Source organism: Citrus clementina, unplaced genomic scaffold, assembly GCF_000493195.1.
Source record: "Citrus clementina cultivar Clemenules unplaced genomic scaffold, Citrus_clementina_v1.0 scaffold_3, whole genome shotgun sequence".
NCBI lineage: Eukaryota > Viridiplantae > Streptophyta > Magnoliopsida > Sapindales > Rutaceae > Citrus > Citrus x clementina.
Window position 1 is genome coordinate 44,902,653 of NW_006262339.1, and position 137,787 is coordinate 45,040,439.

The 137,787-nt window shown below is 36.7% G+C and overlaps 19 protein-coding genes, 2 long non-coding RNA genes and 1 other non-coding gene across 28 annotated transcripts; 11 read left to right on the plus strand and 11 right to left on the minus strand.

Annotated features, from left to right (window-relative positions):
• Positions 1–9,664: 9,664 nt before the first annotated feature.
• Positions 9,665–15,559, plus strand: LOC18046990. The gene is made up of 7 exons (XM_006444085.2): positions 9,665–10,496; positions 12,297–12,427; positions 12,568–12,685; positions 13,238–13,354; positions 13,488–13,603; positions 13,773–13,927; positions 14,344–15,559. The coding sequence occupies exons 1-7, from the start codon at positions 9,980–9,982 to the stop codon at positions 14,831–14,833; spliced, it is 1,644 nt and encodes a 547-aa protein (XP_006444148.1). The 5' UTR covers positions 9,665–9,979; the 3' UTR covers positions 14,834–15,559.
• Positions 15,471–18,020, minus strand: LOC18046991 (BSD domain-containing protein 1). Of its 2 annotated transcripts, XR_002906351.1 has the most exons (2): positions 16,450–18,020; positions 15,471–15,559 (listed from the first exon to the last, which is right to left on the minus strand). XR_002906351.1 is itself a non-coding variant. In XM_006444086.2 (1 exon), exon 1 carries the CDS (start codon positions 17,918–17,920, stop codon positions 16,514–16,516), a length of 1,407 nt encoding a protein of 468 aa, XP_006444149.1. In that variant the 5' UTR covers positions 17,921–18,020; the 3' UTR covers positions 16,341–16,513. The 2 variants fall into 2 exon arrangements, 1 of the variants encoding a protein (XP_006444149.1); XM_006444086.2 differs by lacking the exon at positions 15,471–15,559 and having other exon boundaries at positions 16,341–18,020.
• Positions 18,021–22,737: 4,717 nt separating this feature from the next.
• On the minus strand, positions 22,738–23,860 carry LOC18046993 (probable galacturonosyltransferase-like 4). The gene has a single exon (XM_006444088.2). It carries the CDS (start codon positions 23,831–23,833, stop codon positions 22,769–22,771), a length of 1,065 nt encoding a protein of 354 aa, XP_006444151.1. The 5' UTR covers positions 23,834–23,860; the 3' UTR covers positions 22,738–22,768.
• Positions 23,861–26,742: 2,882 nt separating this feature from the next.
• Positions 26,743–28,598, minus strand: LOC18046994. 2 transcript variants are annotated; one of them, XM_024188821.1, is made up of 4 exons: positions 28,406–28,598; positions 28,141–28,281; positions 27,501–27,579; positions 26,743–27,368 (listed from the first exon to the last, which is right to left on the minus strand). In XM_024188821.1, exons 1-4 carry the CDS (start codon positions 28,577–28,579, stop codon positions 27,346–27,348), a joined length of 417 nt encoding a protein of 138 aa, XP_024044589.1. In that variant the 5' UTR covers positions 28,580–28,598; the 3' UTR covers positions 26,743–27,345. The 2 variants fall into 2 exon arrangements, with proteins under 2 accessions (XP_024044589.1, XP_006444152.2); XM_006444089.2 differs by having other exon boundaries at positions 26,743–27,579.
• A 9,122-nt stretch (positions 28,599–37,720) lies between these two features.
• Positions 37,721–39,851, minus strand: LOC18046995 (cytochrome c-type biogenesis CcmH-like mitochondrial protein). 2 transcript variants are annotated; one of them, XM_024189055.1, is made up of 5 exons: positions 39,699–39,851; positions 39,174–39,226; positions 38,875–39,049; positions 38,297–38,428; positions 37,721–38,177 (listed from the first exon to the last, which is right to left on the minus strand). In XM_024189055.1, the coding sequence occupies exons 3-5, from the start codon at positions 39,016–39,018 to the stop codon at positions 37,974–37,976; spliced, it is 480 nt and encodes a 159-aa protein (XP_024044823.1). In that variant the 5' UTR covers positions 39,019–39,049; positions 39,174–39,226; positions 39,699–39,851; the 3' UTR covers positions 37,721–37,973. The 2 variants fall into 2 exon arrangements, with proteins under 2 accessions (XP_024044823.1, XP_006444153.1); XM_006444090.2 differs by lacking the exon at positions 39,174–39,226.
• A 297-nt stretch (positions 39,852–40,148) lies between these two features.
• LOC18046996 (exosome complex component RRP4 homolog) lies at positions 40,149–42,892 on the plus strand. The gene is made up of 7 exons (XM_006444091.2): positions 40,149–40,577; positions 40,660–40,761; positions 40,871–40,916; positions 41,036–41,125; positions 41,320–41,385; positions 41,495–41,563; positions 42,099–42,892. Exons 1-7 carry the CDS (start codon positions 40,426–40,428, stop codon positions 42,555–42,557), a joined length of 984 nt encoding a protein of 327 aa, XP_006444154.1. The 5' UTR covers positions 40,149–40,425; the 3' UTR covers positions 42,558–42,892.
• Positions 42,893–43,033: 141 nt separating this feature from the next.
• Positions 43,034–46,325, minus strand: LOC18046997 (auxin-binding protein T85). The gene is made up of 5 exons (XM_006444092.2): positions 46,063–46,325; positions 45,433–45,539; positions 44,794–44,997; positions 44,202–44,269; positions 43,034–43,404 (listed from the first exon to the last, which is right to left on the minus strand). The coding sequence occupies exons 1-5, from the start codon at positions 46,151–46,153 to the stop codon at positions 43,299–43,301; spliced, it is 576 nt and encodes a 191-aa protein (XP_006444155.1). The 5' UTR covers positions 46,154–46,325; the 3' UTR covers positions 43,034–43,298.
• An 8,030-nt stretch (positions 46,326–54,355) lies between these two features.
• Positions 54,356–56,880, plus strand: LOC18046998 (transcription termination factor MTERF4, chloroplastic). The gene is made up of 2 exons (XM_006444093.2): positions 54,356–54,567; positions 54,937–56,880. The coding sequence occupies exon 2, from the start codon at positions 54,955–54,957 to the stop codon at positions 56,512–56,514; it is 1,560 nt and encodes a 519-aa protein (XP_006444156.1). The 5' UTR covers positions 54,356–54,567; positions 54,937–54,954; the 3' UTR covers positions 56,515–56,880.
• A 156-nt stretch (positions 56,881–57,036) lies between these two features.
• On the minus strand, positions 57,037–59,360 carry LOC18046999. 2 transcript variants are annotated; one of them, XM_006444095.2, is made up of 4 exons: positions 58,965–59,360; positions 58,134–58,344; positions 57,538–57,707; positions 57,037–57,451 (listed from the first exon to the last, which is right to left on the minus strand). In XM_006444095.2, the coding sequence occupies exons 1-4, from the start codon at positions 59,211–59,213 to the stop codon at positions 57,425–57,427; spliced, it is 657 nt and encodes a 218-aa protein (XP_006444158.1). In that variant the 5' UTR covers positions 59,214–59,360; the 3' UTR covers positions 57,037–57,424. The 2 variants fall into 2 exon arrangements, with proteins under 2 accessions (XP_006444158.1, XP_024045301.1); XM_024189533.1 differs by lacking the exon at positions 57,037–57,451 and having other exon boundaries at positions 57,452–57,707.
• A 2,764-nt stretch (positions 59,361–62,124) lies between these two features.
• On the plus strand, positions 62,125–81,631 carry LOC18047000 (piezo-type mechanosensitive ion channel homolog). Its single transcript, XM_024188329.1, is given in 22 exon segments — positions 62,125–62,720; positions 63,055–63,135; positions 64,179–64,338; positions 64,436–64,593; positions 64,795–64,951; positions 65,061–65,289; positions 65,984–66,099; positions 70,014–70,098; positions 70,302–70,517; positions 70,594–70,771; positions 71,328–71,456; positions 71,625–71,798; positions 71,931–72,164; positions 72,854–74,401; positions 74,751–75,263; positions 75,266–77,241; positions 77,349–77,744; positions 79,147–79,305; positions 79,476–79,982; positions 80,447–80,591; positions 80,687–80,831; positions 81,208–81,631. Coding segments are annotated over 22 exon segments (7,491 nt in total). The 5' UTR covers positions 62,125–62,671; the 3' UTR covers positions 81,344–81,631.
• A 918-nt stretch (positions 81,632–82,549) lies between these two features.
• LOC18047001 (methyl-CpG-binding domain-containing protein 4) lies at positions 82,550–86,422 on the minus strand. Its single transcript, XM_006444097.2, has 2 exons — positions 86,291–86,422; positions 82,550–83,525 (listed from the first exon to the last, which is right to left on the minus strand). The coding sequence occupies exons 1-2, from the start codon at positions 86,327–86,329 to the stop codon at positions 82,971–82,973; spliced, it is 594 nt and encodes a 197-aa protein (XP_006444160.1). The 5' UTR covers positions 86,330–86,422; the 3' UTR covers positions 82,550–82,970.
• A 2,091-nt stretch (positions 86,423–88,513) lies between these two features.
• On the plus strand, positions 88,514–92,157 carry LOC18046350 (putative E3 ubiquitin-protein ligase RF298). The gene is made up of 4 exons (XM_024189321.1): positions 88,514–88,545; positions 88,803–88,845; positions 89,118–91,227; positions 91,508–92,157. Exons 3-4 carry the CDS (start codon positions 89,188–89,190, stop codon positions 92,045–92,047), a joined length of 2,580 nt encoding a protein of 859 aa, XP_024045089.1. The 5' UTR covers positions 88,514–88,545; positions 88,803–88,845; positions 89,118–89,187; the 3' UTR covers positions 92,048–92,157.
• Positions 92,158–92,779: 622 nt separating this feature from the next.
• Positions 92,780–92,861, plus strand: TRNAS-UGA. Its single transcript has one exon. It is a non-coding gene; the product is annotated as a tRNA-Ser (tRNA).
• A 1,656-nt stretch (positions 92,862–94,517) lies between these two features.
• On the plus strand, positions 94,518–97,852 carry LOC18046351. Its single transcript, XM_006444099.2, has 4 exons — positions 94,518–95,545; positions 96,775–96,988; positions 97,087–97,216; positions 97,333–97,852. The coding sequence occupies exons 1-4, from the start codon at positions 94,635–94,637 to the stop codon at positions 97,605–97,607; spliced, it is 1,530 nt and encodes a 509-aa protein (XP_006444162.1). The 5' UTR covers positions 94,518–94,634; the 3' UTR covers positions 97,608–97,852.
• A 2,711-nt stretch (positions 97,853–100,563) lies between these two features.
• Positions 100,564–103,371, plus strand: LOC112100100. The gene is made up of 3 exons (XR_002906403.1): positions 100,564–100,851; positions 102,247–102,312; positions 103,071–103,371. It is a non-coding gene; the product is annotated as an uncharacterized LOC112100100 (long non-coding RNA).
• A 3,579-nt stretch (positions 103,372–106,950) lies between these two features.
• Positions 106,951–109,297, plus strand: LOC18046352 (probable indole-3-acetic acid-amido synthetase GH3.6). Its single transcript, XM_006444102.2, has 3 exons — positions 106,951–107,348; positions 107,432–107,539; positions 107,632–109,297. The coding sequence occupies exons 1-3, from the start codon at positions 107,056–107,058 to the stop codon at positions 108,965–108,967; spliced, it is 1,737 nt and encodes a 578-aa protein (XP_006444165.1). The 5' UTR covers positions 106,951–107,055; the 3' UTR covers positions 108,968–109,297.
• A 4,524-nt stretch (positions 109,298–113,821) lies between these two features.
• Positions 113,822–116,025, plus strand: LOC18046353 (U-box domain-containing protein 4). Of its 2 annotated transcripts, none has more exons than XM_024188285.1 (2): positions 113,822–114,976; positions 115,343–116,025. In XM_024188285.1, the coding sequence occupies exons 1-2, from the start codon at positions 114,077–114,079 to the stop codon at positions 115,349–115,351; spliced, it is 909 nt and encodes a 302-aa protein (XP_024044053.1). In that variant the 5' UTR covers positions 113,822–114,076; the 3' UTR covers positions 115,352–116,025. The 2 variants fall into 2 exon arrangements, with proteins under 2 accessions (XP_024044053.1, XP_006444167.1); XM_006444104.2 differs by having other exon boundaries at positions 115,352–116,025.
• Positions 116,026–116,103: 78 nt separating this feature from the next.
• On the minus strand, positions 116,104–119,917 carry LOC18046354 (sugar transporter ERD6-like 7). The gene is made up of 17 exons (XM_006444105.2): positions 119,628–119,917; positions 119,449–119,511; positions 119,174–119,263; positions 119,021–119,080; positions 118,764–118,895; positions 118,488–118,563; positions 118,306–118,370; positions 118,134–118,226; positions 117,942–118,022; positions 117,723–117,807; positions 117,516–117,559; positions 117,371–117,433; positions 117,204–117,263; positions 117,062–117,115; positions 116,914–116,973; positions 116,719–116,833; positions 116,104–116,424 (listed from the first exon to the last, which is right to left on the minus strand). The coding sequence occupies exons 1-17, from the start codon at positions 119,820–119,822 to the stop codon at positions 116,309–116,311; spliced, it is 1,452 nt and encodes a 483-aa protein (XP_006444168.1). The 5' UTR covers positions 119,823–119,917; the 3' UTR covers positions 116,104–116,308.
• On the plus strand, positions 118,148–120,000 carry LOC112100115. Its single transcript, XR_002906428.1, has 4 exons — positions 118,148–118,237; positions 118,309–118,389; positions 119,560–119,675; positions 119,916–120,000. It is a non-coding gene; the product is annotated as an uncharacterized LOC112100115 (long non-coding RNA).
• A 929-nt stretch (positions 120,001–120,929) lies between these two features.
• On the minus strand, positions 120,930–124,719 carry LOC18046355 (sugar transporter ERD6-like 7). Its single transcript, XM_006444108.2, has 17 exons — positions 124,167–124,719; positions 123,999–124,061; positions 123,646–123,735; positions 123,479–123,538; positions 123,221–123,352; positions 123,012–123,087; positions 122,838–122,902; positions 122,675–122,767; positions 122,495–122,575; positions 122,324–122,408; positions 122,187–122,230; positions 122,037–122,099; positions 121,876–121,935; positions 121,741–121,794; positions 121,600–121,659; positions 121,396–121,510; positions 120,930–121,269 (listed from the first exon to the last, which is right to left on the minus strand). Exons 1-17 carry the CDS (start codon positions 124,344–124,346, stop codon positions 121,154–121,156), a joined length of 1,437 nt encoding a protein of 478 aa, XP_006444171.1. The 5' UTR covers positions 124,347–124,719; the 3' UTR covers positions 120,930–121,153.
• A 5,933-nt stretch (positions 124,720–130,652) lies between these two features.
• LOC18046356 (probable LRR receptor-like serine/threonine-protein kinase RKF3) lies at positions 130,653–132,842 on the minus strand. Its single transcript, XM_024188283.1, has one exon. It carries the CDS (start codon positions 132,814–132,816, stop codon positions 130,858–130,860), a length of 1,959 nt encoding a protein of 652 aa, XP_024044051.1. The 5' UTR covers positions 132,817–132,842; the 3' UTR covers positions 130,653–130,857.
• A 145-nt stretch (positions 132,843–132,987) lies between these two features.
• LOC18046357 (sugar transporter ERD6-like 7) lies at positions 132,988–137,744 on the minus strand. 2 transcript variants are annotated; one of them, XM_024188284.1, is made up of 13 exons: positions 136,905–137,743; positions 136,736–136,798; positions 136,383–136,472; positions 136,216–136,275; positions 135,958–136,089; positions 135,749–135,824; positions 135,577–135,641; positions 135,414–135,506; positions 135,234–135,314; positions 135,061–135,145; positions 134,924–134,967; positions 134,790–134,836; positions 132,988–133,073 (listed from the first exon to the last, which is right to left on the minus strand). In XM_024188284.1, the coding sequence occupies exons 1-13, from the start codon at positions 137,082–137,084 to the stop codon at positions 133,052–133,054; spliced, it is 1,038 nt and encodes a 345-aa protein (XP_024044052.1). In that variant the 5' UTR covers positions 137,085–137,743; the 3' UTR covers positions 132,988–133,051. The 2 variants fall into 2 exon arrangements, with proteins under 2 accessions (XP_024044052.1, XP_006444173.2); XM_006444110.2 differs by lacking the exon at positions 132,988–133,073 and having other exon boundaries at positions 134,440–134,836; positions 136,905–137,744.
• Between the last annotated feature and the right edge of the window lie 43 nt (positions 137,745–137,787).

The window sequence follows — 137,787 nt, forward strand, 5'->3', positions numbered from 1 at the left end:
TGTGTTCTATGTTAGAATTAGTCTAGGCAAGGGTTCTCGTAGATATCTAATCAAGTGTGCTTACCAATAAGGAAAATAAATAAATTTCATAACATTATATATTTGTTTTTGTAACATTGTGTCTGATAAAATGTACCTGTTGAACGATGCGATCACATCATCATGATCGCGATGTGGAAAGAACTCAAAAGTTCCACTAATATTGGTCTTCCTAATTAGCTTTATGATACGGGAAGGAGTCCGAAAAACAGTTATATTTCACTTTCGAAGACAAAATAATTAACTCATCCTACTTGCAAATCATTGATAGAGAATCCCCTTCCTTGTTTGTCTTTCCAACTTTGCGCGGCCGTGATCTACCCACGTGGCATGTTTCTTCTTTTTTTTTTTTTTTGGTAAAAAGGGGCTCTAGGCAGAGCTAAAGAACAATCGAGCGAGAATGGGCAACCCCATAAGCATCCTTAAACAAAAAGGGTCTAGCACCCAACGGGGGAGTATGGTAGATAGTAAGACCAAGAGGAATAGAGAAGGCTAGGCTCGCCATATAATCCGCTGCGAAGTTAGCTTCTCTGTAAATATGGGAAACAGAAACTTGCCAATCCATCTTTAGATAATCCTTGATAGCTCGAATCAGAGGAGTATAGTGATTGATTTCCAATGTTGGCTTGGTCACCAACTGCAGCACACAACAACTATCTATTTCCACTTTAAGCTTTCTTATACCAGAATTCCAGGCTAGCTGCAACCCTTGATACAAACCCCAAAGCTCCGCTACTGTAACAGAGCAGGAACCTATCATCATCCCAAAACCACTTATCCAGCGACCCATGTGATCGCGAATCAATCCCCCAGCAGAAGAAATTCCCTCCCTGTTATGGGCACCATCCGTGTTCAGAGAGCACCAAGGCCAATCTGGAGGTTTCCAAGAAATCCATCTCATCACTCTTGTATGTCCTGAGGTAAGCGGATGAGAATGAATCTTATGCATTTCCGCAGTGCGCATAAAAACATCCATTAAAACAGTATTCGGATCCATAGAAACTTGATTAAAGATGAATTGGTTCCTCCAAAACCAAAGTCTCCAGAGAGCAATACCAAAGAAGATGGCCCAATTAGAAACACTCCCTAGCCCTCCGACCATTCCCAGGTTCGTACGAAGCCAATCATGGAGCCGCCAATTGAAGAATTGTTGTCGTTTATTTTCTGGGAGAATCAGGAGCCAGAAACGCTTAACCAAAGCACAGTCCCGCAAGACATGCATAGCATCCTCAGTCGCAGCCCCACACCGGTCGCAGGAGGTTGATACCGGGATGTGACGACGAACTAATTCGGCCTTAGTTTTCAGACGATCGTGAAATGCTTGCCATAAGAAGATCCTCACACTTTGGGGACCCTTCCAACTCCAAACCGTACGCCAGAGCCTGTCATCATGCATGGGAGTATCATTCGAAAAGGCCAAGTAGGCCGAGTGAGTAGTGAAACGCCCAGATTTGGAGTGAGTCCAAAACAAAGAATCCGTACCCTTATCAGGGGATGGGGGATGAAAAGCCGCAATCTGAATAATGATATTAGCAGGAAGAAATTGTTCAAAACGCTCCCAGAGCCAGGAACCATCTTCTTTAACAAAATCAGCCACTTTACCGTTTAAGATATTGCTAGGAAGATTATTGGTTGTATAAGCCGCAAGAGGGACATCCTTAGTCACCCAAAGATCCCACCAAAACCAAACGGATTTACCATCTCCCAAGCACCAGCGTCGGCTTGCCAAAACATCACTCCACACATTTCCGATAGACTTCCACAAGTGAGAACCATAGCGCGTTGGAAGCAAAAGAGGCGGATTGCGAATGTCAACCCCATATTTAGAGACAAGGACCTGAACCCAGAAGCTGTTTGGGGAAGAGAGGAGACCCCAAGCAAGTTTCATATGAAGGGCTCGGTTCATGATAGCCAAGGATTTGAACCCCAACCCCCCGGCTGACTTTGGCTTACAAATATCCTTCCAGCTGATCATGCTAAGGCTTTGATTAGGTGAAGAGCCACTCCAAATAAAGCGCCTGCATGCCCTATCAATCTTCTCTCTGATACCAGCCGGAATAGAAACAGTTTGCATGACGTAAATGGGAATAGCCTGAAGGACCGACTGAGCCAGAGTAATGCGGCCAGCCAGAGACAAATGGGAAGCGTTCCAGCCAGAGAGCCGCTTTTCAACTTTATCAATAATATCCTGGAACATTTTATTGGTGACCCGTGAGTGGTGGAGAGGGACCCCAAGATACTTCCCAAGATCCTGCGTGACAGAATAACCAAGAATACCCGAGATCCTGGCCACATCTATACCCCTTACATTCTTGGAAAAGTATAACATAGTCTTGTTAACATTAACCTTAGCTTCTGAACTGTAACAATAAGCATCCAAGACTGCCGATAGAATACGAGCTTGCTCAATAGAAGCTTCAGCCAACAACAGGAGATCATCCGCAAAGAAAAGATGAGAGAGAGGGATACCATTGCGAGCCAAATGAATCGGTTTCCACTTATCAGCAGTCACGGCATTATGAATCCCATGGCTCAAGCGTTCGATGCAGAGAACAAAAAGATAAGGAGACAACGGATCACCCTGGCGAATTCCACGGGAAGGAACGAATTCATCCGTCACTTCCCCATTCCACAAAACCCGCATTTTGACTGAGGTAATACAAGCCATAATAGTCTGAATGAGATCGGGGGGAATTTGAGCTTCGCACAAAGTATCATTGATAAATTCCCAACTAAGGCGATCATACGCCTTCTCAAGATCAACCTTGATCGCCATAAAACCTTTAGCACCAGTCTTTTTCCTCATGGAATGGATGACTTCTTGAGCGATCACAATATTTTCCGTTATGTGACGACCGGGAACAAAGCTAGTTTGGTGGGGGCCAATCAGATGAGGTAAAATCGATTGGAGCCGATTGGCAATAATCTTGGTAATGGTCTTGTACGCTACATTGCAGAGAGAGATGGGACGGTACAACTTCAAAGAAGAGGGATTCTCAATCTTTGGAATAAGCGCAAGCAATGTAGTATTTAGATCCCCCGGCAAACGTTTATGCTTAAAAACATCTTTCACTAAGCAGCAAAGAGATGGGCCAACCGTATCCCACTGTGTTTGATAGAAAATGGCATGGAGGCCATCCGGACCCGGGGCCTTGAGAGGGTGCATGCCAAGGATGGTTCTTTTAATTTCATCATCATCCACATTCCCCTGAAGATATTGAAGCTCCTCATCATTAATAATAGGAAAAGAGTTCGGATGCGGATATGCCCGGAAATTTGGCGAGTCGCAAGAATACAGGGATGAATAGAACTGAATCACATGCTGCGTAATTTCCTCTTTATCATAAATCCAAGTGCCCGCATTATTTTTAATGGCTGTAATATGATTCCGACGCCTTCTAGATAAAGTTTTCTGATGGTAGTAGGAAGTGTTACGATCACCTAAAAGGAGCCAATCTTTGCGCGACTTTTGAAGCCAGAAAATTTCTTCCTGAGTAAGCACTTCTTCAAGCTCGGTTCTCAACTTTAATTCAAGCTCAAGGAGCCCTTGAGAACTATACTTCTCCAAGGCCCGCTGAATTCCCCCCAGCCGAGCCATTAATCGTCGTTTCCGCCAAAAAATATTCCCAAATTGCTGCCTATTCCAATCCATGACTTTAAGCCGAAAAAGATTTGCCGCCTCCATATAGGTGACGTTCCGATCCCATGAAGTGGCCACAAAATCCTTGAAACCATCATTCGTGAGCCAAGCCGCCTGAAAACGAAACGGCCTAGAATTTAAATTTCTCGGAGGATTAATATTCTCTTTCACTAGAAGAGGCCGATGATCAGAAATAAACTTTGGAAGGTGAAGGACAGTAGAGGCAGCATAAGTCTGAGCCCAATCTCCATTGCAAATCACTCTATCAAGACGTTTGAAAAGATTGCCGCGAGACCAAGTAAAACGTGGCCCATGAAAAGGAAGGTCATGCATGCCGTGACTATGAAACCAAGACTGAAAAAGTCTGCACACTCCTGCGCCCATCGGAGATCCTCCTTTCTTCTCAGAATTATACAGAATAGTATTAAAATCTCCACCTAACAGCCAAGGGCCCTGGACAGTCAAAGCAATCTTTGCCAACTCATTCCAAAGATGTCGCCTAATGCTAGGATTAGGACTAGCGTAGATTGCCGTCATCCAAGTTAGAAGATTATTGTTCCTTGAAATCTTGAGGTGAATGAATTGAGTATGATTCTCCACTATCTCAACATCAAATAAATTTTTCCAAAGGATCCAAATGCCGCCCGAAAAACCCTCAGCTTCCACTCGGTGAGACTTGTCAAAACCACTATTCTTGATGAAGTTATCCGCCTTGGACCCACTGATGCGAGGCTCCATTAACACCACCATTATGGGCTTGTAATTGGTAACCACAGCAGAGAAAGAACGACGAAAGGACGGTGAGGCAGCACCTTGAGCATTCCAAAACATAGTTGTAATACACATAACAAAAATATTTTAAAAGGGGAACGGGGGCGAAACTAAGACAGCCCTATGGCTTCAGCTTCATCATCCATGAAGGTGTCAGGAACCCCTGAATTATCGTCATCAGTTGAAGGCAAAATCCTACCCGCAACATCTGAATCAAGCTCCCTAAAATCTCCCCCCCGGAAATTAGGGCTCTCCATTCCATCCTCATCGGGAGGCTCTTTATCCAAATTTAGGGCCAAAACTCCCTCAGGCAAGTGTTCATGATGAGACCGAGGATGAGGAAATTGTAGCTGAAGGTTGGGGAAAGAAACTGCACTGTGGTTTAACGGGTTAAGGGTTACATGAACAGGCATCGGAGAAGCAGCCAGTGTGTTGGGATGGGCATGCATGCCATGCATGGAGCTACAGGGAACATCGGAGGTGGCACTTGGTTCAGATGTTGTAAGAACCTTGAGATGTGCGTGCATGCCTTGCATGGCTAGGGTAGGCTTATGTGGTTGGAAAGTCTGGTCACGGCTGTGATTGTTTGGGTTGATATTTTCAGCTATGGAGTTGTTTGCCGAAACTGAAATTTTCTTGGTAGGATATTTCCGCATAAAGTGACTCACTTGTTTCTTTTTCATGCTCCTGGATTTTGGGGCTAATGTGTTGGGGTTTTCTACTGTTGGCTCCAGGATTTCCTGATGGACTACCGAAGTGTTGTCCTGATTTTGTGGTACACTTTCGTCATCCATCACTTTGCCTAAAACATCAAACCGCGACACACGAACATTCAGCCCCTGTTGATCCTGAACCCAGACCTTAGAAGAAACCCTTTCTGTAGATCTACGAGGGCGAGGTTTACGGGTTACCACCATCCACGATCCAAACTTAGACTCATTTTGGTTAGAACCCTCCTCCACCACAATATTCTGGTTTGCAGCAACAGGACAAGAAGTTGGCTGTGCCGCTTCCACATGCGTGGTACCACCGTCAGGGCAAGCATCTTGATAATGGCCAAACTTGCCACAACAAAAACAAATCATGGGCAGATTTTCATACTCCACCTTTTGGATTCTTCCCTCAAAATTAAATTGAGAAACCAGCGGCTTGTCAAGGTCTAGTTGAACCGCAATGCGAGCGAATTTTCCCCTTTGGGCTGCGGCAGTGAGATAGTCTATCTTGATGACCGGGCCAACAATTTGCCCTAACCGCCGAATAATAGTTTTATGATAAAAGTGAATATTCATGCCAGACAAACGAATCCAAGCCACAATCCGATCAACTCTATTCGTGGTAGCATCAAACTCCGGCGTCCATTGCTGAACAAAAAGATAATGCCCCATGATGGTCCAAGGCCCCTCAGTAAGAGCATATTCCACATCTCCCTCGTTCTGAAAACGGACCAAGTAGTAATCATTAGCTAAGTCAATGATGGAGAAACCCATTGTAGAACTCCAGAGTCTCTTCAAACGCTCACTGATAACTCTATATCCCAAGTTTCGTCCAAGAGTTTTAACGACAACTGAGTTCGCCCAAGGTTTTGCTAGTCGATCGTGAACCCTTTGTGAGAAAGCAATATAGGGCATAGATTCGTCCTCCTTGCAACAGACATCCTCCTCTTCCAGTTCCCACTCGTCCCTCATGCCAAACCCCATATTTGCAGAACCCCCATTCGCCTCCATGGCAATATCACGGTAGGATAAGGGCTTAGGGTTATCTCCATCAGCCCCTTCAGCCCTAAACTTTGTCTTTTTGGTGAAACGGTCGCTCGCCAGCGGCGGTGGAGAAGCTTTCCCGTAGCTCATTAGGGTTTTAACTTTCTTCTTTTTAACTGAGTTTTACATGTTTCTTCTTTTATATTGCTTGCCAAGATTTTCTTTTCTTTTCTTTTCTTTTTTAATAAAGAAAAAATCCGGGTATGATGAATGGTCCATGGACATATTCTTTTATCATCTGTACGATTGCCAACCGTCCGTTCAAAAATACTTAAAAACAAAAACAAAAACTAAAGTAAAGCAAAAATAAATTAAAGTATGAGAGAGAGAAATAAAGAATGGTGTCACCACATTGGCTGATGAGGATTGCTGCCTTGCTGGTTCGATTCTCACAAAAAAAAAAAAAAAAGTATATATTCCCACTGGTGAGACATATATTATCGTTCTAAAATTAAAAAAAAATAATAATTGATTAATTTCGTAAGATTCAATCACGACAGAATCTCTTTACAATTGTTTTTCTTCAACACAGTTAAAGGTCGGTCCATTGAAATGAATTATGATTTTTTTTTTCAATTACGGTGCAATTCAGATTTATATCGTAATCTTACGACACTTCTATCTTACCAATACATATTATATACATATAAAAGAATTATTGAAAGTTTTTCTGTAGGAAGGGACTCGAATGTTGCGAAATAAAATATTCAAAAGAATATGCTCGTGTATGATGAGAGATGGATGCTTATATAATTTTGCAGTTGCAGAGTTAGTAAATGATATATATATATATATATATATATATATATATATATAGCGAGAGAGAGAGAGAGAGAGAGAGAGTAGCACTTAATATGAATAACGGCAATAGCTATTTGACTTTGTAACAGATGGAAGGGCAGTGGCAGTGGTTGATGAGATTGTCTCCGTCCAATTTGGCACACACTTTTGAAGGACCTTACGCACGCACATACACTGATACACACACACACACACACACACACACGTCTGTTTGAGTTTAACATAGACGTCATGTGCAGCCTTGACTTTTTGCTTCGACAGGCAAATGGAACAGCCCCATTTTCATGGCGGATCCCACTTTTTCTGCGGGGCTTTGCTTATGGCTTTGGCAGAACAGAACCACTTAATTAGTGTTTGGTTTGATTCGGTTTTTGTGTCACACAAGAAGAATCCGGTAAAGCCAAACTCTAAAGTGCTAAAGTTAAGCTAATGAAACAAAGGAAAAATTTTCTCTCTGCTTAAAAAAGGGGTGCCTCTGTCCTCTTTTTACCCCCTTTTTCTTTTTTTTCTTTTTTTTTTTTTTTTTCTCTCATGCATTGCAAAAGATTCATGAAAGTGACTCGTGCATAAAGCTCTGACTCAAAAAAAAAAAAAAAAAAAAAAGAGATTCTTTATGCCCATTTTTTTCCCCCCTAAACGCATTACATGTTGAGTATGCATCACAATTGGTCGTCAATATGCTTTTTTGCTATAAAGGAAATAGTTCGTATAAGATAATGATTCTTCAAATGCATCAAACTCGCTTTAATAATATTCTAATTTGATGATCTGATCCAAATAATTAGAATTTTAATTGCTCTACTCTTTGCATAAGAGGACCATTCAACAACACGATAGTGAATCACTTCTCCGAGTAAAAATAATTTAAGTGGGAGTTAATTCATTTGGAGATATTTCGAGTAAATTTGTACGAGATCGCTCAAAATTCTAATTGCAACCTCATATATAGCAGGTAGATTTCCAAAAAAAAAAAAAAAAGGGATGCTATGTGTTTAATACACCAAAATATATGTTAAACCTAATTAATCTATCTTTGAAGTTTAGAATAACTAAGGAAACTTTTTCAAAACTTTAATCAGTGCAGAATAAGGGAATAAGACATCACGTCTCTTTTTAATCCTTTCAATAAAAGAATTTATAAAGATGGAAAGCAACGAGTACTGCAAAAGTCTGAGTTAATTATTGCCGTTTTTTACTAAAACGCAGGAGCCGAAGAGGGGTGCCATAAATGGTTAAACGGTATCGTATCGTCTGCGTGTGCGCATCGGCCAGAGCGCCAGAGCGGCGCACCCACAGAGGCTGAGGCCTGGTGCAAAAGCTATTTGGGTCCCACTCGCACGAACCTTTCCTTCCTTGTCTATAAGCCAACAATTGAGGCAACCAAACCTCTTACCCTGATCCCTTCATCATCTGGACCCCACAGACGTGGCATCTTCAAAGTTGTCCGTGTCATCGGTTAAAACCGTGCCGCCTGCTGAAGCTCCGAGGCTCCTGCGTCTTGTGCATTGACAAAATTGACCCTGTATTCCTCGGAGGTTGAATTCTTAATTAAAATACTATTATTCATCGGATTCTTTCTTTCTGTTATATATATATATATATATATTCTTTTTAAAGCCATGAAAATTGATCCACGTTTTTGGTATTAGTTTAATCTAGATTTATAATTAGAATCTATTTATAACCCAACGAACCAATAATTCTATTAATAAATAAAATTTTCTGGTAAACATGGATTAGCCCAAATAATTTTCCACAACAAAATTGTATAAACTGTACATGTATTAATTAACTGCTGGATGCTGGATCCCAATTCTACATTTAGTTGCAGTTAGTTGGGGCATTCTAGATCTTCCAACTTTTGAATGCCTTCGGAATTGACAAATGCTCACAATCAACCTAATTAGCATTGTTTTCCTTTGGAATGTTCCAACTCAAATTGATCTTTGATGTTATTTTGGACAAGACAAGTCAAGGTCTATTTTGGTGGCTCACATTATTATTAGTTCGTCAATTTTTATTATCTTAATGGCACCTTTAATTCCATATATCAAAAAAAAAAAAAAAAAAACAAGCTATCAGCATTCAGCAACCTTATTCTTCGGATGCGACCTCACATGCTCTCCATCATCAATGAGTTGTCTTTCTACTACAAAGCGTCCATACCAAGTTTGCTCCACTTGTCCATGTATGCGACCTGACATCGAATCATACATAATACAGCGCCGTATATGCATAAAGGATTAATAATAAACTCTTATATGTTTAGGCTCTACAAAGTTTTATTGATTTTAGATTTAATTAACTAATCGCACTTAGCATGAATCACATGCACAGCTCCACCACATAAATCAAACGGTCGCACAAAGGTATTAGCAAATCAATAAACATCACCATGATTAAGCATCAATAAAATCACCACGTTCAAAAAGTCCCATTTCTTTTTGAGTTTTGTCTATACTCTGCATGGGAATACTCACCAACCCCAATTCCCCACGTGTCAAATACATAATCGTTCATATAAAAAAAGAAAAAAAGAAAAAATACCTAAGTGCTCATCAAGCCCATTTTCGTAATTCCATTTCAAAGCTCGCACTCACGGAGCCTTTGGAGTGTTCCAATTTATAACCATCCCTATTGCAGTATTGACACTTCCCAAGTCTCGGTAAATGCCACGTCACCACATAGCCCCTGCATGTACGGACATGCCACCCTTAACCCTTAATATATAAATAAATCAGCACGCGAAAAACCCCTCCACCTGTGACCCCAAGCCCTCATTTTCCCCTTCCACTCTCTAAATCTCCACACAAGCCGATACTTTCCTTTTATTTATTTATTTTCATTTTAACTGAGTTTTTGGTCCATAACCCAGCACGATACATCCCGATATTTCGGAAACAAAATATTACCAGACCGAAAATAAAATATATAAAGTGAGCTCTTTTTTCTCCAATCCTACTGACCAGTGATGCCGATGGCGGCAGGGCTAGCATCGGAGGCGGATCGAGCGGCAGCAGCGGTGGGGCCGGTGCAATCTCCACCGGTAGTGATGATGTCGGACGCGTTCGCCAAGGACGCGATCATCGCGTGGTTCCGGGGAGAATTTGCGGCGGCGAACGCAATAATCGACGCTCTGTGCGGACACCTCGCGGAGGTGAGAGGCGGCGGAGGGATAGGATCGGGATACGAGAAGGTTTTCGCGGCAATTCATCGGAGGAGGATGAACTGGATCTCGGTGCTGCAGATGCAGAAGTACCACTCGATCGCTGAGGTGACGCTCGAATTACGGAACGTGACCGAAAAGATGGTGGAAGAGAAGAAAGACGACGGTGAGAAAAAGGTTGACGAACTTAAGGAGTGTTTGGATAGTGAGAAATCCACGGAAAATGGCGAGAAAATGACAGAAAGTGAAAAAAAGTGTGAAGTTGAAGAAGAGACTGCGGTGGAAGAAGATGATTCTCCTAACAGTGATATTACTGATTCAGGTAAGTAGATTCTTTAACTTTTGATACTTGATGTTTTAACACTTTGTGATTCGATTTATTATTGGAATTCTGTGACGGAAAATCGGCTCTGTCAACATGATCATATTTCTCATCTCACTTCAGAGATAGGTGACTCCGAGGAAGATACTGATTTAGCTTCAAAGTTTTTTTTTTTTAATTATAAAAAAAAAGTAAATAATGATTAAAAAAAGAATATAACAAAAAATCATAAATTTTTTTTCTTTTGTGCGTAGAAAGATATGAGTTTTTTAATATAAAATGTGGAAGTTATGGTGTTTGGAGGCCGAGTCTCAAAGAGGGGAAAAAAAAGGTTTCTTTTTTTTGAGCTTTAATTTTGTTAATGCCGTACTTCTCCATTCTCTCAGGAGCCAAACGGGACTTTACGTGCCTCCAAGAGATCCGATATTCAAATTTTCGTTTGCGAATTTATCGTTAGATAGCGATACATGTCATTTTGCACTTTTGATCCTTCAAGTGTTTGTTATAAATTTTTTTTTTTTTTAATTGAAAGAATATGCCGGAAAATCCTATATTTAAGGTACCTATTTATCACTCTGATTTACAAAGTCTAAAAAAGAAAGAAATAATTATATTATTTTGTAAAATACAAATTACAAAATGGATGGTATTATTTTCCCGAGGTTTTGGTGGGGGTTTGAGATTTCGAGGTGTGCGAAAAAGAGTTTGGATGCATCCGGTGTTACAGCTAGTTTTGGAAGTCGCAAATACCATAACGTTTGATACGATGCGATGGCGTCTCCTTTTGCGTGCAATGATTTTAATGTTTGTGTCTCAGACTGAACCTTAACCGTCTGATCTTGAGTTGACATCATTGCCGCATGATGATTGTTTTTTTCTCATTGAGTTGTCTGTTGGACATTTCTGACCTGAAGGTGCCGATCTCTAGGAATAATAGAGTCGTGGGTCCCGCTTGTTGATTGGGCCGAGTTGGTGGGCCAACAACGGTGGGAGATCCAACGAAAGTCGAAAAATTAGGACTTTGAGGGACAAAAGTGGTGTTTGGATAGCCCGATTAGTTAATCCAAATTTTGGGAGACCGTAGCATTTTGTTGCCCTGTACTTTTTTGGAAAAATTGATTAATTGACAGCAAAATTGTTTTGTCATCTCCCATCTGTCACCACTCATTAGGTGTTGTTAATAGCAGAATTGAGTGGTCCAATAAGAAAATCATTGTGAAACTTAATGACAATACGTCAATGGATTTACTAAATAGGAACATGATAAGTAAGGTGATAGAATTTATTTACCATCTTAAATTTAAAATAGGGAGTTTGGCTTGACCTTCCAAAAATAAACATAAATTATTAATACTATCGATTAAAAAAGATTTTTTTCCCTTTCAATAGCAATTGCATTACTTACTGTACAATAAAAATTCAAACAACATATCGATTAAAGAATTCTTTTTTTTTTTTTTTGGAAAAGGAAAAATTTTCTTTTTTCAAAATTACTATGGAGATCTTAGAGTGAGTTATTGTTCATGTTGAATGTGACGGTGGTAGAATATTCACTGTTAAAAGTTGCTTGAAAGCTCTTGAATGAAGCTTCTCGCCGATGATAGTTACAGGATTTTTTCTTTGTCAAAATATAAACTTTCTTGGAGGCTGGAGCTTGCATGAACTCGTTACGAGTCCCCTGCAAAAGGCAAAGAAGATTATGATGTTCAAATATCTCCTAATTAATAGTCATATTTATATTATGTTTCTTCTCTTATCATGACATTAGTAATTCATTTCATTCCTTCTGTTGGGATGCAGGATCTCAAGAAATGCAGCCCATTACTGAAAATGTTGAGATATGTTCAAACCACGAAGAATGTGATGCACGGCGATCCCAAATCAAGTTGACAAAAGGTTTTGCAGCCAAGGAGCAAGTGAAAGGCCATATGGCGAGTTCTTTCTTTCACAGTTTGTAAATACATTATTTCCGTAGAGAAGATGGATTTTGGAGGGTTGATATCCTATATTTTTAGCCATGATAAAGAAAGCAGCTGGCTGTTATTGATTGATAAATAATTGCGACTGGCAGGTGAATGTTGTGAAAGGGTTGAAGTTATATGAGGATGTGTTTACTGATTCAGAGCTCTCTATGTTAACTGATTATGTCAATGAACTTCGGCTGGCTGGCCAGAGCGGAGAACTGTCAGGTGACCCACTGTAAAGCCTTCTTCTTGTAATCCTACGTTTGATGCTTATTTTTTAATATTAAGCCAAAAAGCCCACTAGTTTTTTTTTTTTTTTGTTTGAGACTGATTAATCATCAGATTACTGCATTACACAGATATTTACAACAACTGCTTATTGTAGCAGAGGTATTACACTGATATTTACAATCAGATATACATGATTGGGACTTACATTATTACAATGAATTTTATGAAGTACATGCCCAATACAAATAACCCCTCACAGGAGAGGATGTCCATACTCTACTTGCATTTCGCAAGGGAGAAGGATATAAAGAACTTTTAGTATGCTTGAACAGGGTAGTTTTTGATTTTTTTCTCTTGATAACATCAGCCACAGGCTCATGCTGTATGGAGGTCTCGTTTGTTGTACTAATACAGATCTTATATTATATAGTGCTAACTTTGTTATTCGTTGTCCCTAAAAAAACCTGTAACAAATGTATGGTACAGCAAATTTTTGACAAAATCTTTGTTCACAAGATCTAAGCGAATTTTTATTATTGAACATAGGTGAGACCTTTATTTTATTCAACAAGCAGATGAAGGGAAACAGGAGAGAGCTCATTCGGTTTGGCATTCCTATTTTCAGACACATAAAAGAGGAGGCCACAAGTAACAATGAAATTGGTAGACCCATACTTCTAAATTTTGTTACATTCCATTTTACTTCATATTGTGATTGCTACTGGAAGTCACTTATGCATAATCCAGTACAAACTTCGACTATCCCCTTAACTGAATTTCGTTTTTATTTTCATAGGTAATCTAGAACCAATTCCAGCTCTTCTTCAATCAGTCATTGATCACCTGGTTCAGTGGCAACTAATACCAGAGTACAAAAAACCCAATGGTTGCATCATTAACTTCTTTGATGAGGTAACTTCTGCTGCATTATCATGTTTTCTCTACTACTATATATTCACTACATACAAATACAGGTTTTAGATCTGCTCAACGAGCCTTGATTTTTCTCATTTTAGCCTTCAGTTTATTTTGGAGAAAGTATGATATGGAGTCACACTCCTCTACTATTTTTTTCTTGCAGGCAGAATATTCACAACCTTTTCTGAAACCACCTCATCTGGACCAACCTATATCTACGCTTCTCCTGTCTGATTCAGCAATGGCTTTTGGACGTAGTCTTGTTTGTGATAATGATGGGAACTATAAGGGGCAACTCATGCTTTCACTGAAAGAAGGGTATGCACTAGAAACCTTTATTTTTCAGTTACTGAAAAATAAAAGAAGAAGTGAAATTACACTGTAAACAATAGATATTGGAATTCCTTGTCCTTCAGGATCATGTAGTGTGATCATAGGCCTAGCGGGTAAATACCATTTTTAAGATAGTTCTCTCTTTTATGTTATTAAAAAGTAGTAGTTTTTTTATCCGAGATTTTAAAGTGCAGAAAAATTGGGAAATTTTTTAAAATTATGGACTTTAATAGCATTATGAGATTAAACTTTAAAACCGCATGATTTTAAAGTTTTTTCTTAGACTTTCCCACACTTCAGAATCTTGAATTGGAAAATTTCCCTCCTAAAAAGTTCTATCCATTATCCTTACCCAGTACATTGTAAAGTTACTGTATAATATACTCCTAAAAATATTGCAGGTCACTCGTAGTGATGAGAGGAAACAGTGCTGACACAGCAAGGCACGTTATGTGCCCATCTCCAAACAAAAGAATCAGCATCACATTCTTCAGAGTCCGACCTGAGTCCAACCAGAGCCAGTCTCCACCAACTACTCCAACTGGTACTATGAACGGCGCAATGGCTCTGTGGCAACCAGGTGTCCCAAGTCCATATTCAGTGCCCAATGGCGCTCCAAGTGGCTATGAAGCAATGGATATGACGCCCAAATGGGGAGTACTTCGTGCCCCTGTGGTCATGTTAGCTCCAGTGCGTCCTATGGCTTTGAGCCCTGGAAGAATGCCTCATGGTGGTACGGGGGTTTTCTTGCCCTGGGCTGTGGGATCAAGAAAACCTGCCAAGCATCTTCCACCTCGTGCTCAGAAAGGACGATTTCTTGCACTACCTTCCTCAGTTGTAGCAGAGTCTGCTCCTGAATCTGCCGTCAGCGTTGAAGCTAAAGAGGTATGAAGTTAGCTCCAGAAAGCCCTGAGGCTGCGGCAATGTGCGAAGAAAGTATCGTGCTTGTTCAATTCACACTCTTAAGAAGCATCTCTCATTGTACAAACAGGCTCAAGTGCCGCTAGAGAAGTTGGTTTTTCTTTTCATTTTTTGTTTTTGTTTTCCTCAGTAAGAATAGGTACTAGAGTTGGTCAGTGCACTTTTTCTTGGATGCCAAACATGGCAGGATTTAGAGGTAGTTGAGCTCTAAGTCTTAAGGAGTGTGAATTAGCTCTAAAGAGAGGCGGAATTTTTGTATTCGGTTCAGTTATTTATATCAATCTTATTTATCTAACAGATGGTATGACTTTCTAGTTGCACATGCTTAAGTTTCCTAATGAATCCACTTGGATATTTGCATAGGGTTTTGTAATTCTTGCTAGAAGGAAGAAAGCATGAGAAGCAAACATTATAAAGTTAAAAACAGAAACGTTTATCTTTGAGAATGTTTTAGCCATAACCAGCAAGTCACATATCTAGTTATATTGCTGTATGATGATGCTACATCAACTAAGTTGCAGTCCTTGAATGGAATACTGTCTGATCTAATCTCCTCTTACTTAACCAAAATTTAAAATGTCCATGTACCTGCATCGTGTACTTAAATATTTATCTCCTGCACTAGCCGGAGAACATCTGAAACTCCCAATGCTGGTAGCCATGGTCATCTTCTAGAAATTGTCTGATGTCAGGTTCCTGATTGAAAGTTATATCAAGTGCCAGAAGTGCCAACTCCTTTTTTTATAACACAATCATAGAGTTCAACAGTCACTAGCAAGATATAAAAGAAAATTGGTATTTTATGGTTTCCTGAAGATTCACAATCAATAAAGTTCATTGAAGTAGATGAACTAAAATGAAATTTCTTCATTCCATTCCATATATGTTGGATTGTAACGGCATTCAAGAGATCTGGTAGTATGAACATTTCATTTTCTACTATGCACACATATAAGATTAAGATTAATGATGTTAAGCAACCATAAACAATAAAAACCGTAATGAGATGTCTAAGTTACACAGAAAATTTTAATTGTCAGGCAAAGTACAATTAAGAAAATTCACAACAGTTAGGCACTTTCTATGACATGACAGTTTATTTAGCATGAGAAAATTTTAGCTATTTTTTGTAACCATTACTCCCTCAAATATCTTTCTTATCCATTATAATGCCATATCATGAAGCCTGAAATCAAATGCGGTTAACTCTCTTATTTCTTAGCAGAACATCTTTTTGCAAGCAAATTATGTGCCTTTACAATAAATGCTTCACAGCCTAAAAAGAAGGCCCCAAAATTCAAATGGCTCCTGAGCTTCGCAAATGTTATCACAAGCATCAAGCAAAGATGGATGCTGTCAAAACATTGGGACTGAATATAGCAAGCCTATTACATATAAGGCAATGTAATCAATGAACAACATCAATTTGCAGATTAGTTTAGACAAATAACTGAAAAATGATATTATTATGGCACAGTAGCTTAAACTCATATATTAAGATACACAATCATGGATGATATTTGCATTTAGAACAAAGATTTAAGGGAAAAAAAAAAAGGAAACTCCTCCACTCACATAACACTTACAATAAATGTGGAGGAAACAAGAACAGGAGTGCAATCAATTGTAAGAGTTATAATCTTAGTTGCATCAAGCTTTAACTGTGTCATCATCATCTTCAATATCCCAACTCAAATCCTCCTCTTCTTCTGCAGCACTCAGCCGCTTCCTCAATTCAGCTCGGTTAGGACTCCCACCTTGAGTCACTTTCTTCTCTTCAATGCTGCTAAGATCCTCAATCTCATCCCACCCAAGATCTTCTTCGTCAGGCACAGACGGCTGGCTTGACACAACCGAAAAATCACTGTCTTTACTTGACTCTCCTGGCTCAGCCGTACCCATCAAAGTTACTTTCTCTTCTGATTTGAGGCTTGAATTTTCCATGTTCATTCTATCATTACTCTTCTCTGTACCCACTCTCTCATTTATAACACTGTCTCCATTTGGTGCAACAACACTTTTCTTACCATCATCATCGATATTATACTTAGCAATCTTCTCTCCCTCCTCATTACCCAGTAAACTCTCCTCCTTCAAAATTTTCTCAGACTCATCATCAGCCAACTCCTTATTTTTAGTTAAATCATTTTTCACTGCGGCAGGAACCTCTTCACGAACAATTTCCCCAGAACTTTTACCATCCATATCCTCAATTTCCTTTGAATTTAAAGCTTTTTCCACCACATTACTTGCACTCACATTTTCTTCTTCATCATCATCGTCATCAACATCCCAACTCAACTCCTCCTCTTCCCTCGATATGGCTCTCTTCACAAGAGAAGCCCTCAAATCCTCAGCCTGTTTAAGCTTAAACACCCTATAAAAATACCTACACCAAAATGTCTCATGATCAACGTTATTAGGCACAACTGTTTTGTAAATATTATCCATAGCACCATTTTCTGCAAGCAACTTCTCAATTACCTCGTTCACATCACCCAAAACAAATCCAGATTTCCACTTATTATAATCATCCAAATCATCAACTTCCTCACAATAAGTATTCACATTACGCTGAATCGCACGGAGCTGAGTATCGAAACGATTATACCGTCTCTGTTGCCCACTATTATTCTGATTATTGTAGTTATTGCTCTCAGATGAATCGAATTCATGATCAGCAGCGAGGATTGCGTCCTTGATCTGGGCCGTTGATTTCAAAACGGTGTTCCCAAATTCGTCAATGACGGTACTCACGGTCCCCAGTGATCCCTGGGCCACTTCAAGTTCCTTTTTTAGACCCGACCCGAATTCCTTCAGATCCCGCCGGTACGTCTCGAGGACCGATTCGGATTTTGTGGTCAGGGTTTTGATCAGCCCACCAAACGACCACGCACCAGCACCAGAACCGCCAGTACTAGGGCTAGGGTTTGAAGAAGAAGCCGAGTCTGGGTTTTGTTCTTGTTGTGGCGGGTGTTTGGTATTCGTAGATTCGGATTCGGATTTGGGGCTAGGAGGATCTGGGTCGTCGGCGAAAACCGATGCGAAGAAATTCATGATCAGGGTTCCGAGAAGTAAAGTGGAGAGATTTTTAACGAGAAGAAATGGGGAATTTAGGCGATCTTGATTGTTTGTGATTTGAGTTGTTGCTGTTAGACCCGGTCTCTATCTATCTAAACCGGTCGGCTCCAACCGCACTGTGATGACGACTGATCCTTTGACGATTTTACCCTTCGTTTTGTTTATTGCACTAATATACATTTTGTTGACGAATAAAAATCTCATTTCATTTCTATCGGCAGCACTGATCAGTATTTTAAAGTCCTAAATCATATATATCATAATTAAGTGGAAACAATCTTCTCTCTTTTGAAATGTGAATAGAGTAGACATCTCTTGAATATTAGAGTGGGTAAAAATTTATGCAGTATTATATAAGAATTAATATAAATTAATCTAAATAATTGTCTGATTGTAAAAATCAGTTATAGTCTCATACAATATAAGTTGTAATCTGAGCATCAGTATCATATAATTAAAAAAAATCATAAATCATATCAACAATATTAAAGGGTTAAAAATTAATTTAGTTTAAAGAAATTACGAGCGGAACAATAATATAGTAAATTAATGCTACCGATGATATTTTTTTTTTTACGTATATTAAGTTCGTCGTACTCAAATTATCATTATGAACATATCATTAATTATTTGTCTGCTTTGATATAATCATATAAATATCTAGAAGAATTTGACAATTTTATGATTTTGGACAGTCTTAGACACAAGAGAGTGTCCTGTAAGATTCAAAAATCTCCTATACGTCTTTACACTTTTGTCGATATTTTGTTCATAGGAACATTTTCATAATTGGTTGCAAAAGACACATGACAATTAAACAAAATGAAAAAGAAGCGATACCATTATTTAAGATTTTTATTAATGCATAACAATAACATGATGATTGAGGTTTATGAAAATATTTAAGTCAAATTGTTGAGCTATCAATCTTTGGATTTATGAAAAAGGTTTTTGGTAGATAAATATGAATGTACGCTTAGGGTGCATTTGGTATATTGAATTACATAATACTATATGAAATGCATTGCTTTATAATATATTGTATTAGGGGTGCATTGCATTGCATTAATTTGTAATTAAACACTATATTTAATGTAATATAGATTGACTCTATTATATATATATAAAAAATTATACTAATGTTAAATTAAATTAATAGCATTTAATTTTATTATCATTTTAGGGTTTTATTATTAATTTTTAAATTAATTGTGAAATATTTATTTTTATATATTTTTTATATTATAAAAATGATTTAATAATTTACTATTATTAAATAATAAAATAAAATGATATTATGTTATATTAATAAATATTATATTATGACATGATATAACCTATTTCTATACATTAGTTATTGTAATATAATATAAATGAACATTATGTTGTAAAATATTATACTACATGATAAAAAAAGTTGTAAATTTATTATTATTTATTAATGTCAAATATAATTGTTTAATTTAAATTTATTATTTATTAAATAATAAATGACTAAATAAAACAAAAATGCTTTTTATGTATTTAAGTAAATAAATAAAATAACTTTATTTAACAAATGTAAATTAAAATATTATCATTTATTTATTAAATATTTAGGTTTAATACTACCTTATATTATTATTAAAATTAAAATTCTTTATTTAAATATAAATATAAATTAGTATTTAATAAAGTAAAATGATTATTTTGAAAATATTAACAATATCTTAATGCAATACAGCTTAAACCTCATCCCAGATAGTTTATTTATATATTTTTCATTGTATTAACTACCTTTTTAATACAATACAATGAAATTAAAAGTTATACCCAAACATAAGTTATTATAAAACTGGTATTTTAATGCAGTGCAATATAATATAATGCAAATTGCCAAATGTACCACCCAGACTCTCGGTTGGAGAATGATGAATAATGCCCGAAACAAAGTTTGAGAAAATATTCCATTGCTGACATCAACTTTCCATCTCTTTGTTTATTTATGTAAGTGGTAGTGCTCAATTTTATCCTTTGAAGTGTATATCCAAAATCCATGGAAATTGAAAGTGAATTAATTCATATCCATATCCATATCCATTAACACAACATCTATGATTTAATTAGCTTAAAAGATATATTAAGGTAGCGTTTACTTCTTGGATTGAAGTGAAAATCTTAAGGAGTGAGAATCAAAGATTGAGAGTGTGGAGTGAGAGTAAAAGTAGGTTATTTGCTCATATATAGAATGAGAGTGTGGAATAAAAATCACAATCCCATTTATGTGCTTACTTTGTCTTAAATTATGAGTGAATTGTTTCAAATTACAGTTTTATCAATTTTTAAAATATTATACTTTTTAATAAAAAAATGAATAAAAATTATATTTGTAAAAAAAATTATTTATTTTATTATTAATTTTAATTATACAAATTACTAATTATTACCAATATTATTATATTTAACTTGCAAATTAAAAATTATTGATAAGAGCAACACAATGAAACATTATTACTAATAATATAGTACAAAATTAATATTTTCTTAGAATAAATTATTTATTATTATCAATTATTAATACTAAATAAATATAATATCATTAAAATTAAGTAAATACAATAACATTATATTTAAATAAGTTTAATATAATTATTTTTGATAAATATAATATTATTTTATTTTAATAAATATAATTATATTATATTTAATAAGAAAATAATAAAAAAGAAAGATGTGAGAGTGAATTCTCACTCTCATGGTGGATTGAAAGTAGGAATCTCACTCCTCATTCAAAAAATAAATGGATATGTCTTTAAATAAACAAGTAAATGCTGAAGTAGAAGGAATTTATACTTCACACTCCCACTCCAACAAGTAAATACAGAATAGGAGGTTTCTTACAATTAAACCTCTCCAAGTTTTAAGTTTGAGAATTCTTCTCAATAAATATGCTTTACACTTGCTTTTACATGGAGTAAAAAAATGATGCATTAGGCAGCTACAGAATATAGAATTTTAGATTACTGGGTTACTGGGCCACATCGAAACAGTGTGAGGTTTCGCGTGATTGTTGCTGGTTGGGAATAAATGAACTTGAAAGCAAGGTAGAATTCGAACTCCATCTGTTATGCTTGGTATCAACGGTAGATTTGTCTAAGATATTCCTGACAGCTGCTGCTTTTTCTTTCCCACTTACTAAAGCAGGTAAGAAAATTGAGAAGACCCCTTTATAGTTAAAAGAGAGAAGAATTTAATGCATCAAACAAAAATTGAAATAATGTCATTTTCTTGTCTTTTTGTTACCCCATATCCAAAGAATAGAATCATGTATTGGAAGCAACCCATTTGTTCAAATAGACCTCTCCGACTCTTGTTACTGTTATTCCCCTTCAGTTGTTTTCTTCTCAGGCATTGGTTTCTCTCACCCAAGCAATGCAGGAGAAGAACAACAGCCATTCCGATGCCCTTGGTATTTGCCAGAGACTTTTTAATTTCTTCAGGAACAGCCTTATTGCTCGTGGCCTAAAACACGTGACTTTGGGGCAGTCACCGCCTCAAGGATATGATTCCTCGATCCCTGCCAAGTCCAATGGAGAGCTGACGGTGCACCGCAAGGATCATGAAACATCAAAGCAAAATTCGGGTCCTGAAATTCAGGTCCTGTACAAGCAATCTGAGGAGCTGGAGTCTTGGACTCCTGTTGATCCCATTGCGCCCAAAATTTCGGGCCAAGCTGGGAATAAGATAGGTAGTGAGCAGCGGCGATCCGGCCGCAAGAAGGAGATCCCTCTATTGCCTCTAGAGAAAACCGAGCAAGGACTTCAAGGCAAAAGGTCCGATCATGTTGTACAAGAGCCCAATATCACAGTCGGGCCGACACCAAGATCTGGTCCCAAGAAGACGGTCAGGGTAAAAGGTAGCGATGAGGAGGAGGATAGGCGCAAAATGAAAGGGAAGAGCATAGCAAGTGAAAATTTAAAATTAGCGATAGAGGATGAAGAGCTAAAAGGGACTCCGAGGCGGTTAAGACCACCTCTGAGTGTGGCTCCGAATATCAATGAAAAATCAGATGAATTTATCAGGTCAAAGAAGGAAGCCATGAGCAGAACTATGGGCATGGAGCCAAAGAAAAAGGATCAAATCTTTATCAGGGAGTCAGTTATTTAATTGGTAAGTTAAACATTGGATGTATAGTTTGGTCTATGATTTGACAATAAAATGCTCTAGATATATACGACTGACTTTTCTTATGCACTTCTTTGGCTGTTGTTGCAATTGTAAGAATAACTTGTACTTAATTTGGTATGATTGATGATGATAAGGCATGTTTATATAGTTAAATGGTAAAGGAGCAGTTACATAGTTTTTGAGATGATTAACAGCAAGAATCATAAGTTAATAATAGCACTCAAAACTGGATTTAGAGATAGATGATAAATATATAAACATACTGTTCATCGTTGTCATCAGAGCGAGCTAGACAGTGCACATGAAATTAAATCTGATAGAAGAGGATCCACGATCTGGCCAGCCATCATCATGACAGTCAGCTCATCCAAGTAATAAAATATTATCTACACAAAAAGGACAAAACTGACACTGCCCTTACCTGTTCATTAACAACAAAATTCACATTAATCTTCTCTATCTTCCTCAAAAATCATGATCTTAATTACTCTTTAGCTCCAGAAATTGAGACACACACACACACACACACACACACATATAATACATAAACCCTCTCTTCCCCCTTCTTAATTAATAAGAAAAGCGTGCTTTTGAATTGATATTCTCCTTCCTGTTTCTCACCCAAATCTCACCATATTCAATAATAACAACAAATCATTATTCTTCGAGTTCTGGAGAATGTGTTGATGGTGGTGGACGGTAGAGATCGTAAGGCGCCCAAAGATGATCAACGGTGCAAGGCTTCCTAGAGTCAAGTCGCAACCAAGGCTTCCCTTTGCCACTCCAATGAAGCAAACTGATAGGCCCAGGATGCAAATTCCTGCACTTGCCTTCAATATTATCACCCCCTAATCCATGCTGATTCCACCTGTGATCGACCCCCTTAATATTCCCGGCCAAAACCAACAGAAAAGGCGGCAGCGAACCCAAATGATAAATCCTCTTCTGCTTTTGCACCACCATCCACTCCTCGACTCTCTGTGAATACCCACCTTGTCTCCACTTCTCAACATTCATCACCATAACCCCCGTGTTAAAGTAACATGGATCCCTCCCATCAAATGTCTTCGCCAAGTTCCTGTCCGACCAAAACAAGTCCGTAAAGAAGTTTGTAAAATTTGCATGACAATACTCTGGCGCCGCCAAAACTCTGCCTTCCAAATCAACATCCCATAGTTTCCCAATATCATCAACCACAACAAGATCAGAATCCAAGTATATTACCCGTTTCACATTCGCCGGCATAATGTCGGCTAAATAAATACGAGCATAATTCAAAGGCTGGTCCAATGCTTGCCTGATTGATTTTGAAATTTTCCCACGAACCCTGTTGCTGTCGAATTTGTATACTTTGAGGTTAAGATAGGGGAAAGTTGAGTTGATGCTGGAGTAAACGTCCGGTTCGAAATTAGAGTATAAGAAATGGAACTCGATGTTTTGAGGACACGTGGAGTGTTGTAGGATGGAGAGGACAGCAGCCATGGTGCCTCGGAGGTAGTTGGCATCAAGGGTCATGGTGATGTGGATTGTTTGAGTGTTGCAGGAGTCACCATTGCGGAAAGCAGGCGCTTCGTGGAAGAATGGGACACGAGATGATGATGATGATGAAGGTCTGCGGATAAAGCCGCCAAGCCGAATACCGGAGGACGGAGGGGCCGCCGACGAGGCAGAGAGGAGGAGTGACAGGAGGCCAATAAAGATGAATGTTGAGGTGGTGGCCATCCTGTCAATTAACGGAAGTTGGTGATGATGATGATGAAGAAGAACCCCCAAAAAAAAAAAATTAAAAATTAGAAATTAGCTAGCTAGAACTAGAAGCTAATGAACATGAAGAGGAGAGAGAGGAGGAACAGCCATTGTTAGGCTGGTTAAGAGACGGTTTAGGAGAGAGGTTAATGATTGATTATAATGCTTAATAATATTATTGAGGAAGGAGAGAAGTTGTTGATGTGATTGTGCATTGTGAGGAAGAGAACAAACCTCGGATGCTTGCTTAATCTTAGTTTTATATTGTAACAAGAGCAAGCCAATTAAGTCACCATGCACCCTTTTCATATTTATTTTCTTCTATATAATATGCTTCTAATTTTTTTTCCCTTTCTAGGTAAAACTTCAATATATCACAAGGCAACTTCTGATACGGTTAATGTATGTTTTAAAATCCAGATCTAGAAATTCTCTAAACACAATTATACTAACATAAGCATTGAAGTGCCCTCTACAAATATCTCTTTCAGTCCAATTTGTGAAAATCCTCAAGAACATAGAGTTGATATTCAAGATTGCTGTTGAATATGCATAATTTATCATTTATTTATTTCTTAAACACTTGAGTTGGGATCATTGAAGGTTTTTTGAACCTTCACTTATGAAGATTTTTTGTTAATTTTGGTCAACATGTAGTCAAAAGTTGACATGTTAGCTCTAATGGGTTGCTTCAAAAAAGAAAAAAAAAAGAGAGATTTAATTTATATAAATAACATACTTACGTTTATTAGAACCTTTTTCTTTTTAATCAAGGTTGGAACAGATATTAAAATGTGTAGTCAAAAAATATTTTTCTAATTAATTGTAATGTTGATAATTTAAATTTAAAACTCAAGACGGAATTATAACGGAAATTATAAGAGGTTGATATTACACTGAATCTCTTAAGATTAACCAACTCCAAACGCAAGAACGGCATCATTACAACTGGGATCAGGCTACGGTGCAATTGTGGTACCGTGCCACAGTTACATTCAGCCGTTGGATGCACTTAGATTGGTGGGGTTCACTGACATCCAACGGCTGGATGAAACTGTGGCACGGTACTACTGTTGCACCATAAGTTTTCCCTTACAACCGACATTAAAATGGCATCATTGGGCAGGCAAATGCGATAATAACGTGTTTGAACTGGGTATTTATTTAACCAAATTTTGCTTTGTTTTTTCCATTACTGGAAAATTTTCAATTTAGAAACTCATTATGGGTTTCTCTTATAATTTGTAGAAGAGGACTCAAAATGTCACGTTGACTGTAAACAATTAAATTGCTATCAAGTATTGGGTAAGAATTTTACGATTTACATGACCAGATATCATGGAGATTATTCGCTAATTAATTGGCGCGATTCCCGAAACCTTACATAGAACTTTAATTAACGGATCAAATAAATTCTTAAAATTTCCTATAATGAAGTACAGGATCCCGTTGGAGTTACCATAGTTGATAATCTAAAATGTTAAATGGCATCATAAATATATATTGATAGGCTCTGTCATTTATTTGCTAAAAAAGAAAAAAAATATATATATATATATATCAAATCTGAAAATGTAGTAATGATAATATTAGTATACTGAGAATATGTAGTGACGTATTAAAGATGCATTAGTATACTGAACATGTAGTGACGTATAAAATTTATGCTTATCATAAAGAGCACTAATAAACAGCAGGGGCGCTAATCATAAGCTAATCATAATCAACACAAAAATGACGTTGTTTTGTCATGAATTTTTTTTTGTTTGTTTTTGTTTTTATTTTAAGATATCAATTTGCGTTAGTTTTGGTTTCGAGCTCTTTGTCATGTTCTATCACAACACCCTCTTTATTTACTAATTTTGTCATTTACATTCTGTAATTACGATTATTTGATTCCGAAAAACGCGAAGAATATTCTACGTGCAAAATATGATCAACAAAGGGACTGACTCGCTATCAAAATGTCATCAACTGATTCCTCCGCACATCAAGAGAGAAAGAGAAAATGGATGAGAATCATCTTCATCTCCAAACAACAATAGAATGGCTTAAAGGAGCATCCATCATCCATGGGCAAGGTCTGCTGGACACCAGTGCCCTTTAGGGTATTCAAGTCCTAAGAGTCACGTGTCAGATTTTTACGCTGCAGCTCCATCATACCAATTCGCCTTGCCGTAGTTTAATTTTCTCTTTAGTTGATCAATTCTTTCTTATATATTCGCTGTCCGATCGTATGAAATATATAGAAACGATTCAAATGAAAATGAAGTTTTTAATTATTTCATTTCCAGGCATCTTTTGACTTCAGTGTTTCATTTTGCTCCACTGCTAAGATTCAAGTACGCTTGCTAGCTCTAATTCATTTTAAATTATAACTGACATTCAGCATCAGTTTCAACTTTCATGTCATGTTTACGAAGTCGTGCTACTGCTAGCTACGAATTTTGTAGCTTTGTTGTTATCACTTATCACAACTACAAACTGTCATATAGTAAGTGACGGATCACTTATCTTACCATATTGCTGGTGTATAATCAATTCGGTGAACTGTCCGAGGGCTGCAACACTAATTTTAGGGTTAGTAATTATATTTCATTACTTGTCAAATCCCATTGCTTAATTATCGATCCCATGTACAGTAATTAATCATGTGATACATTGCAAAGTTTTGGTCTTTACTTTTGTTTCTGTCTCAGATGGAGAGATAAAAATAGTAGGCTTATCCGTAGCTCTCTCTATTCGAATTGCATTTAACAATCTTTGAAACTATACGAAGAGGACATGTAGAAGGAGAATTCAGTCACTGTCTTCCACACAAGAATAATACATTTGAATTGGATGCACAGAAAAGCAAAATAAAAGTGCAAAGCCTGCAGGGCGTCTTCTTCAACCCAGATAAATGGGCCCTTAAGATCATCAATCAAGAGAGCAAAACCGCCAAGCAAAATTTGTACATAGATTCAGCTCGAAGGGTGCTGAACCGTCAGCTAGAAACCTGACACACTTGTTCTCAAGTGTGGTCCTTTGCACATTTGCCTATGCCTAATTCGTTTACGGAATTACACATTGGACATCAACGACTGCAATTGAGCACAGAAACAAAAATGGGGCTAGTAGTTACCTGGATTTAGTTCGCAACTCATATATCTTATATAAAATTAAAGTCAGGGTGGGGTATATTGACTAAAATGTTTCAAATATTTTAGCATTTCAAGCATCAGAATTTGTACTTAGGCTCTGACCCAAGCAAAAGAATGATAAACAAGCCAGTTAATAAAAAGAAAATTAACCATTTTTCATATCTGTTTGAGAGAATACTGGGAACCAAATTAACTTCCTGTTGTATGGTTTATTGTCGACCATTCATACCGTTCTACCAGAAAACTAAGAATACAAGAAGATACTCAGTCTTTGGATCATAAAACTGAAAAGACAAGAACCAATTTATTACGGTATGAAGGTTAAAACTATTAAAATTGGCGTGATCAGATGCTCAAAATGGCAGCACCTGCATTTCAAGATGACGCCAAATGGATCAAAGTTACTGGTTTTGCGATCTCAAAGCAGCTTACTCCCTTTCCTTTTACTTATAATTTTGAAGTCATCCAATTCTTACCCAATGCAATTAGTTCTCCGTTACCTTTTCTTTTGACCTCCACTAGCACGGATGTTAGCTTTCCCCTGCTGCCCACAACCTTTGCTTCTATTTCAACTTCTTCCTGCCATTAATTCATATTTGCCATTACTCATTAACTTCTCATTTCACCAACACAAACACACAATTACTATAACATTTTATTTGAGTAAAAACACCGTGAAAAATTAAGAAATTCTTATTTCTTGAGGATTCTATGCAGTTCTGGATTGGATACCTGATTCACAAAAATTAAGTCATTTTGCTCAAAAAAAAAAAAGAAGCATTTTTCAGAAACTAATAATCCATATTAGGAATGAAAATGGATAGAGCAATGAGAAACATCACAAAATTTTATTTCAAATAATGTGATATGGACGTGTTGTTAATTAAGCAATTGATAATTTTTAATTATTTTCAAATTAATTAATTAATTTTAACAGCCCGGATGACTAAATATATATTTAACGTGTCAAAAACGTTCAACATTATAAGGGTGATTTAGTAGTTTTAAAGGAATCAGTGATCGTCATGGACGTATTTATTACAAATATACAAAATATATATTTAATCGAAGGGGGAAAAAAACCTCAAGGACGCAGATGTAATTGTTGCAAAAATGGGAAAAAAAAAGTTAGAAAAGTACTTGAATCTTAGCAGAGTAGTACAAAGAAATGGTCAAGTCAACGGAAGCCTTGGATTTGCCGGTGAAGGAATTGACGGTGAGCGCCCCCAAGCCGTCGATTAAAGTTGCAATCGCTCCGGCATGCCAATTTCCATCTTGATCCTACAAACAAACACACAAAGAGAGAAACTGACGTTAAAATCACAGGCTTCAACAGAAACAGAACAAAAGAGAAAATGTCAACAAAACTTTTCTTCTTCTGGTAATTAAAATTAAAAAAATTTACAGCTGCGTGGATTGGTATGACGAAATAGCAGCGCAGAAAGCCCGTTCGTAACTCCACGGCTTGAATACCCTGAAAAGTTATAGCCTCCAGCTCCGAACACTCGACGCCCTTTGATGTTCTTTCCAGCATTTTTATTGATGCTTGCAGGGCATCGTCATCTTCTTTCATTCTCATATTGTTCTATCTTACTGGTTTTGCTTTGTGATTGGTTCAATTTAATATATATATATATTAATTTTTTGGTTTGAATCTTAAAATATTCGAAAAGTCAATCAAAGTTTTAAAACAGTGGAATTTAAGTGATTTAAAATTTTAAAATTTTAAAATTCTGCATTAAAAAAAAAAATATATATATATATATATATATATATATATAGAGGGTCCAGCTATGGTACCATAGTGGTATCATTCCTCAGATAGATCTAGCCATTGGATCCCGCTCTAGTGACCACTGTGGACTGAATCCAATGGTTGGATCCAGTTGTAGTATGGTACCACTGTAGTACCATAATTTTACCCATATATATATAGTAGTTTTTAGGTTGGAAATATTAAAATACAGAAAAAGTATGAGAAAGTTTTAAAATTGCTGGGTTTTAAAAGTTTAAAACTTAAAGCGCTTAAATCGTAAGATTTATGCATTTTTCCGGACGATCCCACACTTTAAAATTTTGAATTAGAACATATATATATATATATATATATATATATAATAATAATAATAATAATAATAATAATAATAATAATAATAATAATAATAATAATAATCATTCTCAACGCCTACATTTTTTTTAATGCGGATATATTTTTAGACATTTCAGTTTAAAAAAGAGTTAGTTATTGAATGAATTATAAAATCGTGCTGTTTTAAAGAATTAAAAACTAACTCTCTTAAGTCCCGTGATTTTAAAGTGTGTCAGTATACAAAATAAATGAGGTCGCTACACTAAAAAATGATTATATATATATACATGCCAAAGTTTCAACCATTCTACCATCAAGCTTTGGTTAATGTTTTCAACCGATTTTGGGGTAGGAAAATCCAGAATCTATTTTAAATAATGAATTTATATTTTTGGGGGAAATGGGGTACCTCACTGATTTGTTGTGTGCGGTGCGGTGTATCTGAAATTCGGAGGAGGTGAGAAGGGGAGAGAGAGTGGTAACAATGGTGAAAGGTCAGAAACAAGAGATGTGTCCTTCAAAATGAGCTTCACGCCTGCAAAACAGTGAAATTGAGGTCAGAGGTGAAGCCGGGGTACCCCGGCGTTCACACTCCGACGCTCAAGTTAGCAAACTCAAGCTTTTATGGCAAATAGAGCTAGCTAGCCCTCTGTAAATTAGAGTTTAAGGTTGAAGAGAACCTATTTTTTGGAGTGTGAGTGTTCATGGTGAGTGAGAACATGAAGGAGAATGAAACCTAGGTACCTTTATATATGGAGCACCTCAGCTGCCATGTGGTGTACCATTTTTGGCTAACGTCCTTTTACCTCTTTATAATTTTTGGGCCGTTATCTGCATGTTCGCGGCGTATCTTATCTTTTGGAAACATGGCGCGCGCTGGAGAGTAGTCCAGGGTACCTCTGCAGTAGCTGTCGGGTAGGCGGTTGGGGACCACTGTCCTTCACTTTTGGCAGAGGTGGCAGGCGGCTGTCTCTCCTTTTAGCACGTCGTTTTTTATTCCTAATCTTGACAAAATCAAATAATATCTTTAAGGAGGTGGAGACGTTTCTCATGGCAGATATTTTCGGAGGATTCTCTTGCATCTGTTCTGTCGGGTACCTCGAGTTACGTGGTGTACCTCTAATTGTACGAGGTACCTCTATTTGTGTGGGGTACCTCTGTTTATATATGGGGTACCTCTATTTATACATGGGGTACCTCTATTTGTGTGGGGTACCTCTAATTATACGGGATACCTCAAATCACGCCGGGCACCTCAGATTGTGCGGGGTACCTCAGATTGTGCTGGAATCATTCAATTAGTTGACACGTGGCGCTCTATTGACTTTCCTATTTTTCCCTTAAACAGTTAATATTCACGATTTATATTGTCATGAGGAAACAACATTAAAATACATATAAAGATTTATCACAATGCAAATGACGCACTAAATTGAGAATATAATTAATTTACCAAGAGAAATACACAGAGAAAGAAAGCAAAGAAAGAGATGAATATAGTCTTCAACAAAAGTCAAGTCGACCACAGAATTAAGTGATAATGCCTACAAAATAAACAGAGTCAATGAAAACACACAGGCTCAAGTTAGAAAAATATGGGAACGTTTGAGAGAGAAATTTTAAAGAAAGAGAGAGAGAAGAAAAATTGCAAACTCTTTTAAAGAAAGAGAGAAAAATACTAAAATAGCCTCGTTCCAAAGCTAGCCTTACCCACCCATTACACATGTTGTCTAGGCATTAGTCTCATATTTCTTATACACGAACCATTTAGGCATCGAATGCTTGACTACTTAGATAACCATGTTGGATTGTTCTTTAATGGCACATCGACTAGTCACTCTCGTTCCAAGACCTCGATCCGACGCCAACTAACACTGCACCCTAATAGCTAAGCATTGCTCTAGATCTAGCAATTTATGTCTAGCTTTGGAACTAACATGGATATGTATTTAATGTGGGCAGTGGTTGATATTCTCTTGTTGAGATATTCCCTTAGTCACATGTGGAGATGACATCTAGCGGACTAGCACTTGTAATGATAAAGTGATGTCGAGATGATAACTTTGTCGCAATAAGACAGCACAAATAAGGTGCGTTGCTCTAAATGCTGTGGTGCCGAGGTGACACCTTTGTGGCAAGGAGATGGCGCAGGTGCTTTGCTCTTACACTTGGTGACAACTTTGTGGCATCGAGGCGGCCTCAACAAGGCACTTTGCTCCTACACTTGGTGTTGAGGTAACATTTTCATGGCAAAGAGGTTATGTCAATAATAAATGTTGCTCCTAACACAACAATGATGCCGAGATGGTATTGTTGGCACCAAAATGACATCTTACTTAAACGTTGAATAATGATCCTCTTTCTTAACATTGATTTGAGCGTATTATGTTACCTAGTTGGTTGATCTTGGTTTGCTTGGTTGTGATCTTGTTTTGGTCTTGATTTTTATATGATCTTGGTGTGCTTGGATATGGCATGTGCAGCTTCAAGCTTGGACCACGGCAGCAACTTGTAGATTTGGATCAAGCTCCGATCTGAGCAGCAAGGATTGGTCATGTCTAATCAAGTTGTATGATCTTATCTATCTCTCAAGCATGTGTTTGAACGAATACATTAGATAATGGTTTTAGGCTTAATTCAGCAGTTTAATTAAGGTAATTATTTTGGTTCCTTGCTAGCAAAGATTCTGAATCATGCCAGAAATGAAAGAATCTAGAAAATTGGGGCCCGGCTAGGGAGCTTACTCATATTTCCTCCTTCTAATACCGCTGCCATCTGCCCAAACGTTGCAAGGTAAAATCGCTGTCATACTGGCTGCAAAAACCATATTTATTGAGATATACTATTATGCAATACAATCTTAATATATTCGCCATTTTTTTTTCTCATTTCCTGGGGGCATAGTATCACATCCTTGTTTCCATGGGGGCATAATATCACATCCTTGTTTCCATGGGGGCCCTTAGCAGTAAAATAAGTCCAAAACACTGAAGATAGTCTATAAATATGCATGAAAAGAAGCCTTCCGCCGAGTAGTCAGGCTTGTTTGTTTTTTTTTTTTTTTGATGAATGGAAATTTCATTAAACAAGAGGATCAGTCAACAAAGGACATAACCATAGAGGTGGAACAACCCTCCACTCTCTAGGACCTGACATAGAACCCCCCACCCTAACTACATTGTGGGCAGCGGCGTTCGCAGATCGACGCACAAAAGAGAATCTCACTTCTCCAATTACTTGAGCTATAGCTCTACAATCCGCAATAAGTAAACCAAAACCATTAGAACTAGCTGATGGAGAAAGTAAAGCAGAATACACATTTAAGCAATCTGTCTCAATAATAATTTTAGATAACTGCATAAGCTTTATCCAACTAAACGCTTCTCGGACAGCCAACGCTTCAGCCTCGCGAGGGTGAAAAGAACCAGGAAAACTCTGACACTTTGCTGCAATAAAATCACCACCAGAGTCTCTAATCACCCCTCCAAAGCTGACTCTCCCCTGAGATCTAGATACCCCTGCATCCACATTACACTTCAGCCAACCTACAGGAGGCTTGCCCCAACACATCGAGCCGTGACCCAACGGAATATCCTCTGCAATAGTGAAAGTTCTCCTTTTAGCCTCTTGCCATTGGAAAAGACAATGACCAGCAGCATTTACTAGACTTTGAGCTTGGCTACCATGATTATTCCACACCTTATCATTCCAATTAAACCAAAGCCTCCAACACAACATCACAGCTAAATTACAATCGTCTTTACAGCAGCGGGTAAATACTTGCTCAAACCAATCAAACAAAGAAGAACAGCTCCCAAAAGTGCCAATAGAAGACAACACCCAGCAAGATTGAGCAAACAAACACTCCACTAAACAATGTAACACAGACTCATTTTCAGCATTACAGATGGGGCAAATTGGGGATACCTCAACCTTTCGAGGCCGCAAGTTATCCACTGTTGGTAATACATTCATCAATGCACGCCAAAAGAAATGTTTAACCTTACCTGGAACCTCCAGCCCCCATAAGCGTTTCCACACCCTACTGCTTGTCACATTAGCTTCAGAATTCAGTAGATTATAGCAACTTCTAACTGTAAATTGCCCTTTAGGATCTGCAAGCCAATACCAGCAATCGTCATCTTGTCTAACACTGAGAGGCACCTGCAAAATGAGGGCAGCGTCCCTTGAATTGAAGACATCCGCAATCAAATCATAATCCCACCTCCGTTGCCCTGGCACCATAAGACTATCCACAGTCGCTGTTGCAAGACTCTCATCCAGCTCCGATGTGATAAAGCCATTGTTTGCATCAGGAAGCCAGGGGTCCTTAGAAAGCTGAACCTGCTGCCCATTCCCAATTCGTATGCGACTACCATTTACTACTACATCCTTGGCAGCCATAATTGACCTCCATGTATAACTGGGGTTAAAACCAACAGAAGCATCAACAAAAGAAACCTTAGGATAATATCGGGCCTTGAGGATCCTTGCTACAAGAGAAAGCGGATTAGTCATAAGTCTCCAACATTGTTTCCCAAGCATGGCTATATTAAAGTCATGTATTCTTTTGAAACCAATACCCCCAACAGATTTTGGCTTACACATTTTGTCCCATCGAAGCCAATGAATACCTTTACCTCCAGTCCTCGTAGATCCCCACCAATATGAATTCATCATAATCTCCAGATCGTTACACAAGTCCAGAGGCAGTAAGTATATGTTCATAGCATAATTTGGAACAGCCTGGGCTACTGTTTTCAGCATGATTTCCTTTCCCGCCCTACTCAAAAATTTCTGACTCCACCCTTGAAGCCGCTGCCAGACTTTCTCTTTAATAAAATTAAATACCACGCTCTTCTTCCTGCCGATCTGTGAGGGCAGCCCCAAATAAGTTCCGTGATTGTCTGTGGCAGGAACTTCCAGAATGCCACACACCTGGCGTATAGACTCCTCGCCCATATTTGCACTGAAAGAGATTGAAGATTTATTCAAATTCACCTTCTGTCCCGAAGCAGCACCATAAACAGCCAATATACTTTTCATAATTCTGGCTTCATTGTGTTGAGCTTTAAAGAAAAGGAAGCAGTCATCAGCAAAAAATAAGTGGGATACCGCAGGGGCCCTCCTGGCGACTTTGACTCCATGAATTAATCCTGCCCTTTCACGATTTCGAATTAAAGAGCTTAGCCCCTCAGCACAAATGATGAATAAGTAGGGCGATAATGGATCCCCTTGGCGGAGACCTCTACTTGGAACAATTGGACCCACTTCTACCCCATTTCTAAGCACCTTGTATCTCACAGTAGAAACACACATCATAACAAGCTCGACCCAACCCTCATCAAAACCCATCCGCAACATCATGAGCTTTAAGAAACTCCACTCAACTCGATCATACGCTTTAGACATGTCAATCTTAAGCGCAGCTGTCCCAGCCTTTCCTTGTTTTTTCCTCTTTAAGTAATGAATAATTTCAGTTGATATAAGAATGTTGTCGGTGATTGCTCTGCCCGGAACAAATGCACTCTGGGAATCTGAAATAATTTCACCAAGAACAAGCTTCATTCTGTTTGCAAGCATTTTGGCAACAATTTTATATAATACATTACATAATGCAATGGGACGCATATCTGTCAGTTGCTCAGGCTGCGTATGCTTAGGAATCAATACAATCAAAGTGTCATTAAATTTTTCTGGGAAAGCTCGATTCGTGATATAACTAAGACAAGCTTCAGTAACATCCTTCCCCACTACATGCCAAAATTTCTGATAAAATGCTGGGTTCATGCCATCCGGTCCCGGGGATTTGTCTGGATGCATACTAAATAAGGCCTCTTTAACATCTAGAGTCGTGAAAGGTTCTAACAATAATTGGTTATGTAGTGCAGTGATACTAGCCTCAACACAAGCTAATACTGGTTCACATATACAACTCTCCGAAGAAAATAAAGTTTGAAAATATTCAACAATCAAAGCATCAATCTCAGAAGGGCGTGAATACCACATACCCTGTTGATTCCGCAACTTATCAATCATGTTTTTCTTCTTTTTCTTGGAGGCTGTAGTATGGAAAAACCGAGAGTTCATATCCCCCTCTTTAAGCCAAAAAGACTTGGCTCTCTGTTTCCAATATACTTCATGGCTGTGAAGTAATTCATTGTACTACTTCTTGACTTCTGTAAAAGCTTCCAGCCCTTCTTGATATCTCCTTCCACGCAGAATTGCCATCTGTTGTTTGCAGTCCACAATACGCTTGCGGAAATCCCGAAATAACTTTCCCCCCCAGATCCATAAATCCCCTCCACATACAGCTAATTTATGCTGAATTGGAAAACCAGCAGAAGAGCTCCAACTTCTTTGAACAACAGCCTCACAATCTGATTCTCGAAGCCACACATTTTCAAACCTAAACCGTGTGTGACGATGAATGAAGCCCGAGGGATTCTGGTCCACGAAAATGGGTAAGTGATCAGAACAAGTTGCCTCCAAACTCCAGACCTTTGCTTGCGGGAATAAATTACACCAGGCCGTATTTGCAAGAGCCCTATCTAACCGCTCCTCAACCCACTCCTCTGCACCACGCGACCTCTCCCAAGTGAATGGGTAACCCGCCATCCCCAAATCCACCAAACCAGCATCAGCCACAGCCTCACGAAAGCCACGCAACTTCCAATTGGGCTGAGCTCGACGCCCTCTTTTCTCATAATTAAAAAGTAAGTCGTTGAAATCCCCTAAGCAAATCCATGGCAGAGATGAAATGGTAGTAAGGTAACGAAGAAGATCCTAAGACTCACGTCTTCGAGCTGACTCTGGATACCCATAGTAACCTGTCAAACGCCAGTGACCCATACCCGCTCCTCTTATTTCGATATCCACAAAATTCTTTGCATATTTGATTAGGTGAGCTTCGTATTTGCCATCCCATAGTAAGGCCAATCCTCCACTACGGCCCACCCGATCCACCACAAACATATTTTCGAAATCCAATTTATTTTTAAGAAACTCCAATTGATTTCTATAGCAGAGAGTTTCCATAAGAAAGACAAAAGAAGGTTTTTTGTGCTTGACCAAATCTGTGAGAACCTGAACTGTCCGTGGTTGGCCCAGCCCACGGCAGTTCCAGCTAAGGATACTCATTGGGTTCGGTGGGCCCGATTGACAAAGCCCACCGCTAATCTGTTTTTTTGAAACAAACCTATCTCCATCATATGCGAGGTACCACTTTGAAGTACCAGATTCTCTTCCAGTTCGAGCTTAGATCTTCTTCTCTTATTCTCAACAACTACAAGGCCCAACTCAAAATCCTCCTCACCCTCCTTTGTTGGCCCAGTACCAATTACTTCTTTTCCTTTGCTAGTAAGTTGACTCTTGGCTGGCACCAATAAATTGGATGCCTTGTTAAGCAGCACTGACCTATCCTTCTCACCTCCCTCAGTGCTACGTAAGTTTGCAATTCCTGATTTTATGGGATGCACGGAATCAATCGACATATCATCCGCGGATTCCATGCAATTTCCATATTTTCCTTCTCCCATCTCCGGGGGAACCGAACACAACCATTTCTCACCGGAATTCATGTTATTCCTTCTTGTGGGAGCCTTCATCCATTGCCCATATGGCTTTGTAATGGTGCTTGCATGACAGTCATAAAGAGATGGACATTGTTTCTCAGTGTGGCCAAGCAACCCACATATAAAACAAAATACATGAAGATGCTCGTACTTGAAATCTATCCATATCCACTCACTCCCAATTTTCTTCAGCTTCATACGGCGTTTAAGCGGCTTTCGAACATCAAGAGATACCCTTATCCTCATATAATTCCTCCAAACCCCCATTAAGTTATTTTCATCCGAGGCCTGGAATTCCCCAATATAGTCAGGCTTGTTTGTTGATTGCGAGGATAATGGTTCAAACCTTATAAAAGTATTATAGAGGTAATTCTTTCCTTAATTATATTCTTCCCTTGATTATAATGTATAATGGAGTGTAGACAACTTTTTCCCTTACAAAATATTAAATATTAGGGAGAGTAAAAATATCAAAAGAAATGTGAGTAGACTAAACGTCTTTCGACTATTAATGAGGGTAAAATTTAGTATAAACTAGTGTTTCATAAAATTTAATGTAAATTAATAATTAAGTAGGAGTTTTGGGCGTCGGAAAGTCGAGTTAAGTAAAGACTATATATTACCTTCTTTAAGAATATTAGTGAGTCAAATATTAGTGAAGGTAAAAATATCAAACAAAATGTAGATAATGAGAGTAAGATTTAATGTAAACTAGTGTAAACTAGTGCTTCACAAAAGTTAATGAAACTAGTCACATTAATTGTCTAATTGTAAAAATTAGTAGCAATCTCATATAATATAAATTGTAATATGAGAAATAATTTTATGTAATTATTAAAAAAAAATACTTGTCTTCAAACTTACCTGAGATGTAATCTCAACAATAATCTCACGTAACTTTTTTAAAAAAAAACAACTACTTGTCATCAAAAAGTTTGAATCCACAGCATAACAGATGACGTTTAATATTTTAAATTAATATATATTTAAAGCTTAAAAATAAGGGGAAAAAAATTTATGATATGGATCAAATTCTTATTTAATAAAAGTCAGATAATAAGGCCCTCACACTTGATGGACAGTCAGAAACTTGTATGATCCACTATACTACACAATGGTACGACCATTAAAAAAAATTAAAATTAAAAAAAAAAAATCATTGTCATGACCAAGTTCACACCATTAACATCACGATCATCAACGAGTTAATTTCTGACCTTTGCATACTAATAAGCTAAGTGGTTTTTCAGTTCTCACTGCATCGTTCTTGGACTAAGTGAGCAAGATATGACCAATGGTAGGAAAACTAATCATTGACCACGCCACCTCCTCCACCAGGAGGAAGGAGAAGGTCGCTGAGGAGGAGGAGGTGTAAGGAGGTCCAGCATGGTTTCCTTTTCTTTCGGGGTCAATGGTACACCTCTAACAAGGTTCAAAGCCATGATGTGTACATTAGTCTTTTGCCTGTGCCTGTTGTAAGCCCATATTCCTGCGGCAGCACCTGCAACGAGAAGCTGTCCCCCAAAACACCATTACTTATATGTAAAGAGAAATATCACAGCAAGAATTGACCTTTAATTTAAGATGGTTCTACTTCTCTTAAGTTCTACTTCTCTTATGCCCTGAAACTGACCGGTGATAGCCACAAGGCTGCAGTCTGCAGATCAAACTTCGGGGCATATAGTACTGTCTCCCCAAAATCATCCTCAAGCTTCTTGTAAACCTCTTTATCAGTTTTCCCAGCTTGAATCTCATCACGAATTAACTGCAGCATTATTGCAAATATAATTGGTACACAGGTTCAAATAATCTAACTTGTGAAGTGACATGAATACGGTTAAAACATAAACAAAGGAGAAAAGGCATAGCAATAGACGACATCAAAATGAGCTACCAAATCAAGTTCTAGGCCAACTGAGGATTCCCTCGGAACTACGGCATTTATCCTATATTCCAATTGGACAAAATAGTTCCAAGTTCTCGATAATATTTCATGTTGAAAATAAGTTTTTATGCATTGTGAAACAAAATCAGTCATAATAAATCTAATAAAATAGTTTGAATTACTGTGGCGACATATTAGAAAACTGAGAATCTTAGGACTACTACATACAGAAAGAAACAACTTGCAATATCTGCTTATGAATGTTCCTGAGAACAATGACAGTATCTGCTTGTGAATCAATATTTATCTCAGAGCAAAAGAATTACCTTTCTGAGGAGAATGGCAATATCTGCTTGTGAATCTTCAATGGATTGACTCCCACAGTCAGTGCACCGGACATTTCGACTGATGTTTCTTGCCCTGGCATCAGCCATTTGTTTCTTTTTCAACTCATCATCATTACTGGCCATTGTCAGCGTGTATCACCTCTAGTCTGAAAAACTATCAAAATCCAAACAAAACCAAAAACAAAAACATTACAATAGTTACCCGAAACACAAAATACAAAATTCTTATTAAATTTTGGTAGTTCTATATTCACAGAGACATTTTGTCAAACACTTACCAAACAAGGCGACTATAAACAGAGTTTGACCACTCCCCGCTTGTGCACTCAATCTATTAACACAATATCCAAACCCGCTTCAAAATTCCAAAATTCCCGGATTTTCTATTTCTTATGGGTTGATTCAAGTTATTCAATACATAATTTGCCAGTAAAGAAGAATAATAACTTCAAACGTAGGTTACACAAAATTATATATACCATAACTTTATATCCATGACTAAATGATTGCATCTTTGATTCTAACCAAAACCAAGATGACTTTTAGTTATAAATGCAACGAAAGAGAGTTGGACTCTCTTCGGTTTCCCAGAAACTACTAACTTTAAACAACTTAGGTCTCACTTCAGGGACCTCAACTAAGCGAAACAGTTGAAATAGTTTCAGTTGATTAATAAGCTTTTCATTTCATTGTTACCCGATATCCCAGCTGCCTATCAGATATAGAGCGCGGGAAAAAACAGAACGATGAAGAAGCGATAGTACAAACAAAGACGAGAAAAAATTAGTGTAATCAGTAGGCACCTGGTACGCTCTACTGAGGCTTCTTTGTTCTTGGAACTTGAATCAGCTTTGATGATGATAGAGGTTTAGTAGGGGTTTAATAGTTAATACAAACGCTTGGTTCCTCTTCAACTGCCTCACAATTTGATGAAAAATGGTTCAGACAAATTTACAAAATAGATTTTTTTATTTAATTTATAAATTAAATTTAAATTCAAAAACATATCTTGTATCCGCCACATTAATCACGTACTTAAATTTATTATTTAGAAATTAATGTGTCATTAATTTACTGATATTTACAATAGAAATTTTTAAGTAAATTACATTTTTACCGTTAAAAAATTTAAAATTAATATACTTCTAATTTGATGCTGCCTTTCGCCTCTCACTTCACCTAAAAATAAAATAAATTAACGTAAATTTTTTTTTTTATTATTCTGACTATCAGTGAATTGATAATGTAATAGGAGAACAAATTCATTTTTTTTCACTTCATAGTTCATATGAGAACAAAATTAAATAAAATTTTACATAATAATTACGTATATTATGTTGTACTTTTTACCTAAAAAAAATTTATATTTATATTTTCTAATACGATGTTGCTTTTCGCTCCCTCATTTCCCTCAAAAACAGTTTTTCTCGCTTCCCTCCAACCAAAGTACCGAACAGGCCTTTTAAGTTAGGGTTTAGGGTTTTATTTCCTCTTCCTAAACTATATTCGTTTATTTTGGTGGTAACCGAAATGAGAAACTTACAGTTATCGTTCAATCAAACGCAAAAGGTGAGACTTGAAAAAGCTCTCGAAAGGCTTGAGTCTTTATCTTCAAAGTCAAACCCTAACTCCTGCGTCACCGTCGGCGACACCATCCCTGTTTACGAAGATGGCATCCTCAAGTAATCACGGATTCCGACTGAATCTATTTATTTTCGCTTTATTGTTCTTATTTTTCTAAAATATGGATTTAATTAAATACAGGGGACACGGAACCTCGGACCAGAAGGGCGAGCTTGCTGCGACAGTCTGTGGTGTTGTCGAACGCATCAACAAGTTGATCTACGTACGCGCTTTACGCGCCAGGTAATTGGAATTTGCTAGGTTTTAGTCAGTGTTTTAAATCTTATGCATTTTGTGTTGTTTGGTTCCGAAAAATCGTTGCTTTTGCTTTAGTTCTATTGTTTGTTCATAGATACAAGCCGGAGACGGGAGACATTGTCATAGGACGTGTCATAGAGGTAAATTCAAATTACTTAATTAACTTCATTATTTGAAAGTTAATTCATATCACATTCTTGTACTATATCGTCTCTTCTACTTCTTCAATTTTACTAGCTAGAACCTGAACAATGTTCAGGTTGTTCCGAAGAGATGGAAATTGGAAATAAACTTCACACAAGATGCCATTTTGATGCTTTCTTCAATGAACTTGCCTGATGGAATTCAGGTATCATACTTTTTCTTGAAGGTTGCTCTAGTTACCCTATTGGGTGAAATATGCTATAACTGGGAGTATCAAAATAATGATTTTGTTCATAAATATGGCACCATATGAAGCATGGGGCTTGTCTTATATTTTTATGTTTAAGATCTGCCTAAATGTGGATAGTTTTGTATTGAATTTTCTCTTTTGTTTGCTAGAGGCGGCGAACGGCCGTGGATGAGCTCAATATGCGCAGTATTTTTACAGAAAATGACTTAGTCTGTGTAAGTGAATTTCTACTTACTCTTCGTTTCTTGTATGGTGTGCAATGTGCCATCTTAGGGAAAGAACTAGTTACTTATTTGATGTTGCCAACTCTGTTCTCTTTTACAGGCTGAAGTTCGTAGTTCACAGGGTGATGGCAGTTTACAACTTCAAGCAAGAAATCAGAAGTATGGCAAGGTGTGTCCTGTTTGAAAAGTTTTCAGGTGCATCTTCCGCATTTTTTTATCTTTACGCTCACTCTTTTATAAGGAAGAACAATGTAGATGTGAAGGAATGGCCAATACCATCAGTGCAAGAAAAAAAATATATATATATTAGTAGGTAAATTTAATGTCCAACTAGCAATTTCCTTATTCCTTTTTTGGCTTAGAATTAAGCTGCCAATTTGACTATACCTTGAGGAAAGGAAAGTTGTACTTTAAAATTATGCCTTGGCATGGGCAAATCAATATTTGCTTGCAGCTAACAAACTGTTGAGGATGGGAACTTTAAGAATTCCAAAGAAGACTAGGAGTAACTTAGTGTAGTGATAATAACAATGTTTATGATTCATTTCGTTATGTAGGAAACAGAAAAATTTCATTGTTAAACTGTTTCTCTTTTTCACTTTAATACCTAGCATCGTTGCCATCAACATTATTTCATTAACATCAATTTCATGTTATTCATACCTCTAATGTATTATTATTGACATGTACCAATATGCCTGCAGCTCGAGAGGGGTCAACTGCTCACAGTTGATCCTTATCTGGTGAAGAGACGGAAACAACATTTTCACCACCTGGAAGAGTATGGAATTGACTTGATAATTGGATGTAATGGATACATCTGGATTGGTGAGCATGTTGAAGCCAGAGACAAGATGGTGGTGGATCAAGGAAGCAATTCTGAACAACTGATCGCTAAATGTGATAAAAATTCCATGGATCTTGATGAACAAGATGGAACTTGCACTCCACGAGAAGCGAGACAGAACATTTGCAGAATTGCAAATGCTATTCGCGTCTTGTCTAGACTAGGCTTCAATATAACAGTAGAAGTGATCCTGGAAACAGTTAACCTGAGCAACTCACTGAATCTTGATATACACGACATGCTTGGATCAGAGTTCTATGTTCTGGTTGCAGAGAGTGAAGCTGAAAGGCGAAGCCTGAGCAAAAGGAAGCGATGAAATTTCATACAAGTGATTAGAAAAGTCACGTCTTTTTTATACATTGGGAATTAGGATAACTTTATGCTGCGAAAGGGTGTTATTTAGCTGAAATTCTTGTTCAAAATCGAGGCAATAGTTTGTTTAGATGTACTAGTTTGTCATGCTTCATTCAGATTAAAAAAAAAAAGGAAGAAAAATGCAACAGTTCGATGGCTTGCGCTATTATCATCATCGTCATCATCATCATTATCTTTGTTATTCTGAAATAATTTGCTACTAAAATTGGTCGCAGACCTGAACTTTCTCCTCCCACACATTTGTTGGTAGCGTATGTTTATGTATTCCTCTAAACTAATGAAGGTAGAAATTTAGATTGATTTACAATAAAATTGATTTAAATTGATCCTTGTAGATCTTTATAATTTTAAACGTCAGAAAAATTCTAATGGTAACGTCTTAAACTAAAATTAATTACACATTACATCGAAGCTTGAAATCTGTTGCAAAGTTTCGCGACGGAGGGACTTTTTTTTTTTTTTCTCCATAACAGCTTATGCTCTCTGAAATTATAAAAGATCGTCAAAACTTGCAATAGTCTAGTAGCAATGTAATCATGTGTTTATAATTCTCAACTCCTACAAATTTACAACCCCCATTAGTATATTTTTCTACAAAGATCGACGTCGATCATAATCCTATTGTTTTGCAAGAATAATGTGACGGTAAGCGGTTGTTCCACCGTGTGCGGGGCATTAATAATCAAAGCTCATCTTTTACAGGAGATTGTAGGCATTGTTCATCCCAGAAGTAGGGAAACTTCAATTTTGCTGCAGTATGAGGCATGGACCAATCTTCGTATATAAACCTGAAGCAGGAGCCAGAACCTCGGTAATCACAACAAAAAGAATCAAGAAAAGAAAGGGAAAAATAAAGAAAGCAACAAGGTGCTTTGCACTCAAACATCTGAGAACATTATAGTATAAAACTGAAATAGAGTTGCCTCTATGCTACTAAATGGTTTTCATGTAAGACACATTGGACTAAAAGAAAATGCCATAATCTCGGTAATCATCTATTTGATTTCAACTCTATTCTGAATTGGTCTTACTAGAAACTAATGCTGGAAAGGTATTGACAGAAGTTACAGAGTGAGTTTCTTTTGGACCCCGGCCTGCAAATGAAGTTGTTCATAATCATAAACAGCAAGATCTTTGCCAATAAATATTTTTTAATGTTTATTTATTCTCATATAACATAAACTAAAGCCCAATTTTAATGTTCATTTACAGATAAGCCTAAACCCAACACTCAGTAGAGCTCAATTCAAGCTAAAAAGCAGTTGAGCCAAGCCTGAAATATCAAAGGCAAAATTTGGATAGGCTTGACTAGTCCTCTAGGTAATTCTATATGGAGCTTTTTCCTAGAAGTTTGTTCATTAGAAGTAACCGTGGATAACTTAGAGCAAACACTAAAATGGAAACAGTAAAGACCACAGAAACTATGAAAAAAACTTCAAATGGTAGCACGCACCTTGAGGCATATTTAAAAATTTTGAATATGCAAAACATTTTGACCCACAACTAGAAACCAAGCAAAAATATGGAAAAGTACAGTAATAGCAGTTATTGAAGAGCTATAAGTTGAAGACGAAATGTCACATACACTTTAACAGGCGGGCGAGATATTACAACAAGCATTTGCAAATCCTCGTTTTCATTTGTATTCCACACCTGCAATGAACATCATCAACAGTCGTCAGACCCTGGACATCTAGTCATCCATGTTTTGTTGCCCTTGCAGCAATTTAAAAAATTAGAAACTCCAAATGTGTGAAGCATGAGTAGTTGATTCAACCATCACAATTATCTGGCAGCATAATTATGAGAATTGTCAACTCTTTGGCTGTTGTATGGATATTAAATTCCTATATATAAAATTTTCTCTGTCATCCACAGAGAGCGATGGAGTGTGAATTTGTATGGTTGAAAAACCATGTAGATCTAAGGCTTCACATGTCGTCCAGCCTTTGTTGAGTGTGAATTCTCAAACAAGCTTGTCCACAACTGACTAATGTGCAACACTAGAACGGTAGTACCAGAGATAAAAAGTATGTCCCCTTATTAGTGGACACTGCTCAGTAAGATGAAATAATGATCAGTTTCTCCATATTAATAATATGTTTACAATGCAGACTCATAAACTAAAGAACATCTGAGGTGAACCATCAACAAGCAATAACGATGGTATGGTTTACCTGGTGAGCATCATTGACAGGAATGTGAAATGTGCTATTTGCAAAGAAAAAATGTTCTTGTGGCTTTCCAGGGTGCTTTTCATGTGAACTTGAGGCAAGATAGAGAGTGCCACTCCCTTTTAGGACAATGAAAATTTCTTCACAAGAGTGCCTATGAATTGGTGTTCGCGTTCCAGGAGAAAATGTTTGCAGCCAAACTTCAATCTGTAAAACCCCAGAAATGCATTACACGGAGCCTTTAAACAGATATAATGCATCATAAACTTGTCTGCAGGAGGATGACAACCCACATTGATTCAGGGCAATGTGAAGGAAGTGTGGTTCTAAAATGACAACCAATATGAAAAATGCAAACATTTATTGTTCAAAGGCACAATTTTGATAATATCATGAGAAAACTCCTAAAAATTCAGAATTGAAAGCAAGCAGCTGGTTTAACTCCTAAAAATTCAGAATTAAAAGTAAGCAGCTGGTTCTATTTTCAACCATACAAGTACAACCTCTAGCTAGTTACTGCATGATTTTATATGCGATACCTAGGTTAAGTTTTTAATAAGATCTTTGGTTTTGCAAAATGAAACCATGAACTCACAAGATCCTGGGAAAAGTAAATTCCCAAATGCAAATATGTATCAATACCTCTTTCATCCCATGTAAAATTGAGCCTGCCACAGTAATGTGGGCCAATCCTTCCCTTCCATAGTTATCCTGGGGAAGCTCACTGATATTCCTTACAAGTGGAAATCCTGCATCAAAAAGTAAACAGACTGAACTAGTAAATACCAGTATAAAGCATATAGAAAAGGGGATGGGAAAATCACATTTAAAATTTTTCATTAAGCCGCAAGCAGGTACATTTTTCTCACTAAAACACATTCAACGGAAAATCCACATCATTTTGGCTGCCTTATAGAAACTCAGTGCACAAAAAGTACTACGAGAATGTCATTTACGTATGAACAAAAGAAGGCAACAAGACCAATTTTAATTAGACACAATACAATGTCATACGCACATAGCTTGGTCCAATTATCACTTAATTTTCCTCAATCAAACCAATGTTTAATAATCAGCATTGAACTTAATAATACAAGTAACAAAAATAAACAAATAAATAACAAAATAAATAAGGGGGCTAATGCTAGCCGAGACCCATACGCACGAGTTAAAAGTAATATATTACTTGATTCTTAACACCAATTTTCTACGTCATTTTTGCAAACAACAAATAACTAAATAAAATAACAAAAATGAACAAACTTGACTCACCCTTGATTGAGCAATGTGAAGCGTCAGCTTCAATATTTGCAGATAATAAAATGAAACTTAAGCATAAGAAAATCAACCAAGACCTCGCCATCTTCCGGCTGCCCCTAGCTTTCTGTTTCAGCCGAACAAAACAAAAATCTTCTTTCGTACTTCTTCGCTAAGGCTGCTGGTTTTAGTAGTGTTTGTTTTTGGTATCCCGGTTTCTTATTTTTAGCACCTTCTGGTACTTTCTTCCCGATGTCGGATCGGATCTTCCAAATGGGTCCGTAACTGAATTGTATTTATATTTTTTTTCAAAATAAAACAGTTAATATCAACATCCAAATAAGTTAGGGAATTTTACAGTAATAACCATTAAAGTTTTGATTTTTTTCATCTTAACCCCTCAAAAATATTTCTATCAACATTAGCCATAAAACAACTTTTGAGACCAAAATACCCCTCCTTCATCTCTCCCCCAAAAAACTTGTTTTGTGGCCAAAAAGCTTGATTTTTTTTTTTAAAAAAAAATCTAATCTTTTACGGCTTGTTGCATGACTTTAAGATGGAAAATTTGTCAAGTTGTATTCTATCAGCATTATTATTATTAATGCTTTCACCTGCAAATCCATTGATATTCATTCCCCCTTCCATAATCTTCGTGCCCAAATTGCTTCTAACTTTTCTCGACTTCGACGCGGGTGAGAGATTGCTTTTCCTTTCACCTTTTTGTTTTCTTCCGTTTAGCTTCATTATTTAAAAAAAAAAAACCGAAACAGAACAGAAACAAAAGCTTCAGCCCGCGGCCACCGTCCAAGGCTGCCGGCTCTCGTTTTCCGTCACCGATCCGGACGCAACCACCACTAAACGGATCATAAATCGCCGGCCATCAAACCCCAAGCATCGGACACCGTTGATTAGCCACAGATCGCCGGAAAAACAACCAAAACAGCCGCGCCAACCGTGCCGTCATTCACCGGTTTCCGCCGCGATTTAGCCAGCACCACCGTAATCAATCCACTCCTCTCCACGAGCTCAACCTCTTTCGTTATTCCCCACCTCCGATCGACCAACCCATCGCCGGAATCTAAGCATCACCAAACAGTTACAACTTATCTCAAATTTCCGGCCAAAACGCCACCGTTTCCGACGAATCACAAACATCATCATGAACAACTTCAAAACTTAGTGCGACAGGGTGCCTGTCGCACCAAGCCTGTCGCACCAAAATTTGGTGCGACAGGCACCCTGTCACCAGATTCATCCCCTGTCTTGGTGCGACAGGCACCCTGTCACCAGATTCATCCCTCGACTCAGATCAATAAGTTTGAAAATAACTCATGCCACGATGCCGATTAGTTTTGGTCTGTAAAGAAGGGTAATTTGGGGAGAAAGACTTGTGTTTGGCTAATGTTGATAGAAAAAAGTTCAGAGGATTAGTTACAAAAATAACAAAATATTTATGGTTATTTTCGTAAATTTCCCAATAAGTTATGTAACACTCATATTTTAACGAAAATTATACTACAGTAATGACGGTAGAGTTCGTTTGGTTTAGAGATAAAAAGCTTGTAAGTGGAACCTTTTTTCCTTCAAATTTTATTCTAATGTTATGTTTATTTGGGGTAAATAACATGAGTTAAGATGGTTTATTTACATTTAAATTTAGTATTGAACTAAATCCAGATCTTTTTTTTTTTAGGGAAATAAAATTCATTAAGCAGATAACTTAGAAATCAACCAAGGGGGTGGAACATGCCTCCACTCCCCCGGAGTTGACAAAGAACCTCCCACCCGAGCAATAAAATGAGCAGCGGAGTTCGCAGATCGCCTAACAAAGGAGAAAGTAACATCTCCTATAGATTGAGCTAAAGCTCTACAATCGTTAATAATAAGACCAAAACCATTAGGGCTAAAACTATTAGTAGTCAAAGCATTGAAAACTTGCAAGTTGTCCATTTCAACAGTGACAGGAAAAACGGGTAATCCTTTGAGCCAGCTGAGGATCTCTCGCACTCCAATAGCTTCAGCCTCCCATGCATCAAAACTACCTATAAAGCAATCACTCCTTGCAGCTATGAAAACCCCATCCGAATTACGAATGACAGCCCCATGACTAATCTTGCCACTGGAAGAGAAGGTTGCCGCATCAACATTGCATTTAAACCACCCCACACTTGGCCTTTGCCAACACACGGTCCCATGAGAATCTGACACAAAAGTGTTATCAAACAGCTGCAGCTTCCTCACAGAACGCCATTGAAAAAGAACCTGGCCGGCTAGATTAAGAACACTTGACAGCCTCCCATTTTTGTTCTTCCAGACCTTAGAATTCATATTCAACCAAAGGCTCCAACAAATCATAGCAGCAAGGTCACAATCACCACTGCTGCAGCGGGCAAAGACTCTCGCCAGCCAATCCCCAAAATACATACAACCCCCCTCAAAACCAATTGGAGACAATAACCAACATGATTTAGCAAAAGAACAGTTCAACAAACAATGGACAACAGATTCATCAGCCGCATTACAAATGGGACAGGTAGAAGCTAACTCAACTTGACGGGGTCGTAAGTTATCCGCGGTGGGCAGGACATTAACCCCCGCACGCCACATAAAATGCTTAACTTTAGCAAGGACTTTAAGCTTCCAAATTCGTTGCCATATATTACTAGAAGGAATCTCCGAAAGGTAAACTAACATTTTGTAGCAGCTACGAACAGTAAACAAACCTTTAGAGTCAGCAGACCAATACCAAACGTCATCATCTCTTTTGCTACTTAGAGGAATTTGGGTGATAAAACCTCGATCTTTCTCATTAAAGATGTCTGTCAGAGCATCCAAGTCCCAGTTGCGTTGCCCTGGTAACATGAGACTGCTTACTGGAGCATTGATTATAGCATCAGGCAGGGGGGTAGTAACATATCCATGATCCAGATCTGGAAGCCATGGAGAGCCACCAATCGTGGTTTGAAGACCATTACCGATTTGAATGCGACTGCCCTGGGTAATCACATGATGCGCTGCCATAATAGACCGCCAAGCATAGCTAGGATTGCTTCCCACAGTAGCTTTGCCAAATGAGGTCAGCGAGTGGTATCTAGATTTAAGGATGCGCGCCACCAAGCTATCAGGCTGAGATAAAAGCCTCCACCCTTGTTTTCCATGCATTGCCACGTTAAAGTGGTGCAGCTGCTTAAAACCGATTCCACCATGAGCTTTAGGCTTACATAACCTCTCCCACCGCATCCAATTTATCCCTCTACTGTCACTCCGATGATTACCCCACCAAAATGAATTCATCATGCGCTCAAGCTCTCTACAAAGATCCAAAGGAAGAAGGTATAAGTTCATTGCATAATTCGGCATTGCCTGTGCAACTATTTTCAATAAGATTTCTTTCCCCGCTCTAGATAACAGCTTTTGATTCCAGTTTTGGAGACGACGCCAAGCCTTGTCACGGATAAATCGAAATGTCTCATTCTTGTTTCGGCCAATAGAAGATGGCAAGCCAAGGTAAGAGCCATGGTTGCTGGTAGCCGCAACCTTCAGAATGTCGCAAACTTGCTGAGCTGAGGCAGCCCGAACATTAGCACTATAAGAAATCGAAGATTTATTGTAGTTCACCACTTGTCCCGAAGCTGCCCCATAACTGGCCAATGATTGTTTGATGATCCTAGCCTCTTGTTCATTTGCGTGAAAAAAAAAAGAAGCAGTCATCCGCAAAAAAGAGATGAGTCACAATCGGAGCTCCCCTAGCTACCCTAACTCCATGCATCAAGCCTGCCCTCTCTTGCTTGCGAAGTAAAGAACTCAACCCCTCCGCACAAATGATGAACATATACAGAGACAGGGGATCTCCCTGCCGCAGCCCTCTGCTAGGAGCAATTGGGCCCACTTCCTTATTATCCTGGATAACCTTGTAAGTGACGGTAGAAACACACAATAAGATTAGCTCAACCCATCTCGCAGCGAATCCCAACTTCAACATCATAGCTTTTAAAAAACCCCATTCAATCCTATCGTACGCCTTGGACATGTCAATCTTTAAGGCTACAATCCCTGTCTTCCCTTGCCGCTTTCGCTTTAAATAATACATAATTTCTGCCGATATTAGGATGTTATCAGTGATGGCCCTCCCAGGGACAAAAGCACTTTGATTCTCAGAGATAATCAAGCTGAGGACAGCCTTCATACGATTAGCTAACATCTTGGCCACAATCTTGTAAAGAACATTACATAATGCTATTGGCCGTAAGTCAGCTAAATACTCAGGTTTAGACTTTTTTGGAATTAACACTATGGCAGTAGCATTTAACTCATCAGGGAATTCACAATTATCAATGAAATTTAAACAAGCAGCAGTAACATCACCTCCAACAATATGCCAAAATTTCTGAAAGAATACAGGGTTCATTCCGTCCGGCCCGGGCGATTTGTCTGGATGCATGCTAAAGAGCGCATCACGAACATCAATAGCTGTGAAAGGCTCCAGTAACTCCTGATTCTGTGCAGCAGTAATCTTAGTTGCAACACATGAAATAATATATGCACTAGTACTTCCTTCCGAGTGAAATAATTTTGAGAAATACTCTCCTATTAAAGAGTTCACCTCTGCCGGATTTGAGCACCACTGGCCAGCGCTATTCCGTAATCTCCCAATCATGTTTTGTCGCTTCCTCTTAGAGGCAGTAGAGTGGAAATACCGGGAATTCATGTCCCCTTCCTTCAACCACAGCGACTTCGACCTTTATTTCCAAAACACCTCATGGTTGTGCAATAACTCATTGTAACACTTCCTTGATTCCACAAATTCGGCCACACTCGTTTGATCTCGACAGCCCCTAAGAGACCCCATTTTCTACTTGCAGGAAGCCAACCGATTGAAAAAATCACAGGCAAGATGACCTCCCCAACACATGAGAGCAGATCCACAAAACAGAAGCTTAGATTGAATAGGACAACCACCTGAAAGCTCCCAACTCTTTGTAACCACCTCCATACAATTTGGCTCACTAAGCCAAACATTCTCAAACCTGAACCTCTTAATCCTAGAAAATTAATGGTGTGAGGAAGGGTCCAGAAAAATTGGCAGGTGATCTGAACACATAACTTCCAGACTCACTACACTAGCTTTCGAAAAAAGGGAGAGCCAAGTGCTGGAAACCAGAGCTCTATTTAATCTCTCCTCCACCCAGTCAACCGTACCCCGAGACCTCTCACAAGTGTACTGATAGCCTTCCATGCCTAAGTCAACCAAACCAGAATCTGAGACAGCCGCGCGAAAGCCTTGAAGCTTCCAATTTGGGTGCTGACATCTGCCACGCTTCTCACTATTATGCAGGAGATCATTGAAGTCTCCAATGCACACCCACGGTAAAGAAGAAATGGATGATAAAGAGCGAAGAAGCTCCCATGAATCTCGCCTCTTACTCGTCTCAGGGAAGCCGTAGAACCTCGTACACCGCCACGTTCTAGAGTTTGCATTTTCTACTTGGACGTCAATGAAGTTACGCCCAAATTTCATAAGCCTAACATTGTGAGAAGAATTCCAGTAAAGGGCGAGCCCACCACTTCGGCCCACTTTATCCACAGTAAACAAATTATTAAAGCCCAACTTAAACTTCAAGATCTCTAATTTTTCTCTACTACATAAAGTTTCCATTAGAAATATAAAATCCGGTTTTTTACTTCTGACCAAGTCCAACAAAACCTGCACTGTCCGTGGGTGGCCCAGCCCACGGCAGTTCCAACTTAAGCAACTCATTGCTCTCGGTGGGCCTGTGAACTAGGGCCCACCGCTAATCCGTTTTTTGAACCACCCACATTCTCCATTACTTGGGTGGATTTGGTCTCATCACTCCCCAACTCTAGCTGTATTGCACTATGAGCCCTTCTCTGTTTGGCATCTATAACAATAATACCAGAGTTAAACTCTTCCCCACATTCCTGTAATTGACCCGAAACTTTAGGAGGTGTCATCACTTCCTTTCCTTTATCAAGCAGTTGACCAAGTTTTGTCAGAAAATGTTGAGATCCTGCTATAGTATCCATAATCCCAGTAATGTCTCCCCCCTCATAATTGTTTCCCTTATTCAAGCCTGGATTTATGGTACCTTCCATATCAACTGTCATGGCCTCATCGGAATTAATGCAGCTTCCAACTTTCATCTCCTCCTCCCCTGGTGGAGTTGACCGCAGCCAGCGATCGCCAGCATTCATCAAATTTCCACGTGTAGGCGCCTTCATCCAATGGCCAAACGGCTTAGTAATAGTAGCCGTAGTACACTTATACAAAGATGGACAACTTTTCTTTGTGTGACCAAGGAGACCACAGATAAAACAAAACACATTCAACCTTTCGTATTTGAAATCCACCCACATCCAATCTCCACCTGCTTTCTTGAGACGCATCCTACGCTTGAGAGGCTGCCTAACATCAATGGCCACCCGGATCCTCATATAGTTCCTCCAAATCCCTTTAAGGTTATTTTCATTTGATTCCACAAACTTGCCAGTGTAATTACCAATGCTCTGTAAGATTTTCTCTGATTGAAAACCAATAAGAAGGTTGTAGATTTGGGTCCAAAATGATGTATGAAATAAAGGTACATGTTGAGGTTGATCCTCTGCCCCCAGCCGCTGAACAATGAGAATATGCTGGTCAAATGTCCAAGGCCCTGAGTCTATCACTCTGTTGATGTCAATTTCATGAAAGAATTGGAAGAGAAATAGTGTAGGCGACAGATCTTTAATACAAACTCCTCTGCCAGGCCTCCACAGCGACGCCATAGTGCTCTTCATGGCTGGGAAGTTAATCACCTTGTCCGTCAAGAACCTACCCACAAGGCAGTAGCGGAAATCACTTTTGGCCTCCTCGCATTCATCATCCTCAACCCCCGCTACAATTATCCCCCCTTCCTCATCCTCAGCAAGAGTAAGCCATGCATAAGAGTTGTTTAAGTTAGCCTCCATTGTTGTGTGCGTACCCGCCATACTCAGAACAACGTGACTAACTTGGTTGAGGCGAAACAGTGAATAAGAAAAAACTAAAGAGCAAAGAAAACGAAGAAGGTATTTATTTACTTGTCAAGCAGACAAGACAAACACACTTGCCAAAGGACAAGACTTTTTCCACAGAGACATTTAAACGAACAGAAGATGTCCATGTTAACTGTTAAGTAGATACTAAATCCGGATCTTTAGAAAACAAGCAATTGGTAATTATTAAATAAAATATATTAATAGTTATTAATATAGTAAAATTAATTTATAATTTATTTTAAAATATCTTTTGTATTACAAATATATATGTGTGTTCACGTTTTTGTGTGTGTATATATATACACACACACATATGTATAAAGGATTTATAACCGTATTAAAGTTAATGATAAATTAAAAGATAAAAAAGTACAAACTATAATGCAGTGTATTTTATCATGTAATGTATTGAAATTTGTACTTTTTTATTTTTTTACTTATCGCCGACTTTAACATGATAAAAAAATCTATGATTGAAAACTCACTTTATATACATACATACATACATACATATATCTACATAGATGTTTGTTAATAGCATTCTCACTTTTTTTTTAATACTGATATTTACAATCAGACATATAATTAAAATTATAATATTTTATAAAATTCTATGAAGTGCTTACCCAAACAAATAACCATTGTAAATGAGAGATATAACAATGGACGTTTCTGCTTCACTCGCATTTTATAAGGGAGAAACACTATAAATTAACTTCATACAATCATAATTAATTGAGGAAGATTGAATTCATGGAGACTCGAATCATTGTCCTCACAATTATAAGGGCAGTGGTTCATCACTCGGCCAAAGGCAACATTCTCACTTTAATGTCCTCACTAAAAAATCATTTTGGTATAACTTTTTAAATAAAATTTATTTAAGACAAATTTTTGTTAGGAGATATTTTACAAATAGAGTTTTCACAAAAAAAAAAATTTATTGCACAGTTGTCAATGAAAGTTTTATTAAAAGTTATATAAAATTATTTTAATGGACAAATTTTTTAAAAAGTTATGTTCTGAAATAAATGAAATAAGATTATTAAATAAGTAAAAGATATTTTAGGTATTTAATATTTTAAATAAGTATTTAAATCTTTACTCATAAAAACTCAAAATTTAGACTTTTGTTAATAGAGGTACAATAATTTATTTAATTTTTAAAAATTCTAATAAAAAATGAAATAACAACAAAAGAATAAAAAAAAAAATGAGAATAAATAATTACTATGCCCATTACATGAATCATTTGAAATGGGTACATAATTTTCCTACAAGCCAAACATTAATATCTTATCTTGACAGCAAAAGGCGAAAGGAAAAGAAATCCCACTGTAAACGGCTGCAGAAAGGACACTTGAAAGCATACAACGGAGCTAATTAACAGTAAGAAACCTTAGCCATTTCCGAGTCAGGGCTTAACTTCCGGCTCCCCTCCGGTCACCGAATACAGTCATATTTACCGACCTCCTCGAACAGGTCCTATTTTTTTCTCTTCTTATTCTATCTTTCTTGGATTTACTGTCAATGATTTGCGTGCTTTGGTTGCTGAGAAAATGCAGGGAAAGAGATAAGTTATTAAATTCGTAGACTAGCAAATGGGGCGTTTAGGATTTTATGCATGTGAATTGAAGTTTCAAATTTTGTTCAAACAGAAGCTTACTGCCTATACATGTACATATGCTTCTCGATGTTTTTACACTGCACCGCCTTAAACAAATTATTAGTGCTGTTGATAAGAGTCAATTTAGAATGGAACTGTTTATGGAGTTCAGATTGGAAAGTAGTGTCATAAGAACTTGTAAAGTTGCTGGTGACTCTTCTTATATTTACCTTGACTTTGTGCAGATTGTTGCTTTTAAGAACATGAGTATAAGAAGCTATTTTGGCATTAGAAAATCCAGTTTTTTGCTTGTACACCCAGAGTTACCTGCTTTTACATGTTGGAGACCCCAGTTAGAATCTTTATCAACTTTTGGAATCACTGGTAATCATGGAGGTGCGATTAGGTTGATTGCAAGGTCCCGGTACTCATTTGCCGATAGAAATGTGGATGCATCTGTGCGCAATCCCAGCACTGTTCGTTTGGGTCGGAAGCAAGGAGGTTCCTCATCTTTGTACAGTCGTCCTAGTATATTAGAGATGAAGAATGAGAGGATGGCAAATCGTGCCAAGGTCTATGATTTCTTGCAGGGCATTGGTATTGTTCCTGATGAGCTTGATGGGTTAGAACTTCCTGTGACAGTTGAGGTTATGAGGGAACGTGTGGATTTCCTTCACAATTTAGGGCTAACAATTGAAGACATAAACAACTACCCGCTGGTTCTTGGCTGCAGTGTGAAAAAGAATATGATACCTGTGCTTGACTACCTTGGCAAATTAGGTGTTAGGAAATCCACTTTCACAGAGTTCTTGAGAAGATACCCTCAAGTCCTCCACTCTAGTGTTGTTGTAGACCTTGCTCCAGTGGTCAAGTATCTGCAAGGCTTGGATATCAAGCCGAATGATATTCCTCGGGTTCTTGAGAGATATCCGGAAGTGTTGGGATTCAAACTTGAGGGGACCATGAGCACATCAGTGGCTTATTTGGTAGGAATTGGAGTGTCAAGAAGAGAAATTGGAGGTGTTTTAACTAGATACCCGGATATTTTGGGCATGCGAGTAGGCCGGGTGATCAAACCTTTTGTGGAATATCTTGAAAGTTTGGGTATTCCAAGATTAGCTGTAGCTAGATTGATAGAGAAGAAGCCTTACATTCTGGGATTTGGATTAGAGGAGAGGGTGAAACCAAATGTTGAATCCCTTCTAGAGTTTAGTGTTAGAAAAGAAGCACTTCCTGTAGTAGTGGCACAGTATCCTGAAATTATAGGAATAGACCTGAAACCTAAGCTTCTTGGTCAGCAGAGTTTACTCAATTCAGCTATTGACTCAAGTTCCAAGGATTTTGGCAGCATTGTTGAGAAGATGCCTCAAGTTGTGAATGCAAGTAATTCTGCTGTTACAAGGCATGTGGATTTCCTAAAAAGCTGTGGATTCTTCTTGCAGCAAGTGAGACAGATAGTAGTGGAGTGTCCCCAAGTGCTTGCATTGAATCTGGATATTATGAAATTGAGCTTTGATTACTTCCAAAGGGAGATGCAAAGGCCTCTGGATGATTTGGTTGTTTTCCCAGCTTTCTTTACTTATGGTCTGGAGTCTACAATTAAGCCAAGACACAAAATGATCGCAAGGAAGGGTTTGCAATGTTCCCTGTCATGGCTTCTTAACTGTTCTGATGAGAAGTTTAAGGAGCGGATGAACTATGACACTATCGACCTGGAAGAGATGGATGCAATGCCATCATTTGACATGAATACACTGATGGAACAAAGGAGTGATGAGTCAGCTTCTGAATATGAGGAAGACAGTGATGATGAGTATGCCTGAACTTATGAATCTGCGATTCAGAGAATGCGGTCCAGTTGGTCTTTATTTGTAGAGCTTCTGGCTTAATTTATCAAAAAGGCATGCCTTGCTAGACTGCGAGAAGATATACCTGGTTTGTGGAGATACTGATATGAATTTCTATGATGTAATACTTTTTTTTTTATGCTGATAAGTAATTTCAAAGCATTGGCCTAGTTTTAGGCAATTTATGTATGTGCGTGTATATACATTGAAGATGATAGGCATTTAGGTATTCATGAAAATTTCAATAATTCTATGTTAATATGTGATTTCATGAGTTTGGAACTCATGATTCTAATCCTTTTCTGGCCTTTGCCCAAAATCAGGTCTTTATATATAAATTCATGCCCACATAAGATGTTAACCTTAATTGCAAGCATCAATTAGAAGGCCTTGCGGAAAAAGAGATAAGAGAGTTCAAATTGGTGTTAAAGCATGTGGATCAATGTATGTTGGAAGGCAAAACAAACCTTACAAAAAGCAACCTTGGGTACACTTTCTTCTGCCATTTTGATGACTTCTTTCTTATAAATTTTAGTATTAGTAGATGTACATATTTCAAGTCTCAAAAGTTGTACCCATTCACAATTCTCCTAATGAACATTGAATTATATACATTCTGTCCTCGTAGCTGTAGGTTGTAGAAGAATAAATGGACAAAAGAAAAGGTGAAACCACCCGGCACCCAAATGGAAATGGTATATTTAACTAAATATTAACTCATCTCGTAGCTTAAAGCAAAAATTCTGTCTTGCTTCCACCAGGCAATAAATGTTGCCCTGTTTACCATAGGTTTGAAGAAACTTTACATCAGAAATCCATTGTGGACCAGTTGAACAGCATGAGCCTCTGGATTCAGTTGAAGAAATACACCACTGCATAAAAGCTCCTACTCTGTTGTTCGTAGCCACCCAAACTATGCAAAGAAAATTGTAATTTAACATACAGATGCAACTATAGGCAGGGTGTCAAATTCACATTTTCTGCATCAACAAACCATACCTTCCATGCATACATCGCAAAGAATGCAACAGTGTCTGCAGACCATACGACAGAAAATGACTTCCAAAAGAATGGGATTATGACATTGAGTAAAGGGATGAGGAGAAAGAGATAGTTAAGGGCTTCTTTCTCATTCTTTGAGCAGTCTCGAGCACGGAGGGATGGAATTGCTGCGAATAATAAGCCATGAAATTTTTTAATACAATTCAAGTCTACAGTGACCAGAAGTCAATGCCTGCAAATTATTATCTGAAAATTAAGGAAAGACCACAACAGAAAGGATTTGGTTATAGAAACATGCCATGGAATATTTTAACTTGCAGCAATATGTAGGATAAACAAACAGAATTATGGATAACTAGGTTTGAATGTTAATAGACATACTTCATATGCTAAGGCAACGATGAAGTGAACAGATGTAAATTGCTTGTGCAAGTAGTTAATTATAGTATTTCACCCAATCCACCAGAAGCACCAAGAAAGTTAATGGCAGAATAAGTAAAACTTGCTGCAGAGAAGTGCTGCAAAAACTAACATATTCCTGTCTCTCATTTATATTTTAAGTATGGAATTGAAAACAAAGGTGCAGAACTTACCGAACATCCATATAGACCACATCCCCATTAGTCTCCATATGTCGGGTTCATTCGATGGGAAAATGAGATTGAAAGATAGAGCTCCACCTAGCAACATTGAGGCATAACCTTGGACCTCAAAAACAGTGTACAAAATAGTTCCAGGCACTGCAGGATTTTTGGTTGCTGTAGAAGCTCTTGGTGCAAATGTGGCAGCTGTCTTTTGAACAACCTGTTTCAGCAAGGACATGGAATATAGAATTAAGAGAAAATAGTTATGAAAAAACTCTCAATGTCCTGAGTCACCTATCAAATTCCAAAATTCTACAATCAAAATATATTGGATGAACTCCCTTGCACTATCATCCAAATTAGCCCTTCAGCCAGAGTAATTTGGATGATAGGCAAATTTCAAATGCCTCGTTAAAGACAAATCAGATAAGATTAAAACTGCACTAGTAGATTTACAAAGCCGTAATTCAGTGTAAGCATGACCTTTCTCCCAAAAACTATGCAATTGCCAGGAAACACTTGGTGTATATATAAAACATCTCAAGGGATTGACTATCAACGTCAGTTCAGTATAAATACTTCTCAAATTCACATGACCAAATAATGTAAATCTCCGACATTCCCTCAACAAGGAGAAAGAATAACATGCATGCGACCAACTGAAACCGAATCCTGTTACTAATAAACGAACTTCATTTTTACTCAGCTTCAGAATCACAATAACTTGAAAGAACATCCATGAAACCATGTTGACAAAAAAAAATATATAAAAATACTAGCACAAATTAAGATCATATATTCATATATAACTGTCTTCATTATAGTATGCGCCAACGTAACCTTTTTGAGATCTTTGTCAAGTGCAGGTGGGGCGGTAGAGCTGAGCTTGTTAGTTTCTTTGGGTTCTGGTAGTGGCTCTTCATTCTGAGATGATTCCTCTACTGTTGCCTGTGCATCCACTTCATTAGCACTGGCTTGTATTTTCAAGCTTGTGCCACGAAACTTGGGCCAGCATAACCTGTTACGGAGTAATGGGAATTTCGAGACGTGGCAGCTGTATGGAGATGTTGAGATGATCAACGTATTCATATTTCAAATGCAATGTTCTTTTTAAGGTGTTTTCATCAGCGGTTTTTCGCCCAAGCGGGTGGAGCTACGAGAGAATAGAAAGAAACCGAGGCCGATAAGGAATGAAAGGCTGCGATCGACCGTGCCACTTGCTTCGAAACGACAGTGTTTCTGTTGCAGTCATGTATTTAGATAATGGTAATATGCTCCAACCATTTATATTACGCACAAAAATGTAATTAATAAAGAAAATTTCTAAAATATAATTAATGTATATATATATATATGATTAATTAAATTCTTTATTAATTAATTTATATATATATATATATATATATGTAATTAAATTTAATATAGCTACATACTTCAAAAAAAAATAATATAACTACCACCTGGTAATATTTTTTAAAAATAAATAACTAACATATGTGTAATCATTTTTTAAAATAAATATGCATTTATTATTGTATTATTTACTTATTAAATAATTGATATAGTACCTTTAATTTATTCTACAATTTTTCCTTAGTGAAAAAGATCAAATTATCCCCTTCCTAATTTTTGTAGACAAAAAGCATTGATACTAGAATCTTGTTAGTTTGATATAGGGATAGCAAAATCCTCCATGAGTTTGGGGCAACATTCCAAATTGGGTAAATTTTGAATAATTTTTAAGGAATAAGGAAAAAATAATTTCCAAATTCGCAATGAGGTGGGATTTGATTTTGTACTCTGCATCCCACCCCCATCCCAATTCCCATTATATATAAGTATTTTTTCTAATTTTTATTTTATGAATTACAATATTAGTTAATAAATTTTCTTTTTATTTTTACTTCATATAAATAGGCTATAACTAAAAGAAAACTTTACAATATAATTTTTATTCTACCCTAAAACACTATTATATTTCCTTTTTTCTCTAAAATGTTGCTCTCTTCAAATATTTTTCAGTTTTGATATTATTTCAAGATATTATTTCTAACATTTGGAGATTTTTTAAAATAATTTAAATACTTTATAATATGATAATAATTTTATTTAAGTTTTTAATTTTTAATTTATTGAAATCATGTGTATATATCTACTATAAAATAAAACAAATGAGGAATGGTATGAGGGAATGGAGACGAAATTTTTAATGGGGTAGGCCTCCCCACCCAATTGTCATTCGTAGTTTGATAAATTAAGTAAAACTAGGTAAGCCGGTCGAGTTAGTAAAAGTAAGAATACTTTAATAAATTGAGTAAAAGTTAGATAAAATTTGTTTAATAACTATAAAAGGTTATTTGGTATTTTTCTAATCCATTAAAAGCATATTCACTTAAAAATAATTTATCGAACAAGTAAATTATAAATCTATACAATTTTTATGTTAGTGGAGCAGTTGCATACTAGCATGTTAGGTGCAATATGCACCATCACTCCAACAAATTTTACTACATTTAGATTTTACTGTGTACACAAGAAACAAAATTTTCAATTTTCATTTTTTTTTAATTGCTAACTACTGATGGTATGTTAGGTAAATCATAAATGGGTGGAAAAATAGTCGCAGACTATTAGCGCGTTTGGGGCAGCTGCGCTGCCACCGCGCAACTGTTCCCCAAGCCATATTCTAGGGGAATATCATAATGGGTGAAAAAATTACCCTAGAAAAATATGGCTTGGAGAACAGCTGCGTGGTGGCAGCGCAGCTACCCCAAACGTGTCTTATGTCTTTCACACGTTAAGATACGTTTCTTTGCATAGATTATGAAGAAGAAAAAAAAAATCCAGTATTGGAGGGTTGTGGTCATTGTCAGCTCATTTTAAATTACTTAGACAACTGACAATTAACCTAATCATCTTAATTAAATATTATTCTAATTGTAGTTGAATTTGATTACTTAATTGTGCTAAACTTTTCATTGTAGTCTTTTCTAGTTAAATTATAAGAAGATTGTCAATTTCTCCGTATTAAAATTAAGATATTCTCCTGACAACAAAGATTTTAAGGAAGCGAGGAGTAATTTAATCATTTGCTTAATAATTTATCTAAGGAATGTAGAATATATATTTATTATAAGAAAAATATTTAAAAATAACAAAAAATATAAGAAAAATATCTTAAATTTATTTTTTATTTGCACTAAAACATATATTTATTATTTTGAGTACTTAAAATTTTTTGTTTTGATTTCCATTTATACGATTTATTCAATTTGTAATAAATATAGATAAAAATGTATTTGAAAGTAAGGGTAAAACTCTAAAATTATGTTATCAAGGGAAGTTATTGACTATTATGAAAATAGTGGTGAGTAAGTGGTATAAATTGATTTCGGTAGAAGAAAACTAATAATCTTCCTAAATTGTATAAAAATCTAATTTTACATGATTAAATCACAATTTTTAATCTAATCCAATCCACGGATTGGTGAAATTCAATCTACACGTCTGCAGATCAAATACGAATTTGACATAATGCATATCCAATCAATTATTTTACAGATTGGTTTAAGGACTAAAATTTTTTAATAATGTCATGTCCATAAATTAACTAAATAAAAAAATTAATATAAAAATAATTTTACTACCGATCAAATTCAAACTTAAATAAGATTTAAATAAATTAATTGTTTAAATAAAGGTAAAAAATACATTCAAGGTTTCAAAATATTACACATTAAAAAGAAAAAAACTCATTTGTTTATATCAATACATAAAAGTTAATTGTTTAAGAAGTTATTTTTTTTAATTATTTTTATTTTATATTATTATCGGATAATATATAATATGATGTTAATGTAACTATATTTTAATTTATTTATTAGTAAGTATAATACCGTATTTATAAGTTTAATTTTTTTATTAAATAAATATATATTTTTTGTTTTTTTAAGGATTGGCGGGTGCGGTATCGGCAGACTCGCACCCTTCCTTACCCACTGTCATGTCATCCTTGGCTTAGTCCCGTACGCGACGTCGTCTAGAAGTCTCAAATGGGAATTACTCGAGGAAATAGCGTGCTCCCATTCCCGTTGGGCATTGCCGTAAACAAAAACAGAACCCAACACTTTACAGCGTAGATGGGGTAGTTTTACAGATCCCATAGCTTCACGTTATAAATATATTTATTTCTCTATTTTGCTGAAAGCTGCTAAGTTGCTTAACACGATAAAATTGATTTTTCCCCAGACTTGCGGGACTTCATATTCCAAACTGTTAGTCGTTTCATCAATATTTTCTTAACTTCTAATCGTAATTTTAGAAAACCCATCATCGACAAAATTCAGTTCGTTCGTCGTTACATTTTCCTTTTTCTTTCCTTCATGAAAAGATCGACGAATTTTATTTCAATATTTGGGTTTCGTGTGAATTGTGTTTCCTTCATTTCTGAAGAAAATCGAAAACCCATTTGACAGATTTGTGAGTTTGACACTGAAAGAAGAATAATGATGAGAATTGAGTGATCGAACTGAACATAAGAGCTTCACATGGGGAGTTTTCTTATTGGATTTGTGTTGCCTTTGCTACTTTTAACAGGTACGCTTTCATTATTATTTTTTTAAGAGAGTTTTTTAATTCTTTTTTAGTTGCATAATCGAGCTAATGAGATAGTTTAAAAAAAGGTTAATACGACTGAAATTAGCACATAGGTGTATAAAGTTAGTGCACCTGTGGATTTAGAGCTTTAAAGTTTGTGTTTAATTGCTTATAGTTCTGTCTTTGTAGTTATATTACTCACAGCGCTGAATTGGGTTTATACTTAAGCTGTTTGTTCGGTATAAAATCATTTGAATAAATTATTTCGGGTTTGTTTCATGAGTTGACTTTCGATATAATTATTTACTCCTAAAATCTGCTGCCTTTCTTGCAGCTGCTTTAGTCAATTGGAGCTTGATCTCTCTTGTTGATTTGATAGCTTTTCTTCTTTTTCAATTTGTCGCACCAAAGATAGGTAATGCATTTTATGTAAATTTACCACTTTAATTTCTGTTTTATTGCTTTCAAACAGTTCTATTTGGTTAAAGTGTAAATCTAAGCTTGTATGATGTTCTGCATATTCATTTTTTGTTCCGAGTACGAAGATGGGCAAGGAGGGTGGAATTCTCTTTTCAAAGCTACTGAATGAGAGTATCTTGAGAGTTATTACATCAGAGTACTACTAAATTATTTCTGATTCTTGCATGATGTTCCACATGTATTTGCTGAGGGAAAGTGGTTAATAATAATTCTAAAATATTGTATAAATAATTTCTCATGTCCCATTAATGGGTTTGCATAGTTTTTTTTTTTTTTTTAATCTGTTGATAAGCGCATAGGAAATATCTGATATAACCGTATTGAAGAATTTTCCCAGTTTATTTCTTTCATATTTTTTCAAAGTTAGGAAGTCATGGGTCAAAAATACATTATGTTTGGGTGCTTCCAGCAATGGTGTTACAGACTCACTCAATGTGGGGCATGGCGATGGTCTGTCATCCCCGCTTTTGAGTTTGGCTGAAGTAAAATGGGATAAAAGCTATCAGGTGAATATTTGTGAGATAGGGGAATTTCTATAGGGGTTGTTTCAATGGAATATTCTAGATCTTCACTTTGCTTTATACATGCTATATGTCATTGGCTAGATTCCTCTTCATTGTACAGTAGGAATTTATATAGTCCATGATTATTTGAGCTTTGCTTGTTTAGTTTGTACTTCACTACAATTTTGCAATTTTGCAATTTTGGAAGCAACTATCTGCATACCAAACTTCGGCTTAAGCACACACACAAACACTCAAAAGGAGGAAAAAGAGAGAGAAAATTATCTAGATGCTAAACTCAATCATCAATGACTGCAAACTGTTGGTTTTTAAAATGTAAAAATGATTATTATTTTCAAATCTGGAAAATTTAGATAAAGAAATGATACTTAAGAGAATGCTGTAGTCTCCGTGATTTTTTTTTAAAGATTATTATGATTTTGATGGACTGATATTGGATTGTTCTTGCCTGTAGGTTTTCGCTTCCGAGGGAGACTTTTGTTGTTGTGGCCTGTCATTATCTTTTCAACATTTGTAATTGTTTGTCAAGTTGTATATCTTGTTATATGGGCTTGTAAGGGTTACAAATGGAATCTAGTTGATGCTTGGTGGATGAAGCTAATTGGTTTTATGATGTAAGAACTAATTTTTAATTTTAAATTTTAAATTCTGAAAATTCTTTGTTTCCTCTGCATGGATTGACAAATTGTATCTTGTTGTATGCTTTTGCAGAGTGAAGTCCTGGAAATCCCCATCAGTTGTATATTTTTTAGTTGGACAACTACTTGCTCTTTTTGTAGCTTTGATTGATATATATGGGAACAATTTTGGTCTGGATCCGTGGCGAGATTCCTGTTGGGGTCATTTCTTAACGGTTGTTGATCATCTAGGTTTGTAAGTGTTTCATTACAACTCCAAATGCTGTTCATGTGTTGCTAACTTTTCTCTCTCTTTTGTTTCTCCTTCCTGAATATTGAATACATTATGAATTACCACTAAGCTTTGTAATAATTTTTACTTAAATAAATCTCATTTCATATGTACGAATCTCAATTGATCCGGAATACTTTTTCTTCTTTGCAATTTGAAAGGTTCTCATCTTAGGGTTGCTTCCTGTTTGCTGTTGCCTGCTATTCAGCTGGTTGTGGGGATTAGCCATCCTTCATGGGTTTTTCTTCCATTTTTTATCGGCAGCTGTGCTGGTGTAGTAGATTGGTCTTTGACCAGCAATTTTCTGGGACTTTTCAGGTTCTTACTTTTTGATTCTTTATATGTTAGTACTTATATTTCTCGTTCTCTTTTCAATGGTCGGCCTTTGGTCTCTTGTTGGCTTACATTTGTGTATCTTGTCTCTAAGGTGGTGGAGGCTGCTTCAGCTGTATGCCTGCTTTAACATCATCCTGCTTTATGTCTATCAGCTCCCAGTAAATTTCCCAAGCATGTTTCAATGGATGGCTGATTTTGTTGGTCTGTTTAAAGTGTCTTCAAATACTGAGTGGCCTGAAATTTGCGCTGGTTTTTCTCTTATACTTTTCTACATCATGGTATGCACTGTTCATTTAGATATTTGGTCATCTTTGTTTAAGGTTAGTTGGGAAATCACTGGAAGAAGCAAAAATGATTATCTTATTTCTTTTAAGTTTCTGGTTCTGCAAGTCATATTTGGTTTAATAATTTTTTAATGTTATAATAACTTGCCTTCCTGATTGTAGAAACTACACCTGTCTGGATATGTAGTTTTGCATGTTTGTTACTGTATGTAGGCAACATTCAAGTATTTAAGAGCAATATGGTAGGGGCAATGCTCAAAGTGAATAATGAGTTAGTGGATAGAATGACTAAAAACTTGTCCTATTCACCTTTGGGTTGAGTAACTAGTACCTGTGCATATAAGTATGAATTAAGTATTGCCACATGGCAAATGAGTTCTCCTCTATGTTTGCTTTAGTTTTTTAGAAGATGGGTGCCAGCTCTATTTTACTGGTAGGAAGATGTTGGTATGACTTATGTCATCGAGTTCAATTGTGGCTACTGGTAGCCAAAATTTTTTCCTAAACAGATAAAATCAGAGCTTACATGCAAATTTATAGTTTTGGATTATTTGGGCCTAATAAATGGGACAAAATAAAATAATGATTTCAAAAAATTGCAGGGAAACTAAATTTTGTATTGAGGAAACAGTTTCTGTACATATCACGACGTATATGTTGTACTTTTTCTGGGTTGTTTCCTATAGATATATATTTTTCCCCCCCTTAAATTTTCTACCCAACGGTGCAGCTTTCTAGCATTCAATGTGATTTGGAGGAAATGGATGTTATTGTGTCCTCGAGAGAAAGTAGCATGACAGAGCATCTACTGCCCTCAAAACATTCATTTTTCATACGTGAATCAAGGTAACAAACTTGAAATATCCTTATTGTTTCTGATAATCCTGAGTCAACCTTTTTCTTCTCAACCTTAGAATCTACCAAATCTGATTTGGTAACTTCATATTAAGTTCTGTCTACATTGCTTTGAATCAAAATCTGACACTCCATACATTTAACTAATAATTTCCTGCAATATTTTGAGCTAAGTATCCATTTCTACAAATCTGAGGGCTGGTCTTGCAAGTTTCGTTCCATAATTTTTCCTGGGTCCTTCCATAATAAGGTTATTTATGCATTCTGCATCAGAACAATTTGTAGGTTATATTCATTAAGTTACAAGAAGATATGGAAAGCCTATCTAGTGGCATCTTTTGATAAGATTTCAAATGCAAGACTGGACGTTAGAAGATGCTTTCGCAGTGAAATACTAAGGGAACACAATGCATTTAAGAAAGATGATGATGAGGGAGTCCTTGACTTGAACCTATTACCTTTTCAGTCTCCCATGACTACTGTGAAGTATTTCTGAAAGAATTCAATCAAATTTAGGAGAAATTGTTTTTAACTAGCTTTCTATTGCCTTCTGAAAAAAATTTATGTCAAATTGCAGGGGTTAAATTTTTTTTGCCCTCTATATCACTTTCTCCTTTATGATTGATGTAGATATGTGAGTTCTCTTGTCTATAAAACATTAAACGTAAAAATGATCAAAATCCACTATATCTCCTAAGATCTGAGTCCTTGGACAGACTGAAACTTAATGGTTTCAAATTGAAGGCAGACTGCTTTGCATGTGAGAAAAAATATTGGGAAAATATTTTTTTATTCATAGAAGCTGCAATCTTTACATTATATACTACTTTGACTGGGCTATATGAGGAAGTTATAGGAAATTAAGAAAAAATAAACCATATATCTCTGACTTTCAACATTCCCCCTCAAGCTGGCTCGAAGATATCTATCATTCCCAGCTTGGAATTCAGTGATTGAAAGACTTGTTTTGATAATCCCTTGGTGAGAGAATCAGTTACTTGCTTTTGAGTTGTAACATTTGGAATGCATATCAAACCTCTCTCCTACTTCTCATTGATAAAGTGTCTATCAATCTCAGTATGTTTTGTTCAATCATGTTGGACTGGATTATGAGCGATGCTAATGGCAGCTTTATTATCACCGTACAGTCTCATTGATCCAGCTTTTCACACCTTCAACTCCATTAGAAATATTCTCAGCCATAGAAGATCACAAATCCCCAATGCCATTGCTCTAAACTTAGCTTCAGCACTTGATCTTGCAACTACTAATTGTTTCTAGCTTTTCCGAGTAACTGGATTCCCCCTAACAAATGTACAATAATCTGATGCTGACTTTCTATCAGCAAAGGATCCAGCCCAATCTGCATCTGTATATGCCTCAACCCATAGGTGATTATTCTTAGAGAATAAAATGCCTTTTCCTGGAGATGTCTTCAAATATTTCAGTATCCTAAACACAACTTCCATGTGCTCTACATTAGGAGAATGCATAAATTGACTCACAACGCCTACTGCAAATGTAATGTTTGGACGAGTATAACACAAATAGATTAGCTTTCCAACTAACCTTTGGTACTGTTATTTATTAACCAAACTACTTTTAGTACTTGCCCCAAGTCTATGAGGATTCTATAGGAACATCGCTAGGTTTGCATCCTAACATCCTAGTTTCTTTCAAGAGATCCAAAATATATTTCTGTTGTGACAAAAATATCCCTTTATGAGACCTAGCCACTTCAATTCCGAGGAAATATTTCAGAGAACCTTGTTCTTTAGTTCCCAACTCTTTGGTTAACAACCTCTTAAGTCTTCAATTTCATCTCTGTCATTTCCAATCAAGATAATATCATTCACATACACAATAAGGATAGCGAGCTTATCTTCTTTACCATGCTTAAGAAACATCATATGATCACTATGGCTTTGTTGATGTCCACATTTGAGAATAAATCTCGCAAATCTGTCAAACCAGGCTCTAGGTGATTGCTTGAGCTCATATAAAGACTTTTTCAGCTTGCAAACTCTTCCTCTTTCAAATGTATTCTCAAACCCTGGTGGTGGATTCATATACGCCTCCTCTTCTAAATCTCCATGGAGAAATGCACTCTTCACATCTAGCTGTTGTAATGGCCATTCTAAGTTTGCAGCAAGTGACAATAAGACCCAAATAGAGTTCATTTTTGCAACAGGGGTGGATGTCTCTTGGTAATCAATTCCATATGTCTGAGTAAATACTTTATCCGCCAGCCTAGCCTTGAATCTCCCAATTGATCCATCAGCCTTACGCTTAACCATAAATACCCATTTACAACCCATAGGTTTCTTTCAGAAGGCAAGTCTGCAAGAGCCCAAGTTCTATTTTTATACAATGCTCTTAGTTCTTCATAAATTGCTTCTCTCCACTTTGGGTTTGCGAGAGCATCCTGTACTGTTCTGGGAGTAGTTACAGATGACGGATTAGTAGCAAAAGCTTTAAATGGTAGTGACAATCTATGATAAGAGGCAAACTTAGAAGCAAGATGTTTAGTAAAAGTTCTAACACCTTCTGTATAAGCGATAGGCGAATCTAAATCCAAATCAAATGATGGTAGAGAATTTAAATGTAATTTAGACTCAGATTGAACAGTACCTGTATCTTCCAACAACTGTATGTTCGGTTCAGAATTCTGGCAGTCAATAGATGTACAAACTGTTTTATTTGGTCAAGAATACACCTTTAGCTTTTTAGCATCCTCTTGATTTTGTGCAGTGGATGGTTGAATTTGTGAAGACACTTGCTGATCATCACTTGGGTAGGCTGTTTCTGTGGGGAAGTGCAATCTTGTTCCTCTTGTTGATTGTTATTGGAAGATGGCAGATTTTGTGGAGAGCAAACTATCAAAGGAGGAGTTGAATTTGTGATATTATCTCTAAAAGATGGCTCACCTGACTGTGTGGACTTTGGAAAAAAAAAACTTACAAAATTGATCTTCCATATTATATTCCTCCCCGTGAAGAGAGGTTTTGGAGAAATAAGGCTTAGTCTAAAAAAAAAAAGTCACATTCATGGTTACAAAATATTTACCTGTTGGAGGATGAAAGTCCTTAGCTGACAACATTGTTTCTCAAGTGCCTAGTGAGAATGGTCGTCAGCCTATGGTATGTCTATTGACCCATCAAGATAGTCCGTTTTACCTTTTCCCTTCACATACAACTTCACAGACTGTGACCACTGCAAAAAGTTTTGGCCATTCAATTTGTGAGTTGTAATCTGCAATGATGGATTGTTAACAGAACTGTTGGCCTGAACATGTTTAATGTTGACACCAGAGCTGGATTCGCTCACATTTGACATTTTAAATTAGAATTTTAAAGTCATAGAACAAGATAAAACCCTGAAGGTATTGGCGGCTGAAAACTTGTTGACAAAATAGATGCCCAGAAACCCTAACGTGGGCTCTGATACCATGAGAAAAAGTATTGGGAAAATAATTTTTTATTCATAGAAGTTGTAATCTTTACATTATATACTACTCGGACTAGGCTATATAAGGAAGTTGTAGGAGATTAATGAAAAATAAACTATACAAGGAAAGAATAAGTATATGTACACAAAATTAGGCTACAGTCTCTGACTTTCAACAGCATGATTAATGTAAACTGGAGGATGAAGAGGATTGATATTACTGTGAATCTACTTTATCTGATCTTGTCTTGTTAATTTGCTTCATTTTTCTGTTTTTTGCTGAGACAGTGCATTCTGCATTATGTGCTGATGCTTGCACTCATCTTCAATTGTTGCTTTTGTTCGCCACACAAGATGTATAATTGCCCCTGGATTATTCTCTGTTTCAAGTTTTCTTAATCGTGATTTAGACAAAAATTTGGTATTCTGCTCACCGTTTACTGATCTGCTATTTTCAGATCTGGCGTGAGGCATTCAAATGTTTTGTTAAGGGGAGCAGTTTTTCGAACATTTAGCATCAACTTCTTCACTTATGGTTTTCCGGTACATATTCGTGAACAATGAATATCGTCATCTGCTTTCTGAACTATTTGGTCTTCCGCTCAACCAGTGAAACTAAAGATGGCTAATGGTCGTGGACCTAGTTCTTGACTTTAGCAATAAATGTCAAATTTACATTCTATTTTCAATTGTACTTATCCATCATTTTTGTTATATGTGAAAGCCTACAATGGTGGTTTTGACAGGTCTCACTGTTTGCTCTTTCTTTTTGGAGCTTCCATTTTGCAAGTATATGTGCATTTGGACTTCTTGCTTATGTTGGCTATATTTTATATGCCTTCCCTTCTTTATTCCACTTGCACCGGTTAAATGGACTGCTGCTTGTCTTTATTCTCTTGTGGGCTGTTAGCACATATATCTTCAACGTAGCATTTTCTTTCTTGAATTGGAAGCTTTGGAAGGTAGTACTCCCTATCAGCATGAAGTTTCATATTCCTCATTAAAAAGAAAGCAAGGTTAATTTTGGAAAATATGCAGGACATGGAAATCTGGGAGATGGTTGGGCTGTGGCATTATCCCATTCCTGGGTTCTTCCTGCTTGCTCAGTTCTGCCTTGGGGTTTTGGTTGCTTTAGGTAATCTCGTGAACAACTCTGTTTTTGTCTACTTGTCTGGTGAGGATGGGCGATCTTCCAGTGAAACCTCAACAGTAGAAGGTAATTAATACAACAGCCCCTCTAAATGTCTTGTATTGATTCATTCTCAGGATCTGATTGGATGATCTACAAAGTAACTGTAGGGAAGATTTAGTTTGTGGACCTCTGGTTCACTTGTGTAATATTTATTCCCTTCTAATATTGCATAAAATTTCTCTGTTTTCTTTCCAAAAAGAAAAATAACTGCAAAGTTACTGAATCGTGTCTCCTCTTGTAATTGTCATTTTCTATTAACATTTTATCTCTAATCAACCAATATATGACATTTTAGTCCTTTTGGGATTTTGTGTTGCTTTGCCAAGAGCATCTTTTAAGAAATAATGTCCTATGCATGATTTTCAATTGATGCAAAACTATCTTTAGCTTAAGTTCTTATGTGAAATTTTCTTTTAGTGTTCTGGTTTCCTGACACTGCTTGTAATACGTGAAATATTTCCAGATTTGGGGATTTGTTATGCCATGCAAGCATGATCTGCTTGAGAATCCTCTCTTGCTATTTCTGATTTTTATTTTGTTCTTATCTCTGTTATGATGTCTTGGTATACTTTGAGTACAGTGAGAGAAGAGACCAAGGTATTGATTGTGGCCACGATTGCCTGGGGATTGCGCAAATGTTCTCGGGCAATCATGCTTGCACTCATAGGCCTCCTTGCCATGAAGCCTGGTTTCATACATGCTATATATAGTAAGTAAACAATAATCTGTTATGTTCTGTTATTAATTTATGGCAATTGATCCTTAGCTCAAGGCCTTTTCACCTTCATATTAACGTACATGTAAATGGATGGAAATCTGTGACGTGGCATTGACTAATGGAATTTTTTTAATGGTGTTTTCTTGACTTATGTTTCAGTGATATTCTTTCTGATATATCTTTTAAGCCACAACGTCAGCAGAAAGATACGCGAGTCTTTGATTCTTCTATGTGAAGCTCATTTTGCACTCTTGTACCTTCTTCGGATTGATTTGATCTCTAATGCTTTGCGGCAAAAAGACTCTTTAAGTATGGAAATTCTATCACAGCTTGGTATGCGGTGATTTCCTTTTATCTGGTTTGAATTGTTATCCTCCCAGTGGATGTGGCCACAGGTTTTAATTAATTTTACTGGGTTGTTTTGATCTATTATCAAAGTCTGAGGTACTACATGAATTGATGCAGGTCTCTTGAATCATGACAGCTCCTGGGATTTCTTAGAAATAGCTTTGCTTGCTTGTTTCTGTGCAATTCACAACCATGGTTTTCAAACGCTATTTTCATTCTCGGCCATCGTGCAGCATACGTCTAGCCCTCCAGTTGGATTTAGCATATTAAAGGCTGGTCTGAACAAGTCAGTCCTCTTGTCAGTGTACTCAGCCTCAACTGCAAAATACAGTCATGATAATTCCTCTTATGGTAAAATTTCATTAATCTCTTGATTAATTTGATTATCCAACTTCGTCCAACAATTTTAGTAAAAATTCATCACCGCTTCAATTTCTCTGAAGTTATTGCAAAAGGCTAAATAAAGTATTTAGTCCATCTAATAATTCAAAATTATATGAAACTGGAATTGCTGTGATGATTATGCTGTTCAGAAGGCTCCGAAGTCTAACTTACCATTTCTTTGTACGTCTGCAGTCTTATTCTGGATATTTAACTATCTGTTTATTGCAAGTTTTGGGATGGGTGCAAATTTAACGGTTATGTTTCTGAACTTTATTTCTTCAATGAAACAGAAATATGAAAAGTCCCAACTGAGCCTAAAACAAACTAGTTGGGGTTGACATGAAGCAGAATTTGAACCAATAAACATTATATGGTACTCACTGTAATGACCACGCTTGTGATTTTCCATTGGTTGAGACCAGTTATCTACTTGATGTCAACCTTACATTCTTTTTGATAAGATGACGCAAATAAGACTATGAACCTGCTTTTGTTAATTTTCTAACTAATAGGGAAACAGAGCATTGTCAAGTTTAAACTCACTGATGTGACAATTCTTGCTATCTGTGTCTCGGAATAATACAATCAGTTGCACTGCAGCTGTTGTTTGCTACTACTATTTTCACTAACTATTCATTTGTTTCATCTACTTTCAGAGAGAAGGATAGCATCGTTCCTTAGTGCAATTGGGCAGAAGATTTTATCTATGTACCGATCATGCGGAACCTACATTGCTTTTCTCACTATTCTCCTCACAGTATACATGGTGAGACCCAATTATATATCATTTGGGTACATTTTCCTTCTGCTTGTGTGGATAATTGGAAGACAACTTGTTGAGAAATCAAAAAGACGCTTATGGTTTCCATTAAAATTATATGCTATCACGGTGTTTGTCTTCTCTTATAGCTTGAGCTGTTTCTCCAGCTTTGAGCTGTGGTTATCCAGGTTGATAGATCTGTATTTTTACTTGGATTACGATTCAGAAGCATCATTGCTGGAAAATGTTTGGGAATCTATAGCAGTCTTGATTGTGATGCAACTTTATAGCTATGAGAGGAGACAAAGCAGGCACTACAGGCAAGATGATCCCAATCTCTTGGATTCTGGGTTACTAGGTTTCATCAAACGGTTTCTAGTTTGTCACAGCCAGAAGATCTTGTTTTTGGCAGTGTTCTATGCCTCTTTATCTCCAATTAGTGCATTGGGTCTTGTTTATCTACTTGGACTTGTCATCTGTTCAACTTTACCTAAAGCTTCCCGGATCCCATCCAAATCATTCTTAGTTTACACAGGATTTCTAGTGACAATTGAGTATCTCTTTCAGATGTGGGGCAAGCAAGCCGGAATGTTTCCAGGGCAAAAGCACTCTGATTTGTCTCTTTTTTTGGGCTTGCGAGTATATGAGCCCAGTTTTTGGGGCATAGAATTGGGCTTGAGGGGAAAAGTGATGGTGATTGTTGCCTGTACTCTGCAGTACAATATCTTCCGTTGGTTGGAGAAGACTCCAAGTAGTAGTTTAAACAAAGGTAAGTGGGAAGAGCCTTGTCCATTGTTTGTGTCATCCGAAGATGCCTTTATTAATGGCCCCCATCCTAATGAGGAAGATAAGCTGTTGTCAGATTCAGGCACGCGCTCTATGAAACGAGAGGTGGCTGCAAGCAATTCTTGGCCTTCTTTCACTTCTGTTCTGACTCAAACACCTAATTCTGTGTCCTCTAAAAGAGGAGAGTCTGAGGCTAGTAGCACTAGAAAATTTTCATTTGGATATTTCTGGGGAGGCGCCAAGGAGAGCCATAAGTGGAACAAGAAGCGGATCCTTACATTGAGAAAGGAGAGATTTGAAACACAAAAGACACTCTTGAAAATATATTTGAAGTTTTGGATGGAAAATTTGTTTAATCTTTTTGGTCTCGAGATTAACATGATTGTGCTGCTTCTTGCCAGTTTTGCTCTGTTGAATGCCATTTCTTTGCTGTACACCGCACTGCTTGCTGCTTGTGTTCTTCTGAATTGGCATTTTATACGTAAATTGTGGCCTATGTTTGTCTTCTTATTTGCTACCATTCTAATCCTGGAGTACTTAGCCTTATGGAAGAATATGTCTCTAAATCAACATAATCCTAGTGAAAATAATGTACGTTGCCATGACTGCTCAAGAAGCTCAGCTCAACATTTCCAATACTGCGGGAATTGTTGGTTAGGTATTACTCTCTGAAGCATTTTACGATTGCACTTTTTTGTGGTTTAGACATGTCTATGCACTCATTCGGATGGCTTGTAGGATGGATATTGGCATATAGTTTCTTATTTTCTTTTTGTTTGTAAAATGCTTAGTGGAGATGCTTGTATTTATGCTGAAGTTTATTCATTTCTTATTTTGGTCTAAATTTTCTTAATGTTTGAAAGAATACTAGCATGGATTGCTGTTTTGAATCCTGAAGATCTTTTTGATGTCTACTCTACCATTAGTTATTTATTTATTTATTTATTTTTTATGTAGTCAAAATCATTTAATTTAATCTGCTAACAGAAGGTACCACTTTCCTGTAGGACTAGTGGTTGATGATCCCCGGACGCTTATAAGCTATTTTGCAGTCTTCATGCTTGCTTGTTTCAAACTTCGTGCCGATCTATTGTCCAGCTTCTCTGGGTCCTCAACGTATCGTCAAATGATGTCCCAACGTAAAAACACATTTGTTTTGAGAGATCTTTCTTTTGAAACTAAAAGCATGTGGACCTTTCTCGACTATCTGAAGCTTTACTGTTATTGCCATCTACTGGACCTTGTGCTTGTACTGATTTTGATTACTGGTACCCTGGAGTATGACATTCTGCACCTTGGCTATCTTGCTTTTGCCCTTACATTCTTTCGGATGAGACTAGAAATACTAAAGAAAAAGAACAAAATATTCAAGTTCTTGCGCATATACAATTTTGTCCTTATTATTCTTTCTCTTGCGTATCAATCTCCATTTGTAGGGGAATTCAGTGCAGGGAAGTGTGAGACAATAGACTATATCTTTGAGATGATTGGATTTTATAAGTATGACTATGGGTTTCGGATTCTGCAAGATCTGCACTTGTTGAGATTATTATATTTATGTTGGTATCACTTCAGTCATATATGTTTTCCTCCCAGGAATTTGATTATGTCTCGCGATATCTTGAGGCAGAGCAAATTGGTGCCGTTGTGTGTGAACAAGAAAGGAAAGCTGCCTGGAAAACTGCACAATTACAACATATTCGTGAGTCTGAAGAGAAGATACGCCAACGTAACATGCAAGTGGAAAAGATGAAATCTGAGATGCTCAATTTGCAGACACAACTTCACAGCATGAACTCCATTGCTAATTGCAATACCACTTCACCGGACACTGAAGGCCTAAGAAGGAGGAATACTCCTCTTACTTCAAATTGGGAATCAAGGACCCCTGATAAAGGGGAAGGTTTAATTAGGAAGCAAGAGCAGATTATAAAAGAGGAATTACAATTTCCTTTGGAAGTTCATGAATTTCCTGCTGTTGTTCACATGGACAATCTAATGGGGGTGGTTTCTCCAAAGGATTCAGTGGGATCTCCTCCTTGTGAAATCAATGAGATTGAGCTAGATGTTGCGGATAGTGCAGACTTCGACTCAAATAGAAGTATCAAAGCCAAGGAAAATCCTTTAAAGTCTGCAGTACAACTACTAGGTGATGGAGTTTCCCAGGTACAGTCTATTGGAAATCAGGCAGTTAATAACCTTGTGAGCTTTTTGAACATCACTCCTGAAGATTCAGACATGAATGAGCTGTCCTCTGCTGAGGATGAGGCATATGATGAAATGGAGAGCCAGAAGAAGAGGTACGTGTCTCTGGATCGTTCATATTCTCTGCAATCTGACAAGAGTTCAGACGCTACGAGTTTGCAGATTGGAAGGATCTTCCGTTACATATGGTCCCAAATGCGGTCTAACAATGATGTTGTGTGTTACTGTTGCTTTGTGCTTGTGTTCATTTGGAACTTCAGTTTGCTTTCAATGGTGTATTTGGCAGCTCTCTTCTTGTATGCTCTATGTGTGCATACTGGCCCAAGTAGCATCTTCTGGATTATTATGCTAATTTACACGGAAATGTACATTTTAGTTCAGTATCTGTACCAAATTATCATCCAGCACTGCGGGTTAAGTATTGATTCAGACCTCCTCCAGGCATTAGGGTTCCCTGACCCTGCACATAAAATCACATCATCTTTTGTTGTCAATGCAGTGCCTCTTTTTCTGGTCTACTTTTTTACTCTCTTACAGAGCTCTATAACTGCAAAAGATAGTGAATGGATGCCCTCTACAGACTTCATTTCTCGCAGGAGGGATGCTCTCTACAGGAAAGAGGTTCTGGTGAATTATAGTTGGAGTAAGAAGGCACAAGAGCTGCTTCAACAAATGATAAATATGGTGAAATTGATAATAAGAAGGTTCTTCAGGTACTGGAAATCACTGACACGGGGAGCAGAATCTCCTCCTTACTTTGTTCAGTTGTCCATGGATGTTAACTTGTGGCCAGAAGATGGGATTCAGCCAGAGAAGATCGAGTCTGGAATAAACCAAGTGCTTAAAATTGTTCATGATGAGCGATGCAAGGAAAAAAACCCTAGCGATTGCCCTTTCGCTAGTAGGGTTAACATTCAGAGCATTGAGAGAAGTCAGGAAAAACCAAACATTGCGTTGGTTGTTTTGGAGGTAGTGTATGCCTCACCTTTGACTGGATGTGCTTCAGCAGAATGGTACAAATCACTTACTCCCGCAGCTGATGTTGCAAAAGAAATTCGTAAAGCACAAAGTCTTGGGCTTTTTGAACAATTGAGATTTCCTTACCCACTACTCTCTATAATTGGGGGAGGCAAAAGAGAAATTGATCTTTATGCCTACATTTTTGGAGCTGATTTGACTGTGTTTTTTCTAGTTGCCATCTTTTACCAATCCATCATAAAACATAATAGTGAGCTTCTTGATGTTTATCAGCTTGAAGACCAGTTTCCCAAGGAGTTTGTATTTATATTAATGGTAAGTCTTTCTCTTGAGAAGTTGTGGTGGTATATTTCTCCATTACCTGGCTGGCATCTTCCACTTAATCTAGTTCTCTTACTGGATTAAATGCTTTCTTCATGCAGATCATCTTCTTTCTGATTGTTCTTGATCGCATAATTTACCTTTGTTCATTCGCCGTAGGAAAAGTGATTTTCTACCTTTTCAACCTCATTCTCTTTACATATTCAGTCATTGAGTATGCTTGGAATATGGAGGCTTCACACCAACGTGCGGGAGAGTTTGCTCTTCGTGCAATATTTCTCGCAAAAGCGGTTTCTTTATCATTACAGGCAATACAGATTCGTTATGGGATTCCTCACAAAAGCACCTTGTATCGGCAGTTCTTGACAAGTGAAGTTTCACGAATTAATTATTTTGGCTATAGATTATACCGTGCCCTACCATTCCTATATGAGTTACGATGTGTACTTGATTGGTCATGCACATCCACATCTTTGACCATGTATGATTGGCTGAAGGTAAGTGACGATATTATTCAGTAGTGTTACACTAAAATTGCTTTGCGATATTTACCTAAACTTCTTGAAGTTATACAATTATCTCCTACCATAATTCACCTCCTGTATTATACTGTTCTTTCTGTTATTAATTGTTGCTTTTCTTCTTTAGCAGATTAGGGAACAGAAAATTCAGAAAAAGTAGAATTCTACCAGTATGTTCCAATAATAGGAAGTTTTTAGCTAATTTATCAGGTCAACTGTTTTCCGGCAAGTAAATATTTCAGCTGAATTGTTTGTGGATGTGCCTAATAGATGTGTGTCTGCTGGACGTGCCTCTCTGATGGTGTCAACTTTGAATTTTTGTCAATTTTTCCATTTTAGCTGACCTCAGTCTACCATAGCTTGAGATCTAAAAGATTTTCTTCTTATCTAAGCTCAAAAAATGTTTAACCCAGCTAAGTGTTTGTTCGTCAGAAGACCATCATTATGGTTGTTAAAATATCCCATTGTTCAAATACAGTTTAATACGGCTTCTCCGCACACTCTAGCTTGAGTTATTATTTGGTTTAATTAATATGATAGTATAACCAAGTTTGTTTTGTTTTCTCCTTTTTTCCCCCATTATTCCCAATTTGTTTTAGTTTCTGGTCTGCATGCTAGGCTTAGTCAGTTACGGCATTCTGTCGAACTTGCTTAAGAAGGGAAAGTGTTAAAATTTGCACATTTATTAAATATAACATATGATTTGGACACGCATACCAAAAGCATGACTTGAAAGCTTGGGTTCAGTTTACTAATAATGTGCACTTCGCTTTCTGAAGTTTATACCAACATGCCATTTGTTGCCATTTCTTCCACAATTCGCAATTCGAAGTCAAATCAAATTAGTCCTGGTCAGGGCTTTGTTAATCTTTGTTTTCCAACTGTCTGACATTTCTTATGCTCTCTGTTGGTGCCATCCTCAACTCCTCTCCATCCTCCTCATGGTGCCTTCTTAACCTCTGAACCTTTTTTTCTTCTAAGCAAGACACAAATTGAGAGATGGGAGTGGTAGAAAAAGAAAGAAAGAAGCCTAAGAGTGCTTAATTAGAAATTATCATGAGTCTGCATTGCTAAGATGGATTGTCTAATACTTGTCAAAAAAAAAAAAGGGATGGATTGTCTAATAGATCATAAATTCCTTGCTTGCTTAAAAATGGATAATGGATCTATATGTTATTACTTTGTTGAGTTCCCTAGTTAGAGCTCTATTCTACAGCTGCATCAGTTGACATTGGTATAGAGCATATCATTTGTTTGTTTCTGTAGTATACTGGTCATAGAATATATAGCTCACTTGATTTTCTGTTCTTAGCAATAGCTGCTTGATCGGACTTTTTTCATGATTATTTTTGTAACTGATTTATAGCTTTATTCTTAGCTGGAGGACATAAATGCAAGTCTGTACCTTGTCAAATGCGATGCAGTGTTGAATAGAGCTAAGAACAAACAAGGAGAGAAGCAAACGATAATGACCAAATGTTGCAATGGGATATGTTTGTTCTTTGTGTTAATCTGCGTTATCTGGGCTCCGATGCTGGTAAGTAAATGTAGCTTCTGAGATTTGCAGTATGTCTTAGTAAATTGCCTGTGGCTTGTTCATGAGCTTCTAACTTAGATATGCTTGTCTTCTGAGCTACTGCTTTTAGATGAAGTATAACTTTCATTTACTAACATCCTCTTTTTTCTTTTTTTCCCCCACTTTCTCAGATGTATAGCAGTGGTAATCCAACGAACATTGCAAACCCCATAAAAGATGCAAGTGTTCAAATTGATATTAATACAAGGGGTGGAAAGTTGACATTATATCATACTACTCTCTGTGAAAAAATCCCATGGGATGTGCTCGACTCTGATGTTAATCTTGGTCAAGGGTTTTTGGAGACATACAATACACATGATATTCAGTTGATATGCTGTCAACCAGATGCAAGTGTTTTGTGGCTTGTTCCTGGTTTAGTTCAGACCAGATTCATTCACTCCTTAGGCTGGCACATGGGCATGGATATTAGATTTACTTGGGTACTTACAAGAGATCGACCAAAAGGCAAGGAAGTAGTGAAATATGAAAATCATGTAGATCCTCTTGATCTTCCAAAACCATCAGATGTCATAAGTGTGCTTAATGGTTCTACTAACAGCTTCAGGGTGAAAAATATTTATCCAAGATACTTCCGTGTCACTGCTTCTGGTGATGTCAGACCTTTTGAACAAGAGGTACAACTCTTTTGTCAATCTGCTCACAGTTAAAAAAATCATTTGCACAGTATAAATCTGATTTGGCATCATATGATGCTTTACAATAATTATTATGTTTCAACTATCATAATGCTGCTGAATGTAAAATTCGTATTTTAGGTTGTTTTTGAGGCTTTACAACAAATGTTATGGTTCAACTATCATAATACTTCTGAAGACAAATTTCATATTATGTGGTGTTTTCTGTGGTAACAAATTGTTAATCTCTAATAATTTACTGGAAAACCCTTCCTAAAACTGTCTTTGATGGCAATTAACAAAAAAACTTCATAAGCAACTAACATTTTTGTAAAAGAGATGGCTTACTCTAAAATGAGTCAGTAGACGCTATTGTATGGTATACTAGCTGTCTTATCATAAATGATGTCGTAGGTGACCTCAGGACAGATTGTTGTGATGACAAGCCTATAATATCTTTATAGGTATATGCAGTTAGTGCGGATCTCGTTATGAATCGTGCTGATTCTGAGTGGTGGTCCTTCCATAATATCAATGCATCTGACATAAAAGGTTGTGAAGGTCTTTCAGGACCAATGGCGATTATAGTCTCTGAGGAAACACCACCACGTAAGTTTAGAAAATAGTTTCTTGTATTCATGTATTTATTACATCCATTATGATTCTTCTTTCATACAATTACTAATGCTAAGATTATACTTCAGAGGGTATTCTTGGTGACACTCTAAGCAAGTTCAGCATTTGGGGTCTCTACATAACCTTTGTGCTCGCGGTTGGTCGCTTTATCAGACTTCAGTGCTCCGACTTAAGAATGAGAATTCCTTTTGAGAACCTACCTTCTTGTGACAGGTAAATGCATAGTTGTGAGGCCCTATTTTTATTTTTATTTGTCCGAGCACAGGATGTACTACCATGAAAACAGAATAATGGACACACAGTTTCGATGGTCCTAATGCCCATGGTCGGGTCTTTAAGTGAGAAGGAAGTACAGCTCTATGTTGGTTTTATTTGGTTTGACAGGCTGATTGGAAGTGTGAATACAACCTTTAGCTGCACCATCCAAACCATTTTTGTATATGCTATAAGCCCAGATTGAAAATCAAATATTTCATGTTGGATTCTGTTAGTTTGTCCTCGTGTTTGCTCTCCATACATAAGAAGATGAGAACTTCCGGCTCCTTTTCCTGTTACATGTCAATATCTGGTTTTTCATTTTTTGATGCAGGTTGATAGCCATATGTGAGGATATATACTCAGCTAGAGCAGAGGGTGAGCATGAAGTTGAGGAGGTCCTTTATTGGACCCTTGTAAAAATTTATCGGTCACCACACATGCTGCTCGAGTTCACAAAGCCAGACTAGGTGGTTGAATCTGAGCACTGCCTTTGATTGCTAGAAAATGAAAGTTCACACTGACGTTAGATCTGACACACACGCTTATAATTGGACAATGAAGATCAACAACTGATTCTTGTTTCTATGGCCCCTAGAGATGCTCTGGTGGTATACTGGTATTACATTCTTCACACTGAGGCTTTAACAGTACTGAGATTTTGAATGTTGAATTCTCCGTGTGTATATATAATCAACAGGCTGTCCATTCTTTGTACAGTATCTGTTATTGGGTATTAGAATTTTGGATTCATGTTGTATGCATGGGGGTTCATCTCCACATGATTGAACAGAGGATTGCCCGTTCTGTTCAGGCCCAAAAAAAAAAGGAAAAAATTATAGAAAATAATTTCGAACCCAAGCTCATCTTCGTTGCTCTTTTGACTTATCTTTTCAAATTTAAGTGTTTTTCTTTTTTTCCATCAAGATGCGCATCTAAGTGACAGGTAAAAGGCTGAGCTTTCATCACTTGGTAGCGCGCATTATTAAGTTCAATCACCAACGACGTACAAGTTGCATCATAGTAGAGCTGGTGCAGCCGTGCAGAGTTGCTGTCTTCCTTACAATCTTTTGTCATCTATATTTATTCAATTTAAGAGCTACCAACATCAAATAACAAAAAAGATAAATAAATATGTGAAGTGGTTTCATCGGACCGTTGGACGATTCAATATTGTCCAATTTGGTGGCAATCAATCACAACTTAAATTTTCTTCTGTTACAAGCAGAACAGGAGAAAGCAAGGAATGTTCTGAGGTTTTTGACTGTCGTAGCTAGCTGTGCAATTTCCACTAATTGAGTAAATATTGAACGTGTACTCACCAATGCATTAGAGACATCAATGAAAACGGTGATCCAACGGTGTTTGCCCATTCCTGACCCTGAAACGGTTACCAGGACCAAGATATGTATCTAGAGGCTAGAGCAACCACTGTCCACTTAGTCCCAATTTTCACGGAATTCTCAATGGGAGATGAGAATTTGTGCAATTCTACAAATGAGCTTTATCATGGTTTCTGTTACGGACAAACAAACTTCTATGGTACTTAAAATAACTCCCTCCACCAATCCTATGCCAGTTCTGTTCTATGCTCTAAGGGGAAGGGAGATTTAATCACATACTTCAAAATACAATAGTTCACTCGGGACAAACATTCACTGGGGGGAAAAAAGAAGAAATGCAACCATTACAACAGATCCAATAGCTGAGCCTACTAACAACATTCAAGTCACAATAACATTAGCTGCTCCATCCATACATAGTTCACTCCCAAAAAAAAGAGAGTAAGAAAGAAACATGGGTACATTACCTAGAATATCTAACAACATAAAACTTGGCCGTTTCGGAGGACATAATTCCACCAAACAAAAGTTGCCAAACATATTCACTTGGGCCAATACTGCTTCCTCTGGAAATCTACCAGAGGTGGCATAATTCCACCAAAACAAAATGCAGGTTGACCAATTCATGTATACGATACACAAATCAACTCAGTCAATTAAAAATAATCAAGATCAGCTACAGCAAGCAGCTCAATTGCATCAAACCCAATTCTCGACGAAAATAACTTTTAACATACATGGCCCAAGAACAAATTCAGTGCATGGCAACAGACCCTTCATCCCTAGCAGTTCCATCTCCAACAACACCCTTCGATGTTTTAGGTTTCCTTTTAGCATCACTACTGGCAGAACCCTTTTTGACAACATCCTCAGGAATAGTATCGTCCATTACTTTTGGAACTGAAAAGGTAAAATCTGAAAGGGATACATCACTATATTCAGGATTTGCTGCAAGAAATCCTGCTACTTCATTAAGAGTTCTTAGTTTCTTCCCTGTGGGAGTAATATAGTAAGCATCCATTTTAGAGAAATCTTTTCTAAGCACCAAACTTCTCTTAAAACCTCCTGGGGTCTTTGGGATTCCAGGTCTGTCAATGACCCAGACTCGTGAGGCATCATACTCAATATCAGCAGGATCCTCACAGGAAACACCAGGTTTTCTGTCACAAACAAAAGGGATCTCTGCGATTTTACATCTAATTTCCTCATACTCTTCTGATGAATTAATCACCCTCCATTTAAAACATTTTTCGCACTGTGCTGCGTATGTGTCGATTGACCTGATCGGTTCCCCTCCTCCTCGGGGCTTCTGTCATAAGAATTCAAAAGCAGTCAGTGAAATTGCCTAAGAAAATACATTAACACATTAAGGTTGAGAAGTATAATGACCCAATTTAAAATTTCCAATTTCCAATCAGCTCTAAATGAACAAATGAAAAAGCAAATGAAATAATTAAGAATGTGCATCCATTAAGCATATAGATTTCAAATAAATTTCAAGCAATTGTTGACCTTTTTCCCAAAGGAAATCTTCCAACTACATTAAAAACATAATCAGGAGGCGGTGCACTGACAAAACGGCCTCATTGACACACACAAAGACACCCCAAAAAAAATAATTGAAATAAAATAAAATCCTATAGGTAAGATGCATGATTGATTCTTCATGATTACCATGAATATTGTCTGTCTAAAATACCTAATTTACTTCCTAAAGTATTTAAGTCCTTTCAATTTGGTAACCATAATTATTTAATAAAAGGGATAGTCAGAAGCCTCCAAGACGTAACGAGTTCTATATCTTCGTTTATATAAATAAATAAATAATCTATATGCTTTGAGATTGGTGTCTAGGCTGGTCTAATTTTGTAGAGGGTTGATTGGTATATTTTTATATAGCACCGATAAGTTTTCATTATTTTGCTTTCTCAGTGGACAGCTGGTCCACTCCTTGTACTGACTCTTCATCTTTAATACAATTTAAGGTTTCTAATAAATAATAATAATAATAATAATAATCAACTTGGTCACAGGAAAAATAATCTTTTTTTCTTTTTTTTTTTTGGTGGGGGGGTGTAAGGGGAAGAAGAGGGTTTAAGAAACAAATAGACTTTTATGGAGTAAAAAAAGCCACCACATCAATTCTAACATCTGCCCACTTCAGAGCTCCATTACATCCATATAATAAACACATACTTTCCAGCTTTCAACATTTTGGAAGACAAAGCAAAGGTAGCAAACAAAAGTAAGAAAAGCATGTTAGTCCAATCAGTTCTATACCATACAAACATGAGCTGTGCACAAGAATCATGTCAAACATTATTGGTTAATCCTAAGGAAGTATAACATTTACCAAAGTAAATTTCACACTCCAAAGATAGATCAGAACGACATAAGGTTCTGAGGTGCTGTAGCTTAAAATCTGTAACTATTAAACAAAAGTTAATAATATATAGTACATATAAATTTTAAATAATAGTTTTGACAAAATTATTAAAGATATAATAGATTTTTCATCATACAAGTGGAAAATCATATCAATATAGCTTCTAAGATACAGCAAATAGTGCTTACCAAACACTTTAATGCTGTAGCTCTGCCCAACCTCAATCCCGAACACACCCTAAGTTATTGAATGTGTGGTTTACAACATAAATGGTTACAAATTCTGTGCTTCCACATAACCATAACCTAGTGTAGATTATTAGCACGCATTACTTCATGCCCTTAAAAAAGGCACTATGTACAAAATAACACTCAAAAATCATTCATGTAAACATATTTAGCCAGCAGCCCATGTAACAAAATGGACAACCTAAATGTTGGCTTATCACTCAGATGTTCCACCTTACCACAACAGAACCGAAACCCACTAGCCCAAGCATCACTGCTGACCAATGTCAAACGCTATCAGTTTATCTTAAGAAAGCATGCTATTTAACAAAGTTAGCAAATGTAACAATCCAGAGACAGATGAGAATAACATATGTTACTGAATACATGTCATACAACAGCGGGGTGGAGGCGGAAAGAGAGAGAGTGTGTGGGGAGGACAACAAATTCCACACTCCTACAATACCATAACACATAGAAGATGATTAGGATACCCTAAAACAAAGGCATAATATACAAAATAACACTCAGAAAGGTTTTGTGTAAACACATGTAGCTGGCAGCCCATGCAAACAAATGAGCATACTATATGTTGTTTACTACTAAAATGATACATACGGACCACCATTGAAACCGAAAGCTAAAACCCACTAACAAAATCATGAACGCTGAGCAATGTCCAACGTCACCAGTTTATCTAAGCAAGTAAGTCATTTATTTACCAAAGCAAATTTAACAGTCTGAGGGCAGTTGACAACAATTTATGCTATTGAATATGTGTTTAACGCCCAAAAACTAACTCATTACAATGACGCATAGTAGATGATTAGCAAGCATTAGCTCAGAACTAGACATAAGCATTATATACAAAACATGACTCAAAAAGGACTAACTTAAAACATATGCAGACCATGCAACTAGATGGGCATTAACAAATCTGACCAATTCTTCTAGGATTGAACAACATCCCTAGCTGGCAAAACGCTCTTTCATCATTTCAAAAACGCAAAATTTCTGGCTGTCCTGTAACTAAGAAAAGGAACAAACCAACAAAAATAATAATAATAATAATAATAACTAGTTACTAGAGGAATAGTAACGCTCAGCCGATGGTTTCGATTGAACAAAATATCATTTGAATTTTAGGCTCAGTTGAGCGAGCGTTTTTATCGATTGATGCGAGACACCTGACTCATCACACTAAGTGAAAACAAAAGATTCCCAATTTCCTTCCGTTCCCTAATCTACGCTGCAATTTCATCCGCATCCAAACACGGCTCAAACGAAATAATAAACATATGAATAAAAGATAATTATTAATTATCGATTTTTATAATAATAAACTCAACAGAGCAGTTACAAATTTCATGTCCGTACTAAAATCTCGTAACCGTTATTTGAAGAGGAAAAATAAAAAAAAAATAAATCTAAAAAAGAATTAGGTTTGAGTTCGTAGCGTACCTTCGACGCCGTTTTCGGCGTCTCTTGTTTGTCTTCCATCTTTCTCTCTCTAGAACTTACGTCTACTCCTTTCTTTATCGTTTCCTAATTTTTCACAGTTTTGCGGTTTTTTTCACTTCTCAGTGACACGTGGCGTTGGGTCGTGCATCAGTTACTGTCTGCCTTGGGGAATGCACATGCACTCACGTGATATATACTGTAAGAGTAAAATGTTTTTGGATATTGCCCGTTGGTTCACCTGGATGTCTCGCATGCATGCGTCAAACGTGTCGTGGGTTTTAATTACAAATCCGATCCAGCGGCACCGAGGGGTGTATGGCCCCATTAGAGCCCGCGTAAACTGATTATTGGATTTTTCCTCGCCACGTATATAATAATTGACACCCATGGACATTTGACCTTCGTTCAGTGGACTTTTTTTTTTTTAACCCCACTTACTAAAGAAAACCGACATTTGAACAAAAGGTTAATTATTATTAGAAAAATTATCATTCGTATACCTTATAAATGATCTGTTATAAAAAATATTATAATATTTTAAGGGTGTATTAATCATCCATTCTAACTTGATCGTCTATCAAACTGTTACTTACCGTTTAAATAAAATAATATCAGAAGAATAATTTAGTCTTTTCATATGATACAAATAATAATAAAATAATTTAAGGGTATACAAGTGATATTTTTTAAGGGTAAAATCGTTAATTCATTGTAATTTCATTAACTTTCAAACGACAGCTAACAATTTGGTGGTCGGCAGATAACTTTTGTTAATTTAAGATAGACAATTGATACACTCTTAAAATATTGTGGTATTTTTTATAATAGAGGATCTATAAAATATACGAATGATATTATCCCTTATTATTATTCAATTATCTCACTATCCAAAAGCCGACGACTAGATTATTTTGGTATCGATAAGATTCAAATATTGTCTGAGAAATGTAATGGTGTTATTCTTGATATTATTGACAGAAATGCAATTTCTCGGCAACCAAACACAGTTCAAACGAAATAAATAATAAACATATAAATAAAAGATAATTATCGATTATTGTAATTTGCTCGCTCATTCATTTCAATTTTCAACGTGCATGCCTTCCACACATCGCCGAGTCGTTCCATGCAATTAATAATATAATTTAATTATATCCACCCGTCGCCCGCTGCTGACTAAATTTCATCTGGTCACGCTCTGCTCGCGACGTCTTCACCTGGTTCGCTCTGCTCAGTGCGTTTCCACCCGTTGTGCTTTTTCAAATATATATCACACGCGTCACGCTCCACTTACTATAACGTAAGCCTATTTCATTTATAAGCACCACTTTTCGCTGTCTGGTGAAGCCATATCCAGATCCATTTTGTATTTCGGCAGTGTCATTACTGGCTTCAAGTTGGGTTTCAAAATATTGCAGTCATTTCAGCTATGACAGACAGTGAGTGTTTAATAATTTTCCTTGATTTCAATGTGTTTTTTTTATTATTATTTATTTCAATATTTCGACGGACCAATTTGTGTTATATGTAGAATGCTGACCAAATTTTTCTGATTTTCTAACAGTATTAACGGTTATTTCATATACAACTCTGATTTTGGTTGAATAGTGATTTTTCCATTTTGGTATATACAACGATACTTTGGTTTCCTGCCGTGACTTGCCCATCAACAAATGACTGAGAATAAATTTTCTATATATACATATAACCATATACATTATAATTGCTTATAATAGAGTAATTTTCGAATGATTTCTGTTTCCAATTATTTTCTTTTAATTTTATAAAAAAAGAAAAATATTTACTTTATTTTATTTATTTCCATTTTCCCAAAATTTCTAAGGCGTAATACACATTTTTTTTTTGGGTTTTCTTTTCACTTAAAAAAATTATAAAAATTTGAATTATTTATTAATAAATTAATAAACTTTATCGTAAATATTAAGTATGTAATTAATGTGTAATCTGGGAGGGAATTAGTGAATCCAATACCAATTGGCAAAGACTAATTAAGGGTTAGACGAATAAGCCAAAAAAGGGCCGAACACTGACTCTGGTTTAGTGGCTTTTGAGTGCAAAAAGCCCAAACGCACAAGCACACCAACACTACACCGGGCACAGGCAGTGCAGCTGCAAAATTTGTCCGCGCGAAGAAATGCAGCCACGGCGAAGACAATGGGGACAAATTACCATTGCTTTTTGGTTCTCTGTGACATACTAAATAGTTTTCTTCTAATCAAAACCACTAAGTATAGGTATAAAGATTCTGTTTTTTCTTTCTTTTTCTCTTATGGTCTTCGTTTGAAGTGATTCTTGGGTTTTTTCTTTTTAGTGAGTCTGTGTGCTGCTTCCTATGTTGCAGCTTAGGCTATAAAAATAAAAGGGTTTTGTATTAGTGTTATCTACGCATTCATTATCATTATTATCTTGAATAGCAAAGTAAGCGTGCTCTGAATGTAAGTGGTTCCTGTTTTTGATAAACTGACTGTTTTTCGGTTTTTCTCTGATACAGGGTAGAGAAAGATTGCCTCACTTGCCCTATTTCAGAGATACTGGTATGGGTTTTGCTTATTCATTTTTCTTTCTGCTTTGTTATGCTATTGGTTATCTTTGCTTACAAGAGAAATACAACGGTTCAATTTGCATTGTTTTTGCAGTTCATTCTCTCTGTTTTTTTTTTTTTTTGTTCATTTTCTTATTTGCATTGTTTTTTGCAGTTGATTCTCTGTTTATTTGGTGTTCATTTTCTTTGGACAATGTGTTTTATGCACTTTTCTTTATTTTTTATTTCTTTGGTTACTGTTTGAGCCTTTGCTTGCTTATGTAGGGAATGTATCCGGAAGCCTAAGTAGAGAGGACATTGAGTGTTTTGTTTTTGTTGTTCGTAGAAGGATAACATGGCTAACAGTGGTGCTAACAAAGCAGGGTCCTGTTCTGTGTTATCCCTTGATAAGGGAAGTAAGAACAAGAGAAAATTAGCCGAACCTTCTCAAATGAACCCAGTTAACCTTCCTACATCCTTGACCGAATTCCCTCGGTATCAACAGTCCTTGGAGAAACCCCAAAACCCATTGAGTTATCCTCCATTGTCTGATGCTGGGTCTAGTCGGGGTACGGAAGTGGACAAAGAAGCAGAGTGCGAATCTGGGGAGTGGGATGATCCTATTGTGTGTGCACTCGGGGAACTTCTATCCTCTGGTTTGAACACACTATTCAGGAATGTAATTAAGCAGATTTCTGAGTGTGGCTATAGTGAGGACGATGCAACTAAAAACATTGCAAGGCATAGCATTTACTGTGGGGGTAAAGACCTTGTGTCAAATATTGTCAATGATACTTTGTCTGCTTTGGAGAAAGTGAAGGGAACTAATTCTTCAAGGGATGAAATGTTTGACAATTTGCAGCAAATGGTGGATTACACCATGTTGGAGATGATTAACGTGCTCAGGGATGTGAAAACATCCTTATCCATTGCGGAAGCGATGTGGTGGTTGTTAATGTGTGACTTGAACATTTCACAAGCATGCACAGTTGAAGGAGATATTTTGAGTTTCCTTGATAGTAAAGAATTCTCAGGAGAGAGCTCCTCCAGTTCTTCACCTTCCCAATTGAGATCAGAAGACCAAGGCTCTGGAACTTTTCCTCCAAATACTAGTAAATCAAATGTTCCAAGACCTTCAAAACCTACAGAACCCTCAAAATTTTCAAAACCAGGAGCTAAATGCTCTATGTCTGAAACCCTAAAATTCGGAAGTTTCCCAAATATGCCCAACCCCAGAAATTCTTTTGTTACTGAAAAGATGCTACCAGAAAGAGACAGTCTGGTTTCTATGGCAGAAAGTGTAGAGAAATCTTTGAGTTCCCTAGGGGAACATGCTCAAAACATGTCGCTAACACTTGGTTCTGATGAAAGATCTGGAAATGGTCGGAAAGGGCGGTCCAAGAAAGAACTAGCAATCCTTCGCCAAAAGTCCTGCCATGTGCCCACTGAGAAATCCTACAGAACTTATGGCAAAGGGGCTTTCAGATCAGGCAAGCTTGCTAGCATGGGGGGTTTTGTTTTGGAAAAGAGAGTGAGACCTGCATCTGATTTATCTGCTGTGCATCCAAAGAGTGGTCCCTCAAAGATTAGTGCAGATACAGGAGCTGCAGCAGCATCAAGAGATAGAGGTCATTGTGCCTCAACCAGGACTCCACTTGCTCACCCTGTTTCAGATAGCCCTTCATCATTACCTACCAAGGGCACCACACTTGCATTACCTGTGCCAAATACTGAGCTGGTGGCATCATCCTCATCAAAAAAGAATCCTGACATAAAGGCTGTAGCAACCACCTCTCCATCTCCCAAGCTTCCTGAGTACTATGCTGGAATTCCTTTTGATGAAACTCTAGGAAGATATATCCCGCAAAATGGGAAGGATGAACTCATTCTGAAGCTAGTTCCTTGGGTTCCAGAGCTGCAGAATGAACTAAACAGTTGGACTGAGTGGGCCAATCAGAAGGTAATGCAGGCTGCTCGTAGGCTTAGCAAGGACCAAGCTGAGCTTAAAGCACTGAGGCATGAGAAGCAAGAAGTAGAGCAATGCCAAAAGGATAAGCAAATCTTGGAGGAGAACACCGTGAAGCGGCTATCTGAGATGGAGTTTGCCCTAACCAATGCCACTGCTCAGGTTGAGAGGTCCAGTTCCACTGTTCACACGCTTGAAATGGAACATTCTGTGCTGAAGAAGGAGATGGAGGCAGCCAACTTACGGGCGGCCAAATCAGCTGTTAGTTGTCAGGAAGCATTTGAGAGGGAGCAGAAGGCCCTCAAGAATGCACAGTCATTGGAGGCCCAAAGGGTTTTGCTGCGGGAGGAGCTTGCAACTGAGAAGCAGAAGGTGGCTGTGCTGCAACAGGAGATAAGCAAGGCAGAAAATCGCCACAATCAACTTGAGGTATACTTCTTTGAAGCAGTTATGGATATTTACCTTCTGATTATAATAAAATGCGTGTTATTGGACTGTAAATATCATACATGGGGAATTCATTTCCGTACATATTCCTCGCAAAGCCTCTAGGTCATATTATGTAATAAGCCTGTTCATCAAATTGTTGTGAAAAATATGCTAAAATCAGGATTTTCCCGTCAACCACAATACAGGAGTGTCATATTCCTGCAATGCATAATTTTATTTTTTATTACTTACTAGAAACAATGGAAAAAAAAAATTGCAGACTAGATGGAGAGAGGAGAGGATGGCCAGGGAAAATCTTCTTGCTCAGGCTGCTGCTATAAGGAACCAACGAGAACAGCTTGAAGCTGCTGCAAAGGCAGAAGAGGAGATGATAAAGCTGGAAGCTGAAAAGGAGATGAGCAAACTTACAGAAGACATCGGAAAGCTTGAAAGCCAGCTTTCACTGTTGAAATATAAGTCAGACTCTTCCAAAATAGCAGCACTTCGAGGAAGTGTTGATGGAGGTTTCATGCCTGACGGCAAGATTGAAAACCCAGCTATGAAGAAGGGTAGTAAAATTCCTGGTTTATTAATGGGAGGAGGAAGTTCTTCGGGTAGTTCTTTGATGGGAGGATTAAAACGGGAACGGGAATGTGTCGTGTGCCTAGCAGAGGAGAAATCTGTGGTTTTCCTCCCGTGTGCCCATCAAGTCCTCTGTCAAAAATGCAATGAGCTCCATGAGAAGCAGGGTATGAATGACTGTCCTTCATGTAGGTCTCCAATTCAGCAGCGTATTCAAGTGCGTTTTGCACAGCCATAGCAAATCTTCTTAGCTGGAACGGTGGGGCTGGGGAGAAAGAGCAACAACTTGTATAATGTAAATGGAATTCTGGCAAAGTTCATCAAGTTGTTGCTCATTTTGTTTTTTGTTTTTGCGTTTTCAAATAGTTCAGAAAAAGTTATTCCTAAAAATGAAGAACTAGAAATAGAAAGAGAAAAAGGAACTTACAGTTACAGAAGTCAACTTGTAAAGTTTAGGTTTATGCTTTGATATATACAATATAAAATGTCAGTTTTGCTCTCCCATTGTTCTTTTATATTTCTCATCCTGGAATGGGTATTTAGCATTATACCTAAAGCTGTTGCCACTAAAATATGAAAACGAAAGCACACTCAAATGCATCGAAAAGTAAGCTCCATATTCAACTGAAATTGACGGATGTAGACAGAGCAAGAGAAATTGTAAGCAAGACACTTTTTTTTATAAAAACCGGTTAAAACTTAAAACTCATGCACAAGCAACTATAGTTATTAATAACATGCTCCTTTGGCGGTGAAATATGATTTTAGATTGTGTCTAATTTCATATGTTCATCTAAATCTGACGTTATTAATCGGCTTTCTGAATTTACTTAAACTTTTATTTTGCTAATGTAATTCCCATTGTCTGATGACTAATATCAGAGGAATTAATTATTATTTTGTGCAAATAATTAAAAACTAAGAATATAAATAGTATAATATGATTTAAACAAGCTCAAACGGCATGCTGGTCGATATGTCCGAGTGGTTAAGGAGACAGACTTGAAATCTGTTGGGCTTCGCCCGCGCAGGTTCGAACCCTGCTGTCGACGATTTATCTTTTGCAACGAATTACACATACATAATGCATGTAGATTCAACCGCCGCAATTTAATGCGTTGAGGTCTTTTTTCTTGATTGTAACGTTGTTGTGGATTTTATAACGCGGCTAATAGAAATTGAAATATATATATGCTAAGAGATTGAGATTTGACGTCACATTAAACAATATTTTCTCGGGGACATTAATGCCAATGTGTGTGTGACAATTGTGAAAATATCCTAGTCGAAATAATGCAATCTCGCCATAGCTAGATCTCACACATATCATACGGCTAACATTCCTATAACTATAATATCATCACAATCATAAATCATTAAAATAAAAACTAGCCTTGTTCCTGCCGGGACACCGCCGTCACTTAATTTGATTTTATAGTTCTTTCAATGACGTTTTGCCCATACGAAACGGTAGGCGATTCTACCAGCTCATACAAAAAGTGAGATAATGGAGAGGGAAACTCAAACAGCCACAAGATTCTCGAGTTCGGGGAGACCATTAAAGAAAGAAGAGCCAGCTGTCATTTTACTGAGATTTCATCTTACTTCTCTGTCATCACATATTTTTTCATTTGGCATCTTTCTTCAGCCGGCAAATCCAGCTAAAGAGTATGCATTTATTCCTCCATCGGCAAACATATTTATTTGTTTAAAATCTCATCCCAGAATTAAAAATTAAAAAAAAAAAAAAGAAGCAAAATCATATTGATACATCTCCACCTAACTCTTAAAAAGGGTATTTATTATTCAAGCTAGATTATAGGTGGACACCACTTGGTCAACTTCTCGACGTTCGCCGATCCCTTTCTTTTCATCATTTTACATCTTTTATGTGAGCTAATAATGTGTGCCCTCACCCTGTAGGGGACCCCAATCTAGACTAATGTTGGAAAAAAAAAAAAAGAAGTAATTTTCCCCAAAATGCTGCTTGGGAGCCACCCTCTCTCTAGTTAGATGTAGCCCATTTTTCTCGTAATTATATGCGACAAAATTTTGGTTTTTCAAGTATCTAAGATAGATTCTTAAATTATGCACATATAATTAGAGTTCTCTTTGTAAAAATTAATTTTCCGTCAAATATTAACTTTGGAATGTTCAGTGTTTGAGAATAGTCAGTTTTGGGCATCCAATCGCGAAAGACCTGGAGGTTAACTTAACCAGGAGATGATATACTGAGCCCAGTCCAACTCGCCTCATGTTGGTTGCAATTGTGATCATGCATAGATTATGACTCGTGGGCTCCACTTACGCCACTGAGGTTGCATGGGAGTTGTGTGCGGCGTGTTTTAGGTGACGTGGCGTTCCAAACAAAACAAGAATCTTGCGTTGCATGGCTAGTAGTCGTTGGACTCTTTCATTTTCTTGACCGATAATCTCTGTCTCTCTCTCTCTCTCCCAAAATTAAATAATTATTATTCTGTTATGTTTGTGAAATAAATTAGGTTAAAAGCCCAAACGACATTTACATACTGTCCGGTGAACACCCTCTCTCTGGAGCAGTTGGCACCGCACAAACTCTCATTTTGTCCGCCACGTGTCACAAAACCAATTTCCCCGAAGGCTCCTTGATCCCTTCAACCTCTGAAAAACAAAATTTTAATCAAAAGTCTACTTACCTAAATAATTAACCATATTATTATTATTTATTTTATTTTATTTTTTTAACCTTCATTTCTTATTAAACAAACACCAAAAGCATAGTTGTTATTGTTGTGTTAGTCTTTGATAACAACTCTGCATCTTCTATTTCTTTCTTCTAAATTCTAATGCCACCATTAACAAACCAAGAACTCATTTTCTTCGAGACCAACTTCTCCACAATGCTCAAAGTCCTCAACAAAAGACTCCGGCGCCTTTACTGCCGTCTCCGGTGGCCGGTCCGCTGCCGACCGGAGCCCAAAGTTATAGTAAAAAAGTTCAGAAAATCCAGCTACAAATCACAAAACGACTCAAAAAACGAACTTCCCCTTAATGGGTCGGCTACGGTTCATCCAAATGCTCGAACTGTTGACCTGAAATCAGAAAAATCAATACGTGTAGCCACTTTCAACGCTGCTCTGTTCTCAATGGCCCCCGCAGTACCCAAATCGGAGAAGCCTTCAAATTTTGACCATGAAAATGAAGATTTCAACAGAATTAATTTACGTGCCAAGTCAGTGATTGATCGTCCAAAGAGCATACTAAAGCAGTCTCCTTTACATTCAAGCTCAGTGAATGGAACAGAGAATCTTTCCAAGCAACAAAAGTTTGCAAAATCAAAGCTCAGGGTATCCATAAATTTGCCTGATAATGAGATTTCTTTGTTGCGTAACCGGCAGCTGAGTTTCAGAGAAGAAGATAAAGATGAACCTTCAAGCAGTGCTGTCAGAAGGATTTTGAGAGGAAAGGCGCCATTGAAATCAAGTGTGAGTTTTCCGACGAGTTCTATAGCCAGTGTTGGCAGCACAAGGACAGTTCTTGAGGTTTTGAGGGAATTGGATGCGGATCTTCTGGCTTTGCAAGATGTGAAAGCAGAGGAAGAGAATTCGATGAAGCCGTTATCTGATTTGGCAGCCGCTCTGGGGATGAATTATGTTTTTGCTGAGAGCTGGGCTCCTGAGTATGGCAATGCTGTCTTGTCTAAGTGGCCGATCAAGCGCTGGAAAGTGCAGAAGATTTTTGATGATACTGATTTTAGGTGAGTCAATTTCTCAGTTCTAGTTAGTTCTTTTAATATATAAAATTTCTATGTTTGAAGGAATAAAGGTAGAAAAAAAAAAGTTTCCTTTTGAAAATGTCAGCAATTGTCTCTTCTTTTGATCAGAATAATATGGGGTTTCTAAGTGTAGCTTTCCTCAAAGTTGAAGAAACTTTCCATAGGATATGATTTTTTGATAATCTATATAGTAATTGAAGAAATTGTTTACTGCTGTTAGACTTTTACATATTATTAATTATTGCCTCTGCGTTCTGCGATCTGTTTGGCCTAAATCGTGTGCAAGCAGCTCTGACACTGTCAAACTCACAGTAACAGCTGTATGCAGGGTCGTATAAAACCTAAGTTAGGATTTTTTTTTACCTATATTATATTATCATCAGTTCTATATCATTCAGATGTTTTTTTTTTTTTATATATATATATTCCCAACATTTTCATTAAGGCCCTATTGGTGACTGTTGAGTATATCTATCTAGTGTAATTTCAGAATGAAAACATAGTAAATAGCTTTTCTTGTGAACGATGTTGAATATTTTAATTTTTCCCAGAAAACTTGTGAGTTTCAATTTTACTGCAATGCCTAATTCCACTGAACTGTTAGTTTACCCCTGCTCAAGATAAAACTATGTTTTTGTTAATAAACCAGTTTTTTAAACTCAAATATGTAGAGCTTAGTGATTATTAACCTGTTGGGAAATTTACCTGTTTTCTTGAAAGATATACTTTCGAAAATGATTGCTACTATTACTAGAAGTCAGAAATTTGAACTGTTTCCATCAATCTATTTTTTGAATTGTTATATAGAAAGGGATGATTTGTTTTTAAAATAAAAACAAAATAATAATAATAATAATAATAGAAAGCACTAATTCGATTTGACGTGAAGTGCGTATTGTTATTATAGCTGCAATTTTGGTATGCCATGAGTCAAATTATTAGCATAATTGAGATGAATGAATGCTACATCCAGCGAACAACTTTTTGTTGGAAAAGCAACATTTTTCAGATCAAGATAAAATAATCAATTATGACTCCTCTTTGCTCTTAATGTCTACTATTAATTTAAGCAATTTATTCGATCATCGTACGACTAATATATTTATGGGTTTCATGCTTCAACATGTCGTTCTGTTGTCTGATAAATGATAAAAGGAACAAGGAGAAATGTATATATTATATGACCCTGCATGGTGCTTTTTACAATGCAGGAATGTTCTTAAGGCCACCGTTGATGTTCCTCAGATTGGAGAAGTCAACTTCCACTGCACTCACCTTGATCATCTCGATGAGAACTGGCGGATGAAGCAGATGAATGCAATCATCCAATCTAATGATCATGGTGAGGCCCACATCTTGGCTGGAGCACTTAATTCACTTGACGAAACAGATTACTCTTCGGAGAGATGGACTGACATTGTAAAGGTAAAAACTATTGCAGCTTTGATCATTCTCAATCCGGTCACAAAAACAACTTGATTTAACTTCGTTTTTTAACTGGATTCGCATTACATCTTATATAGTACTACGAGGAGATGGGAAAGCCAACCCCAAAAGTTGAAGTCATGAAATTTCTGAAGAGTAAACAATACACCGATTCTAAGGACTTCGCTGGTGAATGTGAGTCGGTGGTCATGATTGCCAAAGGCCAAAGTATGCAACTTATCACTTTTAAATGTTTCCCCCCAGCTAATCAGAAAATTTCTCTATTCAAAACCACTGTTTTTATGATCTTTTCTTTTTTTTTTCCTCATAATACGATGATGCAGGTGTGCAGGGGACATGCAAATATGGAACCAGAGTGGATTACATATTGGCATCCCCGAATTCACCGTACAAGTTTGTTCCGGGTTCATACTCGGTCTTTTCTTCGAAAGGGACTTCGGATCATCACATAGTGAAAGTTGATATAACAAAAGCGCAAAGCGACGAGAAGCAAAACGATGTCGGTCGGAAGCGATACAAACCTAAACAGAAAGTTGTAAAGATATCAGGGTCTTCTCCAGCAAAAGGTATATGGAAAGCACAAATGCCAGAGAGATAATAAATTGAGTATAGTTTATAATCTTTTATTATTATACACACAAAATTACTGTTTCATAATCACGACGGGGCAGATTGTTTTAAACCTGCTTTACTTCAATGGTTTTGTAAATTATATTAACTTTGTCGAGGGCGGTAGAAACTCTGTAGGACGAAATCTTGGCGTGGAGATTTTTATGATTACTTTATTTGTACACTGTGAGGTTGGGAGCGATAACTGAACACTTGAAAAATGTATTTTTCTTTGAGCTTCTCTTTTGACCATTATCATCGATGTCATTAGTAATAGGATATATATACTATAAATTTGACTGCATTTTTTAATGTTATATATCTCCTGGTTTTGTAATTAGTTCCTATGACAAATACAAGCAAATGGTCTAACAATGAAATCGTAATCATTACTTCAGGTTCATGCCAGAATATTTCCTGACGGTCTAAGAGTAAGTGATTTCATGCGGATAGAGAACCATCACTGAATGTAAAACAAGCGAAGTTAGTGTGCATTGGAAAATATCTTCGATACATAGAGAGTCACAATTCACCGGAATGTTTGATGTCGATGCCTCTCAAAGCCTATATACTCTCACGTTTCACAAATTCAGAGCCCAAGCTTTAATGGATGGGCTGTCATCGAAGCCCATCCAGGAAGAGGACTAAATTCCCACAAAGCATATTCACTCACTCGGCTTAAATTTTCAAATAGACTGGCTAAGCAAGTATAAATTGACCCTGGAAATGGACTGTCGTAATTTAATACACACCTGAACCCATGCACTAGCGTTGTTATATCATACAAAAGGGAATCAGATATCACAGAATTATATAAAACATGCACTGAAATAGTAGAAAATACCAAGAAAAAACTAAAAACAATGAAGGAAGATAAAGCATACAAGAATGAATGAAAGAAATTTTAGTCACCTTTTAAATCTCCAATTCAAATGAAATCACGTAATGCTAAACTAATTAAGAGACTTTTTCAATCATGATTTAACCTAGAATTGGAACAAGATGCTCTCGCAGTAAGTAACCTAAATGAACTCCCAAAACTTGGATGGGGACCTTCTTAGTTATCATGACCACCTCCATCAATTTTTCCCGCCAAAATCAGTTACTAGCAAATGCGACAAAACAACCTAACATAACTTCCTCAATTCTTCGTCTTCTTCTTCTTATTGTCATTCTCATCATCAGTCATTTCCACCGTCTGATTCACATTATTATTACCAATATCATCGCCACCTTAATCACGATCACCGATAATCTCCTTCATGACGATCATCACCAGTCACCTCCACCTCTCTATTCTCATCCCTAGCATCATCACCTAGACGATCACCGATACTCATCTCACCGTTACCATCATCAACTTCTTGATCAACAAGATTATCACCAATCATCTCCTCTATACGATCATCAGCAGCCATGTCCTCTTTTTGCTCACGATCACCAATATTCATCTCGTGATCATCATTTTTCAACTCACCAATACCACCATCAACTTCTTGATCATCACGTGCCATCGCCACTTCGTCACCACCGCCAACAAGATCCGCCATATAATCGACCATTACGATATTCAACCGTCCATCACTCCCCGTCACTTTCTCGAGACTGAATCTTGGCCGTCCGCTGCAGAACAGTGTAGACAAAAATGGCGGGAGAACTCTTACTCGGCGCATTTTCGTCTTTCTGCCGCTTGATGTAATTAATCTTGATGAGTGCTCCTCAATCACCTTGGACAAGTCCATCTTCTCCGACATGCTCTCAAAGCCTAGGACCTCCGTACACATTTCGTAAAACTCCGTACTTCCTGTGGCAGTTCCCGAAGGCCTTGGTACATTCACATAGTCCATTCCCGCGGCAGCAGCGATTCCTAAAAGAATGTCGCCGGCTCTGGTATGTGGATTAACACTGCTTCCGATTATAGAATCAAGAATGCCGATAGCCGTAGGTGGTGATGAGGTGTCTTCCTGCGGCCGACTGTCATCCGGAGGCTGAGGTTGTTCCTCATCAGGTTCTTGGTTCTCTGAGGTGGAGCGCTCGGATTTGTTGGCAGAACTCATTGTCAAGTTCTTTTAATTTCAAGAAAATCCTATTAGAATTGAGTTTTTATTAGAGTTTTTGTGGAAGAGAGAGGTCTAGTATGTATACATATACTGATGATGCTTAGGTGAATTTTTTTTAGGGCAAAAAAAAAAATAAAAAATCAACGAACGGAATTGAAACGAGGGCATGCGCCAATGTGGCAGTTGATTTGATGAAGGGAAACGGGCAAGTTATTTGTTGGTCGCTCTACTCTACATAGATAGTTGGGGGAGTTCAGCGTAAGATTGTGCCATCCATTACCACTAATAATATATCCAACCTTATTGTAGCACTAATAAAACTTTTCACCAATAAATTTACTCACATATATTGTTGAGGGATGAGTGGGCATTTCAACAACTAAAATTTTTTTTAACCTCTACGAGTTACTTCATTAATCAATTTTAATTTGTTATTATATTTATTGAGCTATATAAAAATAATATTACGTACATTTACAAGTTAATTAAATAATGCTATACGAGCAGATGGTCGTCGAGGCGAAACTCTAAAGAGCAGAAATGTTGACTTCACTCTGGCTGACGCGAGCATCGTTAAATTGAGTCTCTGCGGCTGCGCCGGTTTGGTTATCAAAAGCTGGGACACGGCTACCATGCAGGGCATAAAATCCCTGTATGGTGCAGGGGCTGCCTTTGAACCGTTGGATTCAGCTTGTTTGAATCCAAGGGTTGTGGTTTTAATTAAAAAAAAAAGAGAAAAAAATAAGGCAACCGATTAAAGGGAGTAGCTACAGTTCATAACAAATTACCGTTGGATTGAATAGAGTGGATCCAATGGCTGAGATTTGTTTAATTATTAAATGATTAAAAAACTTTGAAAGAACAAACCTATAAAATTGAAACAAACAAAAAACGAAACCCCTACCACTCACTCACTTACCTCACACACGCCAAACGCCTCACCACTCCCTCACCACACACCTCACCACGGCCAGCAACGGGGACGGCTGAAGGAGTTCCTAGGCAACGATCAACGACGGCACAAGGACGGGCTGATCTCCACCGTCGGCAATGATCAACGAAGGCAGAAGGACGGGCTGATCTTCTTCGTTGACAATGATCAACGGCGGCACAATCACAGCGCCCTCAGCCCCTTCAGGAATACATGCAACAGTTTATAAAATTTTGTTTCCCGTAAGTACTGTGATGGGTTTTGTTTGGTTTGTGAGAAAAGTGAGGAAATTTTAAGAAAATAATGTTTTTTTTTTGTTTTTAGGGTTTATGTTGGTTTTGATGATGAGTACAAGTTTGTTTGGTTGCTGAGAAAGTGAAGATAAGAAAAAAAAAAGTTTTCTGTTGTTTTAGATTTTGATTTTTAGGAAAAACTAATTAAAATTTCTAATTTTTAGATTGACAGCTTTTATTTTCTCTTGATCCTAGTAATGAAAGTAGTTGCTATGTTAAATTCATTTAAAATTATTTTCCTGCCTTTACGAGACTCCTTTTTTTTGGACAAAAAAAGGAGTCAATGATTTGGCTTTTATTTGCAGTGAATTTGGTGTGTGTTGTTAATTTTGTGGCGCATAGGTTGTTGTGGCATATGCAGTTAGGCATGTGGCTGCTGCAGTGAGTATGGCCAAGGTTGCAATTTCAGTGTTTTGGTTTCAACGTTTCTTCTGGATCAGACATTTCTTTTGCCAATTTATATGTCCCTTGTTCCAATGATTTTGGTTGTGCTCTTACTGCGGTGACCAAGCTAAAGTTAAACATGACTGGTAATCAGAATTTTCCTTTATTTCTGGAAACTGAAACAGCAGTGTATATGATATATTCACTTGTTATCTAGTAAACTTGGTATCAATGATTCTTGTATAATTCTTTGTTCCTTGCTTTCAATTAGAGATGTGAACTAAATTATTAATTTGGGAATCATTTATCGTTTTTTCCCCTTTTTATTTGATTCTTTAGTTTTGTTTGTTGGTTTCCACAAAACCTTTTTATTTCCTCAATTTTGCCATCTTTCTTTGCATGAGCTGCATATGATGATTTGAGTAAAATTATAATAACATTTTTTAATGGGAACTTTTTATTGTTTATAAGTAATATGTATATGGGAATGGGAACTAAGAATAGTGTGTTTAAAGTCCTGAACTGTTTTTGCCATTTTGATTTTGATGTCAAGTAATTTTCATAGTTTTAAGGGAATGGATTTAGGTTAATATTGATTGTAACTAGATAAGTCCTTTTATGTAATAAGTTTGAAGGATTGGTTTTGTAAATTCAATGTAATGGCTTAAAAAAGGCTATTAAATTGGCTTAGGTTGCCACGAGCTATAACTAAATCAGAAACATAATACATTTTACTTATACAAAATTAGTTCATTCTTGGTATGGAGGATTAAAATTTGTACAATGATAAATAAAATCAATGTTGTCCTTATCTAATACACGCTTTGATCTAGAAATAGCATATTACAACATGCATGTTAACTCTTCGATAAAATGCCTATTAAAATTCTCAGACCTATTTCAAGCTCAAGTATTGCATGTCCCTTAAGATAATGACAGTTTCATTGTTTTATATTGCAGATTTGAGATTTTTTGGGTGCCTATATAACAAGTTAACAATGGCGGCTTAATAGTTTAAAAGGGAAGGTAATCTCTCTTCATATCTTCTCGAGGATTCTTCTTTATGTATTTCAATTATGTCTCACATATGTATTAAATAGAGGTTTTGATTAAAAGCTTTTTGTTTTCAAAATTAAATTTCTTATTAAGGGGTTGATTTTTAGCTAAATTGTGATTGCTTGCTGAGAAATTGGATTGTGTCATGAGATTTTGTACTCTATTGGTTTATTTTTTTGAGTTGTTTGGATTCTGATTGAGTGGAATTTGCCATAAATTTGTCAATATAATGCCATGTACTGAAATGATGTAAAGCATGAGCTTCAAGGTTTACTCTATTTTTTTAATTTTTAATTGCTTATTTACTAATTGCATAATGTGTTTTCAAATGAGCTTATGTTTATTAGAAAAAAAAGGGCCAGATTGTTTTTGTGTATAAATGTGAATTGATGCCCAAATTTTGGAATAAGTTTGTGAAGAATCTGGAGTTGAGAGTTAAAGACAAGTGGATAAAAAATGATGTCTTGAAAATGTCACTTAGTGTTTTTGTTATAGTGACTTAATCTTTGAGTTGTTTTATTGCAAATACTGAATACTAGAGTTCTTGGAGCGATTATGATGATGCAAGCATCTATTAGATGGTTGAACATTCTTTGGTCAATATAAATTCACTTTAGCATGACTTAAGGCTAAAAGAAAGGATAAAAAATTGGCGATTATGATGATTTAAGTATCTAATAAACAGTTGAATACAATCATTAAATGGAAAATTGCTATGTTTTCTCCAGGGGTAAAGGTTTCCAATAACGCAGCAAACCCATTTCTCTATTTGTGCTTTTCTTTGGAGCTCTCCTTGGACAGGACTCGATAACTATTGCAAAACTTGCTGCTGTTTTTATAAGCATGGATGGTGTTGCCATGACGACAGTTGGAAAAACTTGGGCAGTGGATGAATTTCTTAGTGCCTCTGAAGAAGATAAATATGTTGTTAATAAGTTGTGCTGAGCTTTTACTTTAAAACTACTTACCTTTCTTCCTCTTTTTATTTGCCGTAAATTTATGCAATATATCAATCTACTTTTTTTCGGAGATGATACTTGTAATAAGATTGTATGATGCACTTAGTGTAATGTACTAGATTTTGGTGGATTTTTATAATATGTAGAAACTATTATGTTTGATATAGGAATAGTTAATTTGAATTATTTTCTTTAAATTGTGTTTCCTATAATTACTAAAAAAAAATAAATTGATTAAATTGATTTAGCGGATGGGAAAATAATCCTATAAATTTGTGTGGGAATTAATAGAATTAAAAATGGTTGTAAGGTTATTTATAGTGGAGATTTTGGCTATAAAAAGCGCTAGTAGAGTATAAGAGCTCTTCCGAATTTATTTGTGAGGCCACTTATTGCAACCATTAGTATTTTACTCATTTTTAGTTTTTTTTATCAAACTTAATAGTTAAGTCATATTTTGCTTTAGCACACTTATTTCTTCACTTTAATGGTTCACTTTCACAAATTTCACTCAAATGTGAAAATTTTCAATTTCCACTACAACTTAGTTGAAAGTTATTCATTGGGTTTACTACTTTTTCAAGCCTTAATCAACAAATTGAAGGCATACATTGCTTAACTAGAATTTCAATAATAATTACAAAAAGCGAGTGCTATATTTCAAAGATTAAAATTAAATATAACACACTAAGAGGCTTTGATAGTTCTCCAACCAAACGAAAGAGTTAAAACACTAAAAAGCAAATTCATATTGGAATATTATTATTTTGTTGGTTACCTTTATTCAGAATACAAATACTTCGAAAGTGATTATATTTATAAAAAATTAGAAGAAAAATGTTAACAAAATAATATTATTGAATGTCTAAAACGAACACTTGTAGTCTAAAGTATGATCATTGAAAGATTAAAATCGGTGCACGAAATTCAAGTGAAACGGTTAGATTTAAGACTAAATAAATAGTATTCGTACAATGAGTGTTGTTAAATCCCTTAATATTCTTCTAATGCTTATGTTAAAGTCACTTTACAAAATGGTGGATTAAAAATTTTCGGGTGTTTGAAAAATAATTATCTAAAATATTGAATAGTAAATTTAAAACATATTACTTAAAATATGTAACAATGAGTACCTCCGTAACAATGAACATAAACATCAAATATGAGACTCCGAACTTAAAACATAAAACATGAACCATAAACATGAAACGATGGCAAAATAGAAAAATTTTAAGGTATTTAAAAATTATTACATAAAACATTAAATAATAAATATGAAACACGTTACTTAAAATGTGCAACAACGAACATAAAATATGAGTACCTCCGTAATAATGAACATGAAATATAGAACAGCAAACATGAAACACAGAACGTAAACATGAAACGGGGGCAAAAAAGAAAAATTTCGGGGTATTTGAAAAATTATTACATGAAATATTGCACAACCATCGTGAAACAGATCACTTAAAATATGCAACAACGAACATAAAATATGAGTACCTCCGTAACAGTGAACATGAAACATAGAACAACAAACATGAAACATAGAACAACAAACATGAAACATAGAACGTAAACATGAAACGGGGGCAAAAAAGAAAAATTTCGAGGTATTTGAAAAATCAGTACATGAAACATTGCACAACCAATATGAAACATGTCACTTAAAATATGCAACAACGAACATAAAATATGAGTACTTCCGTAACAGTGAACATGAAACATAAAACATGAAACATAGAACAGCAAACATGAAACATAGAACAACAATCATGAAACACAGAACGTAAATATGAAACGGGGGCCAAAAAGAAAAATTTTGGGGTATTTAAAAAATCAGTACATGAAACATTGCACAACCAACATGAAACAGATCACTTAAAATATGTAACAACAAACATAAAATATGAGTTCCCCTGTAACAGTGAACATGAAATATAAAATATCAAATATGAAACATAGAACGTAAACATGAAACGGGGGCAAAAAAAAAAATTTCGGAGTATTTGAAAAATCAGTACATGAAACATTGCACAACTAACATGAAACAGATCACTTAAAATATGCAACAACAAACATAAAACATGAGTACCTCCGTAACATGGAACATGAAACATAAAACATGAAACATAGAACAACAAACATGAAACATAGAACGTAAACATGAAACGGGGGCAAAAAAGAAAAATTTCAGGGTATTTGAAAAATCAGTACATGAAACATTGCACAACTAACATGAAACATTGCACAACCAACATGAAACAGATCACTTAAAATATGCAACAACAAACATAAAACATGAGTACTTCCGTAACATGGAACATGAAACATAAAACATGAAACATAGAACAACAAACATGAAACATAGAACGTAAACATGAAACGGGGGCAAAAAAGAAAAATTTCGGGGTATTTGAAAAATCAGTACATGAAACATGGCACAACTAACATGAAACAGATCACTTAAAATATGCAACAATAAACATAAAATATGAGTACCTCCGTAACATAGAACATGAAACATAAAACATGAAACATATAACAACAAACATGAAACATAGAACGTAAACATGAAATGGGGGCAAAAAAGAAAAATTTCGGGGTATTTAAAAAATCAGTACATGAAACATTGCACAACCAATATGAAATATGTCACTTAAAATATGCAACAACGAACATAAAATATGAGTACTTTCGTAACAGTGAACATGAAACATAGAACAGCAAACATGAAACACATAACGTAAACATGAAACGGGGGCCAAAAAGAAAAATTTCGGGTATTTGAAAAATCAGTACATGAAACATTGCACAACCAACATGAAACGGATCACTTAAAATATGTAACAACAAACATAAAATATGAGTTCCCCTGTAACAATGAACATGAAACATAGAACGTAAACATGAAACGGGGGCAAAAAAGAAAAATTTCGGAGTATTTAAAAAATCAGTACATGAAACATTACACAACTAACATGCAACAGATCATTTAAAATATGCAACAATGAACATAAAATATGAGTACCTCTCTAACAGTGAACATAAAACATAAAACATGAAATATAGAACAGCAAACATGAAACTTGAACGTAAACATGAAACGAGGGCAAAAAAGAAAAATTTCAGGGTATTTAAAAAATCAGTACATGAAACATTGCATAACAAATATGAAACAAATCACTTAAAATATACAAAAACAAATATAAAATATAAGTACCTCCGTAACAGTGAACGTAAAACATAAAATATGAAACATAGAATATCAAACATGAAACTTGAACGTAAACATGAAACGAGGATAAAAAAGAAAAATCTTGGGGTATTTAGAAAATCAGTATATGAAACATAAAACATAAAATATGAAACTTAAAATGTTAAACATGAGATAAATTTCATAAAAAATGAATAAAACTTTTATCTTTTTCTTAAATCATACTTTATTTTATTTTTAAAATATTTTTAATAAAAAATATTTTTTTTCATTTTTACTTTACTTATCCTTTTCTACAACTTATTATTATTATTATTATTATTATTTAAATATTATTCGTTTTAAATATTTTTTATTTTAATTTATTTAAATAAAAAATACATATTAATGGCAGCAACCGGCTGGAAAACCGGTTCCTGCCAGTCATAAAAGTTTGGCTATCATAGCCGTGTCCCAAAAGCTGTTCATGCTAAGCTGCCCCGTCCCGTGAGCACACCACGATACCATAAACCGCGGCCACTACCGTTCCCGATAGATATGATGACCGACGAAGACATCCTGAAGAAGCTCGAGGACTCCACAAAAAACGCCACGCGTCACCAGCTCGAGACTCTGCAGTCAATCCTCGAACGCCAAAGCGGCGTACGTTATCTCCAACCCTACCTCTCAGGCTGCTGTGCGCCGATCGACGCGGCAACTTACAAGCGCACAGTGCCGTTGTCTTGCTACGATGACTACGCTGATCACATCAATCAATTGGCCGGTGGCGATCACGGTCAAAATGATCAACCTCTGCTGGCCGTTGATCCCTTAGTATGCTTCTTTTACAGGTAAAAAATCAATCTTTTCTCCAAGCCAAACATTGATTTTAGAATTTGTTTAATTTTTCATTTCGAGTTTTAATGCTTTCCAGTTCTGGGACAAGTTCAATGAAGCCAAAATTGATTCCATATTTTGACTCAGCACTTTCAAAAGCTGCTTCACAAATAGCTATTCAAGGCAGCGTTGCAATTCTTCGAAGGTCTTAAATTTTTTGTTGTTAATTTCACGTCTTTATATCATTATGCATATTACTTTGTTCTGTTTCTGATTTTTGAAATTCAATCGATCTAGGTTGTTTCCTCCGAAACATGATGTTAATAAGATCTTATTTTTCATTTACTCCGACAATAAAACAACAACAAAAGCTGGATTTAAAGTTATGGCTGCGTCTGCTTTTCCTTTGCAAGGTAGTAGTAACGAAAACTTGTCTCAACTTATCCGTCATTCTAGTCCGCGTGAAGTCATTGTTGGATCAAATTTTCAGCACCAAATGTACTGCCACCTTCTTTGCGGTCTAAGGAATTATGAATTTATCGATGGAATTTTTTCTCCTTATGCTATAGGATTAATTGGAGCATTTAGTTTTTTTGAATCTAAGTGGGAGCAGCTATGTGATGATCTTGAAAATGGGTACCCGTGTTTGGATATTACTGAGGTTGCAATGCGAGATTCTGTTATTGAAGTTCTTGGTGGGCCACAACCAGATTTGTCAAAAAGGATCCGATCAATTTGTGGAGAAAGTAATTGGTCTGGGATTTTTAGTAAATTATGGCCTAATGTTCGATATATTAAGTGTGTTACAACCGGAAGCATGAGTCAATATTGTTCAAAAATAAAGTATTACGCAGGGGAGGTTCCTGTTTTAGGTGGAGATTATTTTGCATCAGAATGTTATGTGGGTATTAATTTGGATATCGCACAGCCTCCGCAGACAACACGATTCGTTATGCTTCCCACTGCGGCCTATTTCGAGTTCCTTCCTTTTGATATGGAGAAGAATGAGGCTGTTGGAGAAGAAACTGTTGATTTTTCTGGTGTTGAGATTGGAAAGATGTATGAAGTGGTTGTGACTACTTATAGAGGATTTTACCGGTACCGTTTGGGTGATATTGTGAAAGTTGTTGATTTCTATAATTCTTCTCCACAAGTGGAGTTCGTGATGAGAGCTCCTAAAAGTTCTTTTGAGATAATAAGTGAGAGAGATTTGATGTCTGCCATGGAAAGTTTCCAAATGATGCTTAGAAACGTTATGGCTGTTGAGATCGTGGAGTTTGCAGGCTATACGAATTTGGAGTCGAGTCCAAAGAAGCTAATGATCTTTGTTGAAATTAGAGAGGGATGTACTAAGTTGCGAGACTCAGTTGCAATCCTTAGAAGGTGTTGTTCCTCGCTGGAGGATGCCTTTGGAAGCATTTATAAGGTGCAGAGGGACAGAGGTGAGATAAGCCCTTTATCGGTATCCATTGTGAAACCTGGTACATTTGATAGGTTACTACAAGTCGCCATTGAAAAGGGGGCGCCAGCTAGTCAATACAAGCCACCTAAGATTGTAAGAAATCGGGAAATTGTTGAATTTATGGAAGGATGCTCTCTTGTGACTGTGAGACTGGATTCTTTAGATGGTTAAGGGATTGGAAGCACATGGTGTTAACTCCTACATTTCTATATTCTGGTGATAGAAGTATGCTGCCTATTTGATCAATGAAATTGTGATATTTTTCTGGCTCTGGTTCAAGTATACTGGTATCTAATTGCAGTACAAATTGTCGGAACATCTAAAGTTTGGGTTGATGGGCAAGAGGCTTCTTATATATTCTTAGAAGAGAGTTTTAACTTTTTTTGCATTGCATATTACAATAAAATTATTCCCAAATAACATGTGATTTTCAATGTTACTGCAATACTTAATTGTACTTTTTAATTGCTAATTTATGCTGTGTTCAAAATCATTCTACCACTTCTTGCATTTGTCGTTCCACCAATTTTATAATCACCAACATCTACAGTCTATTGATGTTTAACTTGTCGGGAAAATTATCTGTTTTCTTGTAAGGATTGTTGCTAGCGCCATAGTTCAGAAGCTTGAAGCTGTTCGATCACTCTGTTTTGACTTGCTATTGAAAGGGGTTATTTAGTTTTATACAATAATGCTTAGTGTGCACTCTTTTGGGTATAGCTGCAAATTTGGTATGCAATGAGTCAAATTATTAGCATCATTGAGATGAATTAATGCTCTATGTATTATTAACGAGATTTTTTGGAGAAAGAAATATTCAGTTGAAGATAAAGTCATTGATTATGACCCCTCTTGACTCTTTGAAGTACAAGGAAAACCCTAAAGAGCAAACCTAGTCTTTATCAGTGGGCAGTTGGGCTTGCAATTTGCAACGTCACACTGTGGGACACCCAGCACACCTCAAGTTAATGGTACCTCATTCTGGATTCTCCAGTGGCGACAGAATGCTGTATTATTTACCCAGCACCTAGTAATTTGTTTGTTCAAAAAGCAATATGCATATCTATGAAGTCATTGAACAATGTATCACGTTTGAAGTTAAACAGCTAGCTGATGCAAATCACCTATGGTTAGTATGGCATCTGCTCTTTCTAGAAAGGTAGAAGATGTATATATGTCACAGGTTCAAAAGTGATAGATCATCGATGCCTCTGAGATATGCATATCAAGCCTATTATGGCAACACATTCATTCAACTCTATTTGAATTCTACACTATAGAACCAGCTAGTGCCAGTTCAAATTAATTTCCTATAGTCTGATCGTACAAACAATAAGATTTCTTTGCTTTCGAGCATACCTTGAACATTCTTTTTTAATCTGGGCAATTACCAATATCAAGGATGGCACAGGCAAATACTTATTTAGTTCACAATAAATCAAGCCAAGATTGGAAAGCCCCAATGTTTGACTTGGCTCAGCTTGCATGATGAAATTGGGCTTCGAACTTTTTTGACAAAATTCTTTAAAACATGTGCTCCATTTCTTCATGTTCAATGGGATCCCTATTTGGGTCAGTCCCGAAGTAAATACCAAAATAACCAGAAAACCTGATTTGGAGAAGATCCAAAGCTTTTTAATCTACAACTAATTATGAGAATATCAACATGCATTTGAACACAAGGTCACGACCTCTCTTTGTTGAACATCATGAAATGAAGCAAAAAGCGTCATACTAATAGCACGTACTTTTAACATAATGTAATCCAAGAATTCAACCAAACTGTTCTATATATAGTAAGTAACAAAAATGAGTTACCAAAACTTGATGGACCTTATTATTAGTTAACCCCTCCATCATTTTCCCGCCAAAATCAGTTAGTAGAAAATGCGACCAAACAAAGGGTGAAAAAAAAAAAAAAAAGGCTTAACTACCTCTTCCCTTTTCTTCTTCAAGTCTTCTTCCTATTGTTCTTGTTCTTCTTCTTCTTCTTGTAGTTATTCTTGTTCTTCTTCTTACTGTTCTTCCAATGATCACCAGTCATCTCGTCCGTCCGATTATCATCATCATCTTGATGATCACCAAGCATCTCCTTCTCGTTGCTCTCACCGTTATTATTACCAACATCTTCCTGACGATCATCACCATTGTCACTCGCATCATTACCACAATCGTCTTGGCGATAACCAATCATCTCCGCATTCGACACCCCATCTCTCCCCACCGCTTTCTTGGAACTGGGTATTGGCCTTCTCCGGCTGTCCACTGTGTACAAAGTTGGCGGGAAAGCACCTTTCGGATTCGAGCTCATATTGTCTCTCGTTACTCCGCACGTTTTCATCGCGCCTGATATTAATCTCGATGACTCATTAATTATCTTGCACATTAAGTCCATCCGCTCAGAAAAGCTTTCAGACCCTAGGCTCTCCATACACATTCCGTAGCACAACTTCGTCTGATTCTTCTCATGATGATGATGACGATGATCACCAGTAGCGATCTCCTCCTTGTTATTCATATCATCACTAATATCCTCTTCTTGATGATCGGGTTTCATCTCCACCGCCGGTGTCTCATCGCTCCCAAATTCAAACTTTATGATCTTCAACCGTCCATCACTCCCCGCCACTTTCACGACACCGAATCTTGGCCGTCCGCCGCTGTTCAGTGCAGACAAAAACGGTGGGAAAGCTTGCGGCCTACATTTTTCTCTCATTATAACTCCGCACAATTTCGTCATTCTGCTGCTTGATGTAATTAACCTTGATGAGTGCTCCTCAATCACCTTGGACAAGTCCGTCTTCTCCAACATGCTTTCAAAGCCTAGGATTCCTTTGGCGGTTCCCGGAGGCGTCAGTTCATCCACAGACTGCGTTCCCGCGGCGGCAGCGGTTCTTCCAAGAATGTCGCCGGCTCTGGTATGTGGATTAACACTGCTTCCGATTACAGAATCAAAAATGCCCGTAGGTGGTGAGCTTGTGACGCCAACGGATGATATCTCGGGAGGTTGGCTGGCCATTGGTTGTGAGGCCACCGTCATCCGGAGGCTTCCTTATCAGGTTCTTGGTTCTCTGAGGTGGAGGACTTGAATTTCTTGGGAGAACTCATCAATAAGTTTTTTTATTATCAAGAAAATCCATTAATTAGAGCTGAGTTTTGATATTTTATTTTATTTTTTGGTTTTGACCACGAGTTTTGATATTTTATGGGAGAGTATTCAGAGGAACGGTGTGTGGGGCCGTGTGAGCGATTGGGCGGGTGGCATGCCAACGTGGCATTTCAGTAGTTAGTTGTGGCGACTATAGTTTGGGAGTTCGGTAACCGTATACATACAGTTACCATCTATAGTGAAGCACTACTCTTATGATTTACTAATCAAATCTAAAACATATTGGTAGATAAATTTAATTGATAATGAAAAAGTTGCAACCACTAAAAAATATATCGTCGGAATAATAAGTATTATGTATCATGATCATTGTTCCAACAACTAAAAATATTTTAATTTTTTTTTCTCCTAACCTCTCTTAATTTAATAAGTGGGCAATATTAAATTTTAAATTTTAGTGTTGATAATCAAATCAATTGTTTTTTTACTTTATAATCAAGTTATATTTTTTTCGCTAGATTTAAAAAAATTAAGAGAGGATCATAATTCTAAGGACTATGATGGAGGAAATTTTGGCTACGCTGCATGCACAAATTGAAATTTTCCGGAAATGTTTCTCATGCCATCATTAACTTAGGATGACCCTAACTTATCTCCTTTAATTTGGTAGTGGATTTCGAATCAACCAATGTTGTGTACCTTCTTAACAGAAAAAAAACGAAGTAGTACAGGACATTCTACAATAATTTTCGGCATGTTATAACCTTGTTGCTTCTATGCTGGGCAAGCTTGCTTTCAAATTTTTCCATGTCCTCGTGTTGGCTGGTAGATTTCCGAGTGACCATTATTTGCACACTTAAATTCTGTTTTATGAACGAAGTTCTTTTACATAAAATAAGAATAATAATAATAATTCCATTTATGAGTTCCTGAATTTATTTGCTAATTACCATGTCAAATTAGAAAATTACATTAATTAAGCAGTAAAAGACTGATGGAGTATTACTGAAGATAACAGTACAATATTATTCGACCACATAATCAGGGGTATAAAGGGAAGAAACATTGACTTGGCCCCACCAAACTAGCTGACTCTTTAAAATTTGTCTTTAATACGGCAGCGGTTGCTGGCTATGAAAGGCAGTTGCTGGCTATGAAAAGCAGTTGCTGCTAACCGGCGCCGTCAGTACACCGCGATAGAAGCCGCCCCGCCCGGTCTAGTTGAATTATCTCGAAACGTTATTAACGCAACATTAATAAGTTTTGTTTGTTAAACGAAATATCTACGACTATTATAATTTATTTGGAATTGAGTAGTTAGTAACTTAAAATATAATTTTTATAAAATAAAGTTATAATTATGAATTAAAAGTTAATATTATATTATAAATATAATTTTTATATAATAATTTTAATAAAATTAATAAATTTTTAATAAATATTTTATCGTATAAATATAAAATTAAATCAATTTAATTTTTAAATTATTTTATATAATATTTATTAAACACTTTAATACCGTACGTTAACCTCAATCCGAATCAGAACATATAAAAGATATATGCCAAAGTCATATTTGTGTGATTACTAGGCAATACAAATAGAATTCTAGCATAATAGAGTTTGGAGTCCGGGTCCTTCAGTACTTATTGGTTCTTACATTAGAGTTTGAGAAAAAATAATTATATCAATTATAATAATAATGATATTTGTATAAAAATGATTTTAAAAAAATTATTACAGTATTTTTTATTTTGTGGTGATATTTATATTATTTTTTGTGCTATTTATATGTACATATCCTAAATATTCATATGATTTAGAAAATCTAAAGTAAATTTTTAATACTAAACCATAAATTCATCCATTTAAGTAAAAGATTTAAAAAACGAAGAAAAAAAAAGGAGAAGAGGGGGAAGAGAAAAACTACAGATGGCGGCTGAAGGAGGTTATTTTGGTCATTTTACATAAATTAGGTGGATATGGTTTGAAAATTTTGAAAGTCATCTCTGACTTCAAAATCCTCTTCACCTTTACAAATCCCCAGTTCCTTCCCCACCAAACGAATAAGCTCATCATCTATGCGATTAGAAATCCTCACCAAACGCATAAGCTTATTGTCTATCCGATTAGAAACAGAAACACAATCATAGACAGACAGTGATCCAAAAATGGAAGTAAAGCGACGCACCGTTCGGTCGTTAGTGACCAAACTCGGTTCAGTGTCGGAACAAACACGGGCCGAGGCTCTGGCCGAGCTGCGCCTCCTTTCAAAGCACGACGCCGAAATCCGTCCTATGATCTCCGAAGCTGGCTCTATCCCGTACTTAGCCGAAATCCTTTATTCCTCCTCGCACGCATTTCAAGAAAACGCCGCCGCCACGCTCCTGAACCTCTCAATCACCTCGCGTGACTCTCTGATGTCCACGCGCGGCCTCCTCGACGCCATCTCCCACGTGCTCCGCCACCACTCCACCTCCACCTCCTCCGCCGCCGTACAATCCTCCGCCGCTACGTTGCACAGCCTACTAGTCGTCGATTCTTACCGCCCGATCATCGGTGCCAAGCGCGATATCATTCACTCTCTCATTGAAATCATAAAAACGCGTAACTCACCGCTGCGTTCTGTTAAAGACGCGTTAAAAGCGCTTTTTGGAATTGCGCTTTATCCGTTAAATCGCTATCAAGTAATTGCGCTAGGTGGGGTCCAGCCTTTGTTTTCACTGGTTGTGAACGGGGGAAGGGCTGGGATTGTGGAGGACGCGAGCGCAGTGATCGCGCAAATTGCGGGATGTGAGGAAAGTGTGGACGAATTTAAGAAATGTTGTGGAATCGGAGTGTTGGTGGATTTGTTAGATTTGGGCACGGGATCAGGTCATAGAGTAAAGGAAAATGCAGTGTCAGCGCTGTTGAATTTGGTGAATTTTGGAGGGGAAAGAGCTGCAGAAGAAGTAAAAGAGATGGCGATGCAAGTAGCGGATGGAATTGCTGATGTGGCCCAAAATGGGAGCGCAAAGGGTAAGACAAAGGCAGTAGCGTTACTGAAGATACTGGTTGATGATGGGAATATGGTGAGAGATTCATATTTTTCTTCTTTGCTTGATCAATCAGAGTCTTTATGAATGTAGTTTATATTGTTTGATCTAGTAGTGACTTTAGGTTCAACGTTGTACAATTTAGAAATTTTATTGTATTGGTATTGACAATATGATGTATCATCAAATTTAGTTTATAATAATTGTTTGGTTTTGTATATTTGACAAGAATTGATTTTAGCACGACATATTTATTCATTCATTCACTGGTTGCCTTCATTTTCAGTTTTTTATTCTAGTTCTATTGTGAGACGGTGATGAACATCTGTTTATCTCTATCTATATTATTGTCAAATATCCATGGATATTTGGTTATGAAGTCCTGAAATAGCTGTTTATAAGCTTCATTAGAATATTACGATGACCAATGAAGAGATACTCAAAAAGCTCAAGAACTGAAGGAAGGTCACCAGCTCGAGATTCTCCAGTCCATTCTTGAATGCTGAAGCTCGAGATTCTCCAGTCCTTTCTTGAATGCTGAAGCTGCATACGTTATCTCCAAACCCATCTCTTTGGCTACGGTGCATTGATTGATGCAGCAACTTTATCAATCAACTGGCCAGTGGTGATATGGTCAACATGATTTGCCTCTCCTGTTCATTTATCCCCTAGTATGCTTCTTTTACAGGTAAAAGGAAGATCATCTTTCCCTTAGCCAGTCCAGGCAAATATTAGAACTTGGATGATCTTTTCTTTTAAAAAATAAAACAATGTTTATATTTCTGGAAGGCCAAATTGATTCCATATTTTGACTTGGCACATTCAGAAACTGCTTCATTAATAGCTCACTAAGGTAGTGGTGCAATTCTTCAAAGGATTTTTTTTTTTTTTTCCAGCTGCTCCTCTTTGTACAAAACAGGAAGGAATGGCTAAACTTTTGATTGATTGGCCAGAGGCTTCTATATTCTTTGACTAACTAAATTTCAGCTTGCTAGTTTCTATGTTTTTACATGGAGTTGTAATTGAGCACCACTATCATCATCATTCATAAATCCGCACCAATAACAAATTGATGAATTTCCATCATTAGATGTAATGTAGACCATACACATTTGTAAGTATGATTATTCCTGTCCTCAGTCTAGGCATGTATGTACTTAGAGTGAAAAAAAAAAGGAGAGAAAAATTTATTCCCTTGAAAAGTGTGTTTTCTACAAAACACAAGGATTTCAGTATCATTGACTGTGCACAGCATCAAATTTTATCATTGTTATGGAACATTTCCTATTTCTCAAGGTTTTGAAGTTCCTTCAAAAGTTAAAATGAAAATGTCCTAGACATCACGGTCTTTATTCCATTTTTGCGTCTCTACATATTCATAGTTGCTTGAATTTCCTCCAGGGTTCTCCCCTTTGTTTCAGGTACCACTGTGGTGATGAACACGATACCCAATATGTTGACTGCAGCATAAAGAAGGAAGGTACCTGAAAACCAATAGCAGACACTTCAGTTAAGAGAGTAAATTTTCAGCTCTAATGCTGTTTCTGGTCTTCATAATGTGCTTTTGTCATGATTTTCTTGAGGAAAACGAAAATAACTTTCAGCATGACGATGCTTCTAATTTTCAAAATGGTGTATAAGTAGCATTTAAGACTAATCTGAATTTACTGAACCCTTTTATGACCTAACTTATTAGCTTGTTCTGAAGCATTTCAATACTATTACTCTTTTGATTGTTTGAAGGAAAAAAATTAACATTTCTCTATTTAGTATTTTACCGTAGGAGCTCCAAGTCTCGAGGAAGTTGAAAGTGTAGGAAATTGCCCATGCGCCAAACCAATTCACTAATGTTGTCAGGCTTCCCCCTACTCCTTTAATATTTATAGGAAATATCTGCAACAGAGAGCTACTTTCAGATTTCGGGGAAAGAGCAAAGCATCGGAGCAATAATAAGGTCTTCACGTTTTGATTACCTCAGACATTAGAACCCAAGGAGTTGCACCCATTCCTGATGAAAATGATCCTATGTAGACCTGAGCTCAAAGAATAGTGGTCATAAGTATTTGATGATTAATAAACTGAGTGGTTAAGATGAATTCAAGAGCTGTTGATATGTATTACCAGTACACCAGCCAGCGTTAGAGCAGGAACTGACTCAAGTGCCAATCCATAAGTCTGGTTCACAAAGATTTTCCATTGGTTAAAGATATAGAATTAAATGATGTTGTGAGGGCTAATATTTGACAGTTAATCAGTTATATACCTTTAGAAAAAATGCAGCTGCAAGAAGTAAACAGCCCAAGAGTAATCCTGTTGCAGCAAACTAGAAGGTGTTCAACAGAGAAAGGAAATTAGCCTTGTGCAGATGAAGATGGAGTTCTAAAATCAAAGTTATAGAGGTAGCAAAATATTCTTAGCGTTAAATGTTACCAATAACAAGGGCTTTCTTCCAGCCCTGTCGATCATAATGATATTGAAGAAAGTAACCACAACCTGCAGGATACAGTCATTACCAGCTAGTCTTAACAAACATAAAGATTATTGAAGAGATTGTTCGAGTTGATGAGATAGAAACCTGAAGCAAGGCATAGCTTATGGTTCCAGTGCTGGGAGAAAGTCCTGAGACATTAAAGATATAACAACTAATATGTTAATCGTAAAACTAAGAATATCTGTCACCACTTGTTTGTTAATCTCTTCAGAAAATGGCAGATAAATGTATGGCAAAGTAATGGCATAACCCTGCCCGAGACCTTTCATTTCGATTATGGTGATAGCATACCTGCTGTCTGAAAAATATTGGCAGCATAAAATGCTATTGCATTGATTCCTCCAAATTGTTGAATGACCATCAATCCAACTCCAATCTTTCCAGAATAAATGCATAGCAAAGAAAAGTTAACGAACAGAGAAAAACTTTGATTACAGAGTTTTTTGAAGAAAATGGTGAAATGGTGCTGGTAACAGAGATTGTATTATGGGTTGAGAGAGAAATTCTTACGGTGACTGAGTGTAAGTATCTTTTCTGAAACAAATCCAGGAGTCTGGCCTTTGGTAGCCGTTCAAGAGTTTCTATGTACTCCTGTCAAGCAATGAAATAGCATTATGCTTCACATATGTATTTTTCTGTTCAATGTTCAAAGTCTTATCCATTATCAATTTTGAATGTGATATATAACTTCAGGAAGGAAACCTGGATTTCAGTTGCCTCTTGTGATATATCAGCATCCTTGCCGCGAAGTTTCTGCAGTGCAGCTTCAAATTCCTCATGCTTTCCTATCTTTGCCTGTATCAATGGTAAGGTCAGTTCATATACAAATCTTTTCTATTTTTCAGGTGTTAAAGTGATATTCCATAATTCTTACCAGCCATCTGGGAGACTCTGGAATGAGGAAAAGACCCAGAAGCAAAACTGCGCATGGGATGACTCCTGCAAACAATTTTTATTGGTGAGCCACCATTCATTCTTAATTTTTTTTTTCCAATTTAAAAGAAAATTATTTATTTATTTAAAATCCTTAAATTGATGAATGATAAATTCATTTACCTACTAGAGCTAATGTCCTCCATGTTGCGACTGTCCCAATTATGAAGAAAGTGGATGCACCAATTACGATCAGAAGCTGTAGAAACAATAAGACACAGAGTTAATCTATCCTTATCCTTATAATAGATCTGGAATTATTTATCAGCCACTTTTTAATCCACAAAACTGATATAAACTTATTAAGAAATCATGATCAAGGCTTCAGGGATGTAAGTTAAAATGAAAATGAGTCTTCACTCCTAATCTACTGACATCATTTTCATTTTCCTGTTTTACCTGATTTGCGGATGTTAGTGCTCCTCGAAGCTCCTTGGGTGCAATTTCAGCTGTAAAAACAGGCACCACATATGAAAAGATTCCCATTCCATATCCTGTTGCCAGCCTTCCAAGATCCAAAGACAAAGCCCCCTTTTGTTTATAGAGTCAAGACATGAAAAATTACAATGGGCCGGTTCAAATTTCTTTAAAAAAAAAAAGAAAATCTTGGTTGTTGCAGGTGTGTGAATTTTTCAGAGGTTTAAGATTATGCAAACCTCGGAGAAGTAAATGGCAAGCCACCCGGCAATGCATACAAAACTTGAAACTCTCATTGCCTGCATAAATTCCACACGGTACCCAATATATATTCACCAGAAATAAACACAAGGAATTAGAAATTGTAAACAAGCAGTGATCTGATAGATTACCCCTTTCCGACCAATAAAATCAGCAATAGGGCCACTTGTGATTGCACCAATCATTGCACCAAAAGTCAATATGGAACCAAATACTGAATACTGCATGCATGTAAAAGCAGAGCCAAATTAAGCCACTATGGAAGTTAAAAAAGTTCATGGATTTGCAGGAGAAATCTGCTTAATATTCGCCGTATGTCTTGTATTGCAAATTTGATAAATATTCAGCATGATGTTAACCAAATCTTGATTTACCAAAAAAGAGAGAAAAAAGAAGAAATATTTACCTCTGCCAGAGATAGAGAGAGATCTTCCCTAATAGCATTCTGGGTAGGAGATGAATAGCCAACCTGAAATCCATTTAACAATACAAATATTCACTTTGCTTGGCCTAACAGGACAGTGCATGAACATTTACGTTTCACAAGAAGTGGGTTCGAGTGTAAGAGGAATGGGAGTTAATTACCCCAGTTCCGAATGAATAAGAACCAGAGACTGCAACGAGAGTGCTCAGGTAAACCATATACAAACTGTCTTTGCTTCCAGTTTTTTTACCAGATCCTCCGTTTTCATCAGCCAAATTCTGCTCTCCCCGCAGAAGCGGCTCTGTCATCTTGTCGTCAGCAGCGTTGTTAACAACATTCTGATCTTTGTTCGCCATATACGCTAGCTGCTTGCTTATCAACTTCTTAGAGATACTGTATATATCAAGGGAATCTCTTTTCTTGATCTAATATGAACAATTTCTCCACAGTTTCGCGGATCTCGCTAGCTCGTGTGTTAGCCTGACGTGCTTCGGCCCTCAATATTTTCTCGATGCATCAAAGACAACCAGTGTTGGCAAGATTAAAAAATTGCCCCTTGGATCATAGCTTTTCTTAGGCACCACGTGCTCTGCTGTTGCCACCTTCTATTTAAAAAACATGCAAGCTGACAAGATTGATTTGTCTTTGTCGTTTGCATGAAAACTGACGCTAACGATCGAGAAAATATGATTAAGGCCTCGATCAACACCGGCAGAGGAGGAAAGAAATACTACGATCGTGGGTCCTTGAGTTCCCTTTATATGGAGAATTGTTTGGATAATTAATTAAGGTTATCCAGTCAATTAGCCTAAATTTTCTCCTTTATTTGCTTCAAATATAGGATAAAGCATTAGTTTTTAACCTTTGAAGAATCATTTGACACGTGTGCAATTTTATCAATGTTCAGATTGGTCGAGGTTAATTTGTCCTGCTATTTAGCTGCAGCCTCCACGTATTTTGTCTGAAGGGTCTCGTCTCTCTTTGATGTCCTCCTATTTATTTATATGATAATGCAATTGACAAAAAAAGAAATTATTTAGATATATTTGTCATAAATAGCAGTAACAGCATGAAGATTGGCAAGGGCATCTGTAGTTTTGTTTACTCATTAAGTGCCAAAAAAAATTACCGTCCACAAAAAGATCACATATTATGGAAACAAAAAATTCCAATTTTGGTGGTTACTTGCATTGATTCTCTACTAATATGAGAATTAACAATCTCTGGCACAACATGTTAATATTAAGAGTAATACTACATATCATCAATTTTTAGAATTCCAAATAATGTGTCATTCATCAATTCATCAATTACTTAGTGAAATAATACAATTAATTCACTGAATTTTGTAAAAAAAATCTACCAATTAATAAATGTCACATCATTTGAGATTGTTATTCAAGATAAAAGATTTAAAATGTCTATCATTACTCTAATATTAATTGATTTACTTTTTTATGAAATTATAATTTTTCCCCCCTAAAATACGATTTTTCCAGTGAAGCCGTTTATCTGGTTTTTCAAGCTAGTTTTATTATTATTATTTTTCTAGAATTTCTTACGATGAACAGTTTCATTTTCCTTAAAAAAATAAATAACATTCCCCTTTCTCAAGAATTTCTGATGATGATCTCAATATATATAGTCCGTTCATTGGCGGATGTTGTTTATTCCTCATGTTAATCGTCTAAGCATTGATAGCTGCTTGAATTTGTTCCAGGGTCCTCCCTTTGGTCTCAGGTACGACAATAATCATGAACAATATGCCCAACGCGTTGATTGCAGCATAAAGAATAAATGTACCTGAAAGCCGCATCCAGCCACTCATGTCATGTTCATGTAGATGAGTAAATATGAAGCTCAGATCATGCAGTGCACGATCCTGAACTTGTGGGCGGGTCAATTGCTAAATTGGTTATTAGTATTTACCATAGGAGCTCCAGGTCATGAGGAAGTTGAAAGTGTAGGAAACTAGCCATGCACCAAACCAGTTCACTAATGTTGCTAGGCTTCCACCTACTCCTTTAATATTTATAGGAAATATCTGTAACAGAGCCAGAGGGCCATCTTCAGATTTGCTAGGTGAATAAAGCATGCATGGAGAGAGTGATGAAATATCCTAATTTTAATTACCTCGGACATTACAACCCAAGGAACTGCACCCATTCCAGCTGAAAAGGCCGCTATGTAGAGCTGACCACCAAGAACAGTTGTCAGACATGAAGAGTCAATTTATCATATGAACAAACTGAGTGGATAACGTGCGTGTATTACCAGTATGCCGGTCACAGCAAGAGCAGGAACTGACTCGAGTCCCAATTCATGATCCTGGTTCACAAAAGGTACTTTCCGAGTTTTTAATATCATTAAAGAAACTGAAATGACTCAGGGATAATGTTTGACTATTACCTTCAGAAAGAATGAAACCCCTACGAGTAAACAACCCAAGACTAGTCCTGTTGCAGAAACCTGGAATAAAAGTGACAAGAAGGAAATGTATGATTTTTAAATGACGATGGTTTCCGAAAGAAAATATATGGGTGTAGCTTGTAGCCTGCACTAGAATTTACCAATAATAAGGGCTTTCTTCCAGCTCTGTCGATCACAATTGTATTCAGGCCTGTAACAACAACCTGCAGAAAATAACTTGCTCAGGTCAGTCCTATTAGAAAAAGTATCTAAATTCCGAGAAATTATTAGAGTCAGTGAGAGATAGAAACCTGAAGTATGGCATAGATTATTGTTCCAACGCTGGAAGAAAATCCTAAGGACATTACAAGTATTAGAACCAAAATATTATGGTCATTCTAAATTTTTGAGAGAACATGAAAGCATATCCTTGCAGAGATCTCATTACCTGCTGACTCAAAAATAGTGCTGGTGTAAAAACAGATTCCATTGATTCCACCAAATTGTTGAAACACCATCAATCCGACTCCAATCTTGTCAAAATGAATAAATTGTAGGAGGAGTCAATGAGAAGATAAAACGTAGTTGCATTATAGATGAAGGAGAGAGGAATTTGTACCGTGACTGAGCGCAAGTATCTTCTTTGAAACAAATCCAGCATTCCAGCTTTTGGAAGCCTTTCTAGAGTTTCTATGTAATCCTGTTAAGCAACGAAAAAAATGCTTCAGATAAATTTTCTTCTCAATGGTCCAATACACATAGTCAGTGTGGAATGGCACTTATAACTCAGATATAAGACCTGGATTTCAGCTGCCTCATGTGTTATATCAGCATCCTTGCCACGAAGTTTCTGTAGCGCAGCTTCAAACTCTTTTTCCTTTCCTGTCTTTGCCTGTGTCCATGGCAAGTTCAGTTTCATGTATTCATCTTTTTCTTGGAGTGTCATTATCAGGTATCCTTACCAGCCATCTAGGAGACTCCGGGATGAAAAAGAGACCCAAAAACAAAATTGCACAGGGGATGATTCCTGCAATAATTTTGTCTGTAAGCCTTCTGTTTCATTATCCTTTCCTAGTTTGTTTTCCTTTCTAATTTTTCTTGGACAGTTGAATAAATGGATGGTTAATCATTTTCACCTGTTAGTGCTAAAGCTCTCCATGTTAGTACCGTCCCAATTATGAAGGCAACTGACACACCAGCACAGATCATAAGCTATATACAAACATCAGAAACAATTAGATAGATCATAGATTGCTTAATTTTGGGGCAACTAGCTATTCGAGAGATAAATTAAAATGACAAATGAGAATTTCCTCCAATTAAGATGTCTGCATTTTTAGCTTACCTGATTTGCAGCTGTTAGTGCTCCTCGAAGATTCTTGGGTGCAATTTCAGCAATAAAAACCGGCACCACATACGAAAAGACTCCCATTCCATATCCTGTTGCCAATCTTCCAATATCCAATGGCCAAACCCCCTTTTGTTTCAATCAAAACAGAAAGAATATAATTGGTAAGTTTATAGGAAAATTGTTCTCTTTGCTATGTAGCTGAAAGAAATAGGGGAACAAAAAAATATTAATAGAGCTTAAGAATATATGAACCTCAGCAAAGTAAATAGCAAGCCATCCTGCAACGCAGAAGACACTTGAAACTCTCATTGCCTGCACATATTAAACAATCTTACAAGCTAAATATTCACTAGAACACAATTAAGCTCATATCCTAAACAGGCAGTGATTAATCAGCTAAAAAAAATATATCTTCTTACCCCTTTCCGACCAATATAATCGGCAATTGGCCCACTTGTGATTGCCCCGATCATGGCACCAAAGGTTAATATGGAGCCAAACACAGAATACTGCATGAGTGTAAACCAAAACCAAAATGAAAAAATTTCATATTTACCAACTGAATGGAATTAGTCTCTGCAGGAATCATAATAACATTTCTGCACATCTGCTTCAGCTTAATATAACTTGTATTCAACAAGACATGCTCCGTCGGTAAAACATCATTGTCAAGACACTAAACTCATGATTCTTTACTTCTTAGTAAATAAACGTACACTAAAAAAGTGATTAATTTGGAACTAATTAGAAGAATGCCCATTCATCAGCATACCTCTGCGAGGGACAGAGCGATATCTTCCCTGATAGCACTCTGAGTAGGAGATGAATATCCAGCCTGCAAAACCAAATTGACAACTCCACAACCTAAGCCTTCCAAGCATTCAACAGAAAAAAAGTGAAAATCATTGTTTCAGAAGTTGGTTTCAGGAAATGGACTTACACACGATCCGAAAGCATAAGAACCGCAGACTGCAATGAGTGTGCTGAAGTAAACCATGCATGGATTTACTTTCTTGTTGTTTGCTTGGTCACCAGCTCCACCATCTTCACGATCTAAAATGTTCTCAATCGGCATAAGTGGTTCCCTTATATTTTCTTGAACATCCTCTTTGACGGCCATGATGAAGCTGATACCTTCCAAAAAGTTGCCTTAGTTTATCTAATAGAAGAAATTGAAAGAAATTGTTACCAGATAAAGGAGATACGCAAAGATGGAAGCAGAAGCAAACTATATCATCTATCAATTAGCCACAAGAGGCTGGAATTTCTCGATTCTTCCCTCAATACTCCTTCGCGAATTTTATGGAAGTAATAACACTGAGGACAAGTAGGCAATTTGTTTTTGCACACAACTGGATATTGAATCTGAATCAACGACCATATGTACACGTTTTTAATACGTTCTACTCGAAGTAATATGTACGCTACTAAACTCAACTGGTGTTATTTTGTCGTTTGCATGAAGACTGAAACCTGAAAAGATTACTTAAAGATACATGAACAGGCAGAAACGGCAAGCCAACACGAGGGGTTTTTAATTAAATATGCCTTAAAAGTAGGGTATTTAGTTAAATATATCCATGTTTGAAAATTATCTAAATATGTCTTTTTACGTGGTACATTGTCTAAAATATTCCTAAAGAAAAATATAAAACACACACAACTCACAACACTCCTTACTTCTCACAACACAAACGCCCACTCATGAAAAACACCACACCACACTCAAAATCACTCACAAAGAACTAATGCACAGAGATTTTTGTTTGCAGCTGGGTGTATTATTCATCCCATGAATAAGGTATTTGAAACTCTTTTTTTTTTTTATAATTTTGGGCTATTTATTTAATTTGTTGACATTATATTATTTTTAGGGTTTTGTTTGGTTTGTGATAAACACTAAAGCAACTCATATTTTCATTACATTTGCATCTTATGACTGTTATTTGATGGATTTTATAACTACATTCGTTAAAACCTGAAGTTGTTGTGAAATTTTTTTTCTGCACCTGACATACACGACAACAGTCGTGTATGTATGTATTTACACGACTATAGTCGTGAAAATGTACAAAAAATTTCAATTATTATAACACCTTATCATTATATTTGTTCAAAAAATATATTTTTTCCCTATATATATCTTTTTACTATTACTGGACTATAGTCGTGTGTGTTAATAAGTTACACGACTACTAGCGTGTACGTATAAACTTACATACTATAATTGTGTATATATGTAAAATGTTCCAATTGTTATGAGATCCCAATATTTTTTTAAGAAGAAATATGTCCTCTAATTATTTACTGAGTCATGTATTTTCCAACTTACACGACTTCTGTCATGTATGTATGAATTTACACAACAACAATCGTGTAAGTTTGAAAGATATAGTAGTTGTTATGACACCTAGCATTCTGTTAGTACAAATATTACAGTTATATTTTATTAAATATATCATCTAACTGTTTACAGAACTATAGTTGTGTATTTTAACAAGTTGTGTATTTTAGCAAGTTACACAACTATTGTCGTGTAAACTATCAATTACACGACGTCAGTCGTGTAAATAGGCAGACAGATCCACACTTCGTTATAAATCTTGTTTGATTTTATTTTTGTATTTGTTGTATAATCAACTGTTGTATTATTACAGGAAATGACTTCAGTACGTATGCCTATTATGTTTTGTGGTGAATAGATTGAGCAAAACGGTCGGCCACAACATAAACAAGCACATGTACTACTATGAACCTTATATGCTTTTGCCCCTTGTGAAAAAGCAAAAAAAAGGTCGGCCACAACAAATTAGGATACCATCACAAGGTGAAAAGAAGTTGCGCCGTAAGTGTGGTAGGTGTGGTTCTCGAGGACATAATCGACTAACTTGCAGTGCACTAATCCCACTGTCTAACAATGAGCCCGTAGTTAGACCGAATGAAACATAAACAAGCACATGTACTACTATGAACCTTATATACTTGTTATTTTTTGTTGTTTAAATTTTTTAATATCTTTCATATTTAGTGATAAATTTTTACCTTTTTGTTTCGCAGATGAATAACCGTGTTTGTGTGGCTTTCTAAGAATAAGTATTGAAGGGAGGCGACCAGAGACTTGTAAAATATGGACCGAGTGTTTGGGTTGAATAGGCCAAAAATTTATGATGAATGTTAAATAACTTCTATTGTATTACGACTTATTTACGATTTCAATAAGTATTGGGTTTATGTTATTTGATAGGCAACCGGACTATAGTTAGTTTTATTTATTTGAAGTTTGATATGTTAAAATTTATATTGATTGTGTTATCAATATAATGAATGATTGAAAAGAGTTTTTATTCTGTATACATACCCGAGTACAATCGTGTATTTTGGCTGTTATAGAACTTGTCATGTTTATTTCTAAATACTCGACTACAGTCGTGTATCTGTGCAAATACATGACTGTCACAGAGAGCTTGTAATGTTTATTTCTAAATACCCGACTGCAGTCGTGTATCTGTGCAAATACCTGACTGTAGTCGAGTATTTTGTCACAGAGAGCTTGTCATGTTTATTTCCAAATACCCGACTGCAGTCGTGTATCTGTGCAAATACCCGACTGCAGTCGAGTATTTTGTCACAGAGAGCTCGTCATGTTTATTTCCAGATGCCTGACTGCAGTCGTGTATCTGTGCAAATACCCGACTGCAGTCGTGTATCTGTGCAAATACCCGACTGCAGTTGTGTATCTGTGCAAATACCCGACTGCAGTCGAGTATTTTGTCACAGAGAGCTTGTCATGTTTATTTCTAAATACCCGACTGCAGTCGTGTAACTGTACAAAAACCCGACTGCAGTCGTGTATTTTCTTACAGCGTATTCCCTGTGCATATATGGCAATCCTGTTATATCACATAGATTGTACAAACTATCTTATCTATCATTAATATAATTAACAAAGAAATAAAATATATTAATGCTGTCAAGTTATCTTTGATGACATTAAATATCAACAACATCCTCATCATAACTATTACATCTCATAGTCCAAAAAATGACACTACAAAATTTTTTTCCATGACCTATGCCCAAATAATTTTACAGCCAAGGCTTTTCGAAATTATGTAACATGATCTTGTTGGCAATCTGAATTGACATCAAGTCCATGGGTTAGGACCTCCAAGTACCGCAACAAAAATGCTCCACAATCACCACTAAAAAATTCATAGAAATCAATTGTTAAAAATCATCATTCTTATTATTATGTTCAAAACACATTATATATATAGTACATACCCTGATTTTTGTTGCGGGCTATCACGCACTCGTACGATGGGCCAAGGAATTTTTGATATAACCTCACTACAGTTTGGAAGTGTTTCGTGATATGCTATCTTCTGAAGTACTAGAGGTATCATGTCTGCAACAGGCAGCAATTGTCTCACCAAAACTGAATCCTTTGTTAAATCTATCATGGAGTCATAAATAGAAATCTTGCTCCCAAGTATATCGACCACACCGAGAATCCAATGATCATTTATGAATATTGACAAATACACCTATGAAATACAGACAATATTCTTAACAAGTAACGACAAATATATCTACGAAAAGCGGTAACTGTTTTTATCTACTTGCAGTGCATATGATGTAAAAAACTAAGCATACAATGTGAAACTTACAGTGGAAACATTTTTCCAATGAGTGGCACAGTCCAATTTTGCACCATTAGCATAATCAATGCAGCAACAGAGAGTCAAGATAAGAGAGTAAGGCGTTGGGTTTAGGGGACGGTGAAAAATAAGAGGAGAGCAAAGCGCCAATGGCGTGCGAAGCGCATGCGGAACGGGCACGGAGAAAAATCAGTGTGGAGGAGAATCAGCCGAGCTCATTCCCTTCGCTTCTGGGGCCAAATCAGTGCAGTTGTTCCTGGCCAAATCAAGGATTTGGGGCTTCTTGCTACACCTACGCTACTTAAGAATGTTCTTCGGGCAGAGAGAGAGAGCTTTGTATCTCTGAAGAAGAAGAGACAGTAATCAATTGAAAGAAGAATGAACGGTAATCAATTGGAAGAAGAAGAGCTTTGTATTCACCTCTAGCTTCAACTCTAGGGATGGGTGCGTGTTTTGTGACTGATTGTGCAGGGTAATTTGGATGATTTAAGTTTTTAATTAGGGTAATTTCGTAACTGCACATAAAAAAAGGCATATATGAGAAATTTTAGAGTATGGAGGTGTTTTTAAATAAATACCCTTTTTTTGGGGTATACCACGGACTGCACGACTTAAAGAGAATTTCTTCCAAGTAAATTTTCCCACGGTTTGTTTTGTGCAGGAGAAAAACTAGGTCCCTCGTTATCTCGTGTTTAGAATGGTCAACTGTCGTGCGAGCCTCTAAAGATTCAAGAAAATCAAAGACAATTTCAGATTTTCCTTCACCTGGGATGTGGCTAATTTCTTTCGGCACCCATACCTTCTGTATCATTTAAAATGTCTTAATAAGCTTAATTAGCCCCCATGAAATGCCTCTCAGCTGAAGGCACAGCGAGTGTTTGCTACTTACTAAATTCACCAGATTCGAACTATTCCACTAACATCCTTTCTTAAGGATTTATTTTGTATCACCTTAATCTTTAAAATTCTTTTAAATTTTTATATATCTCAACTTATTCTTTAGTTTTGTCAAGAATACTAAAAAAGCAATTTATCAAAGTGCCCTCGTGTTTTTCTTTATTTTTTAAATCAAAATAAAAATAAATTGAAGTTTATAATAATTTAAAAAATATTTTAAAAATTATCATTTTTTTAGGAAGTAATCAGTAATTAACCCCTTCTTTTTTACATTAGCAATGTAAGTACATCTATTCAACTTTGGGAAAAAGATTATCTCTTCATCTGAGCTCTTATGAACTTTTAAAAATCTTGCACCATGTGTCTTTAAGTGATAGTGTATGGATATGATTTAACTTCTTTATTTTTTTATTTTATTAACAATCAATCACCACATGAATGTTTGTTCAGAAGGAGATTAGATCAAGAGAGAATCCTGATCCTCAACTTTAAAAGATAGTTCGAATGATCTCGAGGCTCTATATTTATATATATGGCCAAAACTATATATATATATATATACATCGACTTTCACACGGAGATTATAAGCTGTAGTCAAATTGTAAGATAAGAATGAAATTATGGATACGTCAAAGTGTCAGATTGAATTAATAAAAAAAAGGAAAAACGACGGTTGTGTCTATCCTATATCCTACATTATAAGGAAACAGTTAAGTTTCCAACAAGAGACATGATACCCTTTTATTTTATTATCCTAAAAAAATTGACTCAAATATTTTATAATAAATATCAATATAATATAATAATATAAATATTTTAAATAATTTTAATAGTTAAAAAATACATTAATATTTTACAATTTATTAGATAAATTTTATTACATTAAAAAAAGTTTTAGAATAAATGAAAACATAATATTAAAATAAGTATAAAAAATTCAAAATATTTGGGATACTATGTAAAATAATTTTAATATTATTAATGCGTGAGATATATTTTATTAAATGTAAAGTATATTTAACTCAGAGATTTATTTAAAATCTTTGTAATAGATTCATGAAAGTATTAAAATAATATAGTGATATAAATTATTTTTAAATATTTTACTTTTATTAATTTATTAAATAGATTAAATTATTTGTGTTTATGTATATTTACTCAAATATTTAAAGTTAATTATTTTAATCATTATATTTAAAAGGTATTATTTAACTTTATTTATAAAAAAATTTAGAGATATGTATGACCATTTTCATAAATTTTACGGGTAATGATTCCTTTTTCGTAAATAAATAAATTAATTAAAAATGGAGAAAGGTTTGGCAGAGTTGTGTTTGGCTTGAGATTCCTTTTGACAAGCAATTCTTGACGGGAAAATGAGTTGGTTGTTTGTCTTTTATCCCCAAAGATGTGAGACTGATTCAAGTTATTTACGCATCCTGTCCATTATCCAACAACAATTCTGGTGACGACAGTGATCTGATCTACTACCCATTTTAATTAGTAATAAATTAGGTACAGCTAGCCACCGATTTAGAAAGGAGAGTTGGCAACAGCATTGGTTCACTCCTGAAAAAATATTAAAAAAATAAATCGAGAGTTGCAATTTGCCATTTGTTTCGATGATTATTCAAAAGTGGTTGTTTTGGGATACATTTGAATAAAGGAATGCAGGCCTTGGAGAAATAATAATAATAATAATGAACAACATATATGAGATCCTCGGTTGGCCTCTCCACATCGACATCTATAGATGCAGTCTCGGATCCTCAAGAAGCAACAATGTTAAATGCATATCACTCACAATATCCCGTAATAACACAATCTTATGAGCAAAATTTGCAAAAACACCAAAACCACACAGGACCTTAGTAAATGAAAACACCTGCTATTCATATACAAGTAGAATTTTAGCTTTGTTATCACGATGCACCCTACTTGAAAAGAATCAACTTTGAATTATGCATCTATGTACTCTTTACAAGGTGGAACATGATTCAAATTTCAAGAACCACGAAAGCTATATAAAAAATATATCAAGGCCAACAAAACCATCGGTGCAGACACCGGTAATTACAACAATTCTACTGGTTTGGAACCAGAGTTTCTCACTTCTTCCTTATGGCTGGAATCAGAGATTCTCACTTCTTCCTTATGACTAGAAGGGCGCTCAATTTCAGTAAAAGCCTGATAGCCGGTATAACTTGAGAACTGACCCGAGCCACTATTACTGCTCATAGACTTCTCAATCTCGTCCATCTCAGCTACAAAAGAAATTGGTCGTTCTGGGATTGTGGGAACAGACTGCTCAGTTTCCAACATTTTCACGACCTGATCCATCGTTGGCCTGGCATATAACTGTGGATGGGAACAAAGAATGGCAATCGTTACATACTTCTCTACAACTTCGGGTGCACCCATCTCTGGCATACCATCTTCAATAACATCCAGAGCTCTCCCCTCCTTCACCAATGACCAAGCCCAGTCCGTCACAAGAGAAGCTTGACCATCATCATTCATAATGAGTGCCTTCCTGCCACTTAAGAGCTCCAGAAGCACAACACCAAAGCTGTACACATCACTCCTGTCAGTCAATTGCCCATACAAAGCATACTCAGGAGCAAGATATCCCATTGTCCCAGCCACCCTAGTACTCAAATGAGTGAGCCCCTCCGGCGTAAACTTTGCAAGCCCAAAATCCCCCACCTTCGCCTCAAACTTCTCATCCAATAATATATTACTAGCTTTAATATCCCTGTGAAAAATTGCCGGCTGTGCACCAAAATGCAAATAGGCCAATCCCCTTGCCGTCCCAAGAGCAATCGACTGCCTAAGATGCCAACTAAGCTTCGGCCCATTGGAAGCAAACAAATGATCGTAAACGCTTCCATTCTTCATCAAATCACAGACAATAATTCTCTGGTGACCCTCTAACTGAGTAGTGGCAATACAATAACCTCTCAAAGCAACAAGATTGACATGCCTAACGCTAGCAATAACCTCCACCTCATGCTTGAAATTTGCATCACCCGCCGCGGAACAATTCTTGAACCTCTTCAAAGCAACCTCAGAGCCATCGGGCAAAAGCCCTTTGTAGACATTACCATAACCTCCTCTCCCAATGATATTATCCCTAGAGAAATTCCGAGTAGCTTTCTTAATGTCATCAAACGTGAACCTGACCAAATTAGTACTCTCATGAATAGACTCCAATCCCATTTCAATTCTATTAACCTCTTCGCGTTCCCTCTTCTTTCTTCTGTTAGAAACCACACGCTTACGCCAAAAGATCCAAACCCCACCAGAAATTAGCAACAACCCAACAACACAAACAACCAAAACCCCGGCAATTAAGCCCTTGTTCTTCTTCTTACTCTTCTTTGATGATTCAGTTACCTCAAATGAGAACAAACACTTAGCAGTGCCCCTATCGGTGGGACCAAACTGATTGACGGCCGCGGCGGCGTAAATGAAGGGATAGGCCAGACAATCAGACAAGTTCCCAACGGAACGCCCGGTCAAATGGGACGCCTGCAAGCGGGACAAGCTGGTAGTACAAGCAGCACAAGGGGCACTATTCTCCAAGGACTGGTTACAGTTGGAAACGACGTCGTCGAGAGTGGACTGGGGGATCAATCTCTCGAACTGGGATCTCGTGGAGATGTTCATACAGCCTTCAGAGATCCAATCGGTTTGGAAGCCGCAGCGGGAGCGTACGTCGAAGTTCGGGGCGACTCTGTCGACAAGGGTTTGGTAAACGCGCCAGCATGACTCGGAGGCGTTGAGGGGCGGCAGGAAGTTTCCGGAGCGTTTGAGGTATTGTGAATCCACGAGACGAAGGCCCTTTTTAACTTCCTGACACTGCGAGGGCAGGTCACTCGGAGTCCTGAACTGGGGTATCAGCAGCTGTAAGAAGTTGAAGTCAAGCGGGCACGAAACGGTGGCGTTTCGTTGTGCCGCGGCCGTTGTTGTGGAGGCCGCCAGGAAAAGAATGAGAACAAGGCCTCGTAAGAATGACATCGGCATCGACATCTCGGGGACGGGGAGAGATACCGGGGGGTGTTGGTAGCAGTACAGAGACAACAAAGACAACAATAAGGAAAAGCATGTGCACGTGCTTGTGCTTGGGGATTGTGGTGCAATTTGAGTAAACTAGTGTAATTTGAGTTGGGAGTTTGACTAATCACTAGTAAATTCCATATGCCGAGCAATGGGTGAAGGCGGCAGGCAAGGCAACACAGCCAGCCAGTTATGACAGTTGATTAACTTAACCTACTGCAAATTTGAAGCTTCAGAGAAGGTGAGATAGTTCAATTCATTTGATTTCGTTCAATAAAAATATAATAAATAAAAGTTATTGCTTCCTTACTTACCTAGTTTGTTCATTTTCAACGCCTTATTTTTGTCTGTCAATAGAAAATTCAAGTCCATTCATCGAATTTGTGTGTGAAAGTTCAAGAAAGGGATGCAATAATATGTAGGGGAGGATTGGTTATTTTTTATCTTACAGGCGGAATAGGGTGTTTTTATAATGGGCTGCTCTGGATCTGAAAGGAGACTCTTTTTAAAAAAAATGAAAGAGACAAAAGAAAGAGACAAAAGAAAATTGCAAAGACATGTCATCAATTTCTAAGTCTTTACAAGGAGGTCTCCTTCTCCTTCTCCTTCTCCTTCTCGTATGGCCTTTTATTTTATTTTTTATTTTTTTTGAGTTAGATAGGAAGTCTCTGTCTTGTCTTAAACTTGATGTTCTGTAAGATGTCCCATTGGTCCGAATTATTGCACTATCTTTTCATCAGGTACTGTATTTTATATAAATATATTCTCATGTCACATAAAATTCGATGCAAAGTTTATTGGGATTTAATGACATCAATAAATCATCAATAAATCCTCCTTTGTTTATCTATTCTTTTAGACTTTCTTGTACAACCTTATTTCTCTTTTCCTTATGGGGAATGCTATTCGAACGTCTATCCATTTTACCATTTAAAGTGAAAAGCGCTTGTACAAAAGACAATAATACTAGGGAGATCTTAGTAGTAGTATTTGAGTTTTAATCCAAATTTTATTATCATGTATCATTTATTTATTAGATAATAAATTTCATAACTTATACATTATTTGACCACCATCTGATAAATCAATACTCCTATAAAAATAGTTATGGATGGAACAATAACATTCACATCACTCATTTTTCATGTGTTATCATAAAAGCATGTTGTTTGTTCATTTTGTAAAAATACCCTTAACCCATGTTTGGTTGGAAGAAATGGTAGGAGCGGAAAGGAAAGAATGGGAGAGAAAATGAGTGAAAATGAGTGAAAAAGAATGTCAATTTCATTTTTATTGTTTGGATGGTCAATGAATTCATTTTTCTCCCCTTATTTTTTCCCCTCTCCTCCTTTCCTCTTCTCTCCTCTCCTTATATTGTTCCAAACCAAACATGCCATTAGTCTTGAATATTTCTCAAAAATGACACTTGGAATCACAATTTATATGAAAATGAACAAAAAAAACTCTCTAATGTTTCGACAAAGGCATCCACACATCATTTGATTGTAAATTCAATTAGTTTATAAGGCAACAATGGTAATTTAGTACATTTATCCTAAAAATATTCATGATATACTAAAAAAAAAAAGGTTCTAATCTTATTTTGTTTTACATAAACATCTCAAAATTCATTGTAAGTGATGTGATATTCATTAGGGATGAGGATTTCGATTTTTTGTTGTTCAATTTTTACGATTTTCGGTTTAGGTTACAACCCATTCGAGTCTAAGATTTCAACCTAAGCATGTTGAAAGATTGTTTCAGTTTGGTCTACTTTGGTTCGGTTTGGTTCGGTTTGGTTCAATTTGATACGAGTATATAATTTGGTGTGGTTTTGGTTTGTTAATTCAGGTCTAAACACAGTTTCGGTTATAATAAAATAGCAATATGTGATTGTAAGAGTGAGGCAAAGATGGAGAATAATTTTTTTTTTTTTTAAAAGGTACCTTATGCTCGTGAAGATCACAATTGTATTTAGGCCTGTAACAACAACCTGCAGAAAATAACTTGCTCAGGTCAGTCCTATTAGAAAAAGTGTCTAAATTCCGAGAAATTACTAGAGTCGGTGAGAGATAGAAACCTGAAGAATGGCATAGATTATTGTTCCAACGCTGGAAGAAAATCCTAAGGACATTACAAGTATAAGAACCAAAATATTATGGTCGTTCTAAATTTTTGAGAGAACATGAAAGCATATCCTTGCAGAGATCTCATTACCTGCTGACTCAAAAATAGTGCTGCTGTAAAAACAGATTCCATTGATTCCACCAAATTGTTGAAACACCATCAATCCGACTCCAATCTTGTCAAAATGAATAAATTGTAGGAGGAGTCAATGAGAAGATAAAATGTAGTTGCATTATAGATGAAGGAGAAAGAGGAATTTGTACCGTGACTGAGCGCAAGTATCTTCTTTGAAACAAATCCAGCATTCCAGCTTTTGGGAGCCTTTCTAGAGTTTCTATGTAATCCTGTTAAGCAACGAAAAAAATGCTTCAGATAAATTTTCTTCTCAATGGTCCAATACACATAGTCAGTGTGGAATGATACTTATAACTCAGATATAAGACCTGGATTCCAGCTGCCTCATGTGTTATATCAGCATCCTTGCCACGAAGTTTCTGTAGCGCAGCTTCAAACTCTTTTTCCTTTCCTGTCTTTGCCTGTATCCATGGCAAGTTCAGTTTCATGTATTCATCTTTTTCTTGGAGTGTCATTATCAGGTATCCTTACCAGCCATCTAGGAGACTCCGGGATGAAAAAGAGACCCAAAAACAAAATTGCACAGGGGATGATACCTGCAATAATTGTCTGTAAGCCTTCTGTTTCATTATCCTTTCGTAGTTCGTTTTCCTTTTTAAGTTTTCTTGGACAGTTGAATAAATGGATGGTTAATCATTTTCACCTGTTAGTGCTAAAGCTCTCCATGTTAGTACCGTCCCAATTATGAAGGCAACTGACACACCAGCACAGATCATAAGCTATATACAAACATCAGAAACAATTAGATAGATCATAGATTGCTTAATTTTGGGGCAACTAGCTATTCGAGAGATAAATTAAAATGACAAATGAGAATTTCCTCCAATTAAGATGTCTGCATTTTTAGCTTACCTGATTTGCAGCTGTTAGTGCTCCTCGAAGATTCTTGGGTGCAATTTCAGCAATAAAAACCGGCACCACATACGAAAAGACTCCCATTCCATATCCTGTTGCCAATCTTCCAATATCCAATGGCCAAACCCCCTTTTGTTTCAATCAAAACAGAAAGAATATAATTGGTAAGTTTATAGGAAAATTGTTCTCTTTGCTATGTAGCTGAAAGAAATAGGGGAACAAAAAAATATTAGTAGAGCTTAAGAATATATGAACCTCAGCAAAGTAAATAGCAAGCCATCCTGCAACGCAGAAGACACTTGAAACTCTCATTGCCTGCACATATTAAACAATCTTACAAGCTAAATATTCACTAGAACACAATTAAGCTCATATCCTAAACATGCAGTGATTAATCAGCTAAAAAATATATATCTTCTTACCCCTTTCCGACCAACATAATTAGCAATTGGCCCACTGGTGATTGCCCCGATCATGGCACCAAATGTTAATATGGAGCCAAACACGGAATACTGCATGAGTATAAACCAAAACCAAAATGAAAAAATTTCATATTTACCAACTGAATGGAATTAGTCTCTGCAGGAATCATAATAACATTTCTGCACATCTGCTTCAGCTTAATATAACTTGTATTCAACAAGACATGCTCTGTCGCTAAAACATCCTTGTCAAGACACTAAACTCATGATTCTTTACTTCTTAGTAAATAAACATACACTAAAAAAGTGATTAATTTGGAACTAATTAGAAGAATGCCCATTCATCAGCATACCTCTGCGAGGGACAGAGCGATATCTTCCCTGATAGCACTCTGAGTAGGAGATGAATATCCAGCCTGCAAAACCAAATTGACAATTCCACAACCTAAGCCTTCCAAGCATTCAACAGAAAAAAAAGTGAAAATCATTGTTTCAGAATTTGGTTTCAGGAAATGGACTTACACACGATCCGAAAGCATAAGAACCGCAAACTGCAATGGGTGTGCTGAAGTAAACCATGCACGGATTTACTTTCTTGTTGTTTGTTCGGTCACCAGCTCCACCATCTTCATGAGCTAAGATGTTCTCAATCGGCATAAGTGGTTCCCTTATATTTTCTTGAACATCCTCTTTGACGTCCATGATGATGCTGATACCTTCCAAAAAGTTGCCTTAGTTTATCTAATAGAAGAAATTGAAAGAAATTGTTACAAGATAAAGGAGATACGCGAAGATGGAAGCAGAAGCAAACTATATCATCTATCAATTAGCCACAAGAGGCTGGAATTTCTTGAGTCTTCCCTCAATACTCCTTCGTGAGTTTTATGAAAGTACTAACACTGAGGACAAGTAGGCAATTTGTTTTTTCACACAACTGGATAATGAATCTGAATCAACGACCATATGTACACGTTCTACTCGAAGTAATATGTACGCTACTAAACTCAACTGGTGTTATTTTGTCGTTTGCATGAAAACTGAAACCTGAAAAGATGACTTAAAGATACATGAACAGGCAGAAACCGCAAGCCAACATGACTTAAAGAGAATTTCTTCGAAGTAAATTTTCCCACGGTTTGTTTGTGTAGGAGAAAATCTAGGTCCCTCGTTATCTCGTGTTTAGAATTGTCAACTGTCGTGCGAACCTCTAAAGATTCAAGAAAATCAAAGACAATTTCAGATTTTTCTTCACCTGGGATGTGGCTAATTTCTTTCGGCACCCATACCTTCTGTATCATTTAAAATGTCTTAATAAGCTTAATTAGCCCCCATGAAATGCTTCACAGCTGAAGGCACAGCGAGTGTGCCTTTTATTTTACTACATCGACTTTCACATGGAGATTAT

What these genes read in the sequence shown, in the direction of transcription:
- LOC18046991 (XM_006444086.2), bottom strand. Translation starts at nt 17,920, where the DNA reads ATGAATTTCTTCGCATCGGTTTTCGCCGACGACCCAGATCCTCCTAGC.
- LOC18046356 (XM_024188283.1), bottom strand. Translation starts at nt 132,816, where the DNA reads ATGTCGATGCCGATGTCATTCTTACGAGGCCTTGTTCTCATTCTTTTC.
- LOC18046350 (XM_024189321.1), top strand. Translation starts at nt 89,188, where the DNA reads ATGGCTAACAGTGGTGCTAACAAAGCAGGGTCCTGTTCTGTGTTATCC. An exon ending in ATCGCCACAATCAACTTGAG is followed by an intron (nt 91,228 to 91,507) that starts GTATACTTCTTT and finishes AAAAAATTGCAG; the next exon opens with ACTAGATGGAGAGAGGAGAG.
- LOC18046357 (XM_006444110.2), bottom strand. Translation starts at nt 137,084, where the DNA reads ATGGACGTCAAAGAGGATGTTCAAGAAAATATAAGGGAACCACTTATG. An exon ending in CGGAGTCTCCTAGATGGCTG is followed by an intron (nt 135,507 to 135,576) that starts GTAAGGATACCT and finishes CCATGGATACAG; the next exon opens with GCAAAGACAGGAAAGGAAAA. An exon ending in CACTATTTTTGAGTCAGCAG is followed by an intron (nt 134,968 to 135,060) that starts GTAATGAGATCT and finishes TAATGTCCTTAG; the next exon opens with GATTTTCTTCCAGCGTTGGA.
- LOC18047001 (XM_006444097.2), bottom strand. Translation starts at nt 86,329, where the DNA reads ATGGAAGACAAACAAGAGACGCCGAAAACGGCGTCGAAG. An exon ending in CGCCGAAAACGGCGTCGAAG is followed by an intron (nt 83,526 to 86,290) that starts GTACGCTACGAA and finishes TTCTTATGACAG; the next exon opens with AAGCCCCGAGGAGGAGGGGA.
- LOC18046352 (XM_006444102.2), top strand. Translation starts at nt 107,056, where the DNA reads ATGATGACCGACGAAGACATCCTGAAGAAGCTCGAGGACTCCACAAAA. An exon ending in TTAGTATGCTTCTTTTACAG is followed by an intron (nt 107,349 to 107,431) that starts GTAAAAAATCAA and finishes AATGCTTTCCAG; the next exon opens with TTCTGGGACAAGTTCAATGA. An exon ending in AGCGTTGCAATTCTTCGAAG is followed by an intron (nt 107,540 to 107,631) that starts GTCTTAAATTTT and finishes CAATCGATCTAG; the next exon opens with GTTGTTTCCTCCGAAACATG.
- LOC18046353 (XM_006444104.2), top strand. Translation starts at nt 114,077, where the DNA reads ATGGAAGTAAAGCGACGCACCGTTCGGTCGTTAGTGACCAAACTCGGT. An exon ending in TGGTTGATGATGGGAATATG is followed by an intron (nt 114,977 to 115,351) that starts GTGAGAGATTCA and finishes AAGCTTCATTAG; the next exon opens with AATATTACGATGACCAATGA.
- LOC18046998 (XM_006444093.2), top strand. Translation starts at nt 54,955, where the DNA reads ATGAGTATAAGAAGCTATTTTGGCATTAGAAAATCCAGTTTTTTGCTT.
- LOC18046990 (XM_006444085.2), top strand. Translation starts at nt 9,980, where the DNA reads ATGCCGATGGCGGCAGGGCTAGCATCGGAGGCGGATCGAGCGGCAGCA. An exon ending in CACAAGTAACAATGAAATTG is followed by an intron (nt 13,355 to 13,487) that starts GTAGACCCATAC and finishes TTATTTTCATAG; the next exon opens with GTAATCTAGAACCAATTCCA. An exon ending in ATGCTTTCACTGAAAGAAGG is followed by an intron (nt 13,928 to 14,343) that starts GTATGCACTAGA and finishes AAAATATTGCAG; the next exon opens with GTCACTCGTAGTGATGAGAG.
- LOC18046996 (XM_006444091.2), top strand. Translation starts at nt 40,426, where the DNA reads ATGAGAAACTTACAGTTATCGTTCAATCAAACGCAAAAGGTGAGACTT. An exon ending in ACTTGCCTGATGGAATTCAG is followed by an intron (nt 41,126 to 41,319) that starts GTATCATACTTT and finishes TTTGTTTGCTAG; the next exon opens with AGGCGGCGAACGGCCGTGGA. An exon ending in CAGAAAATGACTTAGTCTGT is followed by an intron (nt 41,386 to 41,494) that starts GTAAGTGAATTT and finishes TCTCTTTTACAG; the next exon opens with GCTGAAGTTCGTAGTTCACA.
- LOC18046355 (XM_006444108.2), bottom strand. Translation starts at nt 124,346, where the DNA reads ATGGCCGTCAAAGAGGATGTTCAAGAAAATATAAGGGAACCACTTATG. An exon ending in TAATCTATGCCATACTTCAG is followed by an intron (nt 122,100 to 122,186) that starts GTTTCTATCTCT and finishes TATTTTCTGCAG; the next exon opens with GTTGTTGTTACAGGCCTGAA. An exon ending in GGGTTTCATTCTTTCTGAAG is followed by an intron (nt 121,795 to 121,875) that starts GTAATAGTCAAA and finishes TTTGTGAACCAG; the next exon opens with GATCATGAATTGGGACTCGA.
- LOC18046351 (XM_006444099.2), top strand. Translation starts at nt 94,635, where the DNA reads ATGCCACCATTAACAAACCAAGAACTCATTTTCTTCGAGACCAACTTC. An exon ending in GATGGACTGACATTGTAAAG is followed by an intron (nt 96,989 to 97,086) that starts GTAAAAACTATT and finishes CATCTTATATAG; the next exon opens with TACTACGAGGAGATGGGAAA. An exon ending in CATGATTGCCAAAGGCCAAA is followed by an intron (nt 97,217 to 97,332) that starts GTATGCAACTTA and finishes ACGATGATGCAG; the next exon opens with GTGTGCAGGGGACATGCAAA.
- LOC18046995 (XM_006444090.2), bottom strand. Translation starts at nt 39,018, where the DNA reads ATGGCCAGTAATGATGATGAGTTGAAAAAGAAACAAATGGCTGATGCC. An exon ending in TTGCCATTCTCCTCAGAAAG is followed by an intron (nt 38,429 to 38,874) that starts GTAATTCTTTTG and finishes ATAATGCTGCAG; the next exon opens with TTAATTCGTGATGAGATTCA. An exon ending in CAGCCTTGTGGCTATCACCG is followed by an intron (nt 38,178 to 38,296) that starts GTCAGTTTCAGG and finishes TTTGGGGGACAG; the next exon opens with CTTCTCGTTGCAGGTGCTGC.
- LOC18046994 (XM_006444089.2), bottom strand. Translation starts at nt 28,579, where the DNA reads ATGAGAATGAAAGAAGATGACGATGCCCTGCAAGCATCAATAAAAATG. An exon ending in TCATACCAATCCACGCAGCT is followed by an intron (nt 28,282 to 28,405) that starts GTAAATTTTTTT and finishes GTTTGTTTGTAG; the next exon opens with GATCAAGATGGAAATTGGCA. An exon ending in ACTACTCTGCTAAGATTCAA is followed by an intron (nt 27,580 to 28,140) that starts GTACTTTTCTAA and finishes AATTAATGGCAG; the next exon opens with GAAGAAGTTGAAATAGAAGC.
- LOC18046993 (XM_006444088.2), bottom strand. Translation starts at nt 23,833, where the DNA reads ATGGCCACCACCTCAACATTCATCTTTATTGGCCTCCTGTCACTCCTC.
- LOC18046999 (XM_024189533.1), bottom strand. Translation starts at nt 59,213, where the DNA reads ATGAATACGTTGATCATCTCAACATCTCCATACAGCTGCCACGTCTCG. An exon ending in TTGACAAAGATCTCAAAAAG is followed by an intron (nt 58,345 to 58,964) that starts GTTACGTTGGCG and finishes TTGCTGAAACAG; the next exon opens with GTTGTTCAAAAGACAGCTGC. An exon ending in GTGGTCTATATGGATGTTCG is followed by an intron (nt 57,708 to 58,133) that starts GTAAGTTCTGCA and finishes TATTATTCGCAG; the next exon opens with CAATTCCATCCCTCCGTGCT.
- LOC18046354 (XM_006444105.2), bottom strand. Translation starts at nt 119,822, where the DNA reads ATGGCGAACAAAGATCAGAATGTTGTTAACAACGCTGCTGACGACAAG. An exon ending in TCTCTCTATCTCTGGCAGAG is followed by an intron (nt 119,264 to 119,448) that starts GTAAATATTTCT and finishes ACATGCATGCAG; the next exon opens with TATTCAGTATTTGGTTCCAT. An exon ending in CAGAGTCTCCCAGATGGCTG is followed by an intron (nt 118,227 to 118,305) that starts GTAAGAATTATG and finishes CCATTGATACAG; the next exon opens with GCAAAGATAGGAAAGCATGA.
- LOC18046997 (XM_006444092.2), bottom strand. Translation starts at nt 46,153, where the DNA reads ATGGCGAGGTCTTGGTTGATTTTCTTATGCTTAAGTTTCATTTTATTA. An exon ending in TTCACATTGCTCAATCAAGG is followed by an intron (nt 45,540 to 46,062) that starts GTGAGTCAAGTT and finishes TTTTTGATGCAG; the next exon opens with GATTTCCACTTGTAAGGAAT. An exon ending in TCTCGCCCGCCTGTTAAAGT is followed by an intron (nt 43,405 to 44,201) that starts GTATGTGACATT and finishes CTCCTGCTTCAG; the next exon opens with GTTTATATACGAAGATTGGT.